We start from the raw sequence: 144,179 nt of genomic DNA on the forward strand, positions 1-144,179 counted from the left end.
GTTTGGAATCCATTCATTTAGTCCTTAATTTGCCATTAAGGAACTGATACAGCAAGTGTGCACATATAAGCATTTAAATACAGGTGCCCAGAGGCATGTATAGTTAAACAACTGCAAGTGGTTATCACTGAAAGTTTAAACAAGTGATTTTCCTTCCTCTACAAAGATGAGGCTAAAGGTTGGACTAGATGACCTCCAGAGATCCCTTCCAACCTAAACTGCTCTATCATTCAAGCACACGCAAGTGCAGGAATAGACATTCAACAGGTAGGCACAGTGTAGAGTGTAGTGCCTCAGAACATCACTTCCCATTTATACCTGGACTGGACAGAGTTCATACGTCATACGTACAGCTCTGAGGAGACTTCAGCCCACGTCTTCAGAATTATTTAGGTGAGAAACTGCCACTGACATCAGCAGGACGAGCTCCTACGTACCTGTGGGGAAGCAGGACCCAGGGTCTTGTACAAACTTCCAGACTACACACCTATCGACAAAGCTCCGAGACACCAAGTTCGCCACAGCCTCAGTGCCATGAATTTAAAGAGTTCTCAATCATGTGGAACATAAAACACTGCAAACAACATAGTCCTGAGAAGTCTGAAAAGCCTGCAGCTGCCACAATATACTATAGTCACTGAAGAAATGTTAAATCCATTGGAGGGGATTTTAATAGCTACTTTACAGAAGCTCACTAGCTATGCTTGATTATACTGTATCTGTACACTGTAAAAAACTGACCTGAATCCCTCTTGTGCCAATGCAAAAGTCCTTCTACACAGATTAAAGGGATTCCATGGCCAATAAGAAGTTTTCTCCATTTATCTTAACTAAAGGAAATTCTACACAGATATAAATAAACATTGAATAATGTCACGCTACTTAGAGCGACATTTGGTAGAACAGTAATAGGAAAACCTATCACCTTTCATAGTCTGTCCTTCCAAAAACTCCTACAATTTGGCCTGTCTTAAAAAAAAAAAAAAAAGGGGGGGGGGGGTGGGGTGGGCGGGAAGAAAAAGAAAAGCCTGCTTCAGCAGTGCCAAGCTTTTAATGGTGTCCCCAAAGCAATGCAGCTTAGAACAGAAAGTGAAGAATATCAGATCCATACAAGAGAAGACTTGGAACAGAAGAACTTAACTGTAACGGAAGAAAGAGAGTATAAAAACATCATCAGGAACATTTCCTTTCTACTCAGCACTGGCAAGGCCAGGTCTGGGCTCCTCAGTACACAAAAAACACAGGTTTACTGATGCGAGTCCAATGAAGCACCACAAAGATAATTAAGGGACTGGAGTATCTTTCACATGAGGAGAGACGGAGAGAAGTAGGACTGTTCAGCCTAGAAAATAGAGGGCTCAGGAAATCTTATCACCTGGCATAAATACCTGATGGTAGAGAATGAAGAAGAGGGAGCCGGACTATTCAGGCTGGTGCCCAGTAAGAGAAGAAGAGACAACAGGCACAAACTGAAATACAGGAAACTTCATCTGACCATAGGAAAACCACTTTTTTTTACTGAGAGTTGTCAAGCACTGGAACAGGTTGTCCACAGAGGTTGTGGAGCCTCCATTCTCGAAACCAGAATTCCCAAAACTTCTCATTTTTCCTTGGCTCTTTTTAAAAGTGCTGATAGAGATCAAATTCTACTCAATTAGGTCATGTCAGAATTATTAAACTGCAAAAAAGATCAACAAAAATGCAAAACTGCAGACCAGATGTAATATATGCTGAAGTACCATGACTGTTTGTCTGGTTAAGATTGTTCTCTACCTGGTTCCTTAGTACATACAGAAGAAACTTTAAGTGGGGGATTCAGACTGATTAATCCCCAACTTAAATGTTACTGCATGAAGTGGACTTACCTGCTTCAATGGCAGGCACACATACAAACAGACGCTGTGGACTAAAAAGACTTGCTTTTACCTCTGTTCTTTAATCAGAAGGAATGAGACAACTGTTTTTTTTGGTTTTGTGTAGTACTGAATTTAAGAGGCAGAAATGGCTCTGATCAAATACAGATCCAAAGAACCTTCAGTTAAAAAAAAATCCAGTACTGACATGAACTCCTCAGTTTAATTCCATTTGTATCATTGTTGTGCAAAATGTCCAAATTTAATAGCAAAGCTTCCAGAATAGAACATAATATAGGTAAAAGGGTCTTGCTCCTACACAGGAACTAGATCTGATCCTGCATCCCTTTAAGAAATTGGCAGGATATATTATGTCCCCAAGAACAAGGTTTGGCCAACTATCTTCAGTGCCTCTGTATAACTAAGCTTTAAATAAGTCCGCAGTATGTAGGCAACAGTGTGCAAAAGTCAGCAAGTGGCACTTAAAAAGCACAGCATCAATTCCCAGTACTTAGCAAACAGCCATGGTTTCCGTGGTGGTTATAAGGAATTTGCCTTTGAATCTGCATTAAATAGTCAAATTTTCTACATCCTGTTTGATGCATTTAGAAAACATCTGTTTTGATTAACTTGAAATCAGTGCAGCACGTTAACATCTCAGAGGAAATTAGGTTCATTTAATACGGATTTTAAGGCTCTGCTCCCCTTGCTCTAGTGATATCAGAAAGGGCTTTATATTTAGAAGTTGTGCTTCTGCCATGCCTAACGATGGTGGAAACAGAGTACTCTGAGCATATAGCAAGGTATGCTGAGCCAAGATATGCCTTGATTTACTTCCCTGGGTGGTAGGTAATAATTCAAGGGAGAAATTGGCCAGATGAGAGTTAAATCCTGTGGGATCCAGATTCTAAATGGGATCCTAAGTGGTGTTGTTTCCCCTTTCCCGGTTTCCTTTACAAAGACAGAAAACAGCAGGAACTTTCAAAAGCATATCTTCTTGGTTTCAGGCATTCAAGGAAAGGGGTGACACCAGACAATTTTGAGAAAAAAAGGAAACAAACTGAAGCAAGCTGCCAGTCTTGTGAGTAAGAATCACTCCCACAGTAAAATAGTTTTCCAAATGTGCCTGTTGAGGAACAGCAAGCTGAAAGACTTTCTCCACAGAAAAGACAAAAGGAGGGGGGAAAAAAAAATCCAAACCAGCCGTAAACCCATTTGAAAATGCCACTCCAGTGTTACAGGTGTTGTAATTCAGTTGCCTCACATCCCAGTACTCCTCCATAGGCAGCTGTCCCTGGTTTGATGAAAGCTCTCAATCCGTACCCCTGTCTCCTCCTGAGGAAAAGGGCACAGGCAGCTCAAAAATCTTCAAGTGTGGTTCACTGTGGACATCTGGTCAGGCAAGCCTGCTCAGTGGGATCACATGGGCACCGAAACAGGCTTTTGAGGTTAGTAAAATCAAAATAATATAGACGTACCAGTGTTAGCATCTATGGAAAACTTTCAGGAGGCTGTCACTAAAATATAATGAAAATACAGCATTAAGAGTACTGCAGGCACAACTTGGGAGGTAGGATCTAAACCAAATGCCCAAGGACATCCATTTGTAGATAAAGTACATTTTGATCCCCCATTTTCTCAGACCACCTTCTCTCATTTTTATCTGTTGGATGTTAGCAGAGTCCTGCAGCTAAGATTTTCAAAGCAGCTGAAAATCAGGAATGAGTTACAATAAAGTTTGGGTAACAAAGCTCCCTCAAGCTGACTTGAAAAGCCCTCGTGTGCCTGTTCAGCCTTCCGAGATGAGGACTAATCTATTGTGGACTTCTTCACACAGGGTCCAGCTCAGCAAAGAGGACTTTGGCTGGGAAGTTGTACATGTTGCTGTAGTAATGATGGTTAGTCTGAGTTCTCTGATGAAGCTTAACAGTTGGTGAAGTTTCCAGGGTTTAAGCTTCTTACCATAGCAATCATAGTAAGGCAATTTTGCAGACCTTAGTTTCATATTTCCCCTCTCATTTCAAAAAACCATCTAGTTTTCAACACAGCTCTAATGATAACTTCACAAAACTTTGTGGTTTTGCTTTGTAGATCATTTAAGTATTTTGTCTCAAGTTGCTCCACAGCTCTACTGTGTCGGCTCCAAATGAATCAAAGCAATCTCAGAGCAAAAGCTGTTTGAAACTGGTAATATTCTTCTGGATTCTCAGTGGAACCACCAATTTTGCCTGATGAGGTTCACTCGAAAGACTTCATTGACTTAAGCAAATCTTTCAACATGCATGGCGGGAGTTTAAAGTTTCTAATGAACCATGAAACCAGGCAAGTTTCATAGGAGCTTTTTGAGAATGCTTTTCCGAATTCTAGCTCCACATCACCTACAATTTTGCCACCAATCTCATGATGCACAAGACCCATGGGAGAGCTGTACAAGCTGTTGAGGAAAGCTATGACAACCGTATTAGAATATACAGCAGGCCCAGGGAAACCAGAAGTTTTTCACCATCTTGTAGGCCAGAGCTCCAAGGACCAGTCAGAGAACAAGATAAGTACTGTTCAGAGCAACATCAATCTCTTGTAACAAATAAGAACTAGACTTTTTTTTTTTTTTTCCTTTCTTTTTAAACGGGGTTTTATTGTAAAATACTGATTCATCAATACTAACAATGCACTTAGATCCAGGATTTCTAGACAGAGAGAGGGGGCTCTGAATTGCCATGTATTCTCTGGCATACTCCTGAAGTGGCTTTTAAACTCACTTGGGTTTTTTTTTTTAAAGATTAAAAGCTACAGAAAACAATTCAGCTGCTGAAATCCAGGATCAGTGTATTGCTCCGTCACTGCTCCTACACAAGTTAGTTTCTCTGTGCTCTATCTCCTCATTTTCCAAGCAACTGAGAACTCCTAACTCAGGGAAGTCATGTAAAGATAGAAGCTTTAAAGACTTTCTGGTGTTTAGCTGTAACAGGGACTGGGAACATGAATACTTCATGTGCCTTACCAAGAAGGTATAAAATTCACAACAAGTCTCACCAATGCTATCAAAACTACTGGTCGCTCATCAACACAGGCATTTTGGGTGAAGTTGGAGGCTTGACCAATTTGAAGCCAGGTTTTAGTTTATCCCTGTGCTCCATGCCAGAGGATGCTAAGCATAAGCAGTGATAATAGTTTTATGTTCATTTTGAAACCCAGAATACACATCAGCATATAGCAGTTATCTCCAAGCAAAGAAGGGACAATCATTTTTCTTTCTAATTGAACTGAAGAATTTACATGTAGATTCTTCCACCACAGAGCTTGGAGACATCTGTTTAGCAGCAGACCTGCTGAAGATCTGCTACTCAGTCACAACTGCCTGGTCTGCAAATACAAATTTGTTGCAGCTCCTAACAGCAACTGCATTTATCCTTTTGGTTACAGAAGCAGCAGCTCCACCAAATTCCAGTTCCCCTTCACTATCTAACTCTGGACTGATCTTACACTCCCTTTTACTTCAGTTTAAGCACTGTAATCTGCATTTTCTCTACTGGTTTCTCAAAATTCTTCTGTATCTATATAAGAAAAGATACATGAGAGAGGGAAGCCTTATGTTCTTTTTAACATATTAACTTAGAGGACAAAGATTAGAAACCTCTCGGTGACACAGACTGGAGTCAATTAAGACAAAATATTCCGTGTGCATACTCTCCTCAAGGCAATATCTGCAGCTAGTATGTAATGCAAACCATGTTAAGCAGCTATGTCTAGCCTGATTTCTGTCCAGCTACCAAGGATTCTGACTGAATTTCACCAGACAGAAATGTGCAATTTTTTTGTCATTAGAGAGCACCCAGGGAAGTAGCACAACAAAATGCTTCCTGCTGCTGTTAAACGCGGGAGGCTGTGATTTCAGCTCAGTCATCTGCTCTCACATTGAGTGATCCACAAATATTTGAGCTTTCTGGCGGCGTAACCCCCACCACCACCACAGTAGCAGTCTTTTTTCCTAAATGGTCCAAGACATTTCCATGTTTGCCTTCTCAGGCTATTGATAGTAAGCTGCTTAGTAGGAGGGGGCATCTGTGATGCTTTTCCTGATTATCGATAACATCTAGAAGGCTTAAACATGGCCTTTCCTGCTTCAGTTTTTAAAGGAGGTTAATTGAGATCAGATACTTAAAGCTGAAGTTAATAGCAACACAGTAAGTGCACAGTCCAGACTATGGAAAAAAAAAAAATATGTTAAAATATATTTGGAATAGTTAACTATATCCAGATCAGGCAGACATGGTAACTTCAGAGCATTTAAGAAGCTAAATGAAGGACCCTGAGCCATTCCTTGTTATCTGTAAAGTGCTCACTGAAGACAAGCATGGAACTCCAGGAGACCAAAAAGCATAATTTTACTGATTTTTAAGAGATAGGGAACAGTTTGGGAACATTACGCCCAGTCTATATATCTGATTATAACCCCTACCATACAAATACGACAGTAAGAAATACCCTGTATACATGCAACAGGACAAACGAAAATTTCACCCTTTACAAGATAATTGGCCTACAGTACATAAAGAGATTATACAGATGCAAGCAACGCTTTGAGTATAGCCCTCACAATGCAGCTCCTCTAAGAAAACAAGGAAAAACACGGTCTTTGTGAAATGATTATAAAGTAGCAAAACAAGTGGTTGAAAAGTTGCATTCAACAAGTCATTGTTAACCATTCACTGGGAGACTGAGAGAATGTATTCACTAGGGTCTTCATCCTACACACATCTATCATGGCGCAACAGTATTCGGAAGTCTTTAAAGTGCATTTGAGAGGCTTTTTTTAATCAAAAAAAAAAAAAAAAACACCAAAAAAAACACAGAAGCCTGGATGATACCAAGACAGGAGAGAGTGCAAGTACTTCGGAGGACAAAATCAGAATTTAAAGTTACATTAGTCAGCTGGAGAATCCAGCAGAAAAAAAGTTCAGAGACCCATTAGGCACCTTTGGAAAACAGTAAATCAATGGGAATAATAGCACATTTCAGCCAATCAGAAGATTTAGAGAGTAGGGAGAGGGAGAAGAAGGGGACATCTTGCAGGACACCAAATTGGGGGGGGGGGGGGGGGGGGAGTCAATTATTTGTTCTCTCCTCACCCCATGGACAGGAGAGGAATAAAGGGCTACATTTTAAAAACAAGAGAAATTCAGCTGAGAGTTCAAAAAGATTTTACAGAGTTAAATAATAGTTACTTGGAGGGACTGTAAAATCACTTGTCACAGATTTCTAGAACATCTCACGGTGGTTTAGGCTAATTATTTACTTGATTACGGGTATACCCTCCAGCCCCTAGAACCTCCCTTCTGTTCCAGCACCTTCTCTTGCCCCTCCTTGTTCCTGACATGCCATTTCATTTTTCCTTGCCTCGCAATCTCTTCCTTGCACCATGTCTTCCCCTCTTCCCCCAGGGACAAGGAGGGGGAAAATCAGACTTTAAAGAATTCTGCCTCAAACGACTAGTGAATTTAGTTGGAATTAGTGTCACTAATGAGAACGTTTTTCAGCATTTATTAGACCAGTGGCTGCAGTGACCTCTTATGCTAGGGTTATACAGTCGCTTCCATTCCAGCATCCCTATTTTCAGAAGTCACAAATAACTTAAACACACACCCATTTTGGCTGAAATTTTCTAGGCGTGAGGTAGAATTCGTAGGGACATCAATGGCTCCTGCACTGCGCAGCTTCCAAGCTTTTTTCAGTTTGGAAAAAATATTGTGTCACTGGAGAAATAACCTATGATCCTACAGTTAAAGTCTGTATGATAATAATGCATGTGCACAAGGCAGCAGAATTACGACTATACGCCTGACCGCGGCATTTCTTACCTCTGAGGGCTTAACTGTATAACTTTAATGTTGTATTACCATCAGCTCTTTCTATGGGATCTATTTTACAAGGAACTTACAAATGGCATGTGTAACAAATGATATCTATTGCATTTTATTATTCATCTTTTTCCACATATTGACATTTGAGATGTAACCAGGGACTATGCACAGAATATGTCTGGCAGAAGTGGTGTGTACTGATTAATGTCCTTTCGGTGCTGATATGAAACACATGGGTTATATTAGCAAAGCAATGTATGAAATGATACATTGGAAATTACTTACCTATTCCATGAACATGACTTACCAAAGTCAGGAATGTTCTAGTGATTAACCCTTACGAACGCATGTGAACTAAGCCACTTCTTTCTGGGAAAGGGGTAGCATTATCAACCACCAATAAGCCATAATGGGTCAGCCCTAAAATCTTCTGAAGCAAGTGGCTTTGACGGTACAGTAGCAAAATTATATATTCAGACGATGAGTAAATTAAAACAAAGGGCTATTATTATTCCTGTTAAATTTGACAAATTGAAGTTATTTCTTCTTCAAATTTAAGCCATGAGTGAAAAAAGAATCCCTATAAAAGTCCTTAGCCATATGCTTAACTCCTATTAAAATCAACATCCCACTGAAATTGTTAAAATTAAGCATGTGCTTAAATATTTTTTTGATTCTGGCCAGTACGTACTTGCCAAAGTTTTGTTTTCTTTACTGATACAATATTAACTCCAAGACGCTGTGGACACATAAATATTAGCCAAAATTATTAACTTTTTCGGGATTTCTTGGCCTTTTAAAAAATCTGGTCTGGCTAGAAGAGTGCCTTATCATTAAACCAACATATAAAATTTCTCTGACAGTAAAATCTATCTATAGACATACAGTAACAACAAATTAACCTCAATATGACATGAATAAAAACAGTTTCTAAGTGGTTATAGTTCCTAAAACAGAATCTATATGCAATAAATATAATTATTTCACTGAAATTGTTAGCACATGTTTTTCTTTTGCAACAGACATGTTCGCCGTACCATCTTTGTTGTACTGATATGTTCTTTAGTAGCCCATTCTGTGCCTTCATCCTTGATTTAAATTTATCGTGACACATTTTTAAACAATAGCAGGAAACCTCACTTATGACTTTAATTATAAAATGGTGTTATAAAATTATATCCACATTTTACTTTTGGCAGTTGGCAATCCTCATTTAACATAAATAACCCTTCTTGGCCTCAGCAGTTCTCTTTGGTTGATTTCAATGCTTACTGTATGTAATTGATATAAAAACACAAGGTTTAGGAAGCAGTTATTGGAACTTGTTAAAAGAAGTAGTCAAGTTCATAAACGCAGTCATTTTGCTATGTTACATGCCAAGAGAATTAATAATGTACGTTTGGGAATAAGGGAGAAATTCTGGCTTTTTAAAGAAAGACTGATGTAACTACAGTATTCCACTCCTATGTTAATTGTTTGGCTCGCAGACCCATGGCTTTGTTTCTCTTCCACCCACAGCTGCTTCCAATAATCTTCTAAAAACTGACACATACATACACACACATCCACATTATATGCAGACATACATTTTTAACTACACATATGCACTAATACCAAAACAATTCTGTTGTTCTATATTAAAGAACAAGAGCAAATATGTTAACCTTGCCGTATAAATAAAAGGAAAAGACAATCACATCAGACAGAAGAGGCTGTCCTCAGAAGACTGAGGTTTAGCAATACTGAAGATGAAGCTACTTCAAGTCATTTCCCAAAGCGAATTCTGAAATAGCTCACACAAAGGGGCTGATTTTCAACGGAAGACCCCTGAAGTTGTGCAAAGTCATCTTTGTCTATTGCTTTTGCACACTGACAGTGCCGGTACGTGAGCATGCAAAAGCTACTTGCCTGCATGAGCAATTTAGTAACTCCAAAATTTAATCCCCCCACGCACAATCAGCACACAAGTGTACAAAAAATCATCCGTACATAATGCAGAGACAGACCACCACTTGAAAAACTGAAGCTTAACATTAAAACGCAACACCTTCTTAACTTGCATTTGACTATCACACAGCAGTACTCACACGATCAGCGTGTACTTAGACTGTGATGAACTGGGGACAAAACCCAGCCCAAAATCTCAACAGCAAAGAGTCCTCCATAACCTTCACTGAACCAATGGGAGTTACTAATTATCCTTTGTTTTTGAAAACAAATCACCCAGGTTAGGACCCACTGAAAGTTTTTCCATCTGCCATTCTAAGGCCCCAGCTTCAAAAATTCTAATCTATGAGAAAAAATTCAAACACCGAGAACGTTATTTTAAAGCTTTCATTTGGCTGGTTTATCTTATCGCTCAAGTAAAAATTGGTTTAAGACACAAGAAGGGGATTTCGTGCTTTTCGCATTGGGATCCCCCACCTCAGATCATGAGAGGGACGTGTCCTACATGCCAAATCACCCAACGGGGCTCGGCCATAGCACAGGACTGAGTCCGTGGACAGCCGGGGATCGGCGATGCCACAGATTGTCACTAACAAATGCCAGATGTGGATGGTTGGAAGCAGAAGCAGCCGGGGAATTCAGAGGAAAGCTGAGACGCTTAAAATATATGTGCTGTCAGTAGTATGACGGGAGAGCAGGACAGAGGGGCCAGATGAGCCAGTCTCTCACAGAAAGAAAGAGACTAGACAGGCCTGCAAGACAAAGCTAAATAAAATGATTAAGTAAACAAATGTTTCAATTATGGGCCATTACCCTGAAGTAAAGACTCAGCTTTAGGAATAGGGAAAGGGGTGAATATTTTTCCTGCCTCCTCCAACATAACCACATAGTCAGCTGGTTTTATGCATCCAAAATGTAATGTAGTTGGTATTTGCTTAATCAAGGGCATAAGTACCTATCGGTCACATATAAACCAGTCTCTTAAGCTATATCAGGTACCAACATGCCTCCTATCCCTTTTCCAGTGAACAAGGAGAACACCCCAATACCATCACCCCTTACAAGAAATGTGTCTCATCTGCAACTTGCCACTTCCAACCAGTGCTGAAAGAGAGACCCAGCCTGTGCCTTTGGCTGCTCATTAAACCACTCAGCCAGGAAAGCTCAAGGACACTTGGATTTCAAAACTGTTTTGTGTCCTCCCTTCTTAAACATGCAAGGATGGACATGACCCAGTTTCTGTAACACCATCGAGTTCATTAAGTAAATCAACCTTAGGAGTTTTAATTCTACTCCATCACTGAACTATAACATCCATTTCAAGCTCTCAAAACTTGTCCCTAATCAGCGGAGACATCCTGACTTTAACTGGGGCTCTGCCCAAGAGAGGTGCCAGATGAGCCCTGCTACCTGTAGAACACAAGAGGTCCCAAAGCCTAAAAGAGCTTCCACCCTAAAACCAGCACAACAGCCACCACCAACTCTTTGGTTTAAGCAGTCTAGGCTGCCCTCTTTCTTCTTTGGGCATCACCAGGTTTGCGGAATTGTTAAAAGAAAACCTGAAAAAAAAACATACTAGAGAGCACGTCCGTTTTTCCCCAGCTGCCAGGCCCTGGGGTTCAGCTGAGGAGGCCACACATATTAGCATGTCTTTCTATCCCAGAGATGTTACAGTATTTCTGAATAAATGGGAAGCTGACTGTAACTAGTGGTAGAAGAAATTACTTCAGAGGACGCTAAGACTCATGGGACTTTCACATTTCCTCATATAAACTTTGATTCTGCTATTTTTATTGAAAAAGGGGTGTTCAGCAAAGTGGATACTGCTTCCTCCTCACACTTCATATTGCTATATGTAATATTAATATTTAAACCTTATAATTAAGGATGGTCATATTTTGTGGAACCTGAGGTTTTGCAGACCTCTTGAACTTTGGGGGCGGGGAAGGGAAGTTACAAAGCACAGAGCTCACCACATCTCTCCTTCTAAGCCTGTGACTGTCTTTTCCCCTGTGAAAGGAGATAAAGATTCATTCTTTTTAGCCATTATGTTTTTCTGCCTAAAGACCTATCTCCAACACTTGGTCTAGATATACTTTTGAGGCCAAGCCCTAAATTACTGCAAGCTGCCAGTGCCCCTGATACCAGTGCTACCAGTCTATACAACAGTCAGCCCCAGTGTGCCTGCCTCCATGCTTGGCAGGGTAGGGGGAAGACCAATTTCCCCTGAGGAATTCACCCGTCATTCTGCAGAGATCAACTATTACTTCTTCAAAAAAAAAGGATTAAAAAAAAAAAAAAAATTCAGCTTTGGCAGCATTTAGGAGGCATCTGGCCACACGAAATCCCAAAAGTGAACTAATCCATCAGAAGAGCAACATTCAGTCAGTTATACTCGTATTTAAAAGCAGATTCCATTCAAATAAAAAAAAAAAAAATGGCATCACAGCTGAGAAACTTGGGTTTCCTGACTTAACCAACAACTGAAATCAAAACCCAAAGCCACATCCTCAGCTAATATAAATACGGTGCAACTGAAGCTGATAAAGCAAGGCCTGTCAAGCACATCCCAGTCCTGCTGTAATCCTTTTTAACAGTGTTGAGGCAGAACTTTCCTAATGCACAAGAGAAGGGAACAGTATTGCTCTGTTTGCATGCTTGGGATAGGAGACCACAGTTTGGGGTTTGCAGTGGCATCAGGGCATTTTCCTTCAAGTATTCATCAGAAACAAAGTAATGGACAACAGAAGGCATCAGAAGTGCTGAAGGAGATACAGGACAAAGAATATGTTCATTGGCTCACTATCAAAGAGCTGAATCCTCCCTGTTGGCCCAACAGTCTCAGAAGTCAAAAAACATTTTGACTGAAGTCAGCTTAAAACCTTCCCTCCCATCTTAACTTTAAAACTTAACAGTAAATTAAATAAATGTTCTACTACAGTGAATAAAAATATTTTTAAAGCATCAAGTATTTACCTTCCCCATTACTTTTATTTAACAAAATTGACATGAATTCTTAAGAAAAAAAAAAAATTCTAAATCTCTATTTTTACCCTCTGAGAAGAGTGGGATTTTTGGGGTTGGCTTGTTTGGTTTTGACAAGACATTTATGCCCTTCAAAAAGTCCTCTAAACTATGGGGTCCACCTCCTCCAGAAGTCACGTGACTGGATGGATGCTCTCAGTTCAGAGCACCGCTAACAGCACATAAACAAGGACTTCTTTCCAGGTTCACCAACACCTCAGAGCACCTACCCTGTAGCGTATATGACTCAAGGCTGATCCATGTCTGCAGGAACTCCCACATCTCTTATTGGCCCAATGAAGACTCCTTTATATAAATAGGCTGATTTTTTTCAATTGTTCCTCAGCTCCCACCTCTACATCAGATATCAGGGAATGGTTGAACAAACACAATTTTTCCCCCCCTGAACTGAATTAGCCCACTGCTGCCATCGAGAGGTACCCTCATAGAAAACACGTGACAAATTCACTTTTCTCAAAACCATCAATTTTAAATTCCTCCTTAATTTCCACTTCTGCCATGACACCCACTTATCCCTCACATGCAAGTGAAAGTTTCACTAACAGATGCATAACGTTTCCACCGATTTCAATTCCTCCTGCCGATTGCTTATCCGACACACAGTCTTTGCAGTACTGGCGCTAATTAACAGCATTTCTATAAGCAGTGCTTTATGGGCTGAAAACTGGCATGACAAAAAACACTCTGCTTCCAGGACCTGGGAGATAGTTCAATTGCAATTTGCTTTCTGAAGTCTCTGAAGTTTTCATTCTTCTACAAAAAGAGACTCTTTCTTAAGTGTAACAAACTGTCCAAAACTCTATAAACCATCAGGCTGAAGAGCCACAGCAAATGCTGACAGACAGCCTCTTAGACAAATTTATTGAACAACAACGTCCTCTGCTGGCAGGAACCAGACTCAACTCGTAACACTGAATTGCAGGACCTTCCCTGTGACTCTGGAGAAATCATCATGAATACGCCACTACATGGCCTGAACAGAAAGCCAAGAATAGAACAAAATCAACACTGCAATAAACGCCATTTGGATTTTCTTGTCTGGTTTACCTCGGATGAGGACAGAGGTCAGGGTATATTCAATGCATAAACCTTTGATAACAGGAAATAAATTTGAATGTGGTTCAAGATTAGCCTATTGTGACTTCATGCCCTAGTGAACAGAGCGGCAACGTGGAAATGGAATGCAGATCTTCCTCTCAACCTTACTGCTTGTCCTCCACATGTCTTCAGGGAAATCAGGTCTCTTCCATCTATATAGATTTTGAAAGCATCAGAAGGGTGAAGACATTATTCGTCCAATTAGACCTTGCCACAAAAAGGAACTGAGGTACTTTCAAGAGCACGAGAGTCTGGGGTTTATTTATAAGTGTTACACACATACTAAAGACTAGATTTTCAGAGTACTCAGGTTCCAAGAGAGGAATACAGGCCCTTACCTGACCCGGGTGCTCCCAGGAACTCCAGTTACAACATAACTCCTGTTAATCCTCTTTAAACACGGTGGAGTTGACAGCTGCTTTGTTGGGTTCCTCCAGGTCCTTAAGTGCCAACTATGAAGAGCCTATGTTTTGGTAACACTTCCCTAAATACCTTTTCCAACTCTCGAAATAAAAACCAGTCTAGCTGAAACCCAAGTTTAGGTCTACCACAGCAGATTGTTTCTGAAAACAGAGAAAAAAAGCAGCCAAAGAGAAATTCTCTATTTTCACTCTTGGCAGGCAGCTGTCCAATGTTCCTCAACTCCTCCTGTGCCTCAAAGGGGCAGTCACAAAATCATACCTGAAAAAAAACTCATGAATCTCAAATATCATAAAAAAAAAAAAAGCATTGTTACAGTTCTAATATCTAACCATAGTCCCAAAAGTACATAATGACACCTTTTTCCCCACCCACAGAGCTTGATAATTCCGTTGAAATTCAAGACGGTAAACAAGAATTATCCAACATATTTAGAAAGAACAAACTTTTCAACTCAGATTCACTTTGTCAGATCCCTTGAGGTTCTGAGTTTGTTTGTTCTTTCCATCTACACCAGTCAGTCTAAGAAAAGCCACTACCTCTCCCAATAAATTTTGTTTCTTTGATATCGCTAGAGTGCTGCAGACACACCACCACTATGACGAGTTTCTCTAACTCTTTGGTAGCCAATAGAAGTCATCAGTGGAAGAAACCTTCAACACCTGCAAAATGACTACGTTGTTGCTTAAGAAAGCAGAAGTCAGGCTCACGATAAAAGGATTATGAATCAGTGCAACAGCTCAGAATTGGCAGATTTGTAAGTGTCACAATGACGGTATTTTGGTGAGAAACACTGAAAACAGCACTGTAAAGTTATATGAGACGAGGTGCTCAAAATAAAGTGAGCAAATTTAATCGCAGGAAAAAAGCGGAACTATTTCTAATGATCCTTTTGCTTAGCCACCAATTCTATTTATGTTTTAAGGGACCATAAATATTCTTATCTGCACTCAGGACACAAAGAGAGTTTTCCAGTTTCTATATAAAGAAGTCATTTTGGACAGATCAAAACAATAAAGGCACAGGACTCCTGGATGACAGATGCCAGGATGTTAGTAACCATAAATGGTTTTCAAATATGGCCCCATCACCATCCCCCACAGTAGCCCTTTCAAGTGGGAATTACAAATTGCTTACTTGGAGAGGAAATTTCAAACAGGCCACTTATCAAAAAGTGCCAAATAAACCTGTCATTGGGATAGAGGTTACAAACCATTCCTAAACTCTGCAGACATTTCCTGAGCCTGTGAACTCTGATCTTGGCTTCTAATAAACATGACATCAGCTCCCCAGTACTGCAGACACAAGACACATGACCCACCACTATGTTATCGCTTCCTCTGCAGTTTCTTCTAGGATCTGTTCTAAAGCACAACATCAATGGAAGACTTTCCGCTTATTTCAAAATTGGTTTTGGATCAGGTCCTTACAGGGAGGTCAGAACAAGCACAGCATGGTATCACTGTGTGAGCTACAAATATTATTGCAAGTATCCACTTAAAAGCAGTACTGAATCTCAGACCTTACAGGAGTTTTCCAGGTATTGAATTAGTAAGTGGGTTAAGACAAGACTCCTGTTGCTGTCAAAGACTTATTAACTGCTAACCTCTCATCCCAGAAATATAACTGAGCCTTTAAAGCTCTGATTAAACATGTAATTACTGGATGGCTACCGAATAACATCAAGACACGTTAAGAACGATTACAATATGCTAGAAGACTTCAAACACTGGAATGACAGTCACCTTAATTTCCAGAGAAATTCTAGCGAAGGATTAAGACAGCTAAAGCACTGCAGTTTACTTTTCCCATGTAGGCACCTCCTTTGCAGCTAAGTTTTTGGTTTTGAAACTGGAGTTGGAAAAGCAGATTTAAAACAAAGTTCCTGTTTATCTCTGGGCTGGAAACTTGACCAAGAACCCTACCTGGTACACTAGACAAAATGGACTGTCATTCAATAAGCTAAGAAGTCAATAAGCACAAAACTAGGGCTTTTGGGAAAGTAACTTTGAAAATGTATTACCAAAATAAGATACTTGTAAAGACTATGGAATATTTATCTAGAAATGGACTCTCTACTTCTGCCTAAAGGACAGACATTTCCTTCATACTTGGATATTCCTAGAAAAATTCCAGACCAAACATGGGTCAGAGCTGGCAGGTTATAACATGCAGTGAGTAAGAAACTTTGTTTAAAAGCTTCATGATTAACACATTAATCTTATTGGAAAGGACATCTCCAAAAGCCACCATGAATCTTCACAGATGGTAAGTTTTAGCAGATGCAGATCTAGAGAGTCCTGGGAGCATGACTGCGCATTTTTCATTTCTGTGTTGTCTTCTTCCATCCTCATCAGTTCAGAACCTGCAATTTCTAAAACTAGGGAAGTCCCATTGGTCTGTGTAGGTCAGAAAGGAGAGCTAGCTGCTCCATATCATAAACCGACCGCTCACATCTCTAGTCAAGCTTAAAGCAGTTGAGCATAAATAGCATTTTAGCACAAAGCTGCTAGAACACCCTCAAGTCACAGTGGCCTTGCCACGTGGCTAGCGTGCCAGCTAGAATACAAACATTCCACCTTTCTCATGGCAGGATACCACCTGCCACTGGCTGGAACACAAAGAGGAGGTCATTCTGTGGAACACATACACAAGGAGGCAAACGTATCTACTGCTATCACAGGATTGAGTAGGCACTCAGGAATCTGCGAAGCTCAAAGCCCCTCCATGGCCTGCTGCGAGGCAGGGGAAGCTCCTCCTTGCTCCTGAAACAGGCAAGACACGCTCGAGTTTCTGGTCGGTGGATTTCACTCCAAGGATTTTTCTTAAGAAGGGAAGCGCAACTCACAGAAGGCACAAGATCTCTGATCTGCACGTGCTGACCATCAAAAGAAATTACCCAGTTTACGTTATCTGATTATTTAGCCTTCTGTAGTTTCAGAGCTATAAAAACACGTGGGTCTCCCCAGTACTAAAAAGGACCAGCACTTCTATACCAACATCACGAACCTGCAGCACTTTAGCAGGAACACAAAGAGCAAATGATGAAACCAGACTGCCAGGGAGGGGACTGCAAGGGAAGGGAGCTTACTGGAGTCAGGGCTTGGTCAGAATAGCCAGGCAAAGCCATGTTCTTGCTAAGGGAGCCAAGTGATCTTTTAATGACCAAGAAAAATTCAGTGCTTTGGATTTAATGACTCATGGAGCAGTGCAGCACCTCCTACCAACGTGCTGTGGCATTCATACCCAGAAGGAAGTGTGTCAGCTACTGAGTCATGCAGCTCCAAAGGATTGGCTGTCGCCAATCTAAATACAAACTATGCCCAGCCCTGTTCAGTCCTGACATTACCGTAGCCCAGGGTTAAGCTCGTTTCCCAAGAGCTTTCTAAAAATCAAAACCTTTCTGGTTATAAACAAAATATGATTTCCAAACCCAGGCTACTGGGACCGTGCTTGACAGCCCAGCAATTTCCCCGCACACACGTTTAGCCTTCTAACATCAAAGCGCCTGCAATACAACCTGCTGAAGGGACTGGAAGCAAAACTGATTGGCCACTTAAGAGCAAACATTAATATAGGAGTAAGACTTGTGTTTTTACACTACTGACCTACATTTGCAAATCCCTGGAGGTAATTTTGTCCATCCTATAAAAAGGAAGAGCTATAAAGCTAGCTATATTAAGTTGTTATGCAATAGAAAGCACAGCAGCACTGGACAAAAACAGCCTATGACAACAGGAGCAAACAAAAGCCATGAAGTTCTGCGTAAGAAAAACTAATACATTTCAACAAAAGAAAGAGACTTTTAATTAACTTGTTCTCATTGATTGCAGAGATAATTAAATAACAGAAACAACCACATTAGTGTAATCAGTTTAGAAGAACTCACATACAAAGGACTTTTCAAGATCCATCTATGAAGAAAAGAAGCTCCATTTAAACTGCTTTACTCTTTCTTTGTTAAATGCATTCATAGGCTTTCTTTTAGAGGAAAGAAGATCCTAACTCCAGTTCAGTTTAATCAAATCCTTGAAAGACTTCCACAGCTTCTGATCCAGTTCTTCAGTTATTTTGTATTTTTGAGATTATTTCTTTCTTCTATTCATGCAATTACTCATGAATCTCACCTTCCACTTCATCAAGGTATATCTCCCTTCCTTTCAGCTGTACAGTAAAGACTGACAATATGACTTGCATGCATCATAAGGGCTCAGAATGACAAATAAAAAACAAATGATATTATAAATAATAATAATAAAATCACAAAACTGAACAGAGCTATTTTGCTAAAGCTGAAATACCGGGGTGGGATTTAATTTTTGGGAAGGTGCAGCTTGTGACTTGAGACTTTCAAGTCTTGATAATGGGGGCTTGCCTAATAGCTTCAGAAGGGACTAGTATATTTGGTTTAGGATAAGCATGTATCTGTAGCAAATCGTGAGGGATCTGCACTGCTTGAACTGCAGTATTCTTTAGCCAGAACAATAGCCCACCTTTCCAGTGTCAGCCAGGGTAAAAGTCACTCATGTTTTGATCCATGAAGGTCCAGCAAAGGGTTCATACCAGACCAAAGCACAAAATGGTCCTTCAGCAGGACTATTCTTATCAGTAAGTTAAGCAACTGTTGATGCGTTTTGCAGAACTGATCCAGCAAACATCATCTTACCCTTCAGAAAAAGGGCTCATGGTAAGAGGAACTCAGACTCAGAAAAGAGAAATCCACTGATGGCGTGCTCCTTGAGGTCTGCCCAAACACATTACAGCTGCTCAGAGCAGAGCCCCTCCGCCAGCAGCCACACAAGCCCTGCACACGCCTGCCCGGCGGAGGTGATAAGACGCAACAGGAAGGAGGCATTTTCCGTCTGAAGCAAACTGACTGGAAGAGCATCTGCAAGCTTGTATTACCCCAAACAGGGATCGATACGACAGCCAACTAATTCTGCCCTTAAATTCCACACGAAAGCATGACACAGACCTGACACCACCACATCCTGCAGTGCTCCTGCCATCTGTACAGTACAGCTCCACTGGTTCTGATCCCAGATACCCTCACCGCAGAGACTTCTCCAGGCAATTTAAGGCCTCTTATGGGGATGCGTTTTGTATGAGCAACAAGTTCTACACTTTGGCTTAAAAGGTATTTTTTAAATAGATAATACTCCAAACAAACTTCAGTCAGGCGAGTTAAAAATATATATGGATATACACATAAAAATTAGAACTACAGAAGCAGCTGTATGGCTTCCCCTATTTGCTTTTCTTTTTTTTTAAAAAAAAAAAATATATATATATTAAAAAAATCATAACATGCTTTTTTATTAAATAACATGTAATAAAGAAGATCTTTTCTTCCAAATATCACCTTTATACTTAAAAAGCCCAATACAGCTCACGCAGTTTTTCCTGAACACACAACAGCCAGTGTTTATCAAATCCTGAGCGCAACTCCAAGCACACCTATCACCGCAGAAGCCTTCAGTACTTGCTGGGCCCAAAACAGTAGTAACCTGAAAAGAAATATAAATTGCACTCCTTGATGCAGGGGCAGAGACATCCTCACATATCTCACTTCTACCATAAGGCAAGGGCAAGAAGGAAACTGAGACAGCAAAAGCAAGCTTTCCACAGAGTCCTAAATAGGAAGTGTGTCATCTGCCCTAAGAATTAATCATGCAGACGTGTATGTAAGGAGTTTTTAACCCGTGTCCATCCTGTACACCCCCAGCATCAGGCGGCAGGGCACATGCTACCATCAGCTAACGCGACAGAGAAGGCCATAAAACGTCCCCTTTCCCGTGCTGCAGTTACCACATTCAGTTATAGCCATGTTGCGGTGATCCCTATTAATAAGGCTGCAGTGGCATCTACTGGTCACAGCCCAGCGAGGCAGGCAGTGTTTTTGTCAGCTTCCAAAGTTTCTCACATGACAGAAGAGCTTTTTAGGCTTCTTGCACATTTTTTTTTTTCTCCTCTTCCTTATTGTTGTCATTTATTATTTTTATTGTTAAATTGCTTTGGAGATGTTACAGCAATGATTATTATGGCTACCTGTCATCAATGAAGACATAAGTAAAAACCTCAAGATATGAACATATGACTCCGACTAACCCACAGTCAGTCTGTATCCTACCAGTAATACAACAAAAGCCGGTGCCATTTTATGCCAGGATTAGCTGGGCTTCAGAGAAGGCTTGCAAGGCCAATTATTTCCAGACACTGAGCTGGGATACTCGGGCCTCCCTTGGTATTTCTGTTTACCACATCTTGCAATATTTTTATTTCTGCAGGAGAAAGATCTGCACGAGAGAAAGGACGCGACTCAGTTACAGGTAGAGAGAAAAAAAACTGAACTCAGGCTGGCATGAACAATTAAATGAGATTTGTGTGCATGTGTGTCAGTACAAGAGAATGGTTTGCCGTTAGGGAGTTTCTCTTATCAACATTCAGCTCTAACTGCAAAGCAAAACTGAACAAGGCCCAAGTTTGAAAAATGCAGTTAAGCATCATATTATAGCAGTCGGTTTGTAGAAATTCAAGTATGCAACACTCACTTGATCTTACAAAGAAAACATTTTTTTTTTTTTTCTATCACAGGGAATAAAATAACAACTGGTCAAACTGCAAGTGCAAGCACAGGCAAGAAGCCCAACATTAGGTTAGGGCCAGAAAACAAGAGAGATGCAAGTAATGCCACTACTATGACAACTGCTGCTTTAGTCATCTTCAAAGATGACTCCTTTTTAAAGCAATATTTAAAGCAGTACTTCAAGGCTTGAAAACTTTGCTATTTTTTTAGAGAGACATGCCTTGATGAAATATTTTTTTTTCCTTAAATTGGTTTTTAAATAAGCAATATAATATTTGCTATTTGGTTTAGAACACTCTTGAACCATATTTTCAAATTTTCTTCACTGTTCTCAAAGTCTAGCCTTGCTCCCAGAGGTGAGGCTCTGAGAAATAGGAATTAACATGAGGGTCATAATAAAATCGTAACAGTTGGCAATCCAGCCAGAGACTGGGGGTGGGAACCAAGAGAAAAACCTACCCTTAGGCACATGAATCTGCAACATGAATTTCCAGGGTGTTAACTGTACTAAAGCTCTCACTGGTCAGTCACAACCCTCGTGGGGAACTCCAAGTGCTGCTCAGCCCTTTGGAAAAGGCTGACACCAATTTAGATACCGGAATAGAGACAGGAAAGTCTTACTTAAAGCTTCTATTTTTAAAAGGCTGGGTCCAGCATTTAAAAAGTTGCACGTTTGGATGGGAAAACCAGATTTAGCAATACAGCACTCGCATTTCTTTTGTTAGAAATTATTCATTCAGGAGAGTTGCACAACCCACTTCTGCAGAAGCAATAGCAGACTTTTCTTAGAAAATGATGCATTTCTTCACAGAGAGATGCAGTCTTCCATTCTACACCAAGTTCTATGGATCAGGGAAGATCTCGTCACTTGAGATCTTCTCACGTAGGCCCACGAGCCCAATCCAGCCAAGAGAGCACACCTACATGGCCTCCTCAGAGGCAGAGTTGTTGCAACTCTGCTCTCTCCAGGGCTGTGGCCCAAAGGCCAGGAAACAGGCAGCAGCATCTCACAGGGCAGGAGCTCCTTGGAAGCCACCACAGATACCACCACCAGTCCCCCACGAGCCTCAGGGCTGCGTGCCCAAATCCTGCCCTGAGGCAGCAGCGCTTGGCTCCCACCAGCCTGATCCAGAGCTGGGGGTCCTGCAAGACATCCCAAACTGGAGCGGGGGAACACCTGTACAGCTCTGCCCCTACAATCTATGGCTCTGAGACACCTGATTTACAACTGAACCATTTCACAACCTCCAGCCATTCTTCTTTTCGTGCAAATGGAATAAGGCCACTTGTATCCCGAGAGGTTCCCCTATTGCACCTCCAGTCTCCTTGGGGCAAAAGACTGTCTTTAGTCAATCTGCACAGACATATAACATTCAGTTTCATTTAGATCTTGTAAGTACAGCTGTAATGTTTAAAGTGTCTAAAAAGGATGAAGAATGACTTAGGGTACTATTAATACATGAACAATTTTAAACTGAAAAGGTCAAACAAAGGTGAGTATTTATCTTAAAAGCTTCCATCCAAATAGCCCCAATCCAGCTTCAGATAATATCTCAGAATGTCACTCCAACTGAGAAATAGTACCCTAAGGAAAACAGTTGTAATAAGAGCATGTAATCAAACAATTATTTTGAACCCAGACTTTTGCATTCCAGTTTTGGAAGGAACAGTACCAAATCCTATTTTTGCCTTTGGGACTTTTTCTTCACCTGTTCCTACAGTTAAGAGTACAACTGCAAGACATCCCCATCAGACATGATACAATACCTTAATAATAGACACAGTCCAGCACACCTCAGGATAATATTGTATAGTTTTACTCACCCTGAGATCTCAGAATAAGTTTTTAAACATAAACGAACACTACTATCAAAATTTGCAGGGCGGAAAATAGAGGCTCAGTTTTTTGTTTGGTAAGCAGCAGACTCCAGGTCAGCATATGTAAACCAAACCCACACGGAGTTCTGTAGGATACAGCCACTTATTTTTGTGAATAACTCATCCTGTTACCAAGAAGCTGTTACAAACAAAAGATGTTCAAGTATTAGTTTTACACACAAGTAGTACGATATGCGTGGCCTTCCAGCTAAAGCTCCAGAGTTGACATCAGGATTTTAGCCTTAGTTCCATCCTCTGAAAGGCGTGTAACTTTGCACAGACCTGTAGCCACTCCCTATTTCCTCTGTGCTGAATGAGAACTGCTACTTCTTTTCTCACATCTGCAACAAAGCTGTGATGAACACATTAAACTTTGACTTGGGATCTAAAAGAAACAACACAATAGGAGTGCAGACTAAATCTACTGGCCAACATTTTACATAATGCTGTATCTTGTAGCCTGTAACTTTTATGTGCACAGTCAGGCATAATAACTTTTAACTCATAACTTTTACAACTCCACAGCAGGTGTTTGGACTCTAAAGGTGGAGAAGGAAAAGGTATTCCTTTTGATTAATCATGTAGATATGTATTTAAAGGCAGAATTTTCAAAATTGGCCAACATGCGCTTCATACCACCTCTTCGTAGCCCGCATTTGACAGGTACGCAGAAAAAGTAACACCAAGAACTTCTGAAAGTCTTACACCATCTAGCACATTTGACAACCAAGCCACTATTTTTTTTTAATAGGCCCTAAAAGACAGTCCAAACCATTTTTTTGTTCTGTGTTGCAACCCCTGGACTGAAGGAAGGTAAAAGGCTGAATGGTAGGATGAGTTCATCCTCAATCATGAAAAAGCAGCTCTAATTGCAGCTAAAGCTTTGCAGACCTCCATTGCTTCAGCTGAAAGCAGTATGACAGAGGTCTGAGTCGTTAAATCAGCTGTCTGGGGAACATACACATTGTTATGGTCCATTTCGGGCATTATTGTCCTCGGCCTGTTCCGTGTAACAAAATCCCTCCCACTCACCCTTATCCATTCCTCATATCGAAGGGTTTTCTGACAACCCTGTTAAATGACTCAGACTTAGCACTAGACATGTCAGTGTTTCATCACGAGTTGCTTTTCAAGCATGAGACAGCCAGAGACAGGGGGGTCAACTTACAAAATCCTTCAGAAGCGCCTGTGCCCAGAGGGCAGATACACTTTTTGCAAGCTTGATTCATTACAGATCACTGCTGGCTGCTCGGCACCCAGGGTAACCCAGTCACATCAACCCCAGGTCAGATCTGCCATAGAAGCTTGAACTCTCCTAAATCAAGGGTGAGATCGAGGGATTTATTTATTCTTCCTCTTAATCTGAGTACCACTTACAGGACTTACATTCGGAGCTGAATTTTTCCAGAGTTTCAGATATTTAGAGCATAGCAGCTGGTTTCATCAACCAGCAGCATAGCCAAGGGATACCAAAAGATAAAATAATGCCACCTCTCATCTTGGCCATTTATGACAGAGTAGATTTTAAACATGGAGGTCTACAGATCCACTGTGGTAAAGATCAGCTTTTCCTCAACAGCTTTATCAGTATTACCTGGTACTCATTCCAGGGTTTGCACTGATTTTTACTTTTTTTTTGTCAGTAATGGGGCAGGGATACCAGAGGTATACACATTACTTCTTTGCGTAGAGCAAATAAAAAATATTTTTATTTAGCACAACAAAAACCATCTGCCTGCCTAGTGTGTCTCAAAGGCAAGCTTCAGAAATCACATTACAAAAATAACACAAATTCTCCATGGGGAAATAGGGCACCACTCTTACATCTGTGCTCTTTGGTTTTAATTCCAATACACAAAGAACAAGCCTCCGATGACCAGCTACAGGACATGGGGACATGACACTGATGTTCTCCTCTCAGTTTCAGAGTCTTCACCTGGAATCTAAGCCAAAGATACTCAGCACAGTGACAGTAGCTTCTTAACTTCAAGGCTTTAGTCAATTCAAAGGTGCCAGATACTTACAAGGGCATCTGTAAGCACTTTACAAACACCTCTATGTAACTTTCGCCCCAAAGGCTACACTGAGGGCATTCTCATGAGTAGCTACTTGGAAAAGCTGAAGTGAGTAAGCATCTGAAGAGAGAGACTTGGGGGAAATACAGCACTTGCAACAAGTTAATGCTGTCCCCCACCCCCTTGCAGTCTGTTCTGGACCCGCCTCTGACAGCCTCACACACCCCAAGGGGAAAAGTCTGCTTACGGAGAATGGAGAAGTACTATGTCTATTACGTGGAGGATGTGAAGAGAATCTAAGTAAAGAAGCTTGGATTGGAATGCAAATTTGCAGAACTGATGCATCCATGAACTGAAGTGACCCCAACAGTACTTGAAGTTTAATACTGGGCAAATTTTTTCCACCATATTTAAGATCATAGTTAATACAAACACACACAAACACACCATGAAAAGAGAAGACACTTACTCCACACACCTTGTATTTGTTAGTAGGAGCATAAACAGAAGAAACAATAGAGACAGTCTTACATGCCCACTTGGTGATAATTTAAAACACCGGCCTAAAAAAATATACAGAGGAGCTATAAAAAGCATACTGGAAGAAGAAATACGTCTTTTATAAAAATTGGAATATTTATTATTCCTTGTCATGTTATATTCCCATGCTCTCAAAATATACATTTGTCTGTTAAATGACTCTTAGCTAGAGGCATTTAGGAGACCCTATAGGAAAAGGAATCAAACTCTAAACAGATCATGTTGAGTCTTGGCTGACTAACTCCAAGTGTGAAGCCATGTGTTACCCATATCCAACAAGCCTCATTCTTGCCTAGAGGAAGGTTTTAGCATATAAACTGATTAAGAAGGTGCAAATAGAACTTTCCTGTCCTTTTCCATTGGAACTCTGGCAGACGAAAGTTGTTGCTCAATTACAGTTTTTCCCACTCACCATCTCAAGAGAGGAGACAATTATAGGTCTCCAAATCCAATTTCCTCAACCTCCCATCAGACAGCTGAAAATGAGCATGCTGCCTCCAAAGCATACCTTAACTTAGAAACTCTTCAGAAGTAAACCATCACTGCCTTTAATGCTGTGGGTACGGATCAATGCTGACTGAAAACCTACCCATTTTCTGGCACTTACATCTTGCAACAGTTTATGCTAGACTCAAAGAGAACTTACCCAAACTTCATCTTCTAGGTTTTTTCCAGATCTTTTCCTCTTCATCCAGCTCCTGCAGCACACCATGAGTGCATTTCCCTCTCAAAGGGATCTGGCACATGAGTGACAGAGTTTTCTCCAGCAGTCCCCAAGCAGCCCACGAGAAACATGCATCAGAGTCCTCCTGGCACAACAGAAAAAGGTTGATATTAAACTCTACAATCTCTTACCTCAAGACAGTCATTCACAGGCAACCAGTGAGAAAAAAAAAAAAAAATAGTGCTTGCACAACCTGGAGATTAAAATCAGTATTTATTAATACCTCTGGCCTAGCACCTACCTTTGCTTATATCTGTTATTTCCTGAGCATCTTTTTTGCCCGATTTAAGCAAGGGCCTGCAGTTTTGCCTGCAGGAGAAATGCTGTATTTGCTTGAACAACAAAACACAAGGATTTGTTTCCAAATTGAGCAGCAGCAGACCTGGCTGTTTACAAGCTTCCCTAGAGCACTATATCACGTCTCTTCTTAGGCTGAATGGAGCACTAGGAAAAGCTTCTTAGCTTTGTTTCCTAGCCATGTAGGTAGGAAAACAAGCTCACATAGCCAGGAAGAGCACACACCAGAATATTACGGCCCAAGAAAAAACACTTTTAAGTTTTTCTAATTGCCTTTCCAACTATCAAAAGTAACTCAGACCTGAATTTCATATTACCCCCCCCGCCTTTTCTATGAGAAGTTATTTGCTCATCTGCATACACATCTGTATTAAAAAAAAAAAAAAAAACAAAAAAAAAAAAAACAAAACACAAAACCAACAAAAAATAAAGCCACACAAAAGACCAAAGCAAACCCAAATAGGTGGCTTGCCAAACCATCCTGTGAAGATCTAAAAGCCAAGGAATTGCTAAGGAGTAGCAAATCTAGAACTACTCTATAGGAAGGGATGAGCCACACCTGGAGTGACACCCACCCGAGTAGTGCTCCTACCAACCAGGGCACCCACAACCCCAGCTAAGCAAAGACTGAACCTGTAGCCTGAGCTTAACTAGAGCTCCTGGAATTGGTCCCAGGTGAGCCTGGTTGGGACAATTAAAAGCTTATCTGTGCCCTCAGGTGACTAAGAGCCCTGAAAGGCATAGGCTCTCAATCCTGACTCAAAGGATGTCTGATGATTACAGAATCTTGGTGCATGAGTGTGGCTGGAGCGGCTCAGTGACTGACTGAGACCAGGACAGTGATAAAGGAAGCAAATATCCTGTGACTCTGTATGTGATTCAGCAACTTCGTATCTGTTTTATTCTAGTGAAAGTAACCGTTTATTGCCCAGTGAGTGTCAAAGATACATCCTTTATACCTATGCAGCCTCTGGATGTACATCCTGGATCCTCTAGTATGAGTTTAATCTGAAATAACTTTTTCTTTTATTTTTTTTATTTCTGTTTCCTCCTGTTGTTGAGTTCAGTTTTTTCCCACTGTATTTTAGATGGTCACTATACCACCAAGCAAGTCAAAAATTTAAGGCAAGGAAGGCTTTCCGTGCAAATCTGCCTCTTGGAGGAGCACTTATCCAGTTCCAATCAATTCAACCCACTTTTACTCTGCCGCATCACAACACATCCTTACATCACAAATATGGCTTTCTATTCTTTGGCCCTGCACCCTCAGAACTGAAGTTATTTTCTCCGGCTAGTCTCAAATCTCCCGACAACTGGAGCCTAAAAGCAACAACCCCTCGCACACCCAAGATGGCTCCACGGCCTCAGTTAGGTGTTGCAGTTAAACATGGATGAGGTGGAGCCCCCCACCAAGCCCCCCTTGCCACAGCACCCCTGAGGGTGGTTCCAGTGGGGGTTTCACCGTCACTTCTATCGGTTTCCCACCCAACATCCAGCACCAGTCAGGAGGAGGAACCCTTTCAGCCGCAGGTGCTACAGCGGCTTGTACCTACCTAGATGCCTTTTCAAAGACTAATCGGCCTTAAAGTAGATTCACAGATATTTCAAACTCAACCTAAAGTTAACGCGTAACTTTTACACCGTATTTCTGGTATCTTCGCACCGGTTCTCGTTTCCTGAAAGGGAGATAACGGCAGTTTTTCAGACACGGCTTTGCCACCCCGTTGTTGAGGGCAGCCCTCGCTTGTGGCCCAGCCACCTCCACCAGAATGAGCCCTTTCACCGGCTGCCCCGCCCGTCCGAGCGGCGGTGGGAGGGAGCAGGCCCGGCCCCGCCTCACCTGCGGCGGAGGAACCGCCGGGAACGGCGCGGCCGGGAACCCCTCAGCGGCCGCCCCTCAGGCTGCCCGCCCGCCGGGGCGGAGGGGCGGGAAGGGCCGCCCACCTCGGGGGTGCGGGCGGCGGGGCCGGGCCGGGCCGGGCCGGGCGCCGCTCCTCCCTCCCCTCCCTCCCCTCCCTCCCCTCAGACGCCAGGTGAAGGCGAAGGGAGCGGGCGCCGGGCGGGCAGGCGGGCGAGGGACGGCGCTGCCACCGGAGACCGCAAGTGAGCGAGCGCGCGCGGAGCGCGGGAAGGGCTGTTGGCCCCGGGCGGGGCGGCAGCGTGTGGCCCCCGGCCCGGCGCAGGCACCCGCTGAGGGGCCGGGGGAGGAATGCCGGGCAACCAGATTCTATTAAAAAAAAAAAAAAAATTTCAAAGATTTTTTTTTTGTTTGTTTTTTGTTTTTTAATTATTTTCGAGCGCTTGTAATCGCTGCTGGCCGATCCGATCCCGGCCCCGTGTGGGGAGCCTCCGCCCCGCGGTCACTCCAGCGGCGGCACTTCCTCAAAGGCCTGCTCTGCCCTCTGTGCTCTGCCTCTTTATCCCCTGCCTCCCAGCAGTTCCCGGCTTAGAGGTAGATGCCAGGGGACTACCTGCCTTAGAAATACGAAGGGAAACACCGTAGTTTGGTTTCCCTGCCTTTACCTTAAAATGGATCTTTTCCTGCTGTAGTGCGAGTAACATCCTCCTGTCTTTCCAGACAAAGTTTGAAGTTCGGGGCTGTAAGGGCTAAAGTCTGTGGAGAGCTCAATGTGTAGAGTAATTGCTGCTTTTTTTATAGCTGTGTTGGCTAAAATGCTCAGTAGAAATACTGACGAGAGTCAGCAGTAGCCTGAAGACATGTTCCTAGCCTGTTTGATCTCCCTGTGCCGGGCGGTACAGCTGCAACCCAGGAGGAGCCCAGGAATTGGGGCGCGTTCCCAAAGCAGATCCAGTCTTGACCTGAAGGGTTTAAGACATGGAGCACGCACAGCCCGCCCTGGCAGTTTGGGTTTTAATACGCAATAGTTAGTTGTCCTTGTTGCTTAGCTTGCCTCTTTTCCGAGACTAGGCTTTGTTTGTGCTGCGTACCCTGATAGATTTGCTAGTGTTTGTGTTTTCTTGCCATCAAACTAAAACCTCCTGGTTTGAAGAGGAAGTGGGGAAGCGAGCAGCTTTAGGGAATGATGGAGTGCCAGGATTAGCTGCACTGAGGCCATGGTTTTCCAAGCCAGCGTGAATGAAAGAGTTTCACCCACCCCTTGGGCTGCTCATTTTCACCCATGTCAGCACAAGCATTTGTATGCAGAATTAGACTGGGAAGCTAAACGAAATTTTAAAAGGAAAAAAAAAAAAATCCAGATCAGCTCCCAAGTGTTTTTGCTGGCATAAGAGGGCAGATGAGACTGATTCTCTTCTGTAACAATACTGGCTTACAGTGGACGAAGTGTAGGCAAAAGTATAGTAGTTCTGCCAGATTTCATACATATGCTTCCAAAATAAAATCACATAGTTCTCGTGCTCAGGCCAACTGTAGATTTGTTTCTTTTTAAAGCTGTTATTGGTGCTTTGGAGCATAACTAGTGGCATTTTGACTTTTCAAAAGGATTTTTGTTTTGCAACAATAACTGTTCTCTACACCTTGTACTGCCCTTGTGCTAGAAGCCTCGTCTGCCAGGGAGACCATCTCAGGAGCTGCATCTTGGACACTGTGCCTTCAGGACCTCCACCAGGTTCGCCCTGGTCTAACGCACCTAAGCTAGTAAATCCACATGGCATACGGCAGCGCAAGTTCAAAATCTCAGCTCTATCCTGGAGGCAGTAGAGCCATAGTGTTTTCCAGTGTCCAACACAATGTCTTTATTTACCAAGGCAAAACAAACTTCTTGGATAAGTATCAACCCTTGTTGGTTTAGTAACTGTTTGGTGAAAAGGTGTAGGCTGGCACATCCAAGAACCTAATTAACAGTAGCATTTGTTCCTGTAAATTAGCCTTTTGGAGTCATATGATTATGAAGTTGCAGTTTTCTGAGTTAGGGCTGTCTATAAGTCATCACGATTTTAGAATTTCAGGGCAGACTCCCAGCACTGTTGTAGTGAAACTGCTTGGTAAGCTGATTTTCTCCTAAATGGACGGGTTTGAGCTTGACAGATTGTTTAATTTCTATTGTCATTCATTTGGGGGGGGGATCAATCTAATCTTTAACAGGTACACTTTCAATGGCTTTACCTTTGGTATCACTTTTCCTTATTAGTAGAATTTGTCATTACCACCAACTTTGTAAACAGCTCCTATTTATTTTTGATGTTAGAAGCAGTCTGTGTGCAGCACCTTTACCAGAGTCTCTGTGACTTGGGGTCTCAGATGTTGCTGAAAGTCTGCAATAAATGGAAGTCATCCACTTTACTGCCTAAGCTTCAACTGCAAAGGCTTATTTCTTAGGGTTCAGTCTGACAGGACACTGAGTGCTAACCTGGCATCTTCTCTCACTGGTTAAATATCACAAATCCCTCCTGCAGCATCAGTCACCTTGTACCTCCAAGCTCTTCAGTAATTTGCAGAATTCTGCTGATGATAACCAAAGATTCTGCTTTGAGCATCTTCTCTAGTTTGGCTTGGCATGGTTACTGTTACCTGTCCTGGCAGGAGCCTGGTGGGATCTCAGACAATTCACTCAGCAGAGACAGGATGCATGCCTACATCTCTGTGCAAGCAGACAGTCAGCAGAAACTGCAGTTAATGTGCCTGGATATTGCTGGCAGAGAACCATTAAAGTTAGTTGTCTCCCCTCACATCTACCCAAATAGGTAAAACTACTCTCTGGTTTTAGTCCCATGGGACCGAGCTCGCAGGACTGCAGGTGTAAACTTTCATTCGCACTGAAAATTACAGCTGTAAGTGTACAAGTCAACAAAATTCCTTTGTTCACCAGACAGATTGCCAAAACAGATCCCACCCTCAACCGCAGGCTTTACGGTGTCCAGACTGGCAGATCAGCACTGTATTGCAGGGAAACCTGGGTAAAACTGGGCTGTCTCTGCCCAACTGGAGACACGGGAGTAGGTGGGGAGGAGGGGGTGGCAAAATCAGAATAAAACCAAAAAATCCCACGTGCTTATCTTGCATGAGTAATCACAAGAGCAGAGTCTAGTTCAGAGGTAACAAGATAACACATCTGAAGTTCCAGCCAAGGCCACTGCGAAGTCTTGGCAGCATGGAAGTATTTTGAGACTACAGAGAAATGTATTGGTTTCAGAGAGTTAAGGAAAAATATCCTCTTTGTTTATTTTGTTTTTGTAGAGCTTACATAGACCTTTCCAAAATGATTTCGTCAAGTGAATATGGGTCTCACTCCTGGGAGCTCTTGGTGACAGTTGATCATCAGCATGAAGAGGTACAAAAGGAATTTTTACTACGGGTCACAGGGGACCTTCATATTGGAGGAGTGATGCTGAAATTAGTAGAACAAATCAGTGAGTAAAGACCTGTTTAATTTACACAGTGTTATTAAAATAATACATGCAGCTTTCCCTCTGCAAAAAGAGGCTCCTGCACATTTTGAAATGGCACTGCCTGCCTTACTTCTTTCTAAAGGTACACCGAGCATGTAGGTGCTGCAGACTCTGGGTTTTCATGTGGCCAGAACCCCTCCCTGTCTGTGACTAAAGTCCCTATACTATCACAAAAACTCCTTTACTTTGTTTTCATCTTCCAGTTAGACAGATATAATTGGAATCCTTGAAACTTTAGTCTTTTTCACATAGCTTGACTTCACACAGACAAGAAGAGAAAAATTGAACTGTAACAAAACCCTTCAGCAAAACAGTGTCAAGAAATTTAAAATCGGCAACTTAATAATTTCAGAGTTCTCACTGCCATGTGAAAGGTTTTGTTTTCAAACGTGGCTTTTGGACGAAAGGCTCCCATTCAACAGAAGGGACATTTTTACATGAACACCCTTTGTGATGGAAAAGCTCTGCTTGGAGATAGTGGTTTTATCAAGGAATCTCTTCGATAGCATTAAAGCAGGTAGCAAATCTGTGATACATTTCTACCAACTTCTCTGCATACTTACACAATTCAGCCAGCAAACCAATGGTAGCTGGAGTTTTCACTGGGCAAGAAGACTAATTTTTCATGGGACTTTTATAACTAGTAGTCCACTAGCGTGAAAAGCTTTTTATATTAAATAATATTTAAAACAAATCTGTAACTAAGCGAATCATGTTAGCAGCTCTCTTGAGATGCATTTTTTACCAAGAAACTTCAAAATAGTACAGGGCTCTACTGTGTTATAAACACGCTGAGAAATAGCCTCTAGCTGGTAAAGCTTGAAGAGGAACAAGAAATGATACAGAAGACTGAAACAACTTGTCCAAGATCACACAGAAATTTTACCTGCTACTACACGTCACTGACATCTGGGAAGTCATCTAATCTTGGAATTCCCCATGGAACAGAGAGCAGCAGTGCTTTATCTCCTTCCTTATGCATGTGCTGCTGCTCATGCCTATCTAGTCAAGGTTTTGACACCTTTCAGGTCAGGATAGCTTACTGGTCAAGAGTAATCAGATCAAAGCCACTGTTCTCCTCCTCTGAAACTCTTAATGTAAGTCTTGACAAAGTCTTCTACCTGTTCTTGATTCAGCAAGCTTTACTTTGTCTGTATGTTTTCTAAGTACAAAATACACAAACATTTTTTACTTAAGCAAAACACAGGCAAGTCCATATTAGTGAAACAGGACAGACAGTTCTTGGCAGGTCTGTCTTCTCTGAGAAGATTTAGTAGGCAACCTTTGTCAGTCCCTGGTCAGTCACACCAGCCTGCCCTCCTGCACAGACTAATAAAAAATTTAACTGTGCTCTATTGCATCATACCCATTCTACCTCCCTTACAAGTTTCTGCATCCTGCGTGGTAGAGAAGGTCACCTAATTTGTTAGAGAGCTTGTTAACTCTTTCCTGATTGTCACCAGGCTTATTCCCAAAATAGTAATAATTCTTTTCGTTGATTATTCAAAGAATGTTGCCACTGTAATATTGTCCTAAGTTGGCTACACTCAGGTGAACATCCTTGGTCGTCAAACTGCGCAGCCACAGAGGAGAGCCGAGAGCAGCCCTTAGGTGTTGTTATTCACCAAGACTTTTAAGGGACTCGTCACTGTTCTTAGGACTTTAGAGGTGAGCTGTTCAGCGGTGCTTCCCAGAAGACTCTGGAAGAACTTGTGCCCGTCTGGATGCATGCGAGGTTTTGTGGGAGGATTTTCAGCCTGCACTGTCAAGCTGCAAAGTGGGTACCCTTGTTATTAGTCCATATCCCAGCACAGCCCAAGCAGCGCTGGACCGTGTGTAGCACCAGATTCAGGAGATGCACTTTCCCTGTGGATAGCTGCAAGGTGAAGGCAGTGCCACAGACAGCACCTAAGTTAACTCCTCAGGGAAAACGAAGTTAGTTCCCAGTGACTGCCACAAGTATTCAGCATGTGGGGTCTAGGTCTCAGGAACTGTAGTTGCTGCTTTAATGTAAATAAATTCTCCTGATTGCAGAGCACTGTTTCCAAACCAAGTTTTTTTGTATACTTGCTCCACAGTTTATTAATAACCATTTTGTATTTTTCTAGAAATACCACAAGATTGGTCAGACTATGCTCTCTGGTGGGAGCAAAAAAAGTGTTGGCTGCTGAAAACCCACTGGACACTCGATAAATGCGGGGTGCAGGCAGATGCTAAGCTGTTCTTTACTACTCAGCACAAAATGCTGCGGCTTCGCTTGCCGAATATGAAGACTGTGAGACTGAAAGTCAGCTTCTCTTCTATGGTATTCAAAGCTGTCAGTGACATCTGCAAAGTTCTCAGTAAGTAAAGCTAAATCCCCTCTGGCAACTAAGTTGGAGCATTTTATTAGGTGGCTTTGTTTTGATGTGAAGCCCTTAGTCACAAAACTGTCTAGCTCAAGGAGAAATTTGACTGAGTTGACACAAGATCAAAAGACAGATTTTTGGGGGGTTTTAGTATCCAGTGCATGTCAGTGGTTCTCAGTCTTTGTGATAACTGATGCAAACAGTGTCAGAAATGTGTCCTGTGAGCTGCAGGAGTACTGTATAGTCAAAGTCCTTTTGGGTGGTTTTGTAGGGATCCTTGTCCTCCATGAGTGGGACTCAGTCCTGCTTATCCTATGCCATTGACTTGACATCCTGTGCCAAGAGCTTGAGCTTATCCATCTCCTACACCAGCCTTCACCATGGGCAGTTTTACCGGTGTGAACTGATTTGTCACCTATTCAGCTTGGCCTATTAGTTATATATATTCACTTCAGAAGGAGCATGTTTTAAATGTTCAAAACTGAGTCCCCAAGTCTCTACTCCTTCCAACAGTGGAGCACCTCCAAGTAGAGATGAGGTTTTGGAGCATGCCAGACCCGTGTGCCTGTGAGCAACAGGAATAAGTAGAGTCTGCAAACAGTCTTCCAAATCACTTTAGTTTTAGGGTAAAATGGGGATTAAAATCCTCATTTTAATTTAGAGCTTCCAACCTTAGCCCATTAACACACGCATCTTCAGAAGGAATTTACCACCTCATATTGACCACAATGCAGCTTTCAATTTCATCTTCTAGCAGTGGATTGTGAAAGGCATAGTATGTCTTTATTATATTTATCAGCTCTGATAAAACGATGCCGTAATTGTTCAGCTGACATTTGTCTGAATTAAATATTTCTACCCACATTTTTCATCCAGATTGAGTCAGTACAGGAACCCTGTAACTTTTCTTATGAGTGAATACTGTCAAAAATGTCTTTGCTTACCCCAGGATAAAAGTGGTTTTCAGAAATGAAGTGCCAAGTTGCAACTGAGAATACATCTCTGGTTTGGTAGTGCACTAGGGAATAGTGTACAGCCGAGACAGAATCTTGTATGTGAAGTATAGTGAACAACAAAAGACATGAACTTCAAATACAGTGGTTTCATCTCTGTTCTTGCTTATTCATAAGTCAGACACTTCATTGAGGTTATTGTGCACAAAGGTGGTTGTAGGGCCGTTGGGGAGAAAGAGTTTTTCCCTGGCATTCTAAAATGCAGTCATGCTTGCTACAAAAGCAGGCTTAAATCCTGTCAAAACTCACTCTCACAGCCCAAAGTCTGTTCTTGAATTACTGGATTTTCCATGGCCACTGCTTTCAACCTGCTAAAAATAAAATTCAGATTGCAACATGGAGCTTCCCCAAATGCTATTACCAACCATGGGGTTTTTTTGGATTTAATCTGCTAAATTTCAAATGTTTCATTTTGCTTCGCTTCCCAAATTGCCATTGTAGATATTAGACGGTCAGAAGAACTCTCTTTGTTGAAGCAGTCAGAAGACACACTCAAAAAGAAAAAGAAAAAAGACAAGATCAGCAAAGAACCAATTACAGAAGATATTTTAAACCTGTGCAACTCTCCAGTGAGTTCTGGATTATCAGGTAATGAAAAATCAATATGATTTTATTCTTCCGCCTGAAAGTCAAAAAGAGGAAGAGATTCTTTGTTACACAGTTAAAACCAGGGAGACCATGTCAGAGAGACACAGTGGACCTGAAATTAGTGGCTTCAGGGAATTACTGAAATCTCCACTATCTCAATATTTTTCTGTTGTCTTTTTAAATGTTTTCCTTTCCACTGATACGAGAAGGGCCATACCAGAAGACAGGTGATCGGCTGTGGCCCTGCACACAGGATGTGCCGCTGCTCTTTGAAAATGTGAGACCACTCTTAAAATATTCAACACGTTTGGCAACCGGCAAGGAAAACAAGAAGTAAAAGCTTGGAAGTATGGTTTTCCCATCTCCAACGCAACTGAGATGTCTCATAGAACAAGAGAGAGCTCTTCTGTCCCTGAGGTCACTTCACCTGCGAAAGGATAAGGCCTGCTGTAAACAGCAGAGCTAGGAGACTGGCTTGAAAGAAAAGGATTAGTCTTTTACGATGGAAAGTGGTAGGCTGCCTAAGTCTGAAGGCAGTTTTCCCTGGAATAAATAATACGTTACTCTTAACTTGCAGGAAGTCCGGGTTTATATAGTAAAACCATGACACCCGTGTATGATCCCATCAGTGGGACACCAGCTTCTTCTACAGTCACCTGGTTCAGCGACAGTCCCTTGACTGAGCAGAACTGCAGCATCCTCGCCTTCAGTCCTCCCAGCTGTTCTCCGGAAGCGCTCGCAGAGATGTACCAGCCTCGGACTTTAGCTGACAAAGCCAAACTCAATGCAGGGTAAGATGCCTCTTGGAGATCTTTGTTAGCTGGATTAACGAGGGTAGCATTAATCCAGTTTCTTAAGTGTAAAGCAGAATTTGAAAACAAACCCCTGATACATCGCTATAGTGATACTTAAAACATGCTTTGATCTAGGTCTTGTTTCAGAAATACTTACTCTTTCTAATCTTTTTTCCTTATTCAACGTTCTTGGCTGAGCAATTTTGTTTTAAAGTGATGACTGATGGACTTGTGCAGGCTCTGGACTAAATTCTGTTGTTAGATGAAGGCAAATTCAATTTAGCACTGTGGGCACAGCTAAAGGACAGTTTGGACAGCAAACTCTAAGGGCTTTAAATGGACAGTGGCTATGCACATGGATAAATTCAATAAAGCTCTAATGCATTACAAATAGGCAATTTACTGAATTATGCACAAGCAAACATTGCTTATCGTACATCACAAAAGAATACAGAGCACTGAGGGGGTTTAGTGGTGCCAAGTGTTTGAGAGGATTGTCTCTCTATCATTAAAATATGGATTGTCATTTTTAGATGTGTGGAGCATTTAACAGTGACTTGGATGTTTTCATTGGATGTCACTAGAGAACAGAATTGAATTACAAAACAGCAAATACTGAAATGAAAAGCAGGAGTTCTAAATATTACAGGCACATTTTTGCCCCGGCTTAAATGAACCTCCCATTTGTGGAGATCAGGAAGAATCTTATTGGCATAGGTCACCCCACAACTAGTTAGTGCTCAGTTTCTGGCATCTACTCCTGGTGTTTTGAATAGTGCTGGAGAAAAAAATAGCAAGATCGTAGGTATTGTATTTATATGATGAAAGTTAGAAATCCATATAAACGGTCCACCTTCTCAAGTTATGTGAATTTTCCCCAGATTTGCAGGAATTAGAGCTGTTCCCACTTTTGTGTCACAATTACATTGGAGCTCTGCAGGTGTGATATTTTTTCATGTACAGATGAATCTGTGGGTTGTTTTCTTCCACAGCTGGCTAGATTCATCTCGATCACTTATGGAACAAGGCATTCTGGAAGACGATCAACTTCTTTTGCGCTTTAAATATTACACTTTCTTTGATTTGAATCCAAAAGTAAGAGCTTTGTTTTTATTGCTATTCATTGTTTGCCTGCTTTCATGTCAAGGAGCTATAGCACAAGGATGCTGAATTTAGGTAGGATTTGTTACAGGCCTTTCAGAGATCAAATTCAACTTCTTCCCCTCAGCTAAGTCTGCACTTTTCCCCTCTGGACACTGAATCACTGTTCCTCACCTGAAATAAGATCTTAAGTGTAAAGATGAGATCTGAAGAGCACCAGAAACAGCATCCAGATTTCTGGAGGGGCTGGTTTACTTTCTGCCTCTCTTTTAACAAGAAAAATTAAGGGGAAAACTAAACCAACGGTGTCCTAAATGATGTAAAGGTATAAGCCCTATTTTTGAAAATGGACTTAAACATTACATTTATGTTCCACTGCCCTTCACGGAATATGCAGCTTTTCTGGGCTTAAGCCCTCAGAAGCAGTCAGGCATTTAAATTATTTCAGTGTGAGTGGCTAATTAAATACCTATGGAAAGATCAGCAAAAGTGTTTTAAGTCCCATTTGAAAGCAAGACTTAGTCTTCAAAAATCACTTAAATGTTTTCTCGAGTTGCCTCTCGCTTGCCCTTATTTCCACTAAAAGTCAGTCACTGTGGTTATGTTAAGCCAGTGTTTTTATGGCTTGGGTGATATATTTAGTGAAATTAAAGCACAATCATTGATCAGTGTAAAACAACAAGAGTTTCTACGTGAATTTTAGAGGATTTGGCCTTCACATTGTTATTTTCTGTAAAAACCATAAAACTCTTTCATTTCAGGCATCTCAGATAAACAGAAGGGCACTTTCTATTTCAGGTGGCATGTTTTGGGGTTAGATGCCATCCCCACAAAAACTGAAGTACCTGTCTTAACTTCAGCAGCTCTCAGCAACCCCAAGCATTTCCCTTCTTTGCCCCACCCAGCCACGGAGCCATAGAATGAAATAACCCAAAACAGCTTCAGGCAACTGAGTAGCTCACCACTATTGGGAGAGGTCGTGCTCCAAGGTTTACCCACCCATCACCTACCTTTCACCAGCTCTGGGGCTTGAATATTTCTGTGAGTCACTTCAGCTTATTAACCACGTAGATAATAAGAAACAATCACTATCCCAAAAAATGGATAGTGAATTAAAGCCGTTGGTAGCAGGATCTGACAAATGTCAAGGCAGTGCAAAGATAGAGCCAGAACCGAAACAGCCAAGAGCAGAAGAGGGGAAGTGAGGAATAAGAGTTAGTGTCTCTAGACAGTAGCAAGCTGTTGAATGTCACATTCCTGTCAGCCACGTCACGTTATTTTCACTCTCACAGTGTGGTTTCACATTTCAGTTCAGCCAGTCCGAGGCCTACTACCACAAAAGGGGATGTCTTAATCTCCCCTTCTGCTTCAGCCAAGGACTCCTGATTAATTTTCTGTTGGATCAGCAAGCCACTGTGACCCTACACACAATCACATGAGCTAGTACAAGCAAAGGCTGGGAGCCTACAGCAGGGCAGAGTTGGGGGTGAGGAAGGAAGCAACCTTTATGGCTTCAGCCCAATGTTAGATCAGCTGCAGCTGATCACAAATCTGTGTCTTGATGGTCATTAATGACCAATGTTGTTCTTTTTCACTACAGTATGATGCAGTGCGAATAAACCAAATATATGAGCAAGCCCGATGGGCCATCCTGTTAGAAGAAATTGACTGCACAGAGGAAGAAATGCTGATCTTTGCTGCACTACAGGCACGTACTTGATCCAAGTTGCAAAACCTGTTTCCTCAAGAGGCAGGCACAAGCTAGGACAAGACTAGGATAGAGCCCGGGCCAATAGCTCTGCTTGGATTGGGGGTCTGCTATTTGGGTGAGAAACAATAACCATCATCCATCAGCTAAACCAACTAAATTGAGTAGCAGCACACCATTATTCAAACTGACACGTCCTATTATGGAACCGTTTGTTAGCGTTACCTAAAGCAAATCGTACCCAGGATGTAACTTTGATACCAGTCTGTTGTGAAGGGGATTACTGTGAAGTCTTGCTTCCCATACCAGCTAGCATCCTTTCACGTAGTCTTCCTGAAAATTTCTTTAATTCACAAATACATACGTTCACAACAGACCGGAAAAAAGCTGTAGCACAGTGTGAAGATAGGGATGCCATAGAGTACATAGAAATTCAACATGACCTAGAGTGGCACAGTCCCTGACTATAGGTAATAAGGCACAAATGTTTATTAATAATAAAGTCCTTCCTTTAAAATGTAAATAGATCTGCCAAAAATTTCACAGCCTGCCACTGCGGAACACCACAGAACCTTGCTGCTGAGTTTCCACCTGGTACAGATGGCATTTACAGCTGGCAGTGCTGGGGATGCAAAGGTTAGCACTGAGTCAGCCTCACAGAACAGGGACGATTCTGGAGTGAAGGAATACCAACACTGGCAGTTAAAATAGGAAGCTGCTATCAGTAATTGCACTGGAGACTGTAGTGGACATAGCTGTTTCCTTGTGAAAAAACACATGGTTCCGTGGTGCAGAGCTTTACGCGGTTGTCCAAGCCCCAGAAGACCAAGTGGCCTATTTTCATCTGCTGTGACTGTGTGTTGCTAAGTGAGGTATTGACTATTTGATATTGACCTTTTATTTTAGTACCATGTAAGCAAGTTATCGTTATCATCAGAGGCACAAGATTTCACCTGTGAATCAGAAGTAGATGAAGTAGAAGCTGCTCTTTCTAATCTGGAAGTGACACTGGAAGGTGGAAACACAAGTAACATTTTGGTATGTCCTTTCAGATCCCAGAATGGCTTTCGCTGTGTCAGATGCATTGACGCTGAGGAGCCTACCTGGTTCCTGATTTTTTAACAGAGTTAACAGACAATTACAAAGTGCATTGTACTAAAATTATTCCTAATTATCTCTGATAGGAGGACATCACAGACATCCCGAAACTTGCTGATAATCTCAGGCTAGTTAGGTGAGTTACTAAAACTAATAATAAAACATACAAAACAAAAAGCTTAACCGTACAAGAAATCCCTTGAGTTTTTCATTCTAATCTAATGGTAGACCCTATGGCTATAAATTAACAAATAGACCAGATAGGTCTGATAACATCCCCTTCAAGTTTTTCTCTTACTGCTTCTGAGCACGATTCTCAGCAAATCTTTCTAGTTCTTGGGGTACTGGGGTACCTATACTTATGCCAATTAAAAGACCAAGCTCTTTATATTTCCTAGTGCTCATCAATCATCATCTCTAAACACGGGTCTACAATTCTTTTTTCCACCACATTTTACTTTTTTTTTTTTTTCCAATGAAAAGCTAGAAAAAACTCAACTTGCCCTGCAAAGACTTTCTGAAAGCAACTGTGGGGATTTTTTTTTTTTTTAAAAAGAAACAAAAGAAATTACCCCTTTCTAACCAAACATGGTGTCTGTTTTTTTCTACTATCAAAATGAGTTTCTGTGATCCCACTATAATATCTTGATTTATGGATTATTTAAACGACTGCAGTGACCTCAAGTCTGTAATGCCTTTTCTCACAAAACAGTCTTCATGTTTTAGAAAGATAAAGTTTTCTATTGCACAAATATTTATCAGATTCATTCTGTTGACAAATCATATTTCTAGCCAATGAACTGAAAACTGCACCTGAAAATTTTTAACTGTTGGTAACTGTTAAGAATTGTTAATTATTAATTTCCAATTAGGAATTTTATTTGACGCTCAACTTACTAAGGTGGCTTGAGATGAAAGAGAATTTAAGCCTTTTAAGTTCTGTCAGTTACTCACCTCTAACAATGGATTGTTTATTTTCCCCCAGCAGTAGAGCTGTTTGCTTTTAAAAGCATTCAGTGTTTATTTTTCATCATGAAAAATTTCCTATATACGTGATAAATGACTTAGCAAACCTAAGACATTGTAGATACTAGGTAGGGTGTAAAACATTTCTTTGAAGTAACAGCCACATTTTGTTACTATCATTATTTGCCTAATTGTAGACCTGAATGCAAAGCTCTGCATGTCATGCTGCTGACTCTATTCATATAGTGAACTTTTATTCACAGTATGCACCACATTAGCACGCTAGTAAATACTGCGTTCAAGTGGGTGACACTATTGTGGAGAACTGGAATATTTTTTTCAAAAACAGCAACAAAAGAAAAGCTTTCAAGAAAGTTTTCAGCAACTTTTTTTGGATAGAAAAATAATGTTGTTAGTCTAAAAAAATTATAGACCCTTATTTTTGAAGAATGTCACTGTAGTGGAAAATTAAAAGCCAAAATATTTGGCAGTTTTGAAAATCCAAGTTGTTTCTTTTAATTTAAACGTAAAAATCGCCATTTTCTATAAAGGATTCTAAACTAGGATTTCTAGAAAGGCTCAGGAGAAGGCAAGAGTGGGTATAATAAATCAGTGTTTTCCAGCTAGCCATATACTCTTTGTACCATCGTCTTAGGCTTAAAGGGAAGTACTAAATAGACAGCAGAACTTATGTTTTGTTTTTTCTTTTTTCTTCTTTTTAACTTCATTATTGATCTTTGTAGCTAATTACGAAGTATTTCTCTACTAAAACAGTGCTAGAGTACTGTCGTTTTCTCTCCTGAAATATACTGAACCCGGGATTTTATTTCCCTGACTCCCTCCCAGCCCCGTGACTTTGTTAGTATATTCTTAGCAGAATTAGTTACAATTTTTATCTCTTACTGAAGACAGGTGGAGCTGGCACAATGCTTATGTTTGACCATTAGTATCTATCAGTTAATCCTCAATTCCAAAGTAGATATTTTAAAATGTATGAAAGAAATCAGTTTGCATTAGAAAAGTATTGAAATTAAGTAATTAAAATGAGCATTATATCCCTCCATATACGTGTGTGAGAGGCTGGAGTAACACTGCCCTACTGGAAGAAGATGGTTTAAACTGTTATCTTTTCTTGGAGTGCTACAGAACCTCTGTAAACTGAGTGAAGGAATAGAATATTTTTTGTGTCAGATACTATCCAGATAAAGCCAAAAAGATGGTCTCTACTCGCTTACAATTTAATGAGTACAAGTTAGTTTTATGGGTGCAAATCTTCTAGATAAGCAGCTGTTGGAAGATAATTCTAGTGCACGTGAACAAATTATCGGGTTGTGTTACCGTGACTGAGTTCACGCAAAACCAGAATTGGTCTGTTAGAAGGGAATGACTTTGATTAGGAATGAAAGTAGGAAAAACCACACTGAAGAGAAAGAAGAAACCTGAGAGAAATCACAGATGGGATTCAGCTAGAGCCTGGGGTAAAACCCACACCCGTACCCAGGATACCCTGGGTGCAGCGTTGGTTCCAGGCGTTGGCCGCCCCCCTCACGGGCACAAGTGTGAGTAACCCAACTGAAGCCACGTGTCTGACCTCAAAGCAATTTGAGGCCCACAGTAATATTTGTGAGTGACTTAGCAATTTGTACGTTTTGATATAAACAAATGTGGTTTCTTTTTTTTCGTTTAGGCCCAGGAAGCTGTCACTCAAAACTATCAAGCCGTATTGGTTTGTCTTTAAAGACACCTCAGTATCTTATTTTAAAAACAAGGAATCTGCACAGGGAGAACCTATGGAGAAAATAAACCTAAAAGGTAGGAATTTTTGTTCCTTTCCTTTTTCTATTGCATTCATGAACCGAATAAATCAAGAAATCCCTGCAAGACTCAGGAAGGCAAGCACAGTAGCATTTAGTCTTGGAACTCTTTTAGTCACTGAGACTCCTAAGCAGGCAGACCACATCTGCAGAAGAGGCCTGAACAAGAAGGATTCATTATTACTTGGATCAAACCAGTATTACCTGGATCTGGCTTGTGAAATGCCATGTACTGCTGAATTCACTTAAAGATGAGTCAGATAGAGAATGTGATCTGTGGGCCACACTTATTTCCAAACATTTTCACTCTCTGTTAAATTGTAGTACTCACCTCTGTCCTTGGCACAAGCACACTGGTACTAGATGGTTATGGATGATGCAGTGAACAAGAATGCTGTAGGTTGCACCTATATACAAGACCTTCCCTGGGCCTTGTTTTTTTCATGCATGGGGACTTCCATAGCTACAATCAGTTCTAGGAGGAGAAACCCCGGGTGGTCACACAGCAAACACCAGCACCACATACAGCCTCCATCTACATCTACTCCTGCAGGGCCATCATTTGTTCAGCGTCAGGGAGCCAGTGATGCCCAGGATTCATCCTAGAAGAAACTTTTGAAATAGAAAGAAGATTGACCCCTGTGAACAAATGGCTCTGCATACCAATCTGCATATGCTCACTAGGTCAGATACATACGTGGTAAAACCAGCCAGGGTGGCTGGAACCTCACCACGTAGCCCACAGCCTTGGTGTCCCTTGACACAAAGGGGAACTTGTAGGCATCCTCGACTCCAGCTGAATCCAGAAGGCCTGTAAATAGCACCATCAATATGAAATACCAGGTCCCCAGAGTTCTCTGGGATCCCTCAACTGGTCAACTCTGCTGTAGATGTCACCTACGTCCCACTGTCAGTACTAAGTCGCTTCTGAAAATATAGTCCAGGCTTTCAAGTCACTTAGGCACTTTTGGAAATTTTACCCTACCTCATCAGTTCTTCTCCATTGTAAGTGTTGAGCATTTCCTAAGATCAGGCTGAGGTTTTGAGAGCACTTGCATTCTTTCTCTTCAACACTGACTAACATGCTCTTTGAGCTCAGAGCATCCATCACCCTGGCAAGCCAAACCAGGCAGTGAACTAGAACAGAAACCTTTCATTAGGCCTAAGCTTCGGAAGTCTTGGCCCTTGATCTCAAAAAAAAAAACAACCATTCAGTACCATTCTTTAGTATTAATCAGTACTTAAAGTTAGTGACGTAGTAATTAAACAAATTCATTTCTTTCTGGTTCTCTGTGATCTAGGATGTGAGGTTGTACCAGATGTAAATGTTGCAGCGAAGAAGTTTGGAATCAAATTACTAATTCCTGTTGCTGATGGCATGAATGAAGTATATTTAAGATGTGATAACGTGAGTAATAAGACAAGGGAAAGTTCATGTTCCAGATTTCGTGGCAGATTGTCTAGAAGACCCATTGCCCTGTTCTAGAATTTGTATAAAAAAATAAGGATGCTGCAGAGAGTTTATTATCTACAGGTTTAGTAAAATCTATGACTGATGTGGTAGTCTAACAAATACTTAATGGTTCAGGGGGCAAAAGGACAATAATTCTGTGTTTATCATCAGTTTCCATGTAAAGCTGCTGGGAAGAAAAAAAAGAACAAGCTATCAAAAAAGTAAAGAGAGGTTACAATATTTTGTTTCAGTATTTTCAGAGGACTGAAGTTTGGAGTTTGTTCTCTTCTTAACTAGAATTCTCCCCATTCAGATGAGGGTTATGTGATAAGGATCTTACATTAGTTTTCAATTTCAGTGTATTTCATTTGTATTGAAATGCATCATTCCAAATTGTGTAAAAATGTTCACTAGGTGAAAAATAGTCATGCGATAAAATTTCCAAGAAAATCTATTCCGAAGTACTGGGTTTCTTTGAAAATTTAAAGCTTAACTATTCTGCAGAGGCAGTCCTGTAGGTGGAATTAGCCCAATCAAGGAAGAACAACAGTACCAGGGTAACTACACATCCACACAAATTCAGTGGAGTAACTCCGGAGTGGTTTTATCACCCGGTGAAAGATGTGTGAGCAGTAGCCATCTTCATAAATGGTTTGTCCAAAAATAACCAACAGTTGTCTTTGTTGCAGGAGAATCAATACGCTCGGTGGATGGCTGCTTGCATTTTAGCCTCAAAAGGCAAAACAATGGCCGATAGCTCTTACCATCCTGAGGTCCACAAGATCCTTTCATTTCTAAAGATGAAGAACTGGACCATGTCTCCCCAGGCTGTCTCTGATCCAGAAAGCATAGATATGAAACCAGAATGCTTCGTCTCACTACGTTATACCAAAAAATACAAGTCTAAGCAGGTAGCCTGAGCGTGGCCTGATGGTGGGGTATGGGTGGTACTAAATGATTGCTTAGGGGTGAGGCTGGATCGAAGCAGCATTTGGAAACTATACATCTTGCAGTAAAATCATCTTGCAGTACCCATTTGTCACTTTGCAAGAGGCCTTTTCGTTAATCTGAACAGGGGAACAGGTCCCTCAGCACTTCTTCCAAGTACTCCTCCTACATCTGTACCACTTCCTAAGTCACACATCATGTTCTCCTCCTGATTACGCTGTCCCTGAAAAGCCTCTTCAGAGTAAGAAAGGAAGGTTTTTAAGGGCAGGAAGTTACTGCCTGCATCTTAAACACCAGTGTCTTCCCGTCTTCTTGGCTTGGGTGCCTCTCCGTCCTCTCCGCCTAATTCCTTGTCCACTGCTTCTGCTGTGAAAGAGTTCGGCCTGCCCATCCTCAGGACAGTCTCCAGAGCAGTACTCTGGAGCTAGACCCAGTGCAGCACAAACCCACCCCCAAGATGTTGCTGCATTGCTCTACCCTTGTAGCTCAGGACCTGTCCCCAGGTGCTCTCTGCAGTACATCTGCATGAAAGGTGACAACTAAGTGCCTGAACACAGCATCAGAGCTAATGATGTTTGATTTAGTGAAAGCAAGGGTATTTTTGTTCTCCAGTCAACTGAAATCTTTTTCTTTTCCTGTGTTTCCCAGTTGGCTGCCCGTATTCTGGAAGCCCACCAAAACGTATCCCAGATGACCCTGGTGGAGGCCAAGCTGCGTTTTATTCAGGCATGGCAGTCCCTCCCCGAGTTTGGCTTCTCCTACTACATTGTAAGGTAATCACACCCTTACAGCAGTGTCAGGCTGCCCTAGCGTGTTCACGCTCAGTGACTGGCAGGAAGTTCTTTGACTCCCTGTTCTGGAAACATTCTCTGTTTTTTCCCCCTGCAGACCTTTTTGAATTCCAGTAATGTCCATAGTGCTGTTTTTTTCTGTAGCAGTAGCACTCAGTAGCTCCGTTCCTGGAGTGAGTCTCTCCATTATGTCTGCCTTCACACAGACCTGTCAGTTTTTGCCTGAAGTAACATACGACTAGGATTAAACTCTTACTGGCATAAACTCACTAAAATGTAAAAAATGCGTGTCTCGTTGACGTTCTCAGGTTTGCAATATATTTAATCACTCCAACTCTTGCTCTTTGGATCAACCAGACTGTATATGATCAGATTTTTTTGATTTTGGATCAGGTCTTGTAATAAGCTTTATGATAAATTGGATCAGATTTTACGCTAAATTGCTTTTTGCTGAGCATACTTTCTCTGGCATTTCATTAAGAAAACAACAGACGCGATCCCTTTTTTAGGTAACTCTGGAAGAGCAGTCAGCACAAGAAAGGTCCTGCTGTGTTCACCGCAGTTTCCCTGGGCACTTACCTTGAATATGGCAGAGTTCTGTCCTGCATTCTTTCTTCTTGACAAAACACCAGGAAAAGTGAAAAGTACTGACACAGCTATACTTGGAGGCACCTTCCTTAATTTGTACTTAACACCTCTTCCAGGGCTACTTAGGAGTCATCTGTGGTATAAATTGAAGCAGCTGGGAACCATTCTCTGGCACAGAGTCCAGCTGGCATAGAACAGCCCACATCTGTACTATTAAACTTGCTGACTTCCCAGAACCCAGGAGCCTCATGTGAACTACCAGATGGTGTTGGTCCTCGGATGTTGCAGCTCCTGTGCCGTACCTGGGGGTCGTCTGAGAAAGCACTGCTTGCTTGCGGCCAGAATTCTGCCTGGAACTCTTCTGGCCATTGAACCGAACAGGAGTTCAGTGCCCAGGAAGGTTCCCTCTCACTCTTTAATTCACTAACGTCGATATAGATGTTTTGTCCCATCTGTCACCACTAATTCTGTTAAACAAACAAACCCAACACCTAAGCTGCGTTTTCTGGAGTAAGCAAAACATCTTGTGGTGCCTTTCTACAAACTGGTGGGCAGCATCTCCGGTAGGGACATTACGTACGGCACAAATTGTGGCCCAGGTCCCATTCTTTCCCTAAGGGCCATCTTCATCTAAGGAGAGAAGGTTCTGAAACAGCATCAAAAATATTGAAAATACTAACAGCAGACAGATGAGATTTCTTCCAGCTTTCAGCACGAAGGTAGAGGAAGGTAGTTTCACTACCAGAGTAAATTTTTTCCTAGCTGTTACCAACTCAGAAATTTCTGTTCCCCAGAAGTTCTGATAACTTTTTATTTATTTTTCATCTCTAATCAGAAGAAAATTGAAATGTTAAATTATCTCAATATTTGTGTAATGTTATTATACTCAGAAACATGCTAACAGTTGTTTTGATAAGTTAATGGTGATATATAAAAGAATCTATTTTGATATGCTTATATAATTTAGCTGAATAGAACTAAAAGAACATGTTTCAGCATTAGTGAAATGAAGCAAGGAAAATGATTGTTGACATTTTTCCAGTAAAAACATAACCAACCAAATTCATGTGTTTTGGCAGAAATGTATTTTTTAGCAGAAAACAATCAGTTGGAAAGATTTCAGCCCGATCTACCTGCCCAATTATTTTCCATCTTATACCACGGTGCACCAGCCTACGTTTTTGCTTTATAACAATTACTGTTCCAACGAAGGGTCCACGCTCTCCTCAACCCCAGGCTGTTGTGGTTTTTCCCGCATTTTTTACACTTTCAAATGAGGGCAGGTGAATGTTTCTCTAGACAGAAATCACTGCAAACCAGATCTGCTCAAAGATTTTGGGTTTTTTTCAGGTTTAAAGGAAGCAAAAAGGATGATGTGCTTGGGGTGTCCTATAACAGGCTGATACGAATAGATATAGCCACAGGAGATCCTATCACAACGTGGAGGTTCTCCAACATGAAGCAGTGGAATGTGAACTGGGAAATACGCCAGGTAAAACTGGAACAGCTCTCTGCATTCAGTCATTACCTTTCAGACACCGGAGGATGCTTTCAGAAAATCTTTTTAAACCTCAGAGTGAAAAGATTTTGAATGTGTTGTGACATGTTATTTAATAAGCTGTCTAAAATTTTTCTTAACGGAGTCTGTAGTCAAAATTCAGAAACTAAGAGCTCTGGTTTAAAAGGTTCCTACCAAGTTTGTTCTTCATAAGTTGCCCTTGATTTTGATGGGGTGAAATACATAGGCTCAAAGGTAGATTCCAACCCATCATATTTACTGCTCTGTCACCATAAAAATCTAATTTTAGCTCTCTGTGTAGTCTAGCTCATGCATCATCCACCAAATTGCAGTCATTCGGTCTCTATTACAGACTGAGGCTACAGGAGCCCAGTTTGTCTCTCAGATCCCACACAGAGCTTGCAAGGCCAGGGCACAGGCTCCTCTGTGTCAGCGTGCAGTCCTGAGAAAGAAGCTCATGGTGTGATTCATAGCAGGGTGCTCCTCACGCTGGTGAAGGCTGCTCAGCACAGCCAGCCGTTGCCCAGCAGTCCACTGGAGAGTTTGGGTCTGAAAGCTTGAAGCCAGCTCCCCTAAATTCTGAGGTGGAACTAGTGTGAGTTGATGTAACTTCAAGCAGCCTGGAAGCTGTTCCTGTTGATACAGTTTCCCACATCCATCTGCAGGAGCCAGGAGAGATCAGATACAATCCCGAATACTCTCCTGCAGTGCTCCCTGTGTCAGAGCCTGCAATGCTCGGTAAAGCTGTTGGGTTTGCTTTAAATCCCTCCCAAAAACCACAGAATCCGCAGTTAGCAATTAACCTTAGTGTGCTGGGGTTTAGAACTGAGAGTAGCTGGGAATCAAAACCTGGACCCCAAAAGCAGATTCAGGGTCAGCACACAACAGTGAATGGTATTAAACGTTATTGGTTAAGTGTACAAAGAGTCGGGAGTGCCACTCCTGCTCTTCTCGGTGTTCACTTCATACACCGTTAGAAAAAAATCTAGATAAGAGCATGGGTTTGTTGCCTGCCTGAACAAGCAAAAAGATTTTGTCCACAAGAGGGCCCTGCCACAGCAGAAAATGGAGAAACAAGCAGCCAAACACCTTCAACATCCAGCAGACCCAGAAATCTTGGTTAGCAGAGACAGGTGCTGCTTCATCACAGTATTTGTGGTCCAGCTGTGGTCTCACACTTGCTCTTTTGTCCCAGATGCAGCTTATCTCTCTTTCTAATTTTGCCATATGTATTTTCTTTAGGTTGCAATCGAGTTTGATCAGAACGTATCTATCGCTTTCACGTGTCTGAGCGCAGACTGCAAAATCATCCATGAGTATATTGGGGGCTACATCTTCTTGTCAACCCGCTCCAAAGACCAGAATGAATCACTGGATGAAGATCTGTTCCATAAATTAACTGGAGGTCAGGAATGAGGTGAAGTAAACTCCTCCCTTTGCCTGCTTCTCCCCACAGCGAAGAAGACCAGAGATTAAACGAAAATCTCTCTGATTGTTAATTGCTGACTAATAAATCTTGTACATGTCAATCCATCTTGTAATATGACTGGACTATTTGCAGTTTTTGTTAAATATTGAAGCCAAGGTCACTGGATGCAGTATGGCAACCCCATCAGCAACACTAAGAAAATTATCTTTGTTTTCCTTTTGTACAACTAGAACTTTTCCATAATCAGTGTCTAGCCACTGGTCATTTTTTAATCTAGTATTTTCAGTTGCAACAATCTGTTTAAGCATCCAGAACAAGTACCTTGAGGATACTGTACAGCAAATTTTCTTCTGTGTTAAAGCCGTGCAACTCCCACTGTTAAACTGGCCATTGTTGAAAAGGCCAGCATTTAACAGAACTAAACCTGAATAAATACATATTTTAAAGCTCCATTACTTGTCTAACGCTTGCACTGGGAACAGAAAACATTCCGCCAGTGTTCCAAAGTCCTGCAGACTGAGCTATGGCAACCCAAGTAGTGATTATACAAGTGTTCAAAAGTGTAGCACCCACGTCTACCTTCATCCACTTAAGTAGTTCCCTTAAAGCCAGAGAAGCTACCAGACATCTAAAACAAAGCATTCATCTTGGCAAAACGGGATTCAAAACACTGATCTTTTGAGGAACTTTGTTAATTTCCAGGTTGAAAAAAATGCTTCAGATACAATTCAAAATTACTTGTTAAAAAGAAGCCTGACCGTAGGCCTTTCTGTTTTCTGTCCCCGTTACTCCATTTCACCGTGACATCTAATGCTAAACTAAATTTGTTCGTAAGTTGAGTAAGGAGCTGAAGAGCCTGCAGAAATGATCTTACTGACGTAATGCACAATGCGAAGGAATTATTCAGAGATACTGTGCCTGAGGAGCCGCACGTGTAGCGGCCAGCTCTGCCTGCTGGAAGGAGCCACGGGCACCCGCTGAGCTGCAAGTCATTTGGTTCTGCCCTGCGATGCCTCGTGATCGGCAGCGCGAGGAGAGGATGAAGCTAGGAGGATTCGTGGAACTGCTGGACAAAGCAAAACTGGTTTCACCTAGCTAAAGAAATACAGCGGGCACATGTTGTCATCTCACCAAGAGAAATTGCAGAAATCACCCCGTAATTCCTCACCATCACTGGGACCAGGTAGCCCTGATTTTCCTGCCATGTCCTCAGCTTTTCTCAGCAGGCTGCAGTGGAATCGCTCCCAATTTGTGCCAGTTTAAGCTAACTATATCTTTACATTTTGCAAAAGAAAGCGCCAATACAGCCTGCTTCCCCAACCCTCTGTACTTCCCTCTCAGCACTTTTTACACAGGGGCTGAGGGACCATCCAGTTTTCCTTCCGTAGGGGACTTGCCCACTTCTCACTTGCTTGACACAGGCCGAGTATTTTCCTCAGAGTGTGAGAACCACTTGTAACAGCCCAAATCCAAACACTCGCAATATTTAAAACCTGCCCAAGGGTGCCGTGGGAGAGATGAACGCACGTCTTAGTGCCAGCACTTCTCCCACAGACGGCCGCCCTCCAGACTCAGCCCCCACTTTGGCTTCTCAGCCGGGCCCGTGACCGTGCCCGTGTTCCAGCCCCTCGTTTGGCAATGACAGACTCCCACAAAGTGCTCGCCGCCCAGCACAGCTTGCCACTCTCGGGGCAGAACTTGCCACGCGACTGTTGCCAAGAAGCCCGGTGGTTGCCACTCGTTGTCTGAATGACCTGACCCTGTGAACACAGGGGTGCGGGAAGCCTGGCTGCAGCTCTCGTTAGCAGAGTGCGCAGCGTGTTTTGCTGCTAAGCAAACAAGCCTACCTGCAGTCCAAATTGGCTGGACTGGGATTTCAGAGAAACGATCAAATATTTTGGTTTTCTTTCCTGCCCCTCCCTCCACCTCGCTCCATGTGTCACTGTCTTTCCAGTAAAGACTGGGCTCTACTAGGAAGAGCTCTGCCAGCTCATCCCAGCTGGCTGCAAGCCCCACCCTTTCCCATTTTATTTTTAAGGGAATGATCCCTTGCTACCGTCCTCTCTCCATGTTTCTTCAGATCATCAGCTATCTTTTCACCTTGCTCCACTCACCTTGCAAGGCTTTTCCGTGATGGGCAAGGATCGCTTCAGCACGGAATCTGGTTTTACCCAGCTGCTTTCCGTCCCGCGCGTGACTGGGGCTGCGCGTCCTACGAGCAGCCCCTGGAGAGGCTGGAGCAGGAGGGCGCGACCCAGCGCGCTCCTGCACCTCCGTCAGCGCCAGCCCAGGCTGGATACGGTCGGCAGATCCCGAGAGGAGGCCTCCCCCAGCCTGCTCTGCCAGGCCCCTGCCCCAGCCCAGCTCGGGGCCAGCCACAGCATCCAGCCGCCTTTCATCCCGCCCCAGCCAGGCTCCAGACATTCCCCGAAGGCGCAGGGGGTACCACCCCCTCCCTTACTCAGGCAGCGACCTGATGAGCCTGGGCTGCCCTTCTTGGTGCCACCCGATTTACACACAGGGTTAGCGACCACAGGTCGGGTGGTCTGTAGTAACCAAGTTATTAATTGCACAGTGCCAGATGTGGGAGATGTTTTACAGGGGCAGCGAAAGCAGGACAAGGGCGACTGCCCTGAAATTTCACAATGGAGAAACAAAATCCTGGACAGGAATGCTGTTTAGATGAAAACAAAAACCTTTAGGAAACTTAGACTTCAGCTCAGCTGCAACCCCCGTTCTGTACATCACGCTTAATTAAACCAAAGTCAGGTGAGGGTAAATAACCACCAGCCTCAGCTGGCTGCTGTCTGTTCTTACAACGGATTCCGCAGGGGATTTCACCGCTGCCTTCAGCATGCGTTACTGCACGAACCACACACACACCCCATAGTTTTCTGAAACCTCAGGCTAAATAATTCTGCTCTCGCCTTCTCTCCCTGTTCTCTGTAGGAAAATGTCATGAGCGTGCCTGCTCTGCAGACTGACCTGCAAAATACTTCTTTCATTTTGTTGGCTTTAAAAGCCATTCTCCAGATTTTTTTTCAGGATATTTTCATTCTAAACCATCACTTGGATCACAGCCAGCGAGAAACATTCATCTCTTAAACTTTCCAGCCTGGTACCATCCTCGCCTTCTGCTGCTCTCCCTGTGCTCTGCTTATCGTGGTGTCACTAAGGAATGCAGGGCTCATCCCTAGCATTCCTGCAGGCAGAGGGGGTTTGTGCAGCACTGAATCAGCCCCAGGGAGGGGGTGTCTGGTTCAACAATTTGTGCATCATCTGTGTGAACAGGCTGACAAAAATGCCTGCCTTTAGTGAATATTCCCCCAGGGTTGCCACTGAAATTCTTAGAAAAGTAGGAAAAGGAAGAAAAACGTGAAGAAACACTGTGACAGGCACAGCAGGCCAAAGTGATTCACAAAGGGGAAATCTATGCCTGCTACTACCAGGTATTTTCAAAGAAACTGGTGCAGAGGGCTGCAGTCGGCCCTGGGGAGCCTTCACCAATACCTGGGCAGCTGTTTGAGATGTACCACAGCAGTAATATTCCAGAGGGTTAGAGTTTGCAACTAGGCAAAGAGCTGGGAAGATACACCTGCCTCAAAAACTGGGCATCCAAAAAGCAGAAACAAAGGTGGAAAATTAAAAAAAAAATAAATAAAAAAAAATTAAAAAAGCTCATTTTCCAAGGGTACTCTGCTTCTTGCAAGAGGTTCATCGTATCACTCAGAATTCAAGCGCCTTTGGGCAAAGGCTCCACCTCCCTCCCACCTTCACTGAAACGAGTGGCCGGCTTGCTGGGCCGCTTCTCCTCTTGTACAAGGCTGCTGGTCTCAGCCTCCAAAATGAAGCCGTTAAGGTTGAACACATTAAAAGTAAGACAGCATTTGGCTCATGAAGTTTCGTGAGGTAGTTTTTTTAAGAGACTGAAACCAATACAATAACGAATGAAAATTCACTGTCTGTAAATACCGAGCTAAGGGCAGCAAACACAACACGGGTATTTAACAGTGCAAGGCAAGGCGAGGCCACTTCCCCGCTCCCCAGCATCTGAAGAGGAGCAGGCCTGCAAAGCCAGAGGGACGGCGGGGTTTCCACCAGCCTGGGCTGGAGCTGGACTTTCCTCCTATTATACCAAATTCTTCAGATTTTTTTAACCTGCTCCAATTTGCCCTTTGAACCTAGCAGACTGCAGATCTCTGAAAGTACCTGTTGGTGCCTACACACCCGGCCTGCACGCTGCCCTAAACACAGGCCTGGGTGCTGCTCCACCGGGGTTAATCCGTGGGATTAGCCCCTCGTTTAGGAAACTATTTGTCTTGCTTTAGAGCCATTCCACATGGGAACAGCATGTACATCTTGCCCAGCCTCCCAAGGAACCGCAATATCTTGTTCTGTGGATGTTCTGGTGTTTTTCAAGGCTCTATCCCCACTAAGATAATGAATGACACGGTCAGTAGATAAGGTCTTTGTACATGCAGGCTCAAGGTTTTTGGGGAAAGCAAGACCTTTATCTGCTTTTAGCACCAAAGCGTACAGGTCTGTGTTGCCTTCGTGTCATGGAACTGTTTTGTTCTCCTGACAAATTAAAGCACCGACTACTGTTCTCCCTGGAAATTTTAGTCATTGATTGTCCTATAGCAGCAACTGAACAATCACCCTTTTGCTTTTACTTCGGAACAATCTCTATCAATTCGTCCCTTTCCATGTCCTGGCTTTACTCTCAGCTCTTGACCAGCCTCATTATTATTTGAATGGTGGGAATGCTGAGAGACTCAGCTCAGGAAAAGGTCCCTTGGTGGAAGATGGAATATTGTCAGTCTTACTTATCCAGCAAAGGAAGAGAGGAGGAGCAGAAGGGGAACTCTCCCCAGACAGGCGGTAGGGCAGATGCCGACCGGAGAGCACAACCCAGGCGCAGTGGGATGGGGGGAGGCCTTCCAAGTCTGTCACACGCAGCGTGAGACGCCGCAGACCCTCCCCGCACCGGCCGAGAGAATTCCTCTCTGCAGGGGCAGCAGGTGAGAGCTTCGCTTTTTACATTTCCCAAGGGCCTCCTTAGAAGAGTCATTTGTCCTGCGTGAACGTTTCCAGGACTTACTCCCCAGTGCAAGAAACTTAAGAGAGAAATATAAACACCTGAGGCCTTTTATTGGTGCCTAGAAGGCGAGCACAGCCCATGTCAGCAGACAGAGCCTTAGCTTTACATCATCCTGACCTGTCGGCAAAGAAACACAATCACTCCTCTCCCTTCCCCCCTGTCAGTGGAAGACGTGAGAGTTGGGACTGCAGGCACTGAGCTTTTTTTCCCTTTAACCCCCTCTGCTCAGACAAAGACAGACGGAGCAGCCCTGCCTGAGAGCTGGGAAACAAGAGCCCTCCCGCCCACCTCCTGCTAGGGCCAGGGGAGCGGGGAAAGCTGCCTGGAGCCACCCCCTCTCCGGGCAGGGAAAAGCTGGATGCGGGGGAGCAAGCCTGGAACAAACCTCGCTTGCGCTTGTGGGCAGAGCCCCGAGCAGGGAAGGCTGGGAACTGAAAAGAGGCATTTCACGCTCTCGGCTGAGTCACCCAAGTGTATAAAATCAAGGCCGGGCAATCGGAGCCACGCAGAGCGGGGACACGAGGCATCAGGACTTCTGGACAGGTACGTGCCAGCGGATGCGGTTTAGAGGTGGGGAATAAGATTAAATCCAAGATCAGGATCCAACAGTCCAATTCCTCCCACCCTCTCCCTGCCATGTGTGGTGGAGCAGAGAATCCAGCAGCTCCCATGATCAGGAAGCCCTGAAGCTGCTTGGCTCTTGCACAGCTCCAGATGACAAAAAGGACACAGGCAACCAAAATACACTGTTTTGCTGGTCAAATATACTAATTTGCTGGTCCCTACTTCAAACCTGGGATAGCAGCAACAGATGACGGTCTGGGCAAGACCCAGCACTCTTCAGGGAACAGCAAGTAGCTGTTAAGGTTTGGAACAAGTCTGAGGTATTTCATACTACATGGGCCTTCAGTCACCCCCCACCACACTGCAATGTATTTTTGGATGAGGAATGATCATTATATTGGCTGGCAGCACAAAAGACAGCTCAGTAAGAAAAGCACTAGTTTGGGGCTGTGGTTAATTCCCTCCTCTGTCACAGATTACCTGTGCTTCCTTGGACAAGTCATTTAGGACTATTTTTTTTTTTTTTTTTTAAATGACAAAGACAAAGCCGGGGTGGGACAAGGAGGGAGCACAGAGGGAACTGTAACACTGAATAACGTGCTTCTTGGTACCCAGGCCCTCTGGGCCCTGATCCAGGAGCACACTCTCTGTTTCTGACCGCTCTGACCGAAATGTGGTTCAGGAGCTGCATTTTCAGTGCATCCTTTCCCCAGCAGCTGGAGCACGTAGCGTGTCCGTGGCACCCACCGGCAGCAGGACCCCAGCCCTGCCGCTGCCTGGCAGTCAGGGCACTGCCAGCAGGTCAGGAGCAGGGCAGGAGGGCAAGTCTCAAAGTACCTCTGGGGGCCCCACTGTGGCCGTCACAAGCCCTGGACTTTCCCTGTTTCAACTTCTGCTAAGGGAAGGAAAGCCCTTCCTAACATAGAAAAGCACTTTTACCTGCCCACGCCATTGCAGCTCAGCCCAGTTTAGGCTCCTACATCCTTTAATGCTTGACAAGCCTCCCCTGCCTTTGGACACAAACATTTGCTTTGTACAGACAGACTCACAGAAAGAAAAAAAAAAAAAAAAAAAAAAACAAAAAACCAAAACTGTTGCTTGGGTATCATCCCATTAGATAAGTCCTCCCAGCAGGCTGGCCAGACTGGACACTATGCAGCAGGACTGCCCCGTAGAGAGCAATACACCATCAGGTATAAAAATCAAGTCCCCTAACACAGCGATATCCATCTCCTGCAGCTTGTCCAGTACAGTACCAACTGCTATTTTTATACTGGAGTAGCACCAGCACTCCCTGTACTGCAGAGAGGCAGCTGAGCAGAGGTGGGGAGCCCACCTCACCTCCTGCGCTGCTGCTGTTCTGGGCGCCAGGCTGGCACCCAGCGTGCTGGCGTGGGAACCAGACACGCAACACAGCTTGGTTGCTTTCTGCATGAAAACCTGTAGGTACACTCCGGCTAAAATTGCATGATACTTCTGTCCCCAAGGGTTCATGTTTACTTAGGCTTAATTACAGAAGAGGCATTAATTATCGCTTGTCTGGATGCAGTAGGAAAGGACTTGTGAATGTTTCACTTTTAAATAGCTTGTAGCTGCCTGGGGGGATTTAGTTTCGCTCTTAATGGTGATGTTTTGTTTTCCCCTCCCTGAAACAAAACCCAAACAGATCTTGCAAGTTAATTGCAAGCCACTAAGAAGAAGGATGTTTTCACCGTTGCTCATCCTCTCTCTGCTGGTGGGGAACACAGAGTCAGGCCCAGTGAGCAGTGCTGAGCTTCCAGCGTCCAGGGACATCACCACCTATTTCCAGCTAGCTCAGGAAGACCCTTGGGAGAACGTTAATCTCACCGGCAGGTCCTGCGAGGATCAGAAGAACAGGACCTGGATCACCCTGCAGCTGACCAACAGCAGCCTGACAGCTTTCCCCGTCTGCCTCCCAGAGACCCTGCAGACCTTGGATCTCAGCAACAACCTCTTAGAAGAGGTGAATGGCACGGAGATGGCAAACCTCCCACAGCTGCGCGTCCTCTCGCTGAGGCAGAACCATCTCCAGGCAGTTAGGTGGGGAGCTGAAGCCATCAGCAGTCTCCTCTCCCTTGATTTAAGCTTTAATAAGCTGTCGTCTGTGCCATCGTGCCACAGCTCTGCCCTGCCTAACTTGCAGTGGTTGTCCCTGGCTGGAAATCCATTGATCGAAATCCAGCCGCTAGCATTTTCCTGTTACCCTCAGCTACAGTTCCTGAACCTCTCTGCTACGCTGCTCGGGCGGGACGACAGCAGAGGAATTAGGGAGTCTGCTTTTGCCATCAGCACCTCTCCCAGTGAGGCCACAAACAGGCCTGGAAACACCATCAACATGCTTGATCTGAGCGGGACCTTTCTTGAGAAAAGTAAGTTTCTGGATTTCCCACTGCAAACATGGGGCTTGGGCAAGCCGAGGGGAGCAGAAGCCTTGCTGGGGCGATGGCTCCCACCCTGGCCGAGCTCGGGGTGGCAGGGGAGCACCCCACACTGAACGCTGCAAACAGCTTGTCCAAGCATGCAAGGTGCTCTCCAGCTGTCGTGCAACTGCTGGGGGGGAAACCCTCACAGAGGCCAACCTCCTGGGGAGAACGGGCACCACCAAGCGGGACTGCTTGTCCCACTGTAGTCACCCACTTCTACCCAGATTCCGCTGTCAGCCCTGACGTTAGCTTTGGGACACGCAGGAGGAAAGTAGTTTCCCCTTCCAGACACACTGCTGAAATCTTTGTCTATCGCCACAGTTACGCTCTGCTTTATACCACTGTGCTGAAGTAGCATCGAGAGAGGCTTTTTGTGTCAACCGCAACCAGCCAAATACTTCCCCACAGGGAGACAATCCCTGCCCTGAGCAATTTACAGCATGATTTTTTTCTTTTGTCTCCCTCCCCTGCCAGCCTCAGTTGATAACTGAGGTGCTGAGGCTGGACAGACCTTGGATGCCTTACCCAGCTGTGCTCAGCCTGGGGCAGAGCCAGGACCTTAGGGACTCTCAAGCTAGAGGTTTCACCTCAACTCACATTTAACAAATACAGCACCAAATTTCCTCCATGAATCTGCCTAATCCCTCTTGTGGTAGTGAGTTACACAATTCAGTTGTGAAATGGAAATGGACTTTTGTATAAGACCTATTTTTTCTGTTTCATGCCTCTTGTCAATTCTTCCTGTGCCAGGAGAAATAAGAAGTTATTTGCCTTTCTCACAGCGGTCAGGATTTCAAAGACATCTCTAATCTCCCCCCACAGACACCACTTCTCTGAGCAAAGAAATCCTCGTTCGTTTAATCTCACCTAATAGGAATGTTACTGCATATCTCTTATCAGCTTTATTGCCCTTTTATCTTCCCTTCTTTTCCTCTGCCCTACGACAGCGTGACCTGCAGGTGATATTACAAAAATGTGATTGCATGGGTGTTGACACACAGATGTATTGATTTTTGTTCTATCCCTTTCCCAAAGAGAATAGATGCAGATATTTTATATCTCTGTGAATTCAATACTTCTTTCTAGGCAGAAATCCACATGAATGCTCTATTTAGGCAACAGGCATAAACCTTTTTTCTGCTTCAGTTCAACCAGAGTGGACCAGAGACTTGCCCAACCTCAGATCACTTCACCTGACAAAGATGTCACGATTAAGAAGCCTCGATACTGACTTCTTCAAATCCATGCCTGATCTCCGAGAGCTGAACTGCCAAGACTCCCACTCACTGGGTTTCGTGAGGACAGAGATGTTTGACAGTGCTCCTCATCTGACCCATCTCTCGTTTGAGAAGTGAGTTGTTTTCTTTTTTGTTCCTCCTCACATAACGTTGCCTTTGCCTCACAGCACCGCGGTGCCTGGGAGCTCACTTTTATGCAGGGTTTGCTTGTTATCAAATATTTAGGAAGAAGGTATGGGCTTGCGTGCCATGGAGAAACATGCTGTCTTATCCTCAGATATACCACATAAAGCCTGTGATGTAGAGCTGATACAGCCCAAGGGGGCAGGTTGGGACTCAAAATGCAGTTACTAGCTGCTTGGGATGGCATCCATTGTGTGCCTTATCTCCCAGGGGAATGGATGAATTCATTAACTCTGTTAAAGTTAGTGTAGATCCACTTAGGATACAGACCATGCTTCCGACATCTACAGTGGCAATGTCTCACCAGAGAAGCGGGTCACTGAGGATTCCCTGCTCTACAAAGGATGAATGCTGACAGTTTCCTAAAATCTGCACCTTGGAAGCAGTCAAAAATCCTTTCCGTCCCACTTTTAGTATGAGAGATTAATATAGTTCCTTGTTCAGCATTAGTAAAAGCAATGGTTTAGCCCTTATTCTAGAGGTAACACCTCAGTGTGACTTGGTGTGTCACAAACCCTGTTGAAATACCAAGGGAAACAAAAGTCTGAGAGTGATTTAACAAAAAAAGAGTAGGGATACTGCACGCAGAATAGTCAGCATAAAGGAAAAGATTTGGAGAGCACCTTAAAAGCTTTCTATAATATACGCCCAGATTATAAGCATATCAGAAAACAAACACTAGAGCTAGAGCACTGGCTGTGCTCTAGGAACCAGTTTCAGGAAAATAAACACATTTAAGCAAAACCAGACTGCATCCCCCACTAGATTGCCACCCTGAATTTACACAGCACTTTACAATACCTGCAGGAATACCAGTGCAAAGTGCTAAAATCATGACCCAAACTTAAAAACCAAAGGAGTCGCAGTTAAAGTCACAGACAGAAGAGAACATCTGAGCACTCCGACCGCAGGGAGGTCACATTATCACACTTTCTGCATCTAGGACAGCTTAGGTAAAGGCAAGCAAGGTCTTCCTGTATTGGACATTTGACTTTAGTAGGTGAGAGTCTAGATTGCCAGAGGCAATTAACATGAAAAGGTTGATTTTCATAGAGAAAGTCAAGCCATTACAAGCACACGGAGAAAGAAGCTAGAGAAACGGTACAGTATAAAAGAAAAGTGAACTGACTGCATAATGGCAGAGAGGAGATCACCTTTCACAGAAGACCCTTGACACGTGCTAAGTCCTTTCCCTTCCAGTTGCCATCTCTAAAGGTGTTATCCCCTCACGATTGATTGTTATGCTTTAACACACAGCAGCTACACTGGGGAAATTAGAGAGATGGGCAGGTATTAACCTGGACTTTAAAGTGCGGAACAGCGGTGTTGGTGACTGGCAACCTCCAAGGGAACTGGGAATATTGCTTCATGTCTTACACACACTGGGATACTAAGAACATTCCAGTCCTTGGAAGGTGGCTCAGCGTTTGCTAATTATGGTATTTGTCATCTTCTAGCTGTAACCTGAGTTCCTTTAATCCTTGGAACACCAATTCATCGGATAGCATCACCATCAACTTGTATGGAAATCCTCTGTTATGTGACTGCCAGCTCTCCTGGCTGCTCTCCGAGCCCAAGAAAGTTGTGCTGCAAAAGTAAGTGAGTTCAAGGAGGTAAAGTGTTGCTTTTCAGACTTAAAGGTGTAAGTTATTTGGGGACCAAACATTCACCACCGTCTAAATTACTCGAATTCTGGTGTGTTCTTCCCTTCCATAAGAGGACAAAATGCAAAATGAAGTCCCTTTCAGCGACAAAGCATGGCTGAATTACACATGAATGTAGGCAAATGCGATGAGCATATGTAGAACAATCTAACGTGTTATTAGCTGGGGATTCTACTTTAAGGTGAGAATAGCCTATTTTCTATTTCAGTTCATATTTCTCTATTAGCTGGAGGTAAAAATTGAGCTGGCTTGGTGGCTTTGATGGACCAGCACTGGGAGCAGGAACTGGAAGACTTTGAAAGAACTGTAGCAAATGATTTCCTCCTTGCCCTTGCATTCCCAAAGCCTACATCAGCACCGGCAGTCAACAAAACCCCTTGCAAATAGCATCATTTGTCACCTATTGTCTTCATGCTCTCCCACAGTTTTACAGACTAATTACAGTAAGCTGTAGTTGAAAGAAGTACTTTGCATGTGTATCATCTCTCTTCCTTTTGAAAGGCCACCAAGAAGATTTGTCATCTGTTGCAGAGAGAGCAGGGAAGTAGACTGTTAAAATTAGATTGTTTCTCATCAGGATGGGTTTAACAGTTGCATTCTTTACAAAAACATGCCATGTCTGAATAAAGCTTAGTCATTTAAAAGCACACCCCGTGTCAGCACAGCTCCAGCTGCCTAAACCAGATGGCTTAAGGATCTTGGGAACTCTGTTATATGTCTCTGCACTAGTTCCCCTCGTAGTGTGGCATTAAATTCTGACCCTTTACGACAAGTTGCCCTGAACCCCAACACTCTTGTTAAGGTTCACAGTCCTTGTACCAAAGGCAGCTTCCTTCAGGCAAAAGATATTCCTGCATCTTACGAAAACAAAAATCCAGTGTTCCCAATGCTGTGGAAAGCCATCTGGCAAGCACAGGAGTACTGTTAAGACAACCTAGCTTTTGTCTAGGTCTCATGTCTCCTTTAATATAAAGACTGGATTTGGACAGCCAGTTGCCAATTCCAATCCAAGCAGCCTTACAGGAGCCTGTAATGTTCCGGTGGATCTTGTCTATTCTAACTTGTTCCCTCTGCAGGGCTTGGGAGACTTTTTGCAACACATCCCAGGACGATTGGGGCAGACCATCATTTTCACTGCTAGAGCTTTACGATAAATGCCAGTCTGAGAGAAACGTTACGCCGCCCGATTCAAGCACACCCTCTCCCAAACACGATGCTTTCAGCCTTAGCAGTAATGATGCTGCTACTGCAGTAACAAGTGACTCTGCTCCACTAACCGAAGACACTTATACCAGCTCCCTAATTCAGAGGAATGTAATGAGCACGACGACGGCAGCTAACCCGACTGAGTCGATGCTGCCGAAGGCCAACAGTTCCTCCCACCAGGAAGCGGCAGTTTCCGAATCCACGAGCAATCCCCCTTCCTTCACGTCCATAACCACCTCCCTAAGTTTTCTCAAAGAGCTCTATGGTCAGTCCTCAGGTTACACCTCCACGAGTCCAACTGAAGCAGATCATTTAAAGAGAGAGCTCAGAACAACCAAGGCGACATTTCCCCAGAAAGGCACATTCAACCAGCCCACTAGTGATTATTCTACTAGAGCAACGGGAAACCCCGGTGCCACTGACCATTCCATTCACTCCTTTGCCACTCAAGCTGGGGAAGGTACACCACAAATGAGCCTTCCACAGCTGAACTCCACGAGGGCTGGTGCTCGGTCGGAGCCTCCATCCACCAGGTCACTGATACACTACGTAGACGACTACGATTACAATGAACAGACGATGGAAACTCCAGTGCAAGTGGCATACACCTCCTGCGACTACAACCCTTGCAGGCACCTTCAGAAGCCGTGCAGTGAACTTCAGAAGGCATCCCAATGTTTATGTCCTGGCGTGTCGAGGGAAGACGAGATCCCAGATCCACCGAGGCTCAGAGAGGTGTCTGAAGTTACAGACAGCTCTGCACAGATACGCTGGTGCGCCCCGTATTCGGTTGTTCACACCTATGAGCTGATGCTTCATGCCGAAGGCAGTGAGGACAGACAGTTTGTCCTGGACAATATTTATTCCACGGCAAGGCAGTACACTCTGTATAATCTATTACCATACACCACTTACCACATTTGTATGACTGCTTCGAACAAAGCAGGGTCAAGTCAGACAGTAAGTCAGGGAATTCCAGGTAATTCATGCACCAGATTTAAAACAAAACCCAGCTACAAGTCTGTCTTTGCTGCTCTGTCTGCAGCAAGCGGACTCTTTCTCATTTCCACAATTATTTTGTCTGTGTGTCTGTGTAAGGCATGTAAAAAGCCTCAGAGTGAGCAATATGGTACACACTTAGTCTCTTATAAGAACCCAGCATTTGATTATCCATTGAAACTACAAACCACTAATTAGCTCTAGGTGATTGTTCTACACATTCAAAGCCCACTGTCTCTATCACCTTGGTATGTTTTTGTGAGACTCTCAAAATGTCCTACAACAAAACTGTGAAACATCAGACTTCATGGCCCTTACGTTTCCGAGCGAGAGAAAAACACCAGAAGAAGAAAAACTAATAATGAAGGTGGTCAAGCAGCAGCAAACCTGGACACTAACCTTGAAAAGTTGTTTTTATTATCACTTACATAGAAGCATACATTTCACACAGTGAGAGGCTGCCTTGCCAGCTGTCTGCCTCCAGTATCTCTCATGGATACAGTTGGCTGAGAACCGTGATCCAACATGCACCTAGCTAAGCAAGATAGCCTCTGCTTTTATTCATGTAAGTGAAGCTGGGTTTTCAATTTCTTCTAATGTCCATATAAAGGTATTATCCCAAAAGAGAGTATTACTGGAAGGAGTGAGAGAAAGGTCTCCCTGGGCTCAGTGGCAAGGTGCAGTGCAGATCTAACTCCATTAAATAACTCTGGTGACTGCAACTGCTCAGCCAACTTCAGTTCAGGAAAAAGAAAGATGAATTGTAGAAAAGGACAGTGCAGGATCCTTAAGGCAGGGATAATTGTTTTGTTCCAATTTTGGTTGATGTTTTCCACAACTGGGGCTCCCGAGTGCTACCACAATACCAATTTACAAGCAGTGAGGAGTTTGCAGTACAGCAGTAACCCACAGAAGTGGGGAGCACATTAGCATTTGCTTCACAATCAATTTTAAGCAGAGAGGATTGCTCAGTCCCATCTACAGCTTTAACAGGCTGATGATTTACCTCATACGGAGGCAAAGGGCCAAGCAACAAAACAATTGAATGGGTATGTTGCTGAGACTTGAAAAACTGAAATCCCATCCACTAGCAGCAGACAGCTATGCAGACATTTTTCAAATGTACTTTTGAGTGCTAATTTCTGCTACAAAAATAATAAGAGATGCTGAGTATCTCAGTTCTTCAGCAGCCTTTAACTTGCCATTAAAATTCAAAGATATGTTTGTGTAAGGGGAGGCATCTGTCCTGATCAAGTCCTTCCTGTTCAGAGACCCGTATGTTTATGTTCCAGTAGCTGCATGTTTCTGCTGCTGTATACTGCTGTACAGATACAATATGCAAAATCCCCCCAGATCTCAGAGTGAAAGGTGCTATACAGTGTAAAAGAGTCTCTGTTCTGTGCATTTTATATATATATATATATATTTTTTTTTTTTTTTAATGCTTCCAGTATTAATGGAAATAAAAGTTACAGAGTCGAGTTCTGGTTCTTTGTTAAAGACCTAGATCTTCGTGTTGTCTTTTCCATCAACAACGTTTAGCCTGAGAAACTAAGTCAAACATGTTGTTGTTTTGGAACAAACTTTCAGCATATAGTAACTTTTTTATTATGGTAAATTTGCGTCCTCTGATCATAAGATCTTTCATTTTGTATGTGCATAATGTGGCCTGTGCTGTCCTCACCACTACGGGCTTGCAGACCTCTCCTGCAAGTTCATCCTTTCTCCTACCCCAGTGCTGGGAACGACACCGCCACTGGGCAGATGCTCAGTGCAAATTCCTGCTGTGCCTGTCCTGAGCTTGGCTGAGCCCCATGACTCAAAACTCACACTAGAGGCAAACTGCAAATGGAAAAGCTGGGAGGGATGGCATCACCTTTCACTTTGAAAATGTCTTTATTTTCACATTCTGGTAGTTCAGGCATTTCTTTGTTTGGATCTCATTTTTCATATTTACTTCCAGCCCATTTTTTTCCTGTGTTTTCTGGAAGGTCTAGTGAACAGGAACAGATTTGAAGTGAGCAGGAACCTTCAGTCTTTGAGTCATTATTCCAAACTGGGGCAGAGATCATACACTCCCTTGCGTTTGTACAACATAGCTCTAAGAGACCTTGACTGGGATCTTCGGTATTACCAGAAACAAAGTGGAGCAAAATAAGAGATTTGTGAATAGCGACGTATCTAGTCTTGAAGATTAGCTCGAGAGGAGGACAAAAAAGATACTGCAGCTGAAAATAAAGACTGTTCCAGCTTAACTATGATTTAGTCCAAAGCAACAGGACACCATTTAAAATGAGATTTTGAGAGGATACGTCTAACCACCCTTTATAACATTGCAACTCATAATCACTGCAACACCTAACTAGAAAGCCACAAAGCTCGGGAGATCTGCCAGGAACAGGATTTGACTTCCCTGGGGGTCAGTGACCAGGGGACGCTCCAACCTGACACTGTCTGGAAGCACAACCTCATACCAACCTCAGTTTCTTGGCCCTTTCCCCACTGTGAGATGCAGGTGTATCACGCTGATTTCTCCTACCAACTCTCACTCCAGCCTCTCCTGACTTTTCACAGGCCTTCACAGCCTTCAAGCCAAGGCAACAGTCAGAGCCTCCCATTCTTTAAAAGTGCCCTTCCTGGGAGCCAAACAAATAAAGAAGTCCCACTCCCACACCCCCACTTGCTCCAATTTAAAGTAACCCTCAACAGCTCGGTTTCATCTGGGCTGATGAACTGTCCTGAAGCACAAAGCCCCCAGCCAGGGGTTGTGCCTCTCTCTTGCTGGATCACACTCTACCCTTTCACAAGTGGGATGCAAGAGATTTAGCAGCAGGATTCAAAATATGGGATTTCCCCACCACCACCACCACTTTATAGTTTCACCAGAGTTTATTTTAGCAATGACCAACTTCACTTTGTTGTCTTTTTTCTGTATTTGAATCACTGCTTCTCTTACTTTGCTTTTTCCTGATATTTGTGCTAAGCTACAAACACACTTCCTTGGATATATTATATATATACACTCTCTGAAATAATTTTCAAGTGAAGAAAGCTAATGGCTTTATTCTGCCATACTTCAAAAATTCCAGCTTGGATAAAAAAGTCTTCCCCTCTATTCCCACCCAGAACCTGTGTGTCTTTTACATAAGCTGTGGCAGCCCAAGAACAGGTAAAATGACAATTATTCAAAAGTGCAACTTTCATTTGAGTAAGTCACAATATTTTCAAAGTATTCAGGTATAAAACTTTTATTTGAAAGCACTGCCTATTGCTAGTTCTTAAAACCATTACATATTTCTAGAAAAATTGAATCTCCACATTACCTATTGCAGATTTTTTACTGTTGCTGCACCTACCAATTTTGAAAGTAAGCCCTAAAAAGCAAGCAGTATTTCAATCAATAGGGTAAAGTTATCTTGAAGCCCATTTTCTGGCTTAGATGTAACCGCACTATAACTGCAGGAAAAAAAAAAATAATAAAAAAAAATTAATGCCATCCCTATGCCCCAGCCTCAAAATCCAGAGCTCTCATTCTTGTAAACACAAGTAATAACCAGTCTGGACGTTTCCTGTATTTTCGTTACTGCAGATCGACACAAGCAGCAGAGCCAGCTATCACAGTGCTGCTGGGGACTGGGGCAGTGAGGGGAGCAACCAGGGAGCTGAATGGAAACTTTCCCACCCACGCCTGAAGCCATGTTAAACCCAGCTCTGCTCCACCCTTCTGTTCCTCCCTCTCTTCCTGTGTGCACCCAACGGCAAATCTTGTTTATACCTCCATCTCCAAAGACGTAAACCTTTGGCAGCGTGACTGGGACAGGCAAACTTCTCTGAAACAATTTTAAAAGCTAACAAAAGCCAATCCCTTAAAAACAAAACAAAACAAACCAACACAAAACAAAACAACAAAACTCCACAAAAAAAATAATAACCCATTTACTGTTCACAGTTCAACTTGTCCTGTTTCTCTGTGAGAGGAAGATCACTTGGGGGAAGCACAGAGAGCATTTAAATATGTTTTTTAAAGAGCTTGTGTAATTTTTTTCTGGCTTTTCTTCCCGAGATGAAACTGTTATCTGCGTTCCTAAGAAAACTTCTCCATTAACTTGTCCATGTTTTTCTTCTTTCTACTGAACCAAGTTCAAGCAAAGGAAGTCCAAAATAGCCAACGGTGTATGTGGGTGCATCCCCCGGGGGTCATGGCAGGAGCACATGCTGCTCCGTCTCTAACTCAGCAGTTGAGAATCAGTCACTGAGTCTCATGGAGACTCCCAGCAGAAACACCCTGGGAAAAGGAGCCGATCCCCGAAAATGCCTCCGTACGGAGAAGAAAAGCAGCTCTCCAAGGGCCAGAACCCACGCAGGCAAAGGCCTTGCTGGCTGTGAGGGAACAGAGAGGGACCACCTTGTCTTCGGTGCAACGGCTGCCACCTAGAGAAGCGGCCACCGAGAGCCCTGTCCTGGGCGGCAGAAGCTGCTGGGTGGGAAAGCCCAGAGCAGCAGGACGAGGCGCTTCGGCCTGACCCGCCTGGGCGACAGAAGGGAGCCTGCTTTTGAGAGCTGTCCCTGCCCAGGGGCCTGAGAGGCATCTGACAGGCGGGCTGGGAGACAGTGCAGCACGAGGCAGGGAGCTCACCTCTCACCGCTGGCTTTAGCAGCTTCTCCGTGGAAGGATGCGAAAAACAAACCACCACGCTCGCTCGGCAAGCGCTGCGCGGGCACAGACGTACTCCTCCGCAGCGATCTCCAGAAAAATGCATTCATGTGGTGTTAGAAACAAGGGTGCCTCCGAGGGTTCAGGATCTTGCTTGTCAAGAAGCGTCTGAATCGCACTTTGCCTGTGAAATACAGAGATATTTATCACAGGTGCGAACATGTTTCGTGTTTGCGGAAACAGATATTCATAAAAGAACATGCTTGAATTCCTGCTGCTTTTTCTTTTTATCAGCTGTCCAAAGCATGCCGAGTTTGTTCTGAAGCAGGGCAATATATTACAACAGTAATTCCAACCTCTTTTAAAAAGTAATCAAGCAGGAGAACAAACAACAATGTTCTTTTGAAATACATTCAGAAAACAATCCCTTACAGCCAGGCTGGTGTTCTGCTGTCATCTAGAGGGAGAGGGTGGAAGCTTCTCCCCAGGTACTCTCCCACATGGAAATACTCATTTTTTTCACCAGAGTACTGCAGCCTGCACCCCACAGACCAAGGCTTGCTAACCTACACTACCCATGTGCTCGCCTGGGTGTGTCTGTGTATCCTTACCTATCAACATTTGAAGGGGAAGAAAGCAGGAGTGCTAAGACTTAACAGTAGCAGCAGTCCCTGTCCCATAGACTGTTACTCAGCAGCTTCTCTGTCCCTGTCTCTAATTCTCTTTGTAGCCTTATGACCAGGAATTGCTCTGCCAACTTGACACTGATAAGGAAAAATGTGAAGTTTTTCTTAAGAGTAAGGAGGGGTTTACTGTCTGGGAAAACCAAAACTGGTAAATCAGTCTACAAGTGCAATAAGATTTTTAAAAATATTGTAGATTTTTGAAACAGAGATAAGATCACAGCGTTGCACTTACAGAAAACAAAAGAAAAACAAAACAAACCCAACAAAACAACAACAAAAAACCCCCAAATAAAACAACCAAGAATTGGTTGGTTTTTTGATTCATCACAGATAAATCTCAGTAACAGTTAAGTATGCTTATGTTATCTGGTATCTTGAATTTCATTTTGCGTATAATATTACTGTGGAGTATTACAATAATTGGATGGGGACCTTCTAAGCAACTCTTTATCTGCTTCAAAAGCCACCGATGATTCAACTGGTGCTGATGGATTTTTCAGATCCAGGGCACAGCAGCAACTTATGTAGCCCTGGGCAGACAAACGGACCATGGATGGGGAGCCACTCCTCAGGACCTACACAGCACGTCCAGCCCGACACAGCTTCTGTGCCATCTGGTTACTCAGTACACAAGCAGATCAGTGCCCTGAGCCCACCGATACATGTAATTGATTTGTCTGTATGCAAAACATAAGTTTTTGCATGCCCCAGCTATAACACCTCTGAAGAGTCAGGAGCTGCCAAGAAAGCATGAAATAAATCACCTCCATTTTCACTGCTAGAGTTGACCAACCCATAACTTCAAGCTGACATCTCCCATGCCACAACACATTTTTAACAGTACTCTGACGTAGCTACCTTTAAAGTACAGTCTCCAAAATAAAAAGGTCTGAATCCATAAGAATCCCTTATAGCAAACTCTTCACAGGATTCACTGTTTACCCCAGTGTCTTAGCAGAACAAAATCACTGAAAATAGAGTATTTTTCTTCTCTTCCAAACCACAGTGCAGCATGGTATTTTGTGCTGCTACTTAGTCCTCACACTTCAGTGCTGGATGACATTACCTACAAGTACATGTAGGAATACTTGTACGGCACTTTGTGTATTTCCTGACATACTACCACAGCATATGTCCTCATTTTTGCTAGATCCTTTGCTGAAAAGGCTGGGTGAGCAGCCTTTTCAACTATTTACCATAGCTTCCAGATTTTTTAATAAAAAAAACCTCAGAAAAGACTAGCAAGAAACAGAAGGGAGTATGAGAAAAGGAAGAAAAAGTCTTCACAATACATAGTCCATTGGATACACCCAGAGCAGGAGAGAACCCGAGAAAATCAAAAGAAATCAAATAAAAGAATCCCAGGAAAAATCCATAAACCCCCCGGATCCTCGTTCCCTGTCTCCTCCGGACGGCGGGAGCGGGGACGCAGCGATCGCTGCCACGCAGGTGGACACGGGGCCGGCAGCTCCTGCAGGGCTCCAGCCAGGGCACCGCGCTCAGACGCCGAGAGCCAGAACCCCGAGGATGAGACTCCAGGGAGAGGAGAAAACAATCACGCACTCGGCATTAGGTAGAGACTTTCTTCTTCTTTGAAAAATGAAAATCTACTTGCTGCGCAAAGTATTCTGAGCCGCAAAGGCACTGTGCTGCGAACGTTTATTAAATGTTTAAAGCTACTCACTCTTAGCAGAGCATGATTAAGGAAGCTACTCACTCATAGCAGAGCATGATTAAGGAATGGCACTTTATAACTTATCTAAGGCCGTTAGGTTAAATGATGTCACCCTCCATTTGGCAACCATTTTTTTTTTGTTGTCATCACTACTGCCTTGAGAATACTTGGCAAGTTATCTCCATCAAAAAAGAAAAAAAGACCCTACATGAGACTACTGTTCATATCTAGCCTGACACAAGTGCAGTAAGGAGTAAAGACACCCACCCCAGGCATTTTTCCCCTTGTAAAAAGGACAGAGATGCAAATATTCCCAGAAGCCCCATTTTGTCCTAACCACATGATCAGGTGTCCACTGATGATATTTATGCTCTAAGGGTTGTTCATGTTGTTCATCTTGCAGCAGAACTAGCAAGGTCCACCCAACAGTAGGACTCCATTTGACAAGATGCTGCTAGTAGAACAGCTAGTAAAAAAATCACCCAACTGCACCAGACTAGAAATCGTTGGGGAAGAAAAATCGAGAGACGGAGAGGTGGTATGATCTGCCCAGAAATCATAAGCACCTTGTACAACAGTGACTCTCAAAGAAGTTTCCTGTTGATAGCAGTTCATTGCCTCTGCCCGAGTAAAATAAAACTCTGAAAGCCACAGAAACATTGTGCCACGGTGAACATCCCAGGAGGACAGAGCTCTGTCCTCAGTGTGCCTTTCACCAAAAATCTCCTCTGTGCAGCTGCCTATTTACACAGAGCCAGAAAACGCGGAGTTTCTACCCCATTTAGTCAAATTTGTCTATAAGTTAAAGTCCTATTTGAAGGATAGAGTACTAACCATACAAATCTAATTGTTTGAATAAACTAAGCTAAAAATAACATTACAACCCCAGGATCACATGTGTGGGCGTTTTCTGTATGATTTGTTGTTGTCTCACTGCTCCGTGGAAATGCACGGCCAGAAATGATAACAAGAGGTTAAGCAAAACAATATAATGTGCAGGCAACGCCGAGTCTAAACTCAGCTCTAAAACATGTCTGGAAGGCTTCTGTGAGTGCTGTCTCTAAACGTGACCTAACAACAAATCTGGTCCTTGGGGTCTGCTGTCTGAAACCTCAACCTTCACCCTGACGAGAAGCTGAACATCAGCAGCAAGTCTGATTCATGTTAAGCCATCCCAGATAACTCTCCCGCGAGCAACACCGGATTATGAATACCTAAGAAATGTCTCTCCACAACCCTCTGCCTGGATCAACATTAACAACCGACACGCAGGTGAATGGGACGTTGCAGGAGGAAGCCTAACTGTAAGGCTGCCCCTACAGACGCACTAGTAAAAAGGAAAAAAATAATCTCCATTTCACATAGAATGAAGTAAAAAACTGAGTAGTAGCCGAAGCCCTAAAAACTCAACAGCTTGACAGCCCTACATATCTGCTTATCTAAATTACAGATAGCAGACACAAAACAAGTAATAAATCACAACGCGCGCTCCGGGCCAGTCTCCACCCAGTGACACCTTAAAACCTGCAATGACCCAAGATCAAACCAAACCCTACCCGAGGAGTTTCTGTGGGACACGGAATGAGGAGGCAGTGCCTAACAACCTTTAAATTAGGCAGACAAGTCCTTTTACATGCTGTGCAAACCTGATTGCATAGACTAAAGCTTACAAAACCCTTCATCCTAACTCTGCCGTGAAGCCCAGCTCTAGAGAAGCAACCCTGCCAGACCAACATTATTAGTAAGAAGGTAACCACAGCAGTCCTAAACTTAGCTCAGCAGCTTGTTGCATGCGGACAGTCAAAATCTAGGCTCTCCGCCCAGCAGTGGAACGAACTCCAACCCCAAATGATTTTTAACACTGGAGGAGCTGTTTTTGCCAGACACAGAGCTATGTGTAACAAGGTGGTTGTGACAGCATCAGTTCTAACCATTTCCTTCAAAATCCTGAACAAACCTCACTCCTAATCCTAGTGCACCACTGTGCAGCACGTGCTCACTGATGGTAATAGCATATGATTTGTGTTTTCTTGCCAGAAAACCAGGTCCTTTGTGCCACTGGCATAACCCAAGCCAAAGCCCAGCTCAGCACCAGAGAAGCAACATCTGCCACTGTCCAAATGTACACAGTACCCTTAAATGTAGCTGTACCGCTTACCGTATACATACAGGAGAAACCAGTAACCTCCAGTGATACCACAATAAACTCTAAAGGATCCCTAACCTGAGGTGACAAGGAGGTGGCCTGCTACAACTGCCTAAAAATACCCCAGTAGCTCTTCTAAAAGCCTGGCTCTCTACTGATTCTAGCTTTAATGTTGCTTTGGGGTTAGATGTCCAGGATTTAGTACTGTTGCCATTGCTGCTTGATGTACTTTAAGATCAGGGTCGGAGACTGCAGTGATCTCAGTCATTTAGGATGTGTTTCTGGTGATTTTGAAGGTGATATAAATCCCGGTCAAGACTCTTACTAGTAGACCTTTCCCCTGTCTATGACCTGGATGTATCTCTACCTTTATACTTAAAACTGTTTTTTACTCTGCCTGGTAAAAAATTGAATACAAAAAAGCAAAGACCATGTACTTCCAAAACCTTCTATCCGTATACAGTCTCCAACAGACAAAGAGCAGTTATCTGTGTTTCAGTGGTTCATAAATCCAGTAAAAAAGACTCAAAAGCAACTGTTAAAAATGTTTGAGAGATGATGCATGGAGTCTTTTCTCCTCTTTTTTTTTTCTAACAATACTGTCCAAACAGTATTTTGTTTGGACAGTATATATTGATTTTTATGTACCACCACACAAAGCTGTTGCTGGCACTGGAGAACTGCTTGCTCGCCATGAGGACATAATTCACTTGCAACGAGCTCTTGATATAGATGAAGATACTTAGAAACAGAGAACAAGCTCAAGAGCTTTGCCTGTTTCTTACAACGTACTGTCTGACATCAGCACTTTACCAGTGCAGGGACACATTTCTTGTGTAACTGCCTCTACAGGGGAGCACTTTACTGGAACTGCCATATTATAAATCCTGACTTTCCACATCCAATCAGAAAGAGATATGCCGCAAAAATTATTTGGTTTAGATATTACTTGGGCATTTTTATTTCAGTCAGAGATGTTTTGAACTGCTGTGCCTTACTTTGCGTCTTTGAACACAAAGTAATTCACTTTGTGTGGATTCAAGTATGTGCTTTGCAGCTAAACCATAATGTTTATATTCTGTTCAACGTGAACAAAATAATTTAAATGGTTATTCAGAAATCCAAAAAAACCGGTATGCATACAGAAGCTTCTTATATCAATACAGGAGCTAAGGCAAGACCATCCTAAGAGATATAACCTATCTTTCAACTCTAACATTATTTTTATTGGTAATAAAGCTTACCATTTTACAACGGTGATACACGCTGAAATAAGAATCCATCAGATACATGGGAAGAGCAGAGCGTTACAAGAAAATACACGTGGTTTCTGTTCTTTTCCAGTAATTCAAGTCTGTCTAATGTTGTCACGTGCAATAAGGTTGCTACTCAAAATCCTTTCTGGCAACAGGTTCTGCCAAATGTAAGGAAACAGCTGCTCAAAGGCTACCTAAGGCAGCTGGGATGGCATTGCAGGCCTTGGGCTTGGCAGGGGAAAAGAACTGCAAGATGGCACACCTGGACAAGTCACGGCCAAGGACCGGGTGGCGTGCACCTGCTTTGTGACAGCCGCCTGTCAGGAAAAAAAAAAAAAAACAAAAAACCAAAAAACACAAAAACAGCAAAACCCCACATTTCTGACGACCGGGTGGTGGTGCCCTTTGCCGTAAGGCGAGGTATGTCGGCCGTTCCTCACAGCCCCCAGGCCCTCGGCAGACGCCTGCCCTCAGCCAGCCCGCCTCGGCGGGGCCCTCCCCGCCGCCGCCCCTCGGCCCCCCCGCGGGGCTGCCACCCACAGCGCGCGGCGCTAAAGGCTCGCCTCCCCCTAGCCGCGCCCCTCCGCCCCCTAGCGGCGGGGCGGGCCCAGCCGCGCCGTCGCGGGGATCCTCCCGAGGCCCCCGGCCGCGCCTGCCGCCTTCGGTTGTCCGCGCCGTTCGCCGGCAGCCGGGCGAGGGCCCCGTCTGGCTTCCCAGCCGGCAGGCGCGCGGCGGGGCAGCCCGCCGCGGTGACGTCACGCGCGGCGGCGGCCGGCAGGACCCCCCCCCGGGGCGGGTTCTGGAAGGTTCCGGGGCGGCGGATCCGCGTCCATCGGCGGCGGGCGGCGATGCCGGAGCACGGAGGGGCCAGGGCCCATGGCGGCGCGGGCAGCCGCGCCAAGGGCACCTACCAGGACCGGGATAAACCCTCCCAGATCCGATTCAGCAACATCTCGGCCGGCAAAGGTGAGGCGCGGGGGCGGCCGCGGCGCTCCGCCTGCCCGTTGTGCTGAGGGGGGGGCCGGGCCCGGCCGGCAGCCGGAGCCGCGGCCCCCGGTGGGCACTGCGGGCGGGGGGCCCGGGGGTTCAATGTCGGGAACTTCCCAGGGATGGGGCGGGGGGCGCCGAGCCCGGCAGCTGGCACAAGCCTGGCTGGGATGGCTGGGCATGGAGTATTTCTGTGCTGCTGCTCAGTTTTAACATGGCTGGGATCTGCTGATCGGGTGTTAGCTGTTTAAAAGAAAAAAAAGAAAAGCTACGGGAGTCAGCCCTGATACTGCCGCGTTTTATAGCATTTCACTACTGAGGATGACTGACTGCTGGCAAAATAAGCGGGAACTGCTTAATGCCGGGAGACGCTTTTTTTTTTTTTTTTTTTTTTTTTTATGCAAAAGAAATGTTTAGGATGATGGAATGAGTGCTTGTAGCTCTTTAGATCAACTGGCAAACGTATTTTTTTTTTCTTTTCGTAGCTGTTGCTGATGCAATTAGAACAAGCCTTGGACCAAAGGGAATGGATAAAATGGTAAACCTTATCCTTAAATTTTGAAAACATTAGGTTTATTGGAGATACTGGCAAGTCAACATACCTTATATAGGATGCCATATTTTGCCATGAACTTCTTTCCCAAGTTTCATTTATTTAAGAGAAAGCGTGAACTAAACGCGCATTTTCTCAGTTTGAGAAATAATGTTGGTGGGAAGAAAACTTTGCCTTGAGCATCAAATTAAAATGAAGATTTTTAGTTACTGATCAAAACGTTTCTCCTCTTCTTGTTCAGATTCAGGATGCTAAAGGAGATGTGACAATCACTAATGATGGTGCTACTATTCTAAAACAAATGCAGGTTCTGCACCCTGCAGCCAAAATGGTATGTGGTTTTTGTTCCATTGTTCCAATAGTGATATGTGTTAGAGCTTAATTTCTGAGACAAAAAAACATAGGGACATTTTGTGTGGCTTTGAGGAGCATGAGCCCCTAGTGATAGAGCAATAAATTTTGTGCAGCGTGTTCCAGGAACATTTATTTTGATCGCAACCTGTGCTGAATCGTTCAGAGTTGTTACTTCTTAGCCAGTATTCCTTATGTGTAATCCCTCTGGGCACGTTTTAAGACATAAAAGAATCTAGCCCAAACTTTTCTCTCTCACTTAAGAAAGAAAAGTCAGTGATGTCCCAAACCACCAGGTTAGAACAGAATGAATTACGTGATGGTCAGGTGGTCCGAGGGTACTGTAGCCTGGGCTTTTGAGAAGTGCAGAGCTCTTGGATTTGATTGTGGTTGGAGATGGAAATGAGCTTCCTGTGGCCCTTCTGCAGGAAAGGAAAAGGAAGACCTGTTAGATAGGTGTGATGCGTTTTAAGCTCAGTAGAAAAGCTGCTGTAAGTGATTTGGTTTACCATAGCTGTATTTCAGCCAAATACATGTACAAGTATGGGAAGTAAATTACAACAGGTACAAACTTCAAATTAGAAAAGGTGTCATTTGTCCCAGTACCGAGGTTAATCTCAGTAGTGCTGCATTCTTGATTTTTTTTTTTGTCAGTATTTGCAATTAAGTAGCATTATATATAAACTTCTATCATACTTTGTCGTTTAGTTGGTAGAGCTGTCAAAAGCACAAGATATTGAAGCTGGTGATGGCACTACATCTGTTGTTGTCATTGCTGGAGCTCTTCTGGATGCCTGTTCCAGACTTCTTCAGAAAGGTAGATATACATATATTTAATATAAAACCATGACTGCATGTAGTTAAGTCCTCTGTCCACTTGTTTGTGTATAGTGAAGCTTAAGGCAGCTGTTTCCAGTTGAAACATGAAATGTGACTTGAGTCTTCACATTGAGATTTCACTCATGTCCCACTTGTGATTAAAAATCTGTTAAGCTTTTCATTTTTAATTGAATGCCTTACTGTTGATGCAGCAAATAGTACCTAGATGATGTGAAAAATGTTTGCTTGTAAAAGCTCACCTTGATTGTACTTGTACTTCTTGTGTGAACAGAGAGGTCACGTAAGGTATAAATGCAATTTAGGACCAGCAATTCTACATTTTTTTGTTTAATACACTCAACAAATGAATTGCCTCCCATCGCTTAGAATATGAGGACCTTGAGAATGTCTGATCAGGAAAGGACAAATTATGGAAAGCAGTAGTTAGTGTCGGTTCTGTTTTCTTGTAGTCTGCTCCCGTGCAGCTGAGGAGCTTTTTTAGCTGTCCGGGCAGATGACACTTGGGCTTCTCGGTGCACTGGGAATAGAGCAAGGGCGACTGGACCTGCAGAGCTCTTTTCTGCCTCAGATCTGGACCTGATAGTGATATACTTACACTTGCTTCATCTCGATACCGTAAGAGGTGGTTAGAAGAGGCCTGTGTAATGTTTGCCCGTAAGCTTCATCCTGTGAAAAGATAAAGGATGTATCACCGCAGAGAAATTGAGAAACTTCATAAACACCTGTGGGGAAAAAGTCTGAAAAGCTTTAAGAATGCCAAAGGTAAAGAATACTTAGAGAAAGTATGTTTCTGGGATGTCAGACATTGCAGGGATATGTGCTGTGCTTGTTTGTGAGGACAAGTTATTAGGCACATTACAGGTTTTTTTTTCCTCATCTTCAACAGTGGAAAGTAATAAGGGAGGTTGTATACTCAGGAAGAATTTTTTTTTTTTTTTTTTTTTTTAAAATATGTTCCAGTTTATTCTGATATGAGTTCCTCTAATTGTAACATGGAAGAGAGCGTAAGGGGGGGAAAAAAACCAACACAAACCCCCATTGGTTTGAAAGTATGACTAACAACCTTTTTCTACTATCCACAGGAATTCACCCCACCATCATTTCAGAGTCATTCCAGAAAGCTTTGGATAAAGGTATTGAAGTATTGACCAACATGGCACAGCCAGTTGAACTGAGTGACAGAGAAACCTTGCTGAACAGTGCAACTACTTCGCTGAATTCAAAGGTATGACTGATACTTGAGCCTCGTACCGCCAGCCTAGCTGAGCCTTCAGCTTTTCCCAGTTTGTGCTACTGGTCACTTGTTAAGAGTACACTCATGCATCACAAATCTAGTTGGTTTTCAGACACTGGCTGCCTTTTCTTAGACTGACTTTTCAGAAAGTCATGGTTGATTCAGATTAAATAGAAGCACTCAAACTGAATTTCAGTCTGAAATACACGGTGATCTTTGATGTTAACTATAAGTGTAAAATAAACGAGCTTTGAATGAAAACAGCAACAGAAAAGTCAGGTGAAACACTGAGAGCTTTTGCCAAGTTTTTGTGTAGGCAGCTCTTGTTTGTGTGGCAGGAACTCCTAAAACAGCATGAAAATCTGGAGAAGTGTGCTAGTTTCCCTTCCAGCAGAATAATCGGAAAAACTCTCAAAAGTCTTTCAGGAGTCTTAAGAAAAATTCAAGTTCCTCCCATGTAAGTTCCTAAGCATAGTTTTTCCCACCAACATAACTGCTGTTGACTTTAACTGGAGTAGCCCTTAAGAAGATACCATGTTAAGACATTTGGCTGATGGACAGGGAGGGAAAAAGTTCTGTTTCAAAATTCAGAAGTCAAACACTAAAACACAGTGACACTTTTTTTAATTACTATTATCAATGTTAAATCTCTCACCATTTGTTTTTCTTTGCTATTAAATCCCTTAGGTTGTGTGTCAGTATTCTAGTTTACTTTCTCCGATGAGTGTGGACGCAGTGATGAAGGTGATTGACCCAACTACGGCTAGTAGTGTGGACCTCAGAGATATTAAAATTGTTAAGAAATTGGGGTAAGAAACAATTTTTAACCAGACGGAACTTTGTCTCTGTGAAATCAGCTTCCCAAAGCGCTAAGAGTCATGGATTGGTTTTGTTTCCAGGGGCACAATTGATGATTGTGAACTGGTTGAAGGACTAGTCCTGACTCAGAAGGTGGCAAATACCGGTGTAACCAGAGTGGAAAAAGCCAAAATTGGCCTCATTCAGTTCTGCTTGTCTGCTCCAAAGACAGACGTAAGTTGAACTATGACTAGAGGGAAACCTTTTGCTCTAGTACTTGAGAGATGCAAATGTAATAACACGTTTTTTTTTAAGATGTGATGTCAGCTCTGTTCCACAGCTATAATGAAGCTGTGGTGGGTAATGCTTAGCTACTCAGAACTCTTAAAAGAACTTCAAGTTGGTATAAGAAATAAAACAATTCAGAAATCCATTATTTCTCATCAATTAAACGCTCACTAATGAGCCATATTTTACTGTCATGCTTATTTGCTCTGAATCCAACAATGTGGAACATCTTGACAGTTGCTTTTAAAAGTCATGTTCATAAGATGTGCTTTTCTGTTTTTTTTTCTCTCTTCTTTTAAATAGATGGACAACCAAATAGTTGTTTCTGATTATGCTCAAATGGACAGAGTACTGCGTGAAGAGAGAGCTTATATTCTAAATTTAGTTAAGCAAATTAAGAAGGCTGGGTGCAATGTGCTGCTGATCCAGAAGTCTATTCTGCGGTATGCCAATACTGATTTACTGGTTTACTGTGTGTTTGGGGGAACAATTGGAATTGTTTGGAGCACCTGGAAAATGGAAGCCAAATGCTAACGGTCACGCTTGGCAGAGTGTCAGACTGGCTGCAGCAGTGACTGTACCTTTTCAAAGCACTAGTGCTGTTTGTATTTCCAAGTTCAGTGATGTCCCTGCTTTGTAGTCTGAAGAATTTCAGCACTGCTGGCAAGAAGCGTGCAACGGGCTACCAGGACCCAGTTATTAAAATAGCACTGTGGATTGACTACTTCCCTCTTGTTTTTTAGGGATGCTCTTAGTGACCTAGCCCTCCATTTTCTGAACAAAATGAAGATCATGGTGGTTAAAGACATTGAAAGAGATGACATTGAGTTTATATGTAAGGTAAAGTGAGTTATGTAAACGGCTGTTAAAGTAGCAGCAGTGATTAAAGTCTACCCAAAACTAAGTACCCAGCCAGTGCCAGTTTATTACGACACTTTCGCAAGTTTTATGTTCTGACTGTAATGCAAGAGCAGACATTTCCATAAAGAACCATTCCTGTTCTGTTGAACAGTCACATTTGTGGAAAGATTCAAGACAGATGTAAAAGCCATAGTTCTAACTGCGTTTTACTGTAATATACAGGCAAATGCTTTGCAGTATACTTGGTGACTCTGCAGTTCAGGTTCTGGATTGTTTTTTTATTTTTTTTCCCCATTATTTTTCCAGACAATTGGAACTAAGCCTGTTGCTCATATTGACCAGTTTACTCCTGACATGCTGGGGTCTGCTGAGCTGGCAGAGGAGGTCAACTTGAACGGTTCTGGGAAACTAATAAAGGTGAGTGAGTGACAGAATGTTAATACCTACTTAACATCTGCCAGTTACTTCAATAGCAACTGCTAACTTCCGTGGTTTTTACTACTGAAGTAAGTATCTAATTCTATTCTGTGAGTAGCCACCAACTTGGGAAGTGGGGTGGTTTTGCTGAGCCAGATGTCAGTACTGTTATAGAACTTCCAGATACCAACAGAACTCTGTCTAGAACCCTTTTCTTCTTTTTTTCTTTTTTTTTTTTTCCCAGTCTTAGTGTTTGGTTTTATGTTTCAGATTACGGGCTGCACAAACCCTGGAAAAACGGTAACCATTGTGGTACGTGGATCCAACAAACTTGTTCTAGAAGAAGCTGAGCGTTCAATTCACGATGCCCTGTGCGTCATAAGATGCTTAGTTAAGAAAAGGTAACGTCTTGCTTTGGTTAAGAGTATATTAATACTACAGAAAGCTAATATTTTATGCACTTACTTAAAATGAGGTTTGATTTTTTAAACTTCTGTCCTCAGAGCTTTAATTGCAGGAGGTGGAGCACCAGAGATAGAGTTGGCACTGCGCTTGAACGAGTATGCTCGCACTTTGAGGGGCATGGACTCGTACTGCGTCCGTGCGTATGGAGACGCGCTGGAAGTCATACCATCCACGCTGGCTGAGAACGCAGGTCTCAACCCTATCTCAACAGTAACAGAGCTGAGAAACAGACATGCTCAAGGAGAGAAAACAGCTGGCATTAACGTCAGAAAGGTAACGAGGAGTTACATATGCATAGTATCGCTTAAGGAAATATTTGGGCATTAAAAGAAAATGCCTAGCGTTAGAGCTAAACTAAGGAGAGGGCAAGGTTGCATCTCATAATGGTATTCTCCTTAAAAACAGTGTTGAGGTAGCTATATATAACTTGTTCTCAGAGGCTTTAACAGCTTAGCCAGAGTATTAATAATAGCAGATACGTAAATGCCATACGCACCGGACAAGAAACTTCTTGTGTATCTTCAAAAACGTTGTTTCAGCTATAAAAATAGATACACTTAGAATGGTCCATCAGTATTAGGATCACCTTCCACTGCAGATAGGTTACAGGTAGTACAGTGGGCTAGCTGCTTTTAAATTGTCACCACCTTTAAGCTAGCATAAGGCCGTTTATCTTTTCTCTTGGTCAATTTTGACTGGATGTGTCAAGTGCTTGGTGGTCAGAAATGCATACTACAATATTCCTGTTACGGATGGAAGAGTACTAATCCTTTGATAGTCAAATTTTGCGTTCAGCGTCCTGAGGATTCTGCTAAAAGAGAACTTGCTAAATCTAACTGTAGTCTGACTTGCACAAAGTAAAAGCTACTTACTCCCCGTAGGGTGGCATTTCCAACATCTTGGAGGAGTTGGTTGTCCAGCCGCTGCTCGTGTCTCTGAGTGCATTGACTCTCGCAACGGAAACTGTGCGCAGTATTCTTAAGATTGATGATGTGGTGAGTGGTGTTCGTGTCATGTTTTGTTTAGTCTCTTTTTCACAAGCACCAGAATAGTTACTGTCCTCTAATTTGCTGTGCTTCAAAATACAGTTATTGTGTAGTACTCTCTGTTTACATGCCACAGGGGTCATTTGGCCTTCTAATAACTGCAACTGGAACAAAATGAAATGCATTCTAAATACTGTACTGTAAAGTAATGAGGTAAGACAGTGACTAAAGCCCAAGGATTTTTTAGCAGAGGAGAAGCAATTGTTAAGTATCCTGTGCCTGACTGTGTGAACTCTTCTTTGCAGGTGAACACACGATAAGCTGAACAAAGGAAGTGGGGACTGTGCCCTAGAGCTCCTTCTGTGTAGTTGGGAAGGTGGTCTCCTCACCAAAAGCAACGGTGTGAATTGTCTTAAAGTCCACAAAGGCTTATGTACTTTTGTCAGGTTAATTTAAAAAAAAATCTGTTTTCAAAAAGCAAATGCTGTTTATCAATAAACGTGCCGTAGTTGGAGTCTTTGCTTTATAAGCTTGCTAGAACTAAGGTAAACTTTTATTACATTTGCTTTTCTGTGCTATGTGCTCCTCCCTGGCTCTGAAAAGTTTGACAGCAAATACTTAGCTCTTGTAGTATATTCTAAAATCACCCTTGAACTTACACTCTAGTAACATGCTAGCATAGAGCTGCTTTTCTAAAACTGCCAGAATGGAGTGGTCCTATTTCCCCGAACTGTGACTGACTTGAGTGATGAGTAGCTTTACAGTGATAGCACTTGGCATGCTATCGCATTCCTTGCTCTGTTTTGTCTCCTGCAGTCTGCACTGTCTGCTGCTGTCACCTGAGCCCAGAGTGTTACAAAAGGGCAGATTATACAAAAGTGAAGTGCAAGTGTCAGAACTAAACCTAGTTCTAAAAACTACTGGAACAAGGATTATCTGTATTAATAAGGGATTGATTTAAAATCAGTTTTGGATAACAAATGTCTCTGAAACGGTTGTAACTTTTTTCAGTCAGTTCCATCACAGTGGTGTTCAGTTCCCAGTTCTGTTGAGGAGAACCCTAGGACTGAAACTTCCAGACAGTTTAAGTAATCCACACCCCTGCTCCCCTGCCAACTTAGCTGGTTTTCCTAAAACCGGCTGAGAAGGCAAAAAGAAGTACCCTATTTCATAATAATACAAATTATACTTTTCTAAACCAAGTCATAGAATGTCCATTAAAATCCATTAATAGCTGAAGGAAATGGGTACCCCGTGTTCATGGCACTGCACCTCTGCGTGAGTGCGTGCCCAGTGCTGGGGGGAGCTGTGAGGCCGGTGCCCAGCCACCAGGAACAGCCCAGCTGCCCTGGGATTGGTTCAGCTTAGTTGAATTTGTTCTTAATGTTATGGTTCAGAGTTTAGAACAAACATTTTCCAATTTAGCCTGAAATTTTGAATTAACCCTTTGATCTTCATTATTGCTATACCGTGGTGAGCAGATTCCTCTTTAAAGGAGGAATTCCTTTTAAAGGAGAGTATTTCTTTAATGACTCACATTTCTACTTAGATGGGTCAGAGCTGTAGCTTTTGAGTAAACTTCCACCACCGTATTGACCAGCTGTTGCTGAAATACTTTCCTATGACTTAGCTATTGAAGTAGGACATTCAGAGTAATTCAGGTTCTAAAATAAATGATCAATTTAGGCATCGATGCTCTGCATGAATTATCTATTGTCTGTTTAAAATTACAAATGATGCCTTACCCCCAGGATTAAATCCAGCAATGATCTCACAGTTTAGGATTTAACTTTGATTAAAGCGCTCCATCCCCATCATCACAAACTTCCAATTCATGACAAAGCTTGACAACTCACGTGTGATGTAATCTTTTCACCTGGCTCTTCGCATAAAAATGTAATTCACTCCAAGAAGTAGGTCCAGCAACCATGAATGCCTCCCCACAGAGGTGGAATATTCTTGCCGATCCTGGTTTACCCTCGTTCACGCTTACGGTGTAAAGTTCAGGAGAGGAGCAGACTCTTCAATAATTTACGGGGTGAGAAATGGGGGCTTGTCAAGAGTATTCCCAACGAAAACCCTGAAAAAAAAAAAAAAAAAAAAGTTACCTAAACCTGGGTAGGGAGGTCGGGCAGGCGAGCAGGGCCGGGAGGAAGCCCTGCGGCTGCAGGCGAGCGGGGCAGCCCGGCCCCGGCCCCCGGCCCCGGCCCCCGGCCCCGGCCCCGGCCCCGGCCCCGGCCCCGGCCCCGGCCCCGGCCCCGGCCCCCGGCCCCGGCCCCGGCCCCGGCCCCGGCCCCGGCCCCGGCCCCGGCCCGCCGGCCCGGCCCGTAACGCCCTCCCCTTCCGCTCAACGGGCCGCCCCCCGCCGCGCACGTACCGCGGGGGGGGGTGCGTGTGCGTGTGTGTGTTGTGGGTGGGGGGGTGCCCCGGGCCCCCTCGCACGCCCAGGGTCGCCGGGCAGGCCCAGGGCCGGGTGGGAGGCGGGAAGCTCGGTGCGGCCGCGGGGGACGGGTGAGGGGCTCAGCGTGGCCGGGCCCTCCCCCGCACCGGGGTTTGGTTTCGCATCGCTCGGCGGCTCCGTGCGGCCGCGCGGCCCACGGACACGCACGCCGAGACGGAGGAAAAAAAAAAAAAAAAACCCGACAGCTGGGCCGGCAGCAGCAATGCGTGAGCGTCTCACGGCCCCGGCGCTGAGGAGCCGAGGTAAGAGCCCCCGGGCCGGGGTTGTGCGGCTCGAGAGAAAAAGCGAAAAAAAAACAGAGATGGGGTGTAGGGCCAACCTGACAAAACGTACCCGAGACTTCTTATTAAAATACTTCTGTGTAGAAAAGGATTAGTCTAATTTGAGGATAAAGAAACGAGTCCTGTAATTTTTTTAAAACGTGGTGCTTAAAAACAACACAAAGGAAGCCTTTGTAATGCAAAGTCCCCTGGTTTTAATAACTTCTCGAACTCTTAAAGCTTTAAAAAATATTTAAACACTGTGCTTACATGCACACAGCTGCAAGCTGCCAAACAGTATTGGAACTATAAGCCGTGCAGAATCCCTGTCATGTCACCGTAAGTTACGGAAATGGGAGTAAGCATTTATACATAAGGTATCGAATGAGTGATTTTTAGAATGCTTGGGAGAATTTTAGAATGCTAAATGGAAGACAGAGAAGGTTCTCTTGTGGTTTTACTTGCTTTATTTAAAATAAAGAATTAATTCAAGCTGCATAAGAAAGGAAAAGTTACACTTTACAAAATAGTTAAACTTTTTTTTTTTTTTTGTAAGTCCTTTTGAACATATTTTCTGGTATAAATATATAAATATATTGATTACAGGGACAGATTTAGGAATTTTACATACTTTAAATAGGACCCTTAGGATATAAAATATTACGCAATAAGATTATTCCGTGTAGCTCTGCATTAACATTTGTATACCAGTATCTCTGGTATACTTAATTAGACTTAATTAGGATAAAGCAATATCAAAAACCTTGTTCACCTTTCTTCTAACAGTCAGAAAACTTTAAACACATCTCTTTTAGGCTGTTTTGATTTGGATTAGAGTACTGACAGAGAGCAGACCCTCTCTCTAAATGGACGTGGTGACAAGTGGATAGACTCTTCCAAAATGTGCAATTCAAATCAAGAATATTACTTGAAGCTAGAAGAGTTGAAGAATGCCCACTTGGAGACCATGGCAAAATTAGAAAGTATGTGTCGGAATAAACTGTACCTAAAAGGAATACAACCCTTGGAGAAGAAAAATGCTGCTCCTAACACGTGTTGTAGGTAAGTTTGGTGGTACCTTTTCTCTGAAGATTCTCAGATGCTTTCCAGACATCTGTAAAACAGCAGGTTTTTTTCTGGGGCTGGGAAGTGTTACTCTCCCCATCTCCTGTAAGCAGATAATCACAGAAAAGTTAGTTTTAATAATAAAAATGCTTATTCACATTGCTAACGGACCGTGAAATGTACAGGTGTGTGTGCAGCAGAGGCTGGGCAACATGTTTAGTAAAGCACAGTGCCTTTCCATAAGAAGTGCTGAATTGTTCATGATGGACATGCACTTACAACTATGATCTGGTGTGAGTGCCCAATGTGCTTCTCTTTATTTCTCTTCCCCCTCTCTCCGCCTCCCCACCAGCGCTGTTCATTTTTGTTTCTAATGATGATTCCCTGAAGTTAAAATTACAGGCTTTGCATCAATGTTGGACTGGACTCAAAACATTTTTTTTTTTTTTTTTTAAAGGCCGACTTGGGAGAAGAGCTCGTATCAGCCTCTAGATTTGCACAAATCCTTTTCAGGCTCTGACTTAAGTGATCCCTTAAGCTCAAGTATATCTGATGGGTCTGACAGAGAATTAGCGTTCGAAGAAAATGTTAGTGAAACTGGATCATCTACATTTGCTAAGCAACGGATTGAAAAAATGTGGGATGGGTTCTCTGTGGACGACTACATTTCCCACGCCAAACACAGCGTACCAAGCTCACCAGCCTTCAGAAGGATACAGAAGAAACAGAAAGCGTGGTCACCAAAAGTTACTGTGCCCAAGCCTTTCCAGATGACTATTAGAGAAGCTAGAAAAAAAGAACAGAACATCAAATCAAAGTCACGGATCGAAATGGAGAATAACTTATTGAAGAAGCAACTGGAGGAAGAAGCAGAGTGTCAGAAAAAATTCCGAGCCAATCCAGTGCCCGCTGCCATTTTCCTTCCACTGTACCATGAAATCGTGCAACGAAACGAAGAACGCAGGAGGTCTGTGAAAGAGAGGAGCAAGCTCAAGCTCTTGGCTTCTCAGAAGCCATTTAAATTCCTTGAACGCGAAAAGCAAAGGACTGAAATGAAGAAAATGCAATTAAGGGACCTTTCCGCACCTGAAAAGAAAACAGAACTGTTCAAAGCAAAGCCAGTTCCTAAATGTGTTTATAGTCCAGCTGTTAATGACAAACTAAAGGAGGAAGAGCTCTACAGAGAAATCAGGATCAGAATGAGAGCTGAAGAGTTGCTACGTAATTCATCTGTACCTAACAGCAGACTGGCTTTAAAAGACACCAATAAAAAGAAGAAACACAAGGGCATCGAACCAAAGCAAACAGAACATAAACCCAAGATCAAATCAAGTGTCCCAGATTTTGAACTACTACACCAGAAGTTTCAGAAACGGCTTCTGCAACAAAAACAAATGAAACACCTTACAGTCTGTGAACCTTTCAATCTTCATACTCCATATATCCCCTCAAACAAGGGGAAGATTTTGAAGGACATTCAAGAGGATGAAGAAAAGTTGAAAGAAACACGCTGGCCATATGCATCTCCAAGACATAAACCTCAAACGAGACATTCAAGTGCAAACCCACATCTCTCAGGATTTGGAGAATCTAAATCACCAAAAATCACAGAATCCACAAGACGACGGCTGCAAGCCGTAAGGTGACCACTTTAGTGATGCTCTACATTTTATAGAAACTTTAAAAGTAGATTTCTTTTGTATTTCTACCTACGTAGTCAGTTCTTCCATGCAGTGAATATGTGACTTAATATATTAATATAAGGGCTTAATTATAATATAAAACTTAAAATATTTAAACGTAAGACTTAATATTTATGATGGTTAAAGAAATAGTGCGTTTTTCTTAGAATGTCCATAGGCATGGGTCAAATGACTGCTGTTTCCCAGGATATGCCTGAATCCCTTAAAATGACACATACCACGTATCCTCTTAGGCCAACCCTGTTTTCACCCTCTTTTTCTCTTTTCAATCTCCTTTGCCAAAGCTTCCTTTGAAGTCTTGCTCTCGATTTAAAATTAATTCAGCCTTAGTTTATTTTTCCATCAGGAATTCACTTGAGGAAAAGAGAAAGCTGGAAGAACAACAAAAAAGGAACAGAACAAAGCAGAAACAAAGAACGAAAAAACTCCAGAAAATTGTAACAGCTCGGGCTGAGGCCAATGACCCACATCAGAGCCTAGCTCAGATGTCTAAATCCAAATTAAAAACATTCAGGTATTCTGTTGCATTCCCCCGAGTCCTGAACCTCTCATTCTACATTGTATGTTAAACATACAATGTAAAAAATAGCATAGTCTAAGTTTGCATCTGATAGATTATACACTGTACAAGCAGCTAGTAAAAAAAGTGGCCACTTTTCAACTGGGAAATTGCTGCCTGTTCTAATGATTTTGATCTGTGTGTTCCACCTTGTAGATTAGCTAACAGGAGATTCTAGTGTTTTCTCAATTGACGTATCAACTAAAGAGGAAAAGTTAAAAAAAATCAAAATAAAAAGGAATACTGTAGTCACAGAATATCCTTCTGCTGCTGGACTGATAGATGTTGGCACAACCTTGGTGCTAGCTGTCTCAAAGTAGTGAACATTTCACGATTCATTTCTTTGTCCCAGCAGGTCCCCACTTAAGAGGGAAAAATGTGAGCAGGAATATTATTTTAACTTAGTACATGTATCAACAGCTACCCAGGCAGCTGCTGGTACTTGGGAGGAATGGGAACCAAAGTTACCTTTAGTAGAGATCCAAATTCAGAGACACACAACTGAGAAAAGTGGTACTCAGGGAAAAGCATCGGGGTCTTCTCAGTGTGCCACAAGCTAGCAGTCCAGATGGCTCCAGCTCTCTCATGCTGACCTAACTCCAGAATTGCTGTTTGACCTTGTGTTTGTGGCTAATGTAATCAGTTCTGCTTCCCATTCTTTTTAATCCTAGGGAAAATATAAAAAGCCAGTCCTGTTTGAATGAGTCTTTAGCACAGTTTATAATCTGTCTTGGCATGATGGCACTGCAGCCGTATCGTCCATTTAAGGTGCTGTTACGTGGAGACAGTGAGAGGTCCTGCCTGCTCTGCCCCTGCTGCTCCTTGCACAGGCAGGATTCTTGGGCAGCAACTATGAATCCTAATTTCCATTAACCAGGCAAACTGCCAAGAACTGACAGTAGTAGGGCAAAACAATAGGAAGGTGAATGATCATGAGATACACCCGATTACCAGATTCATAGCTTGGACTAGCAATTTTTACGTTACCATGCTAAACTTTAAGGTGTTTAGAATATGGTCCAGGATAGAGATCTTTCTGAAATGAGGGTAGGGGCTAGGGCTGTCTTTATGGCTGTGAGTTGAAGGGTAACAAATAAGGTTTCCTCATTTATTTTTTTTTTTTTTTTGCTTTACATGGGTCTCTTCTTTCTTTATAGCTAAAAGAGAAAACTCTCGTTTTATTCTTTATCGACTTTAAACTCTGGGCTGTTATAAACAGATTTGCTAAAATAGCACAGCACCACCTGCGAGACAATACTGCACATTGTTCCACCAGCAAACTTTGTAATGGTTATTCACCACCTGTGTTGCTTCGCTGTGACCAGAAAGAGAAAACATGCCAGAGGCTGAAGCACACGCATTCTCAGATGCTGAAAGCATGAAGTGCAGCGGCTCAGCGGGGACGTGCTAGAAGCATCCCAACAAGCATTTCGTTTGCCCACGTGGGCAGTCGCTGACTATCCAGCATACGTCTGTGCCCACCTACCACCTCCCCCAAAGACAGCTGAAGCCAGAGCACCCATAGGAAGCAGCAGTGGTCTAGGAGAAGCAGGGCTTACACAGGATCCCAGAGAGCAGAGATGGAGTGGTAGAGATGCAGGTCAAAGAAGGCAGTCTCTTCTCACTATTTTGTTAGAGTCAGAGCTGATGCACAATTGCTCTTGTAAGATGACCAGCAGATAGTGTTAACAATGAGCTTCATAATCTAAGTATCCTTGGGCAGGTGATCTGCTGACTGTAGGACAGAAGCACAAAACACTTTGAGTTAGAGTAGCAGGGTGGAGAATTAAGAGAGGCAGTGGGTGTGTTTACAGATTTGATTTCAGTTCATCTGACAGCAAACTTCACATTACAGTATTTAGCTTTATCAGATTTCAGGAGTAGTGTAAAACACTCATGCTTAATTCTTGTCTGCGCGTGAAATTGTGCTATTACAAAGCCAGATTACCTCCCTAGTGCTGATGCATTAAGGCTGGTACAAGTGCTTAACTTAATAATGCTTATTTCAGCATAGGCTGGGTAATAAGGTATATTAATGTAAGTGCTTTTCTAATAGATAATTAGGTTTGTAGAAAGCCGCCCGAGACAAAGCAAGTAGCAACAATGAAACGCACTCCCTTAAAATGGTGAATAACTTGCCTTAATGCACAGCCACATTGCAGAAATTCAGAGGATGGATGGTAAGGGAAGGAGGCAGGAGGAGACAGAAGTCTAGCTCTCCTACTTACCCTTAAGTGTCTGACTTAGTAATGCTAGGGCTGGCCCAGTACCGAGGCAACATCACAGAGAGGTGTCTGTCACAGCCCCAGGATCACAACCCATGCTACCTGGATCACCTGGTGCCTGCTAAGATCTGAGATACCATTTCAGTTGATGAATCAACAGTTTCATCATCCTGCTCTATTGACCGGGCCCTTGACAAACCAACTAGGGTAAAAAGTGTACCATGATCCAGAATGTGGCCACACCTCTTGTGAGACAGACTGGTAAAGTAGTGAGATTCCTACCATCAAGCTTTACCTTAAAGTACTGATTTTTATTTAATTATATTAATTTCCTATGGTGTATTCTGATTTTATCAGTCATTTCAAACTGTTTAATCTTGCTTAGAACAATTAGAATATCTGTATGAAATCAGCATTTAAAAAACCCAGGTATCCAAACTTTAAAAAACCCCTCTAAGTATCTGAAGAAACTAAGAATCCAAACCCAGCTCCTATTTAACCTCACTAGCCAGGACCTCTCTTGCTTATCCAAAGTGACTACTTCAGAGACACTTTTGTTCAGTACTTGCAGGCAAGCAATTGCTGTGAAAATGAGACAATATACCTCAGAGCCTGTAACCACCATAAAATAATTTACCTTTTATGTATCTTTGAGTAGGACAATATTTAGTTTGTCATGAGCAATTTATCTTTCAGCTGCTGTAGATAATTACTTCTTGTATTATAAATGAATAATAACTTCTCTCTTGTACTCTCTTTCCCTTAGGAATTATGAGAAGCAGAGAATGCAAGAATATTTGCAAGAGTTGCAAGAAATGGAAGAAAGAGTAAATCAAATGCCATTGCTTTTTGAAAGAGTCACTCAGGTTGTCTTGCTTCTGTATTGCTGCTTAATCTTATCTTCAAATACTGCATAAGGCATTTGTAGTCATAGTCAAACATTTTTAAAAGATATTTGAAAAATACTTCTGAGACCGGTATTTGTCCATTTTAATGTCTGTTGGCCCATCTCCATATAAACATTACTAATTTTTGTGACTAAGCAAGCATTCATGACTGGTTTGCACAGGGAACAGAGACGGCTGTTCTGAACATGTTGTCCAATTCAGTTACAATGGAAATAACTCTAAACACAGCAGAAAATTAAAGCAAAATGTGAGAGGTTTAAGTTGGGAAAGCAGCGATAAGAAAATTCAAGTGTTCTTAGTGTCTACTGTAAAGCTCATGTGCAGTATTTTTATCTCTCCATTTCAGTACAGCCGTGTCTCTGACCTGTTTCCAAACCCAGAGAGGCAGCAAGTCATGTATCACGGGTTCCTTTGGCCCTTCTGTCTGTGTGGGTGTCCTGGTCTGCCAGTGCTGCGGGGCAGGAGCGTCTGTGTAGATGGGAGGACGAGTCCTCCTCACTGAGCTATTACCTGGAGGAACAGAATCTACACCCTCAGTTTCAAAGGCAGAGATACACTTCTATGTAATCTGCTAAATAGCACTGTAAGAAGGTGAATCAATAGTATTATTTTAGGGCAACAGCTGCCAGAGGGGGAAGACAGAGGAGGAGGAGAGGGGATAAGGGAGAAGACCTAGGAAGGCTCTGTTTGACTTTTAACATGTCCACATCTTCCCCCTCCTCCTTCAGTAGCTTTATATAGAGTATATAGCTCTTCATTAGCCAATGGGTGCAGGGAGCAAACCATATTTAAACTAGTACAGAAAAGGAAAATCCGGTGTAAAAATTTCAAGTACTGTTTTGCCATACCTACTTGCAGTGAATAATCATTCAACTTGTCAGATGCAATTAAAGAAACAGAGTATTAATACTAACAAACAAACGTATCAAAAGACAGGCATTTAATGCATTTAGATAATACATAACCCCTGTGGTTTTCCTACAGAAAAATGCCAGAATAGCTGCAGAAAAGCATTATTCTAGCAGACTGAGAGCACTGGGGATATGCCCAGAGTTCGTTTCAAAAAAAGGACAAACAGCGAAATTGCTACAATGCTCCAGTGCTGAAGACTTTAGTAACTCCACTGATGCCAGAGAAAGGTAGAGATTGCTGACAGCTTCTTTTTTTTTTTTTTGCCACTACATACCTAGTAATTAGAAAGTAATGTTTGATGTGTGGGTTTGGGGTTTTTTGGTGTTTTTGTTTGTTGGTTTTTATTATTATTTGTTTATTTACGTTTTTTAAAATTTTAATTTATTTCACAGGTATTTGACTATATAGTTAGCTTTAATAATATTAGCATTAGTATATATTTTTTAAATTGTTTTTCCTAAATTATATATTACTTCATAAAACAGAAGAGAGCACTGGATATGTTATATAATGAACTTCAAAGAAAAAATGAAAAAGAAATATTTTTCATTTGTTCCTTTCACCAAAACAATTGGCAGGTGGCTAGTAAGTCACTTCATCCTGTATTACCTTTACTGAACTTTTAAAATAAGCCTTATAAAAATTACTTTTCAATATCCATTGGGTGTTATAATACAAAAGGAAATAAAAATGAAAAAAACTAACTATATAAGTGATACTGCTGAGTGACTTTCTAGTGTAAGAGGAGACTCTAGCGTGCCCCCTTCCCTTTTTCTTCACCAGTTCCACCCCAGACAAGCCTATGGGGATTTGTCCTACATTACCTGAAGGCAGTATTTCTTTAAAACCTACTGGAAAGCATCTTACCTGAAAATAAAATCACACATGCAAATTGTCTTTTCAGAGTCAGCAAGGATAAAGTGAAAGAAAGGGAATCCTTTGAAGAAGCAGCTGACAGCAGTCCTCGGTCTGAGCAGTCCTGTGAGGAGGAAGAGGAGAAGAGAAAAGGTGTCAGAGCCTGCGCCCAGGATGGCCAGTCCAGCGAGCTGGAGGATGAGGAAGAGGCAAGAGCCAGCCCTCATGCTTATCAGCCTGGCCGTGCAGGGTCCAGCCCCTCTGACCAGCACTGGGAAGAGGAGGAAGAGGAGAAGGAAGAGGAAGCAAAGGCAGGCCTGCTGCTTGGCCATTCCCAGGAGGAAGAGGAGGATGATGATCAGTCAAGACCCAGCTCTCGGTCTGACCAGTCCCATCAGCGTGAAGAGGAAGGTCAGTCTGACCCTGAAGCTGAGGGTGCCTTCAGATATGAGGATGAGGACTATGAAAATGATGATTCAGAAGAACCACCCAACGATGATGAAGCAGACTGAAAAGAAGGCAGACAGGATGACCCGGGGCTCAGGAATCTACTTCATTGCTGGCAGTTCAACAGACACACAGAAAAACCTTGGCACTTTGCCACCTATACAAAATTCTGTGAATTTAAACTTCTTAGCTTAACAGTCTTTCCAGTGCAGAAATTTTTCCTACTTTCCAGGAAGAAAGATCAAGTTACTAATTTCCAACAAGAAAAGAATTTACTCTAATATTAATCTTCTTTATTCTAGTCTTCTGAGACATTAATGCACCTCTGTTTATGAAATGTACTGCAACCACTGTTTAATAATATGTCTTGCATGCTGTGTTGGTGAGTACTGAGGTCTTATGTCCAGGCCTTTCTCCATGCTGGCAAAGCCAGATGAGATTTCAGACTAGTAATTTGCCATTAGCAGTGCCTCCGCAGTCTCAAACATTTCAGTATTTCTGGGGTCTGTTCCTGCAACATCTTCTAGGGTGGCAATGAATAGACCAGGGTGTGTTGTGCATGACCTCTGATTGTTTTCAGCAGAGCAGATGCTAGGAAGACCACCTGATGTGCAGTTAGACAATAAGGCCCAGTTAATCTGTTCAGTTCCTCCCTCCTCTTCCCGTGGGGTTCGTCTTCTGCCTACTTAAGTGCGCTGAATCAGCTCAGAGATGGGTCAGATGCATGCCAGGGCCAGAAAAGATTACGGCTTTTGGAGGAAACAAGCTGTTACATCAAACTCAACTACTTGGTCTAGCTAAAATATTAACAGTATTGCAGTTACTGAAGGCTCTCCCTGTAGAGGAGAAAATGCCTAGAATACACCAAGAGAAGCCACTTAAACTTTCATAGAGATTTGTAACACAGACAAGTAAGGTAGAAGAGTAAGTCAGTAGAATAATACGTTATGCTGCAGATCTTGCATTACTGTATAACCAAGCTCCAGATCTCTTCTTTAAACTCCATTTTGTTTTGAAAAACGCTTCCCATGGTCATGTAAAATTCTTCATAACATAATAACAAATGCTGACATTAATCTTCAAATTTCCTTACTGAACCAGTAAACATACACTGTAAAGAGATAATCTTATTACATCAGAAAAAAAGTAGCCCGGCAACTCTAGTTGCATGAAAGTATGGAAGTAAGTGCTGTAGTTTCTTACACATTTGCTACTCAGGGCTTCAGCTACACAACAAGAATGCAAACGGAGCATTTGTTGTTTTTTGTGTTTGGGTTTTTTGTTTTTTTTTTTTTTTTATATCAGTAGTATGTTCTCCTACTATTACTAGCTTTCTTGCTAACCTGTCATATGCAATGTTTGGGGAGAGAATAAAAGAATGCATCCACGTAGTAACAGACCACAAACAAGGATTTCAAATAAGCTTTGTCAGGACAGAGTAATGCAGCATTGCACAGGTGCTAAAAATATGCTCAGTGAATAGTAAATACATTTGTTAAAACTACAAGATTTGCAAAAGCATCTGCAATGGCTAACAATAAGAATTTTTAGTTTAGTTTAGTTTTCTTCTGTGCTGCGTGCAAGGGCACTAACTAAATCTGTTCTTATTTCTTCCTTCTGACTTTGAGAAACTATGTGACAATGTTTGGAAGTGTATCATTATTACTACTTTTATTTATTTTTGAAGTATGAGCATAACTAATATGAATTTGAAACTTATTTTTTTACCTAAATAAAATATCCATTGTATACAAGTCATTCACAAAAATATTAATCATTACTTCACAAGGAAAATCACAGTTTGCAATCTCTGGTTATACTTGACAACCCCACAATAAAAACTCAAGGTTGGTTTGCTTGTACTCGTCAGTATTCTGTAATTCTGAAGAATTGTACAGTATGTTATTGAATTCATAGTCATATATTACAGATATTTGTCTCTTTAGTAAATCAAATTTTTTGAAAGGCAGCGGAGGAGCTCTAAATTATGTTTTTTCTCATAAAGGTTGTTTGAAGAAGTTTCAAATCAGAAAAAAATCAAATCTGTTATTAAAGGAACCAGCTATTGAAATCACTTTGAGCAGCACAGATTTTCAAAGTGGAAGAATCATGAGATTTCAGTCAAAAAAACTGTTCAGAAATTGTATTACAAACAAGAAAGGGATAAGCGTTCCAATAAGGAATTGAAAGAAATAGCAAAGAAAAAACACAGAGGACAGAACAAAAATGGGGGGAGACAGATCAGGATGAATTAAACCTCATGAAGCAAAGTACAGCAGTGAAAAATTAATCAAACAAAGAATAAGAGGCATGAACACTACACTTCCATGAGATGAACAATAGGCTGGCCTAAAACCCAAATCATTATTTGACTTTGTTTGGTCAGAAGGATGATTTAAAATGTAGACAATACAGGAAGAAACTAAGATGATGATACCACTGAAATGCAAATCACTATATTTAAAGAAAAAAAACCCAATAACCTCAACATGAACATCCAAATCCAGGTGAAAGGTTCTGGTAAATTACCAAGATGCAGAGTAGTACCATAGGAAAGGAGAATAGAATATGCAGTACTTTGTCAGAACTCAAAACATTTTGATGCAATTAGCATGGAGGGGAAAAAAAAAAATTTGATTCATAAAAGATGATATAATAGAAGCATTTTCAGGTAAGAAGCTCATTAAAAGAGAAATGATGATTAGTTATGTTTTCTGGGAAGCTACCTAGCAGGAGGGAGTTGAATAGAAGAGTTTCTCACAGATTGTTGAATATTCTGTCTTTAATATTTTAATTACCTGCCACAGCACAAAAGTAGAAACATGTTCAAAAATTTGCAAAGAAAATGAGAAAGGTGTATCCAAAAAAAGGATTACAAATACCACATGGGAAAAAGAGGATAACTTTGCATGTAGACTGTAGTGTTAAATAATAATTTCAAAGTGCAGGAGTACCATTTCTTTAATGGGAATTCATCACCTGAAGCTGTAAGGAGAGAGACCCAGCTGACTTGTTGAGCAACAGATACTGTACTACAAAATGCAGTCATGAAAAAGGCGATGGAATCAAAGGATATGGCTGATAGAACATTTCCAGCAGGACTGGAAGAATGTGATTTGTAAGTCCACAAACACTACAGATCCCATTCTGGGTTTCTAAGTGATTCCCATGGTAACGAACGTGAGCAATAGCCATGGTTGAAAATTCTGTACTAAACTTCCCCTGCCACGTGTCTGCTCACATCTGCCACAGGTTCCCCCCACTGAGAGGAGCTGGAGCTGTGCTCGCAGGCAGTGCGGTTGTTACGGAAAGGCTCTAATGTCTGGTGAGCCGTGGCCAAAACGAGTCACGAGGTTGTAGGACCCACATTGTAATAAGCCAGCTGCGTTTACTGAAGTTGAGAGACATCAGAAATGGTATGTTTTCAGGAGTAGCAAATTCCATGGGAAAAGGAATATTGCTGCCAAGTAAACCAAATAGAAATACAAGGCCCACAGAGAAATAAAAATTACTTTTAAGTCACAGCCAGATGCAGTTCAGCACCCACATCTATCTAATTTGCACTGAATACAGCCCTAAAATGTTAATATGGACAGGCTGTACATAAAGCCTATTTATATCTATTTCTAACTTTGTATTTACCTATATAATTATATATATTACTTTGAAGAAGCCAGTGGTTTGGGATATTTTGCATTTTCTGGGTGCAATGCAACACTGTGGTACTATTCCAAGGGAAGTCTGTAACAACTTTGAAAGCTAACATAAAAGTGCCACCTGAACACTTCTAAAAACAAAGTGTCCAACTTTGAAAAACAGGCTGTCATGATTTAAACCGGGCCAGCAGGCAAACACTACATAGCTGCTCTCTCATCCTCCCCTGCCCTGGGGAATGGGGAAGAGAATTGGAGGGATAAGGGTAAGGAGACTCATAGGTTGAGATAAAAACAATTTAATGATTGAAATAAAATAATAATAATGATGATAATAATAGTAGTAATAATAAAAATTACAAACAAATAATGCACAATGTGATTGCTCACCACCCGCTGACCAATGCCCAGCCCGTTCCCGGCTAGCAATCCCAGAGAAGAGAGAATCCTGAAACCACAATCCTGGAAGTGAGAGTGAGCTTCCCAATTGACCCTCATCTAAATACTGAGCATGTTGCTATATGATATGGAATATTCCATTGGCCAATTTGGGTCCCCTGCTCTGGCCGTGCTCCCTCCCAGCTTCTCGTGTACCTGCGCACTAGCAGGACATGGGAAGTTGAAAAGTCCCTGACTTAGCAACTACTAAAAACATCAGCACATTAACAACATTCTTCTCATATCAAATCCCATACCGAATCTGAAACACAGCCCTATTCTAGCTACTAAGAAGGGAAAAATAAAATTAGCTCTGTCCCAGCCGAAACCAGGACACAGGCTCCAAGAGCACAATACCCAGCTGGACTCCAGTGAGGCTATGGGAGCAAGAAGAGCTGCTACTGTGGACTGTTCCACAACAGCTTGAGCTTCGACCAGACAACCACCCTTCTTCAGGGGGTGTTTATTCTTTTGGTTTGCCTTCCAAATTTACCTGCACTTCTCAAGCGTTCTTTGTATATACAGTACCGCTTCTTCTAGAAACCATCTTCTCATGTACATAATTACCATTACATGAAAAACAGGAGGTTATGTTCTCTTTTCCTTTGAGGAAAATATTATTACATCATTACCTTTTACAGCTGCTCCAAATGCAAGGAATAACAAAAGAAATCAACTTCTTGAAGGAAATGTTTAAAGTCATCACTATTTTGAAATTCTTTAATTATAGTCTCATTTAGAATCCTCAGGCTTCTGAATGGCAGAAAGCAACATATTTGCCTGAACTTAGCAGCTAATAGGCACTCTAAAGATCAAAATATATATTTAAAATTATATCTATACAGTTGCCCACAAATTTAAGCCAAACATCAGTTTTGTCTGCAGAATACGTTTGTCCAGAAATACCAACAAGTCCATTATTACAAGATATGGCAGCTGCATGCTTACAAATGTTAACATGGAGATAAAATTAGGAGTGGTTTGAGGTCTGTCCTCCACACCTTTCAGGGGAATTTCAGTCTTACACCTCTGGTTGTATATTTTGGTAATTACTTGGCTCTAGGGAAAAAAAAAAAAAAAAAAAAAAAAGTCCTTGCATACTCCAGCAAAACTCAAAATTGCTTCTTTCTTCAACAGGAATTTCAGGTACTTGAGGAATGCCAGATCAGAACTAAAACTTACAACAGTATCAGAAAAATTCCCATTTCTACTGTATACTAATAAAACCTAGCAGTCAGATGAAGCAGCAGAGAAATCAGGGATCACGTAAGGCAAACTGCACAGATACAAAGAAAATTGTAGGACCTGGTAGAGTGCTCTAGATAGTTTTGTATTAAGGAATGACAGCATTAAGATGCTTCCACTGCACTAAGTGTGCACAAACACACAGAAATAAATCCCTAATCCAGTTTTAGCAAGCATGTCTGCATACTTCAGAGGAAGTACATCATGTTGACTCACAGAGTAAATCCTTTCTTAGGCAGCTGAGCATATAAAACAGCTTGCTTGTCCCCAAAGAACGCAAGCTCTGTCCTCCCCTATCCCTTCTTTTCCTCCTTGTTTTTCAGACCCTTTAATTGAGTCAAATTAACTCACTAAAATAGTCCAGCCAAAAGAAAGGAGTGAGGTCAGGAGATGACAGGGACAAGCAGGACTTGACCCTTTCAGCGCTCGCCAGTTATGATCAGTGTCTCACAGAAATGCATCCCAGGATTAGCCACATCAGAAAATCCCCCACACGCTTAAGTGGCTGCAATACAGAGAAGACAGATGTTTACGAGAAATAAATACTGTTATTTTCTGATAATTAAGACTGTAAATGAGACTGTGTTTAATTTCATGAACACAAGTGGTCCTGTGGAAGCCCGTTGTCAACAGAACTGAAAACAAGCATACTTGCACTTGTACAGCTCAAAACATGCTACTATTAGTTAGGGCTTACTAACAATAAACTGATTACTAAAATAGTTAGGCAGGTTAACAATAAGAGGGATTAGTAAGATTAAGCAGGCTACCAATTAACAATAAGTAACCACACTACTAACACAGGAAATTCTAGTTGCCATCATAATGAATTGTTACAAACCATTCCGCTACCACATTATTCAAATCATCACCCTGTTTTTAAGCATAGCCTTCCACACTTACACGGTTCTCAGGAAGGGCTTCTGTTAACTTGCTTTAGTTTTAATGCATATTTCATGCCATCCCACATTTTCTAAAGTGGGTAAGATACACAAATTATATTTGTAATAAGTAGTAAAAGCAAACAAACAAAAATCAGCACTTACAGCTGTTCATGTGTGTGTCTCACTGATTAGGTTCTGCTCCAGGGAGCTCAGACCAGGAACACCTTTATCCCGGAAGGTACTGGAATTGCTAAGGGCACCATCACAGCTAGTCAAGCAATGAGCTCTCAGATCGAATATTGAAGGGGCCACACAAACAGCTGGGTGTGACTTAACACATTCCTTGACAACGACAAATTTGGGGTTTTGAACTCAAAGAGTTTTCTAAGGAAAAAAAGCAACTCCAAATATTACACAGCAGAATCTCGAAGTGCTAAGGCTAGTCTGACGGACACAAAGGGCCTGCTTATCATGCCACTGAAAAATAGTCATTTTTAAGAAATGCCTATCAATGAGTTCATAAAGTTTATTATATTGAAAAACTGTGATACTGCCTGAGGCAGTCAGACCAGAAGCACGTGAATGTCAGAGCTGAGACAGTAAGCAATTAAGACTTAAAACAAAAACCAGAAAATAAATTTGCAGAGTTGCCCGCTTAGAAGACTAGAAAAAACAATTACTTCCTGCAAACTCCTGTGTATTTCATTTCCTCAGTGAGAATTTCCCATATCCCTTGCTTGTTAACTAGATTCATAGTTTATTCCTGGGTGAAACCTTCCTTCTCCTCATACTCTGTTAATGCTGATTTAATTCAGGCCTAGCAAGCTGAGGCTCAGTTTAACTCTCCTTGTGTGGCTGGTTGGGTACCCGTTTGCCTGCTCCAGCTTGTTTCTAACCCTGAGAACTAGCACTCAGCCCTTGTAGCACGCAGGCCATTCTGTTCACACAGCTCCCTTTCCCCCCTTTCCTGCTAAAGGCAGCTCAATGTTGCACAGAAATAACCTTCAGCTTCAAACCAGCTGTGCAGCTTCACTCGTGGGGCTGAGTGGCTTGGCTCCTGAAAGGGGTATGTACACTTTTCTATTTGATCATAGTAGCTAAAGCTCCTGTGTACACACTGGATCCTCACTGGCTAATATAAGTGCATGCGGGAAATAATGAAACAGTTTCAAAACAGAAGCAGCCAAGTTGCACTGCTCCTTTCAGAAGCCAATAATCACCAACCACACACCATCAGTTTCGAGTCTGGGAAAGACTGAAGCTACTTCAGTGATTGTTCATGTTTCTGAACAATGATACCTCTACAATTTGCATACCTGACCCATCATCAAGTGGTCTGGGCTGGGAAGTTGGTAACATCTCTGCATTCTTATGAACAGCTGAGGCCAAGCTACACGAAGGAGACTCTTTTTCAAAGGCTTTCTTTAGTTCGTCATCTTCTCCAGCCATGAACTGTTTTCTGTTCTTATTCGTAAACCAGAGGTGCTAATATATTTAAAACATTAAAGAAAACACTGTCCCCCAAGCTTGTTATGCTTCTGAAGTTACAAAACACAGAGATATTGCATAATTATGCCACTTCACACTGGCTGGAGACATCGTTATTTCCAAATGGGATCATCTGGACAATACCCATAAGTCATTGACACGTTTAGCACTGGTGAGGCAGTAAATATACTGGGTAATATTCAACCTAGTATAAAGAGTAACCAGGAAAAAGTTGCTCAGTTTTATTCAACAGCTAGTTCTCTTCCAGACACCTCACAGACAGTACAATACCAACGTCTACCGTCTGCCCTTCTCAACCTAATGCAGAGCCAGCTACTCTAGAATGCAGGGCAAACCCCATTTTAGGCCACACAGCTGAGCTCAGCGCTGTTTACCTGTGAAACACACTCAATTGAACACTAAATGGAGAGAAAACCCACACTGGAAGATGTTTCTGTGAAATAAATCCCTGCATAACTCCTCTCTCGAGGACAGACTTGCCACATCCCAAAGGAGTTTCCATGCCCTGCTATCGCTGGCAGCTGAAGGGCCAAGGAAACCCAAGTGGAAAATGTCCAGGTACCCCAAGGGCCTTCCAGCATGCAGCCCACAGAGCACTTTCCTCACCATTCTCACAAAGCCTGTGTCTTGACGCAGAGAACTCCTACAGTACCTGCAAAAAGCTTTGAATTCCTCAGGCAGAAGATATTCTGGAAGGGCCAAGTGTTAGGATAAAAGCACAAAGTCTGTCTTCACGGCAATTAAGCTGGACATGGGAGTCCTAATGGTTTCTCAAAACAGAGTGCAAAATGATCCAAAGAAACTGCACAGCAGAATTTTTTTGTCTACATTCATAAATCACCTAGCAGCAAACCAAGTAGTTTCCATGACATGGTAAGATTATTATTTTTTATTTTTTTTACTAATAGTTTTATCAAAACTTCAGAAAAAAGAGACATTATCTAAACAGCACAGAGATGCTGAAAACATGCTTCCCCTTTCTGCTGTGAGTTGTATTCCAACCTAGCTCACCACCACAAGAGTCCCCTTCATACATTACCTATTCAACACAGGCCTTCAGCTCTCTTATTTCCTCCAAACAGGCACCCTGCAAAATAATGGAAATGATCATAACTTGATAAATTATTTGTTATTTGTGTATACATGTCTGTGGATACCATTCACCTGCCATAAATGAGAACAAAGGGCTGAAGCAGCATGACATACCTGATAAAGTACTCAAACTAATAAAGCAATGTGATTTTTTTTTTTCCTTAACCAACCTATGGTTTCACAGAACAGTTTGAAATTAATTAGAAGTTTGCTTCAGCTGAAAGGGAACAGTCCCTTTCCTCTCTCCTCGCCACTTATTATTGGGCAGGGTTGAAGCCCAGATCAAGAAGTCCTTCTGAGCACCCAGTAAGCCTATTCAACTTGCTTAAAATAGTAGAAATAATCTCAGCAAAACACACCACAACAAAAGCCCTTTCCAGACATTTTGGTGAGCATCAGTGCAAGAGATGACTGCTAGTAAAGGCAGGGGAAGTAAACAAGGTGAGCTGTTAATTTGTCTCAGCCATAATACACAAGGACATCCTAACTTTGTGTTTCGTATGTTTTGTTTACTGTACAAAAATCACTTCTCAAATATACTGAGGGATCTGACTGCTGTTTTTCCCAGGCTTCTGGTATAAGCCTATCACAACTATTTCTTACCATCATTTTGAAAATCCCACCTTTGGTGTTCGTTACAGACCTCTCATACATAGATCAGCTGGAGAGCATGGGCTCAAATAGGATCCATTGTTTACATAACTGTGCACACAGAAACAACTTTTTCACCAGCAACACTCTGTTGTTGGAAGACATATTTGGTTATAATATTTTGGGTAGGTTTTGTTTTTTGTTTTTTTTTTTTTTTTTTGGGTGGTGGTGTTTTTTTTGTTTTGTTTGGGTTTTTTGTGGGGTTTTAAAATGTTTTTTGTTTGTTTGTTTTTACTAGATTAGTGTAAAATGCAATTTTGCCAGTAGCCATATAAAGTACACTCTGCTATACCTGTGTGCCCTGGAATTCCTCATCTGGACGCAGCCTTAGTACCCACAAAAGAGGCTGAACAGACAGGATTTGTGCTTCTGCATCATCTACAGTACATCATCTCATCCACAGTAGGACCACAACCTCCTCTCATTGTCCTCCCACACAGCCTTGGGTGAAGTGATTTTTGAGGTGCAAGAAAGCAGGCCAGCTTCCCCAGCAACACTGGTTAAAACTCTCTGAAATTTAGAGAGAAGGAGACAACATCACCCCACCCCCAAATGTAACCTCACTCCCCAGAAAGGTGGGGGAAATTAGATGGTCAGAGAATGAGAGATTTTCTGTTTTCCCGTTACTCCTCAATTCCGTTTACTCCTTCCAAATTTATACACATTTTCACTCAATTCGGTGTCCAGATCTGTTCCCTTGTCAGCCGTGCTACTTGTGCCATCACAAGGGATAAATGAGAATAATAGCAAAGAGGAAAAAACCAAGCTCTTTTAACAGTAATACCAGCCTAATGCATGCATGAAGGCCTCCCTGAAGACTAAGATGCTCTGCAGTCAGAGGTCTGTTTGGGTCCACTGGCTGTACAGGAGAGTAGGAGAACTGACTGAACCCGAAACCCTGCCAACTGTTCAACACCAAAAAACCCCCAAACCATTGCCAATGACAGGCTTTCTTTTAGCAATCAAAATCAACACACTCAATTCTGGAGCAAATCTGATTTTCCAAAAAGAAAAGGATTCCTTGTTTAAAAGGATATAACGGAATAGATGAGAAAGCTACATTCCAAAGGGTATAATAATTTTCCACATGGGAACTATGACAGTCTTTTAGGTTTCTTGTTTGTTTGTTTGATTTGGACTTAGGGGTTTTTTTGGCAGTGGGTGGGAAGGGATTGCATGGGATTTTTTTAGAACTTCCTGCTGCACAAGCTCTTTGGACTCTGTATCCCAGACATTTTGCTGTAGAATGTCTACTTATGTCCCAGTCACACAAAGAACAATCATAATGAAGTATTGTCCTCTGTACTATAAACACTGGTAGAATGAAATAGAAAGATTAAGGAAAAAATAATTAAAAATAGAACTCTTTTCTTTCCAAAGGAAATAACATGATTTTTACCCCAGCGTTGTTTGCCATTGTTGTAACAACGGTTCATTTTAGGCCATATCTCACTGCACTTATTATCAGGAAACCCTAATACAAATGTACTACAGCAACTCGGGCTTTGTTTGCACTGTGTGTCTGGGACAGCACTGCAGATTTCAAGGGACTTGCTAGAGGTGAACATAGCTGTTTCAGGGGCCCCATTCTCCTAGAGCATGACTCTGACCATACCTGCAGCAGCACTGGAGAGCTCTGCAGGTTGTGAAAATGAAGGTGACTTGTTGGAACACCTCAACTCTATAAATAAAGTCCATTTTGCAATGGTGCAGGTTCAGCAACCAACTGCTGATCAGATCCAGGCCCCAGCTCGATGAGAGAGGGATACATGGCAGAAAAGCACTTAACCGCACTTTTCCAAGCACTCTTATTCCCAGTGAGACCTCTACCTTTGACTTTACAGGAACTGCACGAATTCAGTTCTCAGGATTTGACTTGCTAGAGCTAAAAAATTTATCCCACTCTCTCTAGTCACATAGCAGTGTTGTGACCTGCAAACTTACAGCCCTGGAAAACAGGAAAATGTTAACTATGTCTTAACTGCTTCCCCAGTGTTTCACCAGGAAGAACACATCTTCACTACCCACCAACTTAGTGTTTCCCTTTACACTGTAGCAAATACAAAGTTCACATTGAGGTCGTACACTTCTTTCCTAACAGGAACACCAAAAGATCAAATTTGTTATTTTTCACTGTACAAAATTAAAAAGCTGTTTCTCTCTCTATTCAATAGCAATGGATGTTAAGGGAAACCCTGTGCCCCTCACAAGTTCAGTGGTGCAAAACCTGCCCCCTCTTCTTTTTTAATCTCTCCCCATACAGGAAACAAGCAACAAGCCACCTTTTTTTTTTTTTTTATATATAGTTCAAAAGTTAAAACACTTCAGAGTAAGCACGGGAACTGGAAAGAAAATGGTTGTACACTGGCATGCATACATCAACACATCCACGTTTCCTCTGATAAGCACCTTCTCATTTTCCAGAATCAAGATTTTTCCTTTTTCCCTTTCTTTTTCCGTCTGATCTTAGATTTAACTCTTCCCTTTCAAAAAGCAGCTTGCTGTGCTTTATGTTGGTCCTCTGGGTTTGCTCCGCTCCTCCACCCAGAGTTCCTTCCAGGCAGGCTCGAGTCCACCATTTTAATTAACAAGCTGCCCTGGGTAGGGGGAAGACACCACATGCTCCATGTTAATTTGGAACAACAGCTTAAATGTTCTCTGCTCAGCCTGAAGAGTCTGAGCACTTACTGAAAAAGTGAGGTGTAAGGCTGGGTCCTAGTAAGGGAAGTGGGTGCTCTGACTGAAACAGGGACCAGGATTTTATCTGTGTCTCCGTCAGGAGTCATGTTAAACACTGAAAAGAAATGTTATAGCTGGGCATTTTCCACCAGGAAGACACCAGAATCCCTGCCAGCTCTAGAAATTAGCTCTATTAAAGCTGTGCATTATCTTGTCAACACGTAGAACTCTTCTTTAGCAAGTCCATTAATACTAACGAAATCATGTATACTGAAGCTGAGAATTCAGTCTCAATAGCCGTAACAGCTATTAAGCAGGTATTCTTTATTCAACATGTCAGATGCATAGGGGATCATTCCTCCTAACCTGAGAATCACCATAGTGGAGGTAATGATATTTATACACAATTCACTTACATATTAATGTAATTTCCAATAACTAATTATCATATTCATTACTTTTCTGAGAAATCATTATAATAAGTTGCCGCCCACTTCCACATGCGCACTACAGTCTCTAGGTGGTCTTCCAGGACCTTCGGTGGTCGTTTACTTCATCATTCTCATCTTCATCACAGTGTCCTTTCTGGGAACTTGGTTCTGTCTTCCCCTTTCCCTTACAGCTGTGACCACGAAGCTGGTTGCATCTGGTAGTTCTACAAGTTTCAGCGTCCTTCCTCCATTATCTTGTTTTTCACAGATAGGAGTGTACCTAAATCATGTAGGCATGCAGGCTCAAGCGTGACCTTCACAGATATTTATTCATTAGGCAGATTCCTAAGCAGAACTATGAACAAGATATTGCTACATTAAGCAGTCCTTTAAACAGACCTTGCCACTACTGACGATTTGTAATTTTCCATATGTCTTCTCTCTTCAATATGTTCCTCCATTCCTGGATCTGTCCAAGTCCAATGCTAATTACATTCTGAAGAAGGCAGCTGTTGGCAGACACAGCATGCATCATGCCATAAAGCTGAGTGCTACCTCTCTTTTCCAGCTGTGCAGAATACAAGAGACCCCTATCTTTCTCCAGCTATGCAGGAAAGTTTCATGCCCAGGGTCCCCCACATCTCTCAGCTACAGACCACTGGAGACTGTAGCTCTTCACTAGCTCTCCTACTGTCTCTCCATTAGGATTCCTTCCCAACTTCCCTTTTCCCCATCACTGTAGGGGAATACTCTGGCCAAGAGGTATACTTATTTCCTGTATCATCGTAAGAATATGATGCTGGATCTTCCCGCTGTGGCGATTTAAAAGTATCTTCAAACCTCTGGATTCCATTAAAATAAAAAGTTGTAAGCCTATGTTTAAAAATCCAAGACTGACTTTACACTTGCTCAAACTACTCCCCTTAAGGAGCAACAGCAACAGAAAGACTTGAGTTCACCTGCACTTGAATTCCTCCCAGTTGCTTAATGGCATTATCAGTTCTGGCAAATACTTCCTAGACAAGGAGAGCCTGGAGTTCATTCTGGTGTGTGGGTCACCACAAAGACATAAAGCTCATCAGCTTTTGAACAAATTAAATTTGTGGTCAGAGATAAAAATAACATTGGTGAAGATCCAAGACAGACTGCCTTTGTTCTCATAATATATTTGACCCACGAGAAAAATGTAAGATGGAGTGGTGTGCTGTTTAAGTGAGCAGATACCAGGGAACTTTTAGGATGCTGAAAACAACTGGTTGTTCCAAAGCACCAATGTGGAGTGGCTGTATATTGACAGCATTGTGAACAAAACAGTTTTCTTCATCCCCTCTATCAAAGATGTAAAGTTATATGTCAGAGTCACCTTATTAGACAGCGCAGGACAGTAGGCGCATTAGCAGAGGAAGGAATCTATTCAGTCAATAAAGGAACTGATACCTGTCTATAGTTAGAAAATACCTTTTACAGAACAAGCTGTTCTTCTGGATCACTGAGAAATAAAAGAATTTTATTGAGTTTCTAAATACACAGATACATGTATAATTAATACTGCCTAACTGCCAGACATTAAGAGTGTTTTAGGATTTTAAGGGCTCTCTTCTTTTGTTCTTTCCTTCTCAAGAGTGCATTTAACAGCTACAGGGAAAAGAATAGACGTGAAAGAGTGATGGATTCCCTCTATAATGAGCAGAGGGCTGGTACGCAAAGCTTGAAGTAGTGAATACAGAGACTACTCACAGAATCTATCTGAAGCAGGAAAACAGGATTCACTCTTCTCCTTCTGACCCACTAGTGAGCGTCAGGACAGTGGCTTTCTGGCTTCTCTATCCAAAAAGTGCAACTAATATTCCCAATACTCAATGAGATTACTGGGCAAAAAGGCCTCACACATGCAGAAGTACTAGCCAGGACAGAATGGACAAATTCACAGGCAGGATTGTCTGAATCAGACCTCCCTGGCAGTGTTAGCAGAGTCTCACTGGGCTGGAAGACTGTCTGCCTTCAGGGATCAGAGCAGTCTTCACAAGACAGTCCTGGAACATGCTGGCAGCACAGGCTCTCCCATACTTACAGGTCATCCACTGAATAATGGTCAGCAGGCGTGCTTGAGGAGAACTAAACTGACCTTCAAGTTTTTGAAGCATATAAAAGAGGTGAAACAAATTGAAGGTACTTCTATATCACCATCTCAGTTTGGATGCAGAATGCACATGATGCAAATCTTCCAGTTGTCCATGCATCGTGCACTGTGGTTCGTATGTCCGAGTAGTCTCAAAAAAAAAAAAAAGCAAATTGGATTCCTTTTGGATCAAATCAACCAAAAGACGGATCCCAGCCACCTCTGAGCAGCTGGTCTCAGGGACTAAAGAGCTAGTCAAAAGTAAAACACTGAAACACATGCAGATCAAACAACAGGTTGTTGCCCTGAGAGATCCTCTCTCCAGATTGCCACATCTGCTGATGGAGATGCAGGTAGAGCCTCCAAGTACAGACCAAGGACTCTGTGGAGGCATCCAGCAGGTGGCAATCGGCTGATAGCAGTGACAGCACAGAGTGAGCAGCAGGCCCCACTTCTGGCAGAGGGCTCAAGGACAAGAATGTGGAAAGAAGACAGTGTGGGGAAAACAAAACAAAAAAAAAGCTTAAGTTTTACATTATCTACTTATTTTTCTCTTTTTGAGGAGTTCAAACAAACCAGGAACCAACTGTGAAGAAAGACTTACTTGGTGTTATGGACAAAATATTTTCTTAGCAGTGTAAAAGTACACAATAATTCCACAAAGGAACATCTAACTTTTACTTCACCTATTCTGTGAAAAATGTTTTATTAAGATGGGATTTACAGCATGAGACAAACTCATTGGTGTTATTCCAAGTAATCAGTTTTGTCAGCAGACCAAAGAAATAATAAACGATGAGCCTTTTTGCTACTGCTAATATGTCATCAAGAAGCGAAAGTGTTGACAAAGAGCTGTTTTGAATTCTTTAAGAGTATCTATTAAAAAGCAAACCAAAATATCCAGACCTAGTCCATACTACCAGTACTATAGGTCTTTACCTTGTCTCAAAAATATTACAAAAGATGTGGCTGTCTCAAACAGGAGCTAGACATGGCTCCATACAGAAGGGATGAATGACTCCATGTAGACCTGAATAGAGCCATTTCTATGTAGAATTCCCTCTGTCATGAAACACACTTTAAAGTACACTGACAACAAGCACTGGAAATTAAAAAAGAAAGGCACAATCCTCTACAGCTGAAAGGCAAAAGTCTCACCTTCAGAAAGCAGACCTCTTCATTCTCTTGCTCTGGAAGTGTCTCATGTTTGCATCTTTTCAGTTCAGCTTCCAGTTCCACAATCCTTTTCTGCAAGGCCTCTTTGTCTCTTTTGGACTGCTAAATGAATTTCTCATACTTGCTCTGGATCCTTCTATCCCCCTTTGCAGTTTGGACCATCTGAACCTTGAAGTGCTTCAGCTGTGGGTCTTTCTGATGAGACCTTTGAAGCAGGCAGCTAACGTCAATTTGTTTTCCAATTTACTCTCTCTAGTATTATCAAAAGTAAAACTTCTGAGCACTCAATTTTACAGATATTCACTGAGGTAGTAAACCTGTTTCTCTAAGAAGCAATCACAGAGTAACAGAGAAAAAACAACAATCTATCTTCCTTTTATATATAGGGAAACAGACTTGGAAGCTGCATGACTTCTGTGGTGTATAGATTGTGAATCTATACACCAAATCCATAGCTTAATTGGGAAAAAAGTCAGGAGCAGAGTTTTTAAGCATTTAGAAGGCTTGTAGTCTACGATCACCTATATGATTTTGAAAACACCTCCCCAGCCTTCCTAACCATCTACTAGCATCTGTTCATCCAGAAGTAGGTGTGTGTGCAACTTCACACGTCAGCATGCACTTGACACAATCCCTGTACCATTGCACTGTGAGTATCCCCCCTTCTGAATTCTTGAAAAAAAGATAAAATGCTATAGTCTAATGGGGAAAAAAGTTCACAAGGCAGGGAGTGAATACCCCCCTCTAGGCACCTCAGATGTTCAAAACGCCTCCCTTATGACTAGCCATTACTTACAGCCACATAAGTACAAATGCCTGTATATCACAAAAAGCATTAGAGAACATGGCCAAAGGTCTCCTGAAACTAGTCCACACAGAAAATAGCTTGAAGGACAGGCCTCCCTCTCCCTGATAGTCCCTCTATCAGCGGTTCTCATTTCCAGAAAAATCAGCATCTTCCACATCAACAGATGACAGGTATAAAAGCAAAAAAGGAAAAATAACAATTTTTGGAGAAGAGAAACACTAGTATTTTTGTAACAGATGAAGATGGGCCGAAGAAGCAAAACAAAATTAAGAAGCACCACCAGAAGTTGAGTTTTTATACAGTTTTGTTCCTCATGACTAACAAACAGCCTCAAATTTACCTTGGTGTTATGGAGCTTTCCTAAATCTCTGTACCAGTAAAAGACAGAAATGTAATTTTTACATGAACAGAATTACACTCTTCAAATGTAGCACAAGCAGTGTGTCAGTGTGTGTACCTGTTTGCTATTTCTCAGAAGAACATGAAGCGTATTTACCAACCACAATTTGATTACAATTACTCTAATGGCAAAACACTTTGGCTTCACATTTCTTTCATTTGGATTTTCAAGAAACTCCTTTTTTTTCCTTGGATTCTTCCAAGCAGAAAGTGCATAGTTTGTCTTCAGTTAAAACAGAAATAGCAAAAGATCAATAAAGATTTTCATGAGAATAATAATAATAAAATCCAATGTCTCATGGAACCATAATGTATACTTTTCACAGAGGTGATTTTCTATTGGTAAAGTCAGTAGAAGACTTTCTTAATAAATAAGTTTCAGTTACAAATTAAAACACAGCATCATGAAAGCATCTGTCTGTAGAATTGGCCACACTGTACAGATTGAGTGACACAACAGAAGTATTACTCACTAGACAGGAAGTTTTGTTCAAAAAGCTTCACATCTGCTACAGCACCACAACAAATTTAACCTAAATAAAAAGTGGTCTATTATTATTTCCATACATGCTGTCACAGGATTATCAGAGTCACTAGAGTAACACCACAGCATTGCATCAGCATTTCACAGTGCTATAAATCACCATCTGGGTCACATCAACCCCATGCAGTGATACAGGCTTGGGGAAGAGGGGCTGGAAAGCTGCCTGGCAGAAAAGGACATGGGGGTGTTGGGCAACAGTCAGCTGAATGAGAGCCAGCAGTGTGCCCAGGTGGCCAAGAAGGCCAACAGCATCCTGGCTTGTATCAGAAATAATGTGGCCAGAAATAATGTGGACTAAAGAAGTGATCATCCCTCTGTACTCAGCACTGGTGAGGCCATCTCTCAGTTTTGGGTCCCTCACTACAGGGAAGACACTGAGGTGCTGGAGCACGTCCAAAGGAGGGCAACGAAGCTGGTGAAGGGTCTGGAGCACAAGTTTTATGAGCAGTGGCCGAGGGAACTGGGGTAGTTTAGTCTGGAGAAGTGGAGGCTGAGGGGAGATCTTATCACTCTCTACGACTACCTGAAAGGAGGTTGTAGTGAGGTGAGTATCGGCCTCTTCTCCCAAGTAACAAGCGATAGGACAAGAGGAAACGGCCTCGAGTTGCACCAGGGGAAGTTTACATTGGATATTAGGAAAAATTTCTTCGCCAAAAGGGTTGTCAAGGATTGGAACAGGCTACCCAGGGAAGAGGTTGAGTCACCATCCCTGAAGGTTTTTAAAAGCCATGTAGATGTGGGCCTTAGGGGCACGGTTTAGTGATGGACTTGGCAGTATTAGGTTAATGGTTGGGCTCTATGATCTTAAAGGTCTTTTCCAACCTAAACAATTCTCTGATTCTATAATTTGAGGGCTTTAACTGCTATTTCAGCCTCCAACCCAGGGTGAGAAATACCCAATGTTACTTCCGGTTTCTGTCTCCAATCTAGTCGCACTTCTTGCAATATACAAGGTAAGGACAGCATGTTATACCCTTTTCAGCATTATGCGATTACAATAACTTTTCTCTCATCTCCAAACCCTTCAACGGCAAACTATCACTTACTAGCTATAAGCCAATTAAGAGATGAGATTGGGACAAAAAACCTCCATTGTCTCAAAATAGCACTTAGGTGAGAGACCAAATTCCACCCAGCTACAGAGAATAGGCTGGATGCTAGGAGTCCTTCTGGCACACCATTTTTTGCCTTGACAGTGGCTCTATCCATTTTTAAAATTAACAGTGAATTAGTAGTTGCATTATAAACATCACACTCCTCTAGAAGAGAGGATTTGAGTAACTGTCCACAGGAGTTAACAAAGCTGATGGTTGGTTCTATTCATAATTTCCCATGGAGCAGGGTAAGAAGCCTCTGATTTTTGCCACTTTTGCTGCTGCCTATGATTAATACAAGTTTAAAAATAGTAGCTTTAACTGTGTGGCAACATGTGAAAGCCCTAATCAACAGCAGAGGCTTGAAGGCTGCCCTTTTCCAGACCCAGGAAGAAACATCATATGCTTACATACTACCTACATTTATATGCATGCAAAATGCATACCTAACTCACTTTTCACTTGTGATATTTTACAATTAGAAATAAAAGCAGCAGTGGTTAGAGAAAGTTGGGAGTATTCATTTAAACCTAGTAGTTTAGATCTGCTCATAAGAACATCAGATACTTTAGATTCCATAGAAGTTGGGTGGAGTCACCTGGAAAAGCCACCTGTCTACCATGAATACATGAGTTCGCATGATCTGCTGCAAAAACATTGCCAGGAACAGGAAAAAAAATGTCTACATTATACCTGACAAGCACTATCTTAAATTAGGGAAGTCATCATAGTTTGTTTTTTGATCCACCCCACTTTACAGACATAGCTTCATACTCAAAAAGCAGTGATAAAAAGCAGTTTCCAAGGCAGCTGGAAAAAATAAAAGATGTGTGTAAGTTTTGATACTGACAAAGACTGTTCAACATAATTTCAGGGAATTATAGAACAAGACACTTGCACTCTTTTCACATCCCTTCCAAGAGTTTGTCTTATAGGCTCACTCATATTAAAAAAAAAAAGCAATAGAAAGAAAAAACAAAAGAAATGTTAGGATTAGCACACAAGGGAAACCATTTTGGAGTTGAGAATGCTAAAGTAAAGAAGTATAAATTATCTTATTATTTCTACAGCACTTACTGGAAAAGTATTAGCTAGCACAAGGAAAGGAACACTTGTGCAGAGAAGAAAACGAGTGTTTTGCCATGATCTTCAGTGGATCATCACCCAAGAACCAACTTCTGCTTCTGCAAATAAGTTAGCCCAAAAGGCTGTGTATTTCTGTGGGACTGCTCCTGACACTACCCTGAGCAGGACTGGAATCCTGTTCACTTCTGTCCAGAAAGTATGCCAAATTAAACTATGCTTCTGAAATCTTAATCCAAATTATCATTGCTGTATGTGAAAGGTTTGCATATGACAAAATTAACACGATTAATTGCATCTACATAGCAGAAGTACCTCATGACCACTGAGCCTGAAGCTCTGCTAGCTGTGAACTACATAGTGTGAAAACAGTTTCCAAAAGTTTATCATCTAAGCAATTAGGGCAGAAAATGCTATATTCTTATTACAAATAAGCCTTATAGGCACAATATAATGTATTTTAATAAGGACTTATCTATGATACCAAACTGATTTTATCAGTGTTTTTACCTACTAATTCAGAAAAACACTAGTATGACTAATTTCTCCCATGGAAAAAGAAGAGGAATTAAGAACAGTACCTTTTTAATAGGAACAGTACCTCCTAATCAATGCTTTAGTGTTTTAATAAAATTCCTGCTATTAGAGAAATGCCAACGTCCAGATTCAAAACACACATGCAGGTCTCCTTATTGCAATATGTTTTTCAGTAAACAAATATGCATTTTTAAGACTTCCTCTAATATATTAAAAAAACATATTTTAGGTCAGCAGTATCCTACAACAAACACTTATCAAACTCTGAGGGGTACACTTCTATGCTTGTAAAACTGCATTAGTAATTTTCTGTCTAGCTGTCTGGCTTCAATGACCTATGTTCTATTTAGGCCTTAAATGTGAAATTAAGGAATCTGAAAGGATAAAATGAAGATTCCATTACATACAGTTCTGCAGTCAAGGAGGAAATCAATGCACCTAATGTTTATAAGGTAAAGTATTTCTACAGTCAAAATGGAAATCTTGGAATTTCCTTGAATAAAAATTCCTATCTCAAGCTTGTATCCTCAACAAGAAGAGAATAAAAATGTAGGAAAGTGTCTAGACCAAATGGAATAAATAACCATGTTGAAAATAATAAATATTAGGCATTCAGAAGGCACATAGACATACTGATGATGAAGTGATCCGTTTAAGTTACTTTTTGAAGTGATAAGGAAGCGTAATAATAAAAAACTTTCAAGTAGTAAAAGTGCACTAAAAGGAAGATTGAAATTAAGTTCTTAGCACTTTTAATAGACCAACTAAAGGAAAGTAGAATTGAAACCAGGGTGGGGGGAATAAAGCTAGGTAGACATCAAAGATAAACAATGAAAATAAAGATAAATAGATCTCAAAATTAAGATAAAACCTTGAAATCCCTCATGAGCATCTATATTGATAATAGCAGTAAGCAGGACAAAGGCCACAGTGGAAACACATACAGAGATTACCACTTAGCAGATAGAAGCAAAACCTAAAGATTGTAATGTTTCTAAAAGGAAATGCTAGGCAATCTCCATCCCAGACTTCTGGAAGAACTGCCATGTGAAGTTACAGGTCCATGAGCAAACAGTGAAAATAATTTGGGGGTAGTATCACATGATGAGAGTTGCAAATATTGCATCTGTATTTAAGTGAAGGAAAATGAAGGAAAACATGACAGTCAGCTGTGGATCTGTTAACCTAGCCTTGAGGACATACAAAGTTTAAAGATACATACTTTTGTAAAAGCAAAGATACAAAGTTTAGCATGAAAAATGAGATATATTGCAACATAGATTTGTAAAAGACCGGTTCTCCACTAACCAGGCGTTTGTCTTAGATTAGATCTACTTTATTACCTATATTTAGAAGAATCACTTTTCTTATCAGTCAGGACTTCAGAGAAGCACTTCATATGAGGAGTTAGTTTAAATGGAGATAAGAATACAATTGTAGGATGGGACACAGCAAGCCAGAGAAGAGACAAAATGGAAAGAATTAGGCTAAGGGAAGGTTGAAATGATTTCACTTAATAACCTTTCAAATAAATAGTGGGGAGAGGGAGGAAAGAAAAAGGAAAGAAAGAGAATGCTAAAGGCACAGATCTGGGAAGACTCTGGAGCCAGAAGAGAACAGCTTGTCTTCAAACTTCTAGTTGTTAAATTTTTTAGATTTGATAGAGAGTTGTCCAATATCACACAACCCTTTAAGAACAAAGTCAGGAATAAAAACAAAAACAAAAACAAAACACCTTAACACAATTCCCTGTTCCCTCTAAGTGAGATTGACAGGTTTTTAACAACATGTAGATGCCTAACTTCCACACCCTCAAAACACAAAGCCTAACCTTTTACAAAGCAGCTATGGGGTCAGCATTCCCATTTACTCTATGGAAGAAGACATTTTAAAGGCTACAAATATGCCTTACAGGTCACTAGTTATTAGGAGGTAGAAGTATTACCTGTATTTTTCATGTATCGAATCTAAACACATGGGAGCCTGAAGGCCAGTGTTCCTAGACACTACAGTGAAGTAAGTTCAGTACAAATCCTGCCCCTAGAAATGAAACCGGAATCAGTGTTTCTGAAGTCCTACCCAGATTCAATTTTACAGGCAGTGTTAAATTACATAATTAAAGAGTTCTGTTCAACAGCTGATATTCCTGATTTAAACAACATCACAGACAAAATAAGATTTCAGTATTAATAGCAATTACCGCTTTTCTGGAACGATAAAGTGTTAAAACACACACACAAACCTAACTAGCATTTTGAAGTGCCATGAGAAGAGATTACATCATTACTACAGACCATCTGCTAGGAAGAACATGGAGCAACAGATGATGAGCCAAAATCACTTATGGCATTGAGGGATAGAGTTCCACTGACTTCAGGAAATTTATCCCAACGTTCCTGTATGTTACAGATTACTAAAATGACACACATTACAGACTAGTAGAGGTGAAACAAGGTTAAACCCACAAAGATTGATGTAGTGTACTCATTTAGAGCAATTTACTCTTTCCACTACGAATATATTTGTAGATGCTAAAACCCAAGACTCTGACAGCTACTCACATAAGTCAATATGCTAAAAAAGTAGGGTATTTCTGCAGAGATAAGAAAGAACATATGGTCCTTATTGCCAGCTAAGGGTCCCTTTTAAAACAATTTTCCTCAATCTGATTTGCTTTACAATTACACTAAATCCTGCCATGATTGCTCTCATAGAGCACTTACAGAATTTGGCTTCCCTTGAAGATGTATTTTTCCTTCCCCTAGTTACGGCCTTTATTATTGATTTTTAGATAATCCCCGCAGTTACTAGAAAAAGGTTTTGGCAAGTTTCCCCAGAGGCCTGCAGATGCCTATTACCCTTATCAATAGAACATCCTTTCACCCCCTTAGCTACCATCCTCAGTTACTAACTGTTTGACTATGCATATATTCTGTTCAGGGACCAGCAGGGAGAACATTTAATATCCTCTCACTACCAAACAAGAAAGGCAACAGCTGCTGGCCTCAGCAGAAGGTCTGCTCAGGGAACCTGTCCCAGAGAGAAGTCTGCCTGGACCCAGCTGCAGGGAACTAAGCAATTCCCCCTCCCCGTGGCAAAATGGGCTGTGAGAAATTTGGCCCATTTTGTCCTCTCCTTATTGGAAGGAGATTATACTATTTGAAAAGCCCTTTTAACCAAGGCAGAACTGTAATCAGAAAAGTACTTTCATTAACATCTCTGACAGATAGGTCATATTAGAGAAGGGGGGCTTTCTTTTGTCAGAGAAATGAAAGATTAAATATTCTGTTAACAAATAGAAAACCCATCCCTGAAGATAGGGCTGCTAGCATGTAAGCTGCTTCCTGAGAACTGATTGGCTAAACTGAGAAGAAAAGCTGAAAGAAATTTTTCTGGGCTATTACTGTAAAATTCAGAACTAATACCTGGCTGGGGCTGCCAGTGGGTTGACTATCAGCTTTGTTAGGTGAACAGCCACTATGCTTAAACTACTTACTTTAGTGTTTGATGGGGTTTTGTGTTTGGGTGTTTTTTTGTTGTTGTTTTTGTTTGTTTGTTATTTTGTTGTTGTTTGGTTTTTTTGTTTGTTTGGGGTTTTGGAGGGAGATGGGGGTGGATTTTTTTAAATTGAGAAAAACATCAACTGTGGATTTGTTGGGCTTTTTTGTGTTTTTGGTTTGGGTTTGTTTTGTTTTGTTTTTTTAAAAGACAGAGAAGGAAGAATTGGATTAGAGTCCCCAAATTTTCCTGCAAGTGAATGCCAAATCTCAGAAACCATAAAGCAAATACAAGAATGCAAAGGCCTATTAAATATAGTTCAAACCTTTTTCCTTTTATTTTTGGGATTGGCAGTCCTGTTCAGATGATGGGGCATTTACACTTCAGAGTGGAGACAGGGAGAGAAAGACTGAGCGGGTACAGAGCTCCTTTGAAGAAAGTAGCTGTGCTCTCAGCCTCCAGTGTCTCCAGCTGCCACTTAGGAGAAGGGACAGAAATGCTCAGGGTTAAAAGCTTCTCCCCTCCCTCCAACCCAAGCAATCAGGAGATGAGATGACATAAACTCAGTGGCCCCAAGCCAGCCCCTTAAAAGGAAGCCAGAAGTGTTTAAGGAAGATGGCTGGTGCTGGGATATGGCTGCAGCCCATCTCTCCCGACAGCAGTCACTGCAGTCCCAGAGCTGTACAAACTGCTCTGGAGGGGAGGGAAAAGGGAGTGCCAGGCTCTTTCTCATGTTGGGTGGATCCAACACTGTCAGTAATTCTGCTGGCTCTGGTCTTGTCCCAGCTTGCTCGGGTTCAGCAAGGCTGCTACAGAGCTGGATTGGAGTGGAGCAAATACCCGTGCAATTCAGGGCTCCTGCTTTTGTTCCGAGATGAGGAAAATGGCTAGTTTTCCACTAGTATGAGTACAGCCAAGTGTGGGCTGCTGTCTGATAATGACTGATTAGAGTTGAGTGTAATGGAAAATGGAAGCCTTTTGTTTTGGGGCTAAATGATTGATTTATGTCCATTAAATAGGTGCTAGAACTCCTGGTCACGGTGCCCATTGGGTTTTGCCCCTTTACTGCCACAGTAGCCCCGTGTATGACAAATACATTACTTAACTGTTACCACAACTGCATGTTGTTACCTGGCAATAGTATGTGCAAATGGCCAAGGGCTGAGCAGAACAACCCAAACTAGCTGGTCACTGAGAAACTGTCAGCAGGGACTACACCAGTTGACAAGATCAGTGGAATTCCTACTGCTGCTTCTCTGTGGATTCACAAAAAAAAAAAAAGGGAGAAAAAAAAAAAAAAAACAGACAAACAAAAACACCCAAACCAACCAACCAAACCAAAGCCAAAAAGAAGCAAACAGTCCAGGAGATTGAACAGGCATTTTCCTCCACAGTAAAAGTATTTGTAAAAATATATATAAAAAAAAAAAAAGCATTTGACAAGAGATTGAAACAACAAAACAATCACTGATGCAAGGAGATCGTTTTTACTAAATCCAGTAGAGTTTTGTTTTCTACCCAATATATATAAACCTCTGGCACTCCAGAGACTGGAAACAGAAAGGCTGACAGATTTAACTCTTGCAGCATAAGTGGTTTCACTATAACAGGATACCAATACGATAAGACTGAAACCTGATCACAGTGTGACTTTCATACATTAGAATGTGAATCCTGTTCCTACCATGTATTCTAAGCACCATTAGTTAAAGTGACAATTCATTTCTATAGCGTATCTGTTAAAAAATAAGAGGGTCTTGGTTTATTTATAGGCAAACCAGCTGTTTTCTGCATTCCACAACCCAGGGTGAGGTCTGCCCCAAGTCCTGTATGTACCAAGACAGCCTGGGTACAGAGTTACCTTGAGCGTAAAACAAAACACGGAGCTCCTTTCCAAAGCAGTGAACAGTGCCTTTTTCACAGTATGCTGACACCCCCTGTGGAACTTGGCTTTACTGGTGATTTTCTTTAATCACAAGACAAGTGATAATTTTTGATGGCGGTGGCAGACTAACCCATGTCTGGAACTTGGGTTGGTTCATTTTAGAAAACAAAGTAAAAGGAAACCTTTCACAGCTGCTTTCCTCTCAATTTCCCTCTGGAAATGCTCATTAAATATATAACAAGCAAAAGCAAATAACAGCCTCCAGTCATATTAGCCCATTCATCTAGATAAGATGAAGATATGTTCCTCATCCACACACTGAAATGATTCCACTCCTATCACCCATGTACCCAGGTACAGTAATTTTCTACTACTACTCACTTTCCTCTGTCCTGCTCTATTGTTAAGTGCAGCACATCCTGCTGCGCATCTGCCACTTTGTAACTGAAGTCTGAAGTACTACCTACTTCTGTTAGTTAACAAAACAATTAGGTACATGAATGTGTATTAGCACAAATAGGCTAAACCCCCCCCATACTGTTGGAGTCAGAAGTTCCTCCTTTGTAAAGATCCACTAGGGATGAACACACTTTTTCATGTTACCCATATGTGTTCTCAAGCAATAATAGTCATTGCAACTAGAAGTTTCCAGCTCTGCCTAAACATTTATTCTTGCATGGATTCACACTCTTAAATCATATAATTGAAATAGTCTACACTCTGCCCTCTTATATCTTCAAGTTAATATCTTTTTAGAGGACTTTCGCATCATTTATTTGGATTCATTATTGCTTTTCTCTCTTAAAAGCTACTTTATTTAATATAGGCACCCCTTTCTTAATTTTTCAATATATACAAGTGGGGTGTGTGTGTCCTGTTCTGACGTAATTGTCAACGTTTTGCCAAGCAGCAGCCAATAACTGCAGTCCTGCCATCAGTCTCAAGCTGGAGGAGAAATCAATGACATACATGAGATTGTTTTTCTTTATATGCACACAGACTACAGGAAGTCAAATAAACATAAGCAATTCATTTTCCTAGGAATTCCAGTCTTGTATTTTTGCCTTGTTCCCAAAGGCCAAATATAAGTCAAGAAAATACTCCAAGACCAAGATAATAAGACTCCCTACTACTAACACAATTTCAGACCAAACATCTACAGTCATGAATAATCCCAAATGAAGTGTGACACAACACGTCCTCCCAAAACTGAGCATCTACACACATACTAAGTAAAAGAATGTGAAAGACTGGTTGCTGGATGTTGTAGAATTTGGAATCTACAAATACATTTGGCAATGTTCATCAGTCCAGTGAAATCTGCTCTGTAGTTTACAGGGGCACACAGAACGCACACAAAGCACAAAATGATACATGCACACACTCAGGTATTAACACCAACTGAAATGATCAGTTTAATTAAACCAGGCAAGTTTAAGTACAGACAAGCTCTGCAGTGTATTTCTACTGAACACGTATTTAAAAAAAAGATTGGAGGGGAAAACACACTAAGTTTTAATTCCCTTTTTCGCCCCTTCATACTCATCCTGCTGCTCAGATGACGTGCGTGTTTTGTGCTGAGCCATTCGGATACTGCAAAGCAGCTGTTGGACGGGCTTGCTGTAAGCATTCTCCTACGAGAGGTAGTATCTTCCTACATGCAACCAGCACAGCCTTTGCTGCTACGCACAGCCTTCTTGCTTTGACAGCCAGCGGGTGCTTTAACTACTGGCTGGGCTAAGCCTGTACTACATGGAACTGTAGGCTAAGCGGTCCCCAGCTGGCTCCAGAACTGCTGCAGTGGGCAGACCACTGACAGCCAACTTTTCACAGCCCTCCCCTTACATTCAGAGCCTAACTCTGCTCTGCCGAGCATAACCCGTGTGAAGGGTAGGGTGTGGCCCCAAGCTTTGTAAACCTCAGACTAAGTACACATCGTATATCCAAACAGGAGCTCTGTATATCTTTTTCTTCTCTTTGTTTTCTCTGCTCTCTTGAAAGCTGTAACCAACTACTTGGCTCTTTTTTCATGCAAAGCTGCCAGCTTCTATAAACGGACTCAAAACCTGGCAATCAGTATGCAGAATTCTGATTGCGATATCCCTACTTTGCTGCCTATTTTCACAGACACTTATTTCAAATGCTTGCAAGCCAAGGGTATTTTCCTTTGGTTAACTATTCCATCTTAAACGGTATATAAAATACAATCTTTTCTGGAGGAATTTAACCGTCCCTCAGGTGACTTGTATTACATGAAAGAGACATAAAAAGAGTTTTTCTCTCTGTCATTGCCAGATTTGCAAGTCAGTATTCTGCACACAGAAAATGTGCTAATTTATTCAGTTCTTATCTTTCTCCTTTCACTCTCTCCACTGATACAAGGAAGCCAAGTTCACAGTGCTTCCCCTAATGCTGCACTGCTGTTCACTTACTCTTCCAAAGGGAACATTCTCTACATCTATTTAGCAAGACGGCTTTTAAAAATAGGAACACGAAATCCAGTGCTGAGTTCAGGATAATTATGGGAGATACAGCAGGTGCAAGTATTCTCTTACACAGCATTTTCTGATTATACGATGAAGAAAAACTTTACTTGCAAAGGACTTAGAGGGACTTCTCAGGGTACTTCTGTTGTACAGTTTTCAAGAACTACAGTGAACAGCCAAGCTAGTTAGTGGAAGTATAATTTCCAAGTGATGTTCAGCTGGCTTGATAAGTCAGCATTTTTCACTCCAAAATCCATCAGGCTCCTGTCAGATGAACGACCTAGATTTGCATCACTGAGCACTTGGCCCAGACTCAGAGCATTTAGGCTCCTAACTTCTCCCAGGTCTAGGAGTCAGGACCTCAGTTCCTTTGCTGAGGCAAGTGCTAGGCCTTTGCTACAAGATCTTCGAAGGCTCCTGCTTTAGTCGCTGCCTGAAGGGAGACAGACAGCCAGGAGCAATGCCATAAACTACTTTTGGTACGATGGAGCGTAAGAGGGACTGAGTTCCCATAGTGGTTCTACCATTCAAAGGGAAACTATCACCGTTTTGCACCAGCACCCAAAGCCTGTAAATTCATCCTAGTGTTTTCCAGATACGGCAACCAAAATCCCTTTCACCCTATGAGTACTAGACTTCCCACTTTCATCCATTTCTTGCTGTCACAGAATACCCAGTTGAAGATGGAATTTAAAGACAGCAGCAGTTCAATAAGTGGAAACAAATTCAGAGAACACATACCTCAATTAAATCTGTGATTTACTGAAATTTGGATTTGGACCACACATATAGCCTTACATGCATACATAGCCCTATATTTTGACTGTGTGATGATTCCAGAAATCAGCTTGTGGTGTTTATACTCTAAAATATCATTGAATAGCTTTTCTGGATGAGAAATAAGTCACTGTTAACTGATTTTTTTCCTCTCTTGCCTGATGCTGAATACACAAGAGTTATCTGGAGACCAGCTTTTAATTTTCCAGCACAAGAATTTTTCCGTATTATTGAATTCAACACATTAATGTAGCAGTTGGTTGATCCTGTTGAATCTATTTCAAATCCAGCCAAAGTCAGTCTAAAGATTTATCTACTTTGCAGTTAGTTTTATGAAGCCACTGGATTTTTCTGTTCAACAGCAGAAGGATTGGGGAACATGTTTCTCCTATGCAAAACCAGACCCAAGCTTTTGACATAAATAGGGATGCAACTTCCTCTTTCAATGAAAAGATAGGATCTAATTTTATATTTAAGTACTGTGCATTTAATGGATAAGCAAGTTCCATCAGTAGCAGATACAAAAACTGGGAACTCTATCTGTTTCAATTCTGACAGGATTTCTGGCATATCCACAATCTTTGATCAGATACCTCTGCAACTCATTATTTCTGGTGCTGCAAAGCTGTAGTTGACCAAGCCATGCTTAAATCTCTTCACTTCCAACTGATGCTCTCCTGACTGGTTACTCTCCATGCCATTCACGTTTGTCAGAGGGGAAACACTCTGTCTTTGCTAAGCAAGATGCAATCCAGTCCTTTTACACCAGGCTTTATGCTGGCTGTACTGCTCACCTGATATCCCTCCAGGGAACAAGTTCAGGAAACTAAATGGTCAGAAACAAGTCCCACAAGATCTTTTCTGCCAGTTAGCTTGCTAAACTGTCCCACTCTTCCAGAGCTAGTGCAAGGCAAGGGGATGAGGCCTCTCAGGGGCAGTCAGCCATCCACATATCCATATATAACTGTAATGTGAAACTTGATCTCATAACATGGAAGCACTCATACCTTGGACCACCCTTCAGAGGGTCATCTACCACCTTCAAAAGGCAATACACTAGATAGTCACCTTATGCATTCTCTCATCTGCATCTTACTTTCGTCCTATCTTGGCATGCACTACAAAGAACACTAGTGCTGAAAATATTTGAGTGTGCTTCATAGGTGCTATTGAATTTGGTATGCTGTTCCAAAGGCTCACAGATCACAATAAGCAGCAAAAGGCTCCTGGTTGAAAAAAGAAACTTGGGAAAGGGAAAGCGATTGCCTACTGAAATATGAAACATTTTTACCATAAAGTAATAAAGGTGTCATTTTCAAACAACAGAATAGTACTTCAGAATATAGTATAAATGCTATAAAAGACTACTAGAAAAAAAACAGAAGCTTTCCCAAGTGTTGACAGTGAATGTGTTTCACACAGCTTTTCCTTCTAACGTCTCCCTTATAGTTTTATTTTCAAAGACCTCAAAAACCTTCTTGCTTCAACATTTTAGGAACAGGCACCTCATCTGTTATAGCACAGTAAAGCATCAAATCTAAATCAAGCTCAGCTCCGTTTATTTCACCATCAGGTACAACAATGCTTCAAGCTAACAATGTAGAAGCAAGTTTTGGAACTAAGACAATGCCGTTTTGTAAACAATTATTAAATACAACCGAATTATGTAATAGTTTCCACAGTTTTTCTGGAATGTAATCTGTCTTTCTAGACTTTTTTCCCCAAACTGTATCAAGTACTAGAAAGTCCTTAGTGTCACCTCAGGAACTAAACAAAATGCACCAAAATGGTCTCAAACCACAGATTTCCTTTTTTTTTTTTTTTTTTTTTAAAGACAGAATTATTTAGGTGCATCGGTGATTTTCTAATTCTTTGTCCTTAAAATATTCTACCCAGAATTCAGGAAGTTTTAGAGATGCCATATTTACTAATACTGACACAAAGGCAAAAAGCCAAAGCTGCCTCCTCTAGACTTCAGAAGGTCAAACAAGAATAAATGCAGCCAACAATTAGCCCAGAAATTTGGAACTAGAAGATGTGCAATCAAATCTTAGCCCCATTATAGTCATTATAACAGAATTCCCATCAAATGTCTTCAGCGAGTACAAGGGGTTCATCTTTCCTCCAGAAACATCCTGCTTCAGACACTAAACCAAACGCTCAAATTTCCAGTGCTGAAAAATACTGGATCTCAAATCCAGCAAAGCAAATTACTAAATACTTTTGCAGGACTGCTCTGCTTAACGTTGGGAGCCAGCATGCCTGAAGTATCAGACATTTCTCACTCTCCTTCATTTCCTTATTTGACTTTGCTGACCCCAACTGAGATATGGTGAATCACATCTTGTCCCCAGGCACTCCAGTTCTATCCAGTCCCCTACTCTCACAGATAGCCCCCACTGAGGCTGGAGGATTTATTTAGAGACACAAGAGCTCAAAGAGGTTTTGCACCTTTCTAATAAAAAGGGATTCATCATTCATTACCTGTAGGTAATCTCCAATCAGCAAGACAAATCTTCTGAAGTTCCTGGCCTGCTTCACAGACTACTTGTGCTGTGAACTTTGTACGATTAGCAGTTCTACTCAGCTATTAAAACAGACAATGGACAGAATTTAGCCTGAGAATCTATCAGATTACAGTTTCAAGAGAAGTCACAACTGTTACTGCTAGTCCATCAACAACAAATACAGAATATGCATTTAACATGCATATTATTGAAATAACCTGTTAAGCATTAGTATACAGGCAGTAATCAGTGGCTTAAGTGATACTTTCTTCTAAGACATCTACTGGAAGCTTCAAATTATTTTGCTAGCTAAACAGAGAGGCCTCTTTTGTGTTTAAAAATAGCGGTAAAAGAAAAATACTTTGATTCCTCAGCACCAAGTACTTAAGGTTGTTTACAAATAATTGATAAAGCCTAACAACCCAGCACAATACCTTTCTATTATTTCCAGGCAGTTATGCCAACACTTTCAGAGGCAGCTTGGTTTTGGCGCATTTCTTTCATCCAGCTTTTACAATCCATTTGTGTTCCTTGTTCTAGACAGTTAAACAGAAGTGACGTGTTCAGAAAAGATTAGCCACGTAAATTTAGGTGTTCAAAGTAGAGGGGATCCTTCCAAAGTTTTGGATGTAAAGGACCAGCATATGCTCACAGAGATATTTTGTATTCTTACTGTTGTATTTTCAAAATACTATTATTCTGTTCCTTTATTCTGTGGTGCCTACTGCACCATAAACACTCCAAATAACAACTGACAGTATATTTTCCAAAACAGGTGTTATTGCAACTATTCAAAATTCCTTTAAAGACTATCCAAATGCAACTCTGCTTTAAAACAAAAAAAAAAAGTTTTTCAGAAGTGCTTCAGTTGACAACAGGAGAATGATGTCCCTCCAAAGGGGATTCAGTCTTTCAGCAGATGGTGTTTAGTTAAAACACAGCAGGAAGGACAACCTATGTAATGATCTTTACTTTGTTGCCTTTGCTTCTTACAAAACATGGGTCTCATCTAAAAGGGAACACAGTCAGATTTGTACAAAAGGCTTAATACCTCACATTAAACTAGGATAAATTATACTGCCTGCCAAGCAGCCACAGACAAAGGAAGTTTGCGCAATGGATATCACCAAACAAAACCAAAAGGGTGTGCTGTCAAATTGCTGCCCTTGTTCACGAAGGGAGAACAGTGTGGATGGCAGTTTCCCCAAACTCACTCCCAGCAGAGGCCCAATACAAAACACACGGAGGCCATGGGAAAAGGATCCTGAGGCTTGGGAGGCTTTGGATCAATCCTGTGAGACTCTGAATTAGGGAGAAGTTGTTGGACTGTGGCTTCAGTTAAACACCAGTGCCAGGTAAATGCTCCCAGGTTTCAAGGGTACATGGTGACCTGTGACAGGCTCTGCCAGAGACAGTAAAGAAAGGACTGATCTGCTTCCACAGCCACATGATGTTAGAGGGGGAATCCCTGTGCCTGCACAGATTTCCCCAGAACCTATTCTAACACAGTTAAACAGCAAACACACCTGACTTAAGCTATTTAGAAACAAAATGACCATATTCATGCAGCCTAAACCAGAGCAACATCTGTAATTTTTGGCATTTCAACACAATGGACTTATTGCCATATGGAAAGGCACTGAGCTATGTGGCTGGGAGCAGGAGCCAAGCATCCCTGTCACTCCAGAGTGCAACATCATGGGAAGAGGAAATCTACACAGGACAGTCTGTCCCTCTGTGCCAGAGCTGCTACAGGTGAGGGGGAAGAATTTTCTTTGCTAGGGTGGTCCAAAGGAATGAGTGGATAGCTCAAAAGCACGGAGATTAAGTAACTTGTTTGTGACTTGACAACTCAGTAGAGCAGCCAGACCAGTATCGTACCCTGTTCTGCTCCAACATCTGCTTGTGACAGGAAGATATATATTGCAAGCTATGACGAGCAATGTCTGCATTATGCTTTCCAAATTAAAACAAATAAACAAGCAAAATAGAACACCAAAATACCCAACACAAACAAGACAGAGAAAAACGAGTTGTCTCCGATGAGGAAAATACATCTCTCAAAGAAGGACATTTCAAGGCCTACATTCTCACAACCCCACCCAAGTTTCTGGAATAAATGTCACGGTGTATCAGAGGCATTTGGTTGAGACAGTGTACCAGCAGACACCAGGATGTCTAGTATGTGAACCTCAGACTTGGAGAAAGGGGGGGTATAGCAGGCAGAAGACAGTACAAAGAAAGCAACTAATTTATATCTACTTGTCAGCAGTTTTAATGCAAAAAGACCTGAGAATGTTATGAACATCTAAACCAGATGATACAGAATTACTACAGTTATAACAAAATATGGACACTCTACCATTGTAAATCTCCAAATTCTGATCTTTCTTTACTGGAGTAAAGCCTGCTTAGCAGTTAGTAATGAGCCAAAAACATTTCAAGGTTTCTTCCTCCCAGTTGTTGCTTTAAGTAGTAGACAAACATCCATTTAAGCTATATTGCTTGCAAATATATTTTCTCCAGATGGTCTGCTTATTTTCTGAATAGCCTCTTTAAAACAAACAGAAAAGCCTGCATTTTAAGGATGAATAAATAAGCCACCATTATTATCATACAGTTTTCTTGTATCCCACTGATGAGGTTAAAAGCCAAAGAATTCCCAGGGAGGAGGAAGAGAATTAATAATATCCTTCTCAGCACCTACCATAAACATAATTTTTATTGTAGTGAGGGAGAAAAGCAGCAGATTTCAGAGTACATAACAGAAGGCAATTTAAAAATCTGTTTTAAAAAGAGTTGATGTACAGAGATACTTGTATTAGCAAGCCCCTTCACACTAGCATCGAGTCACTCCACTCAAAAAAGCAGATCCCACTTCCCTAGCTCATCTTCACTGTACTTCTGCATACTTGCTCATCAAAGGCCAGTAACTTTTCCACTGGGTGAAGAGTTGCAAGTGAAATACATTTGTCTTATCTGTCCTAGGTTCACAATTAAATTAAAATGAGGGTTTCTAGAATCATCTCTTTGTGAAACCCCATGAAAGGTATACTCTTATTTGCCTTCAGATTTAACCAGGGATCTAATTGGAGCAAAGGGAATTTTCAAAGACTGGCCCCTGTTGCCACTCATGAAGAAAATGGGCTGTCACTCTGCAGTCCAGATGCTACCAAGCCAAGCAATAACAGGAGTAGTCTATCTGCAGGAAGAGCTGGAAGCCAGGTGCAAATAAAACTAGTTCTAACCCACCCATCCCTCCCACAATTGCACCTTGCATGGAACGTCCTGTGGAGTGAGGAAGAAAACAGCAGAGAAAAACAGATGCCAAGAAAATAAAGACATATAGACATATTCTTACTTTTCAAGCGTTCTACCATACAACGTACCTAAACAAAACCATACCTCACCCCCACTGCAGCTCTTCCTGCCAAACGCAGCCACAGGTCTTTTATCTTCACAAAGATTAATTGTGCAGCACAGCTAGAGTCTGAACTCACAGCATCCTCACATCCAAGGGTCTCTACGCCTACCACTGAACTATGCAACAGGCTGATTGTCCTATCCCTCCTCCCGAGCAGTCTGACAGTAGCAAAGATCTGTGGAAGGCCCTACAATAAACACAACTGTCTCATTACAGGCTTGGTAAATTATAGACTGGTGGAATGTTAGAGACAGCAACAAAAATAATAGTTACAGAAAAATGTGAGGAAAAATAAATCTCAATAGCTACAGAAAAAGTTTTGGTTTTTGTTTTTAAAATCTGAAACTGACCTGTGAACACGCACAATCCAAAAATTAAAGCAACGCTGAAGTAATTTCAAGTTTTCTCACCAGCAACTTCTGTTACAATTCTATCAACAATAGCTGCAAATGTTTGGAGAATGAAAATCACACAATTTAAAAAAAATTCCTATGCATGCGATTGTTCCTTAGTGAGTACCTTAGGAACAATCAGAAGTACGTTGAAAGTACAGGGTCTGTCTTTAACAGACCTCTTCAAATAAGGACAGCTGATAATTAAAAAATATACAACCCTCACTGGAACAGGCGTTGTTCCCCGCAAACAGAAACGAAAACACTGTGGACAGCAAGACCCAACTGCTTCCAGCTGCAGGGTTTTGGAGCTACAGGCAGGGCAAGGATGGTTCTCTTACGGGTGGGAAATGGGGCTGGGACACTCTGCAGCCCCCCAGAGAAGGCAAAGATCTGAGGCTACTGGCCTTCTATGGAGATAAGGGGGAATTCACTCAGCAAGACACAAGCCTCCCTTCTCCAGTTATCACCCCTCATTGTCCACAGGTGGTTCCCTGCCTCACCACCCCAGGGATGTCCCTGGGGCAGTGTCAGACCCCTTGACACAGCCCTCCCCAGATTTAGATTTATTGACTGCCCAGCGACCAGCCACCCTGCGTGTACGGCTGCGGCCAAGGGGGCTGTGGGGACAGAGAAGGCAAAAGGGAATAGAGATGGAATGAGACAGAACTAGGAAAGACTGACCCAAAAAAACAGAAAAAGGAGGGGAAAAAACCCAAACTTTAACAAGAAAAATGGGTGAAAGAGCAAAATCAAGAGTGCCCCCCCATAAAGCAAACAAGAAACTGAGGGGAGAGGGGAAGAAACATGGCAATGAGTGAAAACGCAGACTCTGGAAAAGACTAGAGCACCACAAAATGAAATAGTAGGTCAGAATAGAGAAGGAGCAGACACGTGGAGGTCATGTTTTTGTTCAAATTTTACTGAAGGTTTGGTTTTCTACAGTGACCTTTGGCTGTTGATTGGTTTAGTTGCACTAGCAAAACAAAAACAAAACAGGAAATTCCACAGTTGTCCGAATCAAAAAAATGTACAGAAGAAAAGGGAAATGACAAAAACTTGAATGATTTTGGCAGAAACTCAAGTGGAAAAATTGAGCCCAGTTGACATTTTCCTCTTTAGAAGCGATTACTTTAAAATTCTCTTTGAGAGATTTTTTCTTAGTGGTACTTTATTTCAATTGTTTGTTGGGAACAACATCTTGTATTTACATACTTGATCATACCACTAGGGCTTTTTATCACTTAAAATAGTTGTTAATACTGTAGTAGTAATTGTCTTTCAGTATTTGATAACTTAAAACTTCAAAATCTCAGTGAACTCCATCCACACTGAATGCATGACAGCATCTGTCAACCTGAATTAATTTAGAACCAGGCAACTCTGACTTTAAAAAAAGTTTATGCACAGGACATGGCACACACTGAGGCAAACAGCATGAAGCATGCTTTCAAATATATTTGACTGTACAAGCACATAAGCCACCAGTAACATTACAATATTATTTTTCCCCTTAACGTGAATCAAAGATAAAAGTCAACAATATTGTCCATGAGGTTTTGCAAACACAAAACCCAAGAAAGTAGTAAACATTCTGAGTTTCTCAACATCAACAACCATAATTTGTCTTTAATGCACAGATATAGAAAATAACATTTTATTTGTGTGTATGTATGCATTCATGCATGTAGACATTGTTTACGGATGTAACACCTAGTCCTAAGCTAGTCAAAGGAGGAAACAGCCCCTTTATAAATAACATTTCTCTTACTGTTTTATAAAATCTGAACTACAATGTTATCTCTCAACTCCTAGCATGATTTTTTTATATACGCAAATGCACCGAAAAGCATCAAACTAAAAGTAATTACCTCTTAATAATGAGGTTTCTTCCCATCACCAACTGTTGATGTTTCCTTGAGGACTGGGTAGGTGGAAGCTTCATTTGGTTGTATAACATTCAAAGCTGCATTTCTTGCACCTATTGACTTCAAACAGGAACAACAGGACCTTAAAGAGGGCATAAAACATGGAGAGCAGGGAAGAATCAATACCTGTGCAAAACAGTGTTGGTTGATTTAAACGTGACAAGCAATATTGCTGCATAATACTTGATGACTGGCAAGACAGAAAATATGACTGTAAGAATGTGTCCTGTATTCCTCCTTGGAGTGTAAACTCTTCAGTACTTTAAGCACAACCCTGAAGAAAAGTATGAACTATGGATCTCTGCCCAAGTGCATACATCTGTCTTAACGCTGTCATCATGGGGTTGGCTTCACATACAATAAGTCAAAAAGTGTTACGTGTGAGTTTCACAAGAGGTACGTATCAGGAGTATTATTTTTTAAGCTTGCATGATGATCAGTCTTGCGCACTGCGACCCCAACACTAGGGAATTGTGCCTCTTTTATTCTTGCCAATGAGATATTCAAGAGAAAAAAATGTTTCTCTGTACATAAACTAAGAACAAATAGATAGATCTAAAATATGACAAACCAGCAAAATCCTATCTGCAGCTAAAATATGAGGTGAAATTAAACAGGAAAAAAGTAGAAGAAATCTAAATCTTCCTATTTGAACAAGCAACCATGTCTCTACTTTTCACCTGCCAGCTCCAGCTGTGCACAGCAATTAAACACACTATACTCACAGGCTGGTGCAATTGTCTTGAGGGATTTTTGTTTAGTCTGTGGTAGATGGCTGCATTTTAAAATAATAGTAAGAAAACTTTGTATTATCAGAACTCATGCCAAGCAACTATAAAGAATTTTGATGGCTCTTTCATTTCACATGGGGCTTTAATCTTCAACAATTACTTTCTTCCAGCATGTGTGTGTTCCCTCTTTGTGACTGACAGTGAATATAAAAGCCAAGATAACTGATATTGGCTACAAGCCACTTTGGATATGACCTTCTCACTTAACTATTTAAAGCCTTGGCCACTGCTGAGGTTTAATCCTCAGTTTCTCACTTTGACAGAATACTTATGGATATGGGATTTTTTTCCTACAATGGATTAACTGACTCATTTATTTCTTCTCCCTTGATTTCCTAGACAATACGATCACAACTGTATTTGCCCTAAGCATAAACCTTCATGAGATCAACAAAAAATAGTGAGAGTTACAGTTCGTTTGTATATTTCTTTCACTTCACAAACTATGAAGTATCAGGTACAATGTAACACATCTGGAACAGAATTAACACACTGCAAATAATGCAGGATTCTTTGCAAAAATATTCTTCCTATGCAATAAGTCCCTATTTGTGTTTGCCACTGGATTCACTGCTAAAATTATTTTAACAAGATGCCATTGTATTTATTGTGTTAGTAACTTCTCAAAGTTTTAGATTCTTACTATTTTAAAATGGCATAAATAAATTAGCATAAAAGGAAAACTATTTTACTGAGGCAATTCAGAGCCCACTAAAACAAAGTAAATATTCAAGAACCTTTTTTAAATGACTACTGAGTGCCATTTTCAGTTTATGGCTGATTTGTGTTTTTTATACCTCTTATCCAATTGATCCCCGATACCTTTGGCTTCTGAGGAAGCTGGAAACCACAGAATTATTTCAAAGATGGCAGTGATTCTTTCAAATCCAACACTCAAACCAAAGCTCTCTGATCCTACCCCACAAGTTAATTTATCAGTAGCTTGCACCAACTCCTGCAAACACAAATTCCACATAGTTGCAGACGTAAACAATGTCACAGAAAAACTGAAGTTGATGGATTTGTACCTTACTAACAAAACTCCCTAAAGAACTCAAAAAACCCCAACCAATCAGTGCTATCACTGAAAATCACCACTGGGTAAAAAAAAGCCTGTGTAAATGAAATGTTAGAAAATAATTTAATCTATGCATGTCTACGACTGGACCAAAACCTTTCCTTGGAGCTGAGAGATCATTTTAGACCAGGACTTTCTTCCAGGATATGTACAGCTGCATGGTCTGTCCTGTTTTGCAGGAGAAATGGGTCTTTTCTGAATGGCTGCACTGAATTTAGTTTTCCATGCAGCTTTAACACACTGCAATTACTGACATTGCTGCTGCAAGCAAAGAAGGTGAAAGTTAAGTGTTAGCTTGTAAGATGTGCTAAGTCATTAACACAATTGCCTTTTTGCAAAGGCACAGATCTTCAGTTAACAGCAAGATAACTTGTTTAAGTTTTGCTGACCAACTCAAGTTACAACAAGTAGGTAGATAATTCTTTTTAAAGATTAAAATATAAAGCAGAATATTATTCTCTTCATATAAAAAAAATTCTGTAACTTAAATAGATGCCTATCTCTACTAGAAGAACTATTCCCCAGCAATGACCAGAGGGTACTGTGGTATAAAAAAGGCCAGCAGGATCAGATTAGAATAAAATTATTTAATTCTTCAGTTTTAGAAGCATCTGGTGTTTCAGCTGAAACAGTCATCAGCAGAATAATTGTCAAAGTTTAACTTTATTAGTGTCAATATAGTAAGCTACACTGTAATGAGGTGAAAAGGGACTGTTCACAGCTACCTCAAAGCCGCTGCTTGTTTGTCCCAGGCATGACTTGAAATACTTTCTCTGTAATAGAGACTAGCTGTTGCAGCTTCTCTGAAAAGCTCAAATAGTACAAACATTTAAGAGAAGATTACTGAAAGCTCAGAGGTGGCTTTCGCCGGAATTTGTACTTCTGAATCACTGGGGGATCTTAAACTTCCCGGGGAACTACAGGGAAATTCTTTGCTATCTTACTGGCTCGGTGTGATTTTCAGTAGGAAAACTGTTCTAATTACAAATCAGGTTTACAGATTCAAAACATTCCTCAGCATGGCATCACTCAACTTTACAGCAGCTGTTACAACCTTAAACCTTTGTAGTCATGCCAATCTATTTGAACTCCTACAGTCCACTGAGGGTGACAGCTTTGCACAAAGGCTTTACTATACCATACTAATACAATTAAGCCTTAAAGCCCAGATCCTTTAAATTATTTCAGATGGACAGGCTGGCTGGCTGTACAAACATCTGTACCAAGGGGCCTCCTACGCTGCAAAATCTTCCTGACAAGAAACAGCTTACAGGACAGGAGCCTACCTTTGTATTGTAGCAAATAGGTACTTAAGATGTTTTACATGTAACAACACATTAGTGGGCTAATTGTTGAGCAATTATTTATTCAAACCTTAACCTTGGAATTTCTCAAAATTCCTGTCTTCTGATGTTTTTCTCTTGTTACTGTGAGAGAAGCAGAGCAACTATCCAAAAGCCCCCCCTCAACAAAATATCACGAAGTCTTCATTACCTTTAATCAACCATTCTTGCCCGCGCCTTGCTGTCAGTTTATGTAGTTGTGTGCTGATTAGGCAGACTGGCCTATTGCTTCAGCTGAAAAATAAGCCCTCCTTAAGAAAGGTACTTTCCAGGGGACTCAGTCCAAGGGTGGTCCAAGTTCCTGCACAGCTGCACACAAATCGGTATCACTACAAGTGAAGGAATGAGAACATAATCAGGGAAGAAAGAGAATCAGTCTGAGATCAGTGTCCCTTGACCATAAAAATCACACCCTCAAATTAATGGTAGTGTTAAACAGACTGTTTTGTAGGTAGTTCTCAGCCTGTGTAAGGCCTCATCTTCCAAACAAGATTCTGTAATCTACTGCCAAATTTATTCTAGTGTCAATTTAGAAAATAGTTGGAAGGCTGAAAAGGCTTCAAGAATTATTGGTAGTGCACATTCTTGTGCACATGCGTTATTGTTTACAAACATTGTCAATATAAAAGGACAAGATGTATTTCTTAATGCACTAGTTCCTATCTCCTAGTCAGTCAAAAGGCCACATGGAAGGAACAAGATAGATTCAATTAACACATAACTCAGGATGTTTTATAAAACACTTACAGAACCCCCCCAATTTAATCTATTGTGGTTTTAGAAACTGAGATTAAAATTTTTAAAAATTTTAACAAAAAATTTATTTTTTGTTCGTTTGTGATATAATTACAGGCCTAGAAAAGAGGAGATTTTATGACAGCAGACCTATAATTAAATATTGGGTCAGATACCTTGAATGCATCAATTCAGCTTCTCTCTAGCTCCCTCCAAAATTGAACAAATCTATCAGATCTGTCCAATTCATCAATTTTCAATCATTCCTTTGAAGTTCCCCCTCATTATGTGATTTCCTTCATAGAAGGTCACATTCACATTATTGTCCCATTCTCGGATATCCCCCATCCTTCTGACTCCCATTTCTACAGTTTTCTCTATAACAAATGCCAGATACATGGGGTCTGGGGGGAAAAAATAAATAATGAATTCACCAAAATCTAGGAACTGCAGCTTTAATATAAACTCTTAATATTGTTATCCTAACAATAATAAAAAGCCTCACAAAATTCAGTAATATTTACCAAGACTTACCATCTCTGGTCACACTAGAATTCATCAAAACTCTAATTAATCCTCTTGATGTATATGAGTATGGCAAATGTGCATACTCATGACACACCCATATACACAGTGAAAGAAAACTTCTGCCAGTATTTACTTCTATAAACAATCTTTCATTTAAAGTGTTTAATAACTTTGCCTTGTATATGTAAAATGCTGCAGTAATGTAGCAGCAAGCAAATTTATACTGTAAATCACAGCCTTCAAGTTCTCTTATCATCAATAAGATACGTTGTTTACGTAAGGGGAAAACTAAAATGTCACGTCCTAAAAGATCTGTCAAATATTTAAATTAACTAAACATGATCTGTACAGTAAATAAAGTTATCTGTCAACTCTAAACATAACACAGTGAAAGACCCCAGGTTCACATTTATCACAGAGACACTTAATTTTTTCTGCAAATAATTTATTTTGATGCTCAGAAACTCAAAGTGCAACTAAATAAATGCAGGGAATATCCCTGCATGGCTGCTTAAATGAATTTGAGAGCTCTGCCATGATCTAAATAGTAGTTTTCTTGTCAGTTTTGCTAAAAAGAGTAGGACTAAAGAGTGGTACTCAAATTACAAACATATTATGTACCTACTCCTTGTGATCCTAGAGACCAGGGGAAGAAAACAAGGAATTACTAAGATGAAATTGAGGACAAGTTTTAACAGCCTCAAACACTTCAGCTAAACATTTGCTAAAGAGTGAGAAAGTCACTGGTATGAAACACTTGAATCCATCTGTTCTTTTCTCTCAGCAGGGGTTGTTTTATGTGGCACAGAGAAGCGACTTGGATATGGGAAAACATCGTACTCTAAATATTAAGTGCTTCTGAAAATTGTCTGAGGTGTCTTTCTATGCCTAAATGCATCTCAAAAGGTAACCACTGAATCCCACTTTTAATTGAGCCTTTGACAAAATAAAACAGGAGAAAAGAGATTATTCTTTAAAAAGCAATATGAAATCCACAGAGTGAGTGACACACAGTAATTACTTGAAGGTTTAAGCACAGAAAAAGACTGTAGGCATGTCCCGATATGCTGTTTGCCCAGGAGGAGCCATTGTAAGATTCCATAGTGACCATATACAACTTTAAAATAGTCCCCTAACTCTAAATTACAACATTGCATTTTAATACACTTCGTTATATGTTAAGTAATATACTTTTTGGTGAACATATTACATAAAATCTCTGGTTAGTATTTTTTTGCAAAAAACATAAATGTTTCCAGTCAGGAAGAAGGGCAAGCGAAGGAGCCTCCTTGCAAGGCTGAGACAGGTGAGCATGTCCGTGGGGCTGCAGCCCAGGGCTGTGCCTCATCTCCCCTCTGGGCCAGGCACGCTGAAGGGTGGCTCACATGGGGGTCAGCCTGGCCATGTGGGACAGGGACCACAGCAGCCCTCTAAACTGCTCTGCAGGCTCCTCCGGTGCCAGGGCACCCACCTGGGAGTCTGAGCTGGGAGCCAGGCAAGAGATCTGGTGCTTTTTCATTAATTAGAGCAGTGCTCATTCAGCCTTCAGTCCTGCAAGGCTTCACGGAGAAACAAGGATGCTCAGCACCTGGACGAGGAACCTGATACCTAATAAGGCCCCAATCTCCAAGTGATCATTCAGATATCCTTACTTATGTGTGCAGACTCCGCAACACCAGTGGAACTTCTTGTGTGAATATGATCCTTTAACTGGTCTTTAACTGAAAGATACTAGGAACGGGAAAAATTTAAAAATTTAAATCCAGTTCTGGTCACAGTAAAAAGTGCTGATGTTGGAAACAATACACTGCCTCTGAGTATATTCTCAAGAGCAAAGCCCTGTATATAATGATTAGAAATATGCAACACTGGGTGTGACTGCTTATACTTCTTTTGTTTTGATTTGTCCTTGACTGTCTGTGAAAAAACACTCTAGTATTCTGTGCCATTAGTCATCTCTGAAGTGACACATCTGTTACCACAAGAAAACTCAAGCCATGCAAAAACTACTACTAGTTAAAAGAGCTGGAGTGAACCTACAGTTCATCTTATGTTTATAAACTACATGTGCTCCAGTCCTCAAAGGAAATTTCTCATTTGGTTTGCAGGCCAACTTTCAAAATCACAGAAAAGGTAAACCATTAAGCAGTTAATATACTCATATATATGTATAATGGACACCTCATGCCATTAGTATTTCTCTCCATTAGTACTTCTCTCCCTCCATTGAACTTTATTTTCTTGTATCCTTTTGCCTGCTGTTTAAAAAGAACGAAAATAGAAGGATTTAGAGTTGATGTGCACAAAAATTCACTAAGTCTTTCACCACAAACTTGTGTATAAATGAAGAACTAGCAACAGACTGCATCTATTTGACTAAAATAATGGCACTTTTCCCATGTTTATAATAATCCAATTGTGAGAGAAGGATAAAAACAATAACTCAAACCTACAAAACCCAATCATTTTCAATGTGGCCTCTAACATAGGTGGAAATTCTGCAATTATGCCCTTACCATGAGTGCACTTCTTTCCTTGTGTCTTCACCACTCCTGTAGGCATCACTAATCTTTATCGCAACACCCCAAAAAATGTCTACACTTGTTCCCCTCACAGGATGCAAAACAGATGACAGGGTAACAGCTCACAGAATTGTCCTTATTAGCAGCATAGGGATTTGTGAGGGGGACTGCATTAAGATTTGTACGAACTCAAAGAAGATCTGTATCTGCTACTTGATGACATCTGAAAATACTTTTTTCTTATCCTGGCTGAGATGCAACTAATTGTGTCAGAACTATGCTGCAGTCTGAGTCAAGCAAAAGAGCACAATAAATGACTTGCAGGATAATATGAACAAGCAGCAACATTTAAAGCTGGGTGGCATAAGCACTGTAGCACTATCACAGACCACAACAGTTATTACTCATCTAAATTTTCAATGCTCTGCAAGGCCCCAATCTTATAACAGATAATTTACCAAAGCAGGAAGATCCAAGCACCTGATCATACTAAGTACATCTATTCCACAAGAAATACATGGAATCGTACAACCGCCTCAAAATCCATTTCTTTACCTACTAGGTCACAAGATACTTTAATGTTTAGGTATTGGACAACCCCCTAACCCACTCTGAAATTACCTAGTAGAATGTGTGTTCCAGTTCTACAGGGAGTAGAAAAGAAAGGAAATCAAAGGTCTGCTTTACCCAATAAAATGGATGTGGTCAAAGGTAGCATGCAGCAAGAGGTAAAAATAAGGCCACACATCTTGCATGCTCCAAGAGTGTTCATGTAATGATAGCTCAACCGCGTGTACACCTGCAGCTCACACCAAGCAGCATAACGCCACTCACCATCCTTACTGCTGCAGAAAAGGTGCTTCTCTAAATATTTTCTTGAACCCAGGAGATCCTTAGGACTCTGGATTCCCCTCCACTTCCCAGTCCTATCCCAACGCTAGCACTAACAGCTCCTTTCTGAGCAGTGAATGCAACATCATCAAACCCATCCCTCAGCAAAAACAAACCTTCTCACAGGATTCGGAGCCCTGAGGCCTGAAGGGCAGATGTTGAAAATTTTATTGTGCTTTGCTCCTTTCTGCATTAAACAGACCCCAACCTCCCAGTCATTTTCCCTGAAGGGTGAATTCAGCAGCATGTAATCATTTTTTAAGCTTTAACTCCAGTGATGGTTCTCAGATCCTAGGTCGGATATAAGCATATTTCAACTTGGTCAGCACTTTCCACAGCAAATTTGATAGAAGCTTGCCTCATGCTAAAAACCAAGAAATACTTTTTTCTATTCTTTCCAGTAATATCCGTAACATGCCAGGCAGTTTCCAAACACTCTGTTCTTGCCTTGAGACGTTCACAATGCATGCAATAAAAGGATGTGGGACAGGCACACCCATACCACTGGCCTAGACAAACATACACACACAAAGTTTGTCTTGATCTTGTGGACTTCTTTTCTCCTGCATGGAGCAGTACCACTGTGGCACCCCACTCCACTGAGCAGACGGATTCTCATCTCCGTTAGATACCAAAATAAGATGGGACAATTCTGTTGTAACTAATTTTTACAAAAATTATAATTATTCACACATTTCCGTCATCATGAGTCAGGTCCCTCTCCTTCAAGAACTTCACTAAAATATTATTCATTGTGGTCTGTGGTCCACACAAAGAAATTAAAAGATACAAAATAGGCTAATCAAACAATGCAACATCATGTGGAGGACAAATGAGTACTCACAGAAGTCATCAACTCAAAATTGTTCTACCCTCCACTTCATCTTTTCAAGATGAAGTTAATGTAGTTTTGATCCCTGCCACCCCGCCTCCAAATATTATTTACGTTTGTGTTGCAGAGGGACCTAAATTAAAATGTCTGTCACTTATCTAAGGTATAAAACCAAATCCTTTATTTAAACCAGCTTAAGTGTATTATTTGAAATCTGTAAAGTATACCAATCTTTCTGAAAAAAAAATGTCATCATTCAGACACCAACCCTTCCTCTCTAATAACACAGATAAGTTTATGCAGTGAATCGAGACTGATCTGCAGAGTTTTGTTGTAATTCCTTCACCATTCACGATAGTTCATAAAGAAGGAGGATGAGAAATTTCTCAAGAAAAACATTCTTACTGCACTTTGGAGATGATGTGAAATGTTATATGTTTATCCAATGAAACAGAACCTCCGAGCCTTTACGAAGAGGTTCCTTGCTAGTGAAGTATTAATAATGCTGAAACTGAGGATCAAATAGCCATCCAAATAACCATACCAAGACACATTCACGTTTACTTACTGCACAAAAATCTGAATCAAAACACCATAAGGCAAGAACCTGGCATAAATACCTCCTATGCCGGTAATAAAATATAAAGCATTGCCTCAGTCCTAATCAGATTATTATACAAAAAGGGAAAGTTTTAAAGGCAAATAACACTTTAATTTAATCTGTGTTCCTCTTTCAGAATTATATTACGATTTCATTCCAGAAGCAAAGGTGAGATCCAAGACAAACCCAGAAGCTCAGGTTTTCTAAAAAAACGAGCACCAACAGTTTCATGGTAAAATGCTGATGGTTTCTTCATCTGTTTGGATGAAAGCGGATGGATCGCAATGTGACATCATCAGAAACTGTCAAGCGATTTTAGGCCAACAATAACGATTTATTTCAAGGAAATTCTTTTCCTTATTTAAGAGGAAAACTGCATCAAATGACAATAGCAGGGTAGAGCTAGCACTTCACTGCCTGCTAGCCAATAGATCACAGCTGTAACTAGAGGGGAAAGTCACCTTGAAGTGTAATGCAATTCCCAGACCATTCAAGGTTCAGAAGAAATCCATTTACAGCTAAGAACTGTATAAATATCGCATGCAAGAGAATGCCAGGACAGTACTGTGAGAAGATAAGATAGGAAAATGGACTGTTAAGAGAAGGAAAATGAAGAAATACTGCTTAAGGATTCTTTGGTTAGAAACAAAAGGAGTCATGAATGAAGCCTGATGTGGGGCACTGTATTTTGAGAGGTTCCTCAGAGGGCCAGGGAAGACTGCAGCATTGCCTGAAATCAAAATATATTTCCTTGCTTTTGGCACTTTGTGATTTCAAATGAAAACTGGATCTAATAGAAGGTCAAGTAAGTTTAGTCTTAAATAAGGGGCTCAGCAGGGAAAATTATAAATGGTGGTATAAACGAGAATAGAAGCTTTTTCTTCAATAACTAGACATTTAGCTGGATAATCCCTGAAGATTCCTTCAATCCCAGACAAACTCTTACCTGGCTCAAATCAGAGTAGCCTTCAAGCCTTACATGTACCCTTCTGAGTAGTGCTAAAGGGCCACTGCAACAGGTTTCAGTGACCTTCATCAGTGCCCTTTCAAATAAGCCTCACCTGATTCTCATGAACTAGGGGAAAATGAGAACAGGGAAAAAGGGAAAAATACAGGATATTCTGAGAGAACACTGTGTATCTCCTACACTACCCCAAGACTTACTCTGTCCTAACTACTTAAGACTTTTGCCTACTGCCAGAAGTGGATGCAAGCCTAGATGTCAGCTGAGAATTGGATGGGTACAGCAATCCCCAAAACTACAGTGTGCAAAAAACATCCTCCAAAGCCAAGATAAAGCATTGTTATCAAGAATTGTCATATTGGGGGGGCACCTCTTAAAAGAGCTCTCTCCTGAACCACTTCTAAGCCTGTGTGTAAGCATTTGTGATTCTTCAGTACTCCTGAGCCAACACCTCTGGTTCCTCCAGCAGAAAAGCCATGCGAGGTAGTCAAGCACCTTCACTGGACATGCTAGAGGAAGCCAAAGCAAGGTGACTGTCTGATTTTGTACCGACTACTAACAAGTAGTCGGTTACTAACAAGTTACTAACAAGTAACTACCTGCAAGCCACAAGAATACATTACATACTCATGTGCTGAATATGTAGCAACAGACAACTAGAGAGACCTCTTCCATGCTAGGAATTTGTTAGCAAAAGTTGTAGTGAACCAAAATTAAGTTTTAAAATTGCCAGAAGAAATTATCAAATTGGAGGAAAACTCTTGCATCCCCTTCCATGATGTACCAATTTTCAGTCAAATCTGTGACCCTCGAAGCATTTGTACATTAAGATTTTAACTTGGTTGTAGGAAACTTGCATGACAAAACCCTGTATGAGATCTTATGAAAGGGAAAATGGTATTTATTAAAAAAAAAAAATATCTCTGGCTATACTGACTTTACTCATTCATTCTCACACTTATATACCCACAAGCACCAGGTTTTCTTTATCAGAGTATTTTATGGCTCCAGTTCAGTTCCCCATCTTCTTGGCACCTTATCTTCAGGTTAGTTCCTCCTCTTCATTTGAGTGAAATCACACATCTGGCATTCTGTAGCCATTAACATACCTTTCCTTTTAACCCTTGTTATACTGTTTCCTTCGGAGCCACAACAAACACCTTCTCCACCCCCCATACTGATCTTCATATAGCTTTACATAATTTTAATAGAAAAAACCTTCTACCCATTGAGTTCCAGAAGCAATTACAGTATTAAAGCTACAAGCAATTGTAGCTACAAACAATTCGAAATTGGGATATACAAAAATCAGCAAGTAAATTCTTATGGTAGTATCATGATGAGATCACAGAAATCACCAAATGATTCCTTATTGAAAAATGGATTGATCTACTAAATACATTTGTCCCTTGGAACAATTCCAGACCTGTAACATTGTGCAAAGAAAAAAAGCATGAACAGCATCTACCAAGGCTGACCTCAGTTTTTTAAAGTGTTCTATTGACTATCAATTGGGCAAAACAAGAGATCCTAGATTTCTCATTAGCAAACCTAAATATTCAATTTTGTTCAAAGAATCCATTTCTGCACATCAATTGTTTTAGCAAAACTATAGATACAGTGTATAGCATCTGCACAACAGAATGTTTCATTCATTTGCTCACTCCAGTTCTTTGTTTTGGTGGAAAGAACTGTAAATTAATTCTATGTGAGGAATAAATCCATAATAACACTTAAATCACCAGCAGAGCCAGAAGACAGCAAGGTATACAACAGCGCCAACACTCAGTCCCAGTAAGGACACCTGACATGCAGATTTGTCACAACGGGCATGTTATATTGATTATAGCCTGTCATATGACAGTCCCTCTGCTATTTATGTACAATTAGCATCAGCTTTCCTCCTGGGCTATTGCCATTTTGGATTTAATTTTACTCGGATCTGACTGCACACGAATGCATCTTCTACAGTTGCATTCCATGGTGAGAGCTGTTTTCTCTTGGAATTGCTGGGATACATTTTCAACAAGGGCATCAAAACACTGCAATTCGTAATTTGTACCTTTAATCTACTGCCTTCAAAATGCACACATCACTGTTCCCAGGCTCAAAAATATTTCAGGCAAGGACACAGGCATGAACTCAGATTAGGGCTTTCTTTAGCTTTTCACCCACGAAATGAGCTGAAGCTAATACTTTACAATGTTAATTTGCACCTGCGTTATGGCCAGCTCAGGAGAAAGGCAGACTCACTCTGCCAGAAGCATGAGTAATCTCAATAGAAAATTACGTGGGTGGGTCAGGCAGCTTGCTCTTAAAATGCAGGTAGCAGGCCCCCTGACTATTAAACCATTTTCTCAAAGGATGTCGTCGCATTACTCAATGCCTGAAAATGCTTGAGAGCTGCAGAACGCCAGCCCTGTGTTGAAAAAAGAGGGACAGTGGAGCCCCACAGGTAGCTGTTTGGATTTCTTCAGAATTTGAAAAACAACATTTTATGGTGTCCTTCAACAAAAGAAATACAAAAATTCACATTAGTCCTGTGTGACTGTGTTTTGATTCAGCCATTTTAGAACTTGCTAAAAGATAGCATACAACACAGTTAAACATCAAACTCCATAGATGTATCAAACACTAGTTAACAGAAAAGCTTCAGCTAGAACTGACAGTTAAAAAGGAGACACAACCTAAAGGAAATCCAGGCTTTGCTACTTCAGACCCAGCATAGCACCGTGTAGGGTTAACTAAGCTACTTTTAGATACTACCTCCTCCGTGCAAGCTTCCTGTTGTGTTTATCAACACTGATCATGTCCGATCTTGCCTTTTCCTTCGCTGCTTTGCGGTCACCCTAGTGCTAATATTGAGAGCATTTAGAACCTTATGGGAGACACTGTGACCCAGTGTGCCCAGGAGACAGTATATCATATCGCAATATAATAATACATACAGGAAGCACAAAGATTATGAATCAACTCTGAATTTCAGGGTCTTTCACATCACTGATGAAATCCCTAAGAACTAAGGAGATACAGGTAGAGAAGAAAATAAACCTGAAATGTAAACACACTGGAAGAAATCTGCATTGGTCTACAAGCTTCCTGGCTCCAAGTACACATATACTGCTAGCTTGATTAAAAACAACTGGAATTAAGACATTCATTCTGGACTCCAATGAAATCACAAAGTTATCTGCTCCTGATACATTAAAAGGTAAGAAAATCGATGTTTGTGTTTTCTTAGCATGGGGGTCAAGTTATTTGTTTTTTTCTTTTAGACTGGAAGTCTTCTATCCAAATACATATTTTTTTACATTGAGACAATCTGTTACCCAAGCAAGGTTTCTTCCCAGACCACTGGCTGACTATGGTGATAAATTCAAATCAATTTTTACAGTCTCCAGCTGAGACTGACAGTAGATCCCTTCTACCTCTCCCAAGCAGGTCACAGAGCACTGCTCATCAGGCCCAGTGTGTTACTGTTTTCACCTGTGGTCACTTATTGGCCAGGAATGGATTCTAAGTAAAATCCATAGCCAAAACACAGTGCTGTAAAGTGAACTGCAATAAGCTATGTTACTGCTAGAGGTGACCTTCTGCAATCTCAAAGAAAGCTAAACAAACAAACAAACCCCTGCAAGTCATTACCACTCTGCCAGACTCCCGCTAAACAACCTCGTGTACACAGATAGTATCCAAGTTACGCTGAGAGCTGCCTGTGCTAATATTGGCAACTGAACCTCCATTGAAACAGTCATGACAGGTCACAAATCATCTCTGGCAGCATGCAGAGTGTCTGTTCAGAACTGGAAAAGTAACACCCAATTGCATGCTGCTTATTTCTTACTTCGTCTTGAAGCTATCTAGCACTCTAA

The 144,179-nt window shown here is 41.7% G+C and overlaps 4 protein-coding genes across 5 annotated transcripts; all 4 read left to right on the top strand.

Annotated features, from left to right (window-relative positions):
* The first annotated feature begins 28,117 nt into the window (after positions 1 to 28,117).
* Positions 28,118 to 50,487, top strand: FERMT1 (FERM domain containing kindlin 1). 2 transcript variants are annotated; one of them, XM_042789818.1, is made up of 15 exons: positions 28,118 to 28,367; positions 31,423 to 31,595; positions 33,743 to 33,976; positions 35,437 to 35,583; positions 36,161 to 36,374; positions 37,370 to 37,472; positions 39,079 to 39,186; positions 40,093 to 40,224; positions 40,371 to 40,420; positions 42,938 to 43,062; positions 44,366 to 44,472; positions 45,207 to 45,428; positions 46,114 to 46,238; positions 48,195 to 48,336; positions 49,606 to 50,487. In XM_042789818.1, exons 2-15 carry the CDS (start codon positions 31,445 to 31,447, stop codon positions 49,777 to 49,779), a joined length of 2,034 nt encoding a protein of 677 aa, XP_042645752.1. In that variant the 5' UTR covers positions 28,118 to 28,367; positions 31,423 to 31,444; the 3' UTR covers positions 49,780 to 50,487. The 2 variants fall into 2 exon arrangements, with proteins under 2 accessions (XP_042645752.1, XP_032845233.1); XM_032989342.2 differs by lacking the exon at positions 28,118 to 28,367 and having other exon boundaries at positions 31,423 to 31,516.
* Positions 50,488 to 55,236: 4,749 nt separating this feature from the next.
* Positions 55,237 to 65,319, top strand: LRRN4 (leucine rich repeat neuronal 4). Its single transcript, XM_009975112.3, has 5 exons — positions 55,237 to 55,436; positions 57,124 to 57,847; positions 59,048 to 59,252; positions 60,780 to 60,917; positions 62,063 to 65,319. The coding sequence occupies exons 2-5, from the start codon at positions 57,160 to 57,162 to the stop codon at positions 63,387 to 63,389; spliced, it is 2,358 nt and encodes a 785-aa protein (XP_009973414.3). The 5' UTR covers positions 55,237 to 55,436; positions 57,124 to 57,159; the 3' UTR covers positions 63,390 to 65,319.
* A 9,045-nt stretch (positions 65,320 to 74,364) lies between these two features.
* Positions 74,365 to 81,902, top strand: CCT4 (chaperonin containing TCP1 subunit 4). Its single transcript, XM_042789817.1, has 14 exons — positions 74,365 to 74,574; positions 75,081 to 75,133; positions 75,390 to 75,479; positions 76,208 to 76,316; positions 77,422 to 77,564; positions 78,261 to 78,382; positions 78,473 to 78,605; positions 78,963 to 79,102; positions 79,403 to 79,499; positions 79,827 to 79,937; positions 80,208 to 80,338; positions 80,441 to 80,675; positions 81,284 to 81,397; positions 81,694 to 81,902. The coding sequence occupies exons 1-14, from the start codon at positions 74,457 to 74,459 to the stop codon at positions 81,706 to 81,708; spliced, it is 1,611 nt and encodes a 536-aa protein (XP_042645751.1). The 5' UTR covers positions 74,365 to 74,456; the 3' UTR covers positions 81,709 to 81,902.
* Positions 81,903 to 84,461: 2,559 nt separating this feature from the next.
* FAM161A (FAM161 centrosomal protein A) lies at positions 84,462 to 94,645 on the top strand. The gene is made up of 7 exons (XM_042789798.1): positions 84,462 to 84,467; positions 84,945 to 85,171; positions 85,632 to 86,816; positions 87,224 to 87,391; positions 90,428 to 90,527; positions 91,554 to 91,708; positions 92,386 to 94,645. The coding sequence occupies exons 1-7, from the start codon at positions 84,462 to 84,464 to the stop codon at positions 92,846 to 92,848; spliced, it is 2,304 nt and encodes a 767-aa protein (XP_042645732.1). The 3' UTR covers positions 92,849 to 94,645.
* The last annotated feature ends 49,534 nt before the right edge of the window (positions 94,646 to 144,179 follow it).

The sequence above is a fragment of the Tyto alba genome, unplaced genomic scaffold (genome assembly GCF_018691265.1).
Source record: "Tyto alba isolate M040663 unplaced genomic scaffold, T.alba_DEE_v4.0 Super-Scaffold_16, whole genome shotgun sequence".
Taxonomy (NCBI): domain Eukaryota; kingdom Metazoa; phylum Chordata; class Aves; order Strigiformes; family Tytonidae; genus Tyto; species Tyto alba.

Bases quoted from the DNA above. Each gene is read 5' to 3' on its own strand.
- FAM161A (XM_042789798.1), top strand. The intron at 90,528-91,553 runs GTTGTCTTGCTT...GTTTTCCTACAG, and splicing joins TTTTTGAAAGAGTCACTCAG to AAAAATGCCAGAATAGCTGC. The intron at 91,709-92,385 runs GTAGAGATTGCT...TTGTCTTTTCAG, and splicing joins TCCACTGATGCCAGAGAAAG to AGTCAGCAAGGATAAAGTGA.
- CCT4 (XM_042789817.1), top strand. From the start codon at position 74,457: ATGCCGGAGCACGGAGGGGCCAGGGCCCATGGCGGCGCGGGCAGCCGC. The intron at 75,480-76,207 runs GTATGTGGTTTT...TTTGTCGTTTAG, and splicing joins TGCACCCTGCAGCCAAAATG to TTGGTAGAGCTGTCAAAAGC. The intron at 79,103-79,402 runs GTATGCCAATAC...CTTGTTTTTTAG, and splicing joins ATCCAGAAGTCTATTCTGCG to GGATGCTCTTAGTGACCTAG.
- LRRN4 (XM_009975112.3), top strand. From the start codon at position 57,160: ATGTTTTCACCGTTGCTCATCCTCTCTCTGCTGGTGGGGAACACAGAG. The intron at 59,253-60,779 runs GTGAGTTGTTTT...GTCATCTTCTAG, and splicing joins ACCCATCTCTCGTTTGAGAA to CTGTAACCTGAGTTCCTTTA. The intron at 60,918-62,062 runs GTAAGTGAGTTC...TTCCCTCTGCAG, and splicing joins AAGAAAGTTGTGCTGCAAAA to GGCTTGGGAGACTTTTTGCA.
- FERMT1 (XM_042789818.1), top strand. From the start codon at position 31,445: ATGATTTCGTCAAGTGAATATGGGTCTCACTCCTGGGAGCTCTTGGTG. The intron at 35,584-36,160 runs GTAATGAAAAAT...CTTAACTTGCAG, and splicing joins AGTGAGTTCTGGATTATCAG to GAAGTCCGGGTTTATATAGT. The intron at 36,375-37,369 runs GTAAGATGCCTC...TTTCTTCCACAG, and splicing joins AAAGCCAAACTCAATGCAGG to CTGGCTAGATTCATCTCGAT.